At 42.4% G+C, this 144,179-nt stretch overlaps 2 protein-coding genes across 3 annotated transcripts in view; both read left to right on the top strand.

Moving 5' to 3' along the window:
* The window catches only part of LOC139475526 (uncharacterized), a 1,290-nt gene extending 689 nt beyond the window's left edge, over positions 1-601 (top strand). Inside the window, exon 2 of the mRNA XM_071258715.1 lies at positions 1-601. This exon is cut by the window's left edge and continues 105 nt beyond it. Coding sequence (XP_071114816.1) covers positions 1-601 — 601 coding nt within the window.
* Positions 602-54,479: 53,878 nt separating this feature from the next.
* Positions 54,480-125,978, top strand: LOC139474899 (ras-related and estrogen-regulated growth inhibitor-like). 2 transcript variants are annotated; one of them, XM_071258091.1, is made up of 6 exons: positions 54,480-54,558; positions 97,531-97,725; positions 120,574-120,630; positions 121,877-121,950; positions 123,034-123,863; positions 124,744-125,978. In XM_071258091.1, the coding sequence occupies exons 1-5, from the start codon at positions 54,537-54,539 to the stop codon at positions 123,472-123,474; spliced, it is 789 nt and encodes a 262-aa protein (XP_071114192.1). In that variant the 5' UTR covers positions 54,480-54,536; the 3' UTR covers positions 123,475-123,863; positions 124,744-125,978. The 2 variants fall into 2 exon arrangements, with proteins under 2 accessions (XP_071114192.1, XP_071114193.1); XM_071258092.1 differs by lacking the exon at positions 54,480-54,558 and adding an exon at positions 80,242-80,455.
* Positions 125,979-144,179: the final 18,201 nt, after the last annotated feature.

Here is a 144,179-nt window from a genome sequence, read left to right as displayed (position 1 = left end):
CATCGCGCCCTCACGCCACCACGCCCTCACGCCACCAAGTCCTCTTGCCATCGCACCCTCACGCCACAGCGTCCTCACACCATCGCACCCTCACGCCACCACCTCCTCACGCCACCGCGCCCTCACGCCACCGCGCCCTCACGCCATCGCGCCATCGCGCCCTCACGCCACCAGGCCACCACGCCCTCACGCCACCACGTCCTCACGCCACCGCGCCATCATCTATCGCGCCTTCACGCCACCACGCCCTCACGTCACCACGCCCTCATGCCACCACGCCCTCACGCCACCGCGCCCTCACGCAACCACGTCCTCACGCCACCGCGCCCTCACATCCTCACGCCACCACGCCCTCACGCCACCACGCCACAACGCCCTCAAGCCACCACGTCCTCACGCCATCGCGCCCTCACGCCACCCCGCCCTAACGCCACCACGTCCTCACGCCATCGCGCCCTCACGCCACCGCGCCCTCGCGCCACCACGCCCTCACGCCACCGCGCCCTCACGCCACCGCGCCCTCACGCCTCCACGTCACCACGCCACCACAAGCATAGTCGCCTTTTCCAGCAAGCACGGGTTGCTGAAGAACATAAAGTAAGAGGCGATAATGTGGTGAAGTAATGTGGTCGATCGCCTCACTAAATATCGGGTTCGATTCCAAATATTAACACATTTGCTAGCTCATGCTGTCGTGTTCTTGTCACCGTGTTACTAAATAAATAACACCAATGCCAGAGAATAACCAATCTCGACTATCCAAAAGGCAAAAGAGAGGTGAAAATGATATGAACGGATCACTGAAAATCAGTGTGACACAAGTTATTCGCGAAATGAGTGAGCATATCCCACCCTACCGGTAGCACCTGCCACACACAAAACTTGCAAAAAAGCATGTCTGTTGCCTGACACCGCACAACAGAACTCCTTCCATGCCACGGCAACTTAAAACATATAGGGCGCGGTGGGATAGCAGAGTGGTTAAAGCGATCGATCGCCATGCCGGAGGCCCGGTTTCGACTCTCCACATACAATGCACATACCCCTGCAAAACGCGAGGTCTCCTAAAGACCTATGTACGGACTAGATTAAGCCAATACAGTAAACTATACGGTTATAACGAACACGCTTATAACGAACTGACGGATATAACGAACTTACTTTTTAGTCCCGACTATTTGCTGTAGTTATGCTGTATATATGCTTATAACGAACTACGGTTATAACGAACTAAAGATAGTAGTCCCCTTGAGTTCGTTATAACCGTAGTTTACTGTATGTAGATAAGCAGAATTAAAAATAAAACATGTATGATCCATGAAGCTGCCAGCATGTGTTAACCAGGTGGCTCCATCTAGTGTGAACATCAGACCCGATAACTCTGCCAGATAGTAGTGGTTGCCCCAAGACCCGGGCACGTGGCTGTTAAGATCATTTGTTTATACCCCCTGTTGTAGTTGGTGCCAATTAGAGAGAATATCATATTGTGTACATGACGTCATATATGACCTTTGACCTCAGTCGGGGATTGTGTGACTAACAAATTGTTACCATATGTCGTAACAAGGGAAGTTGTTGTTTTATTTTTAACCGAACATTAGCCCTCTGTAAATATTTGCAAATGTTGGTAGTTTATATTTCTTTGCCACATCTGGTTTGCTTGGAAAGAGCTGAGACCGCCTCCGTGGCCTAGTGGAGGGCGGAAGGTCGATGGTTCCGAACGTTAAAAGAGGGTGCTTGTTACCCTGTATGGTGATTGGTTGGTTACGAGTATACTGTGTTTGAGTGGGGTATTCATGTTCAACTGCGACATGGTATCTCTGTGAACTGATGCTTTAAACCGACATTATTCCAGCTTGTACAAGCAGCAACACACGCACACACAGACGCGCACGCACACACACAAGCACACGCACACGCACACGCACACGCACACGCATAGACATCTGCATGCGCGTCGCTGTACAAGTGCAATGATCTTGAACATCGAGTTAAACCATAATTCAACTAACCTGTGATGACCTGGTCTGTCTTGCAGACCCTAGGGAATAAATTACGTCAGATGCAGACTGCATGTTAATGTCTGTGTATGTCATATGCAGACTGTGTGTTAATGTCTGATGTCTGTGTATTTCAGATGCAGACTTTGTGTTAATGTGTGGGTATGTCAGATGCAAACTTCATGTTAATGTGTGGGTATGTCAGATGAAGACTGTGTGTTAATGTGTGGGTATATCAGATGCAGACTGCATGTTAATGTGTGGGTATGTCAGATGCAGGCGGCATGTTAATGTGTGGGTATGTCAGATGCAGACTGTGTGTTAATGTGTGGGTATGTCAGATGCAGACTGTGTGTTAATGTGTTGGTATGTCAGATGCAGACTGCATGCTAATGTCTGTGTATGTCAGATGCAGACTGCATGTTAATGTGTTGGTATGTCAGATGAAGACTGTGTGTTAATAAATGTGTATGTCAGATGAAGACTGTGTGTTAATGTCTGATGTCTGTGTATGTCAGATTAAAACTGTGTTAATGTGTGGGTATGTCAGATGCAGACTGCATGTTAATGTGTGGGTATGTCAGATGCAAACTTCATGTTAATGTGTGGGTATGTCAGATGAAGACTGTGTGTTAATGTGTGGGTATATCAGATGCAGACTGCATGTTAATGTGTGGGTATGTCAGATGCAGGCGGCATGTTAATGTGTGGGTATGTCAGATGCAGACTGTGTGTTAATGTGTGGGTATGTCAGATGCAGACTGTGTGTTAATGTGTTGGTATGTCAGATGCAGACTGCATGCTAATGTCTGTGTATGTCAGATGCAGACTGCATGTTAATGTGTTGGTATGTCAGATGAAGACTGTGTGTTAATAAATGTGTATGTCAGATGAAGACTGTGTGTTAATGTCTGATGTCTGTGTATGTCAGATTAAAACTGTGTTAATGTGTGGGTATGTCAGATGCAGACTGCATGTTAATGTGTGGGTATGTCAGATGCAGACTGCATGTTAATGTCTGTGTATTTCAGATGCAGACTGTGTGTTAATGTGTGGGTATGTCAGATGCAATATTGCATCCTGATTGGTCGGTATGCCCGAAGCAAATGTGTCATATTAAATCATGTGTAACTCGGATGGCAAATGCCTTGTTTATGTTTTGGTAGATCAGATGCAATATCACATGCTTCCGCGTGGAAATGTCAACGTTTTGGGAGCTTGTGTTTCATCAGCTTGCAAATTACATTTTTGAAGCATTTACAAAATTACTTATGAATTTTTATTGTGCATTTGACAAATCAAGGTCATGCTTGTTTCCGGACGTAAGAGAGGACAACATGGCATTTGGTGCCTTCATCACAACCGGTTCTCAGCAACTCCATTGCTGCTCTTAAAAAACATATTTCTAAACTGAATCCGCTTTACCAATAACTACTAGATTATTACAAAACAAGACAGAAACGACATTCATCTGTCCTCGTCTTCTTAAACGTTATCCTATTTGCAGCTGCATCATTGTTAATTATGTATAGCGTTAGCTATCTCGAAACTGTTCTTGCTAATGGACAACGCCTGTAGATATAATAATTATCCTAACTACATACAATCATAATGTAGAAATATGCATGATAAATCGAAAGTACTTACCAATATGTACTTTTATATATTCATCTGCATATCCACAAACATTCAAGGTCTGTTCTCTGACAATATTCACGATTTTCTTCTTGACGTTGCTATGGCAACAGTAAATTATTATTCGATATCAGGTCGGATAGGATTACACTCTTTTTAGAGAGAATTCTGTTAACAAATCTGCTTCAAATGGTAATGGTTCCATTGTATTTAGGTTACTGGGGGTGACGCTGTTTGTCAGGCGACTTATTCAGACTCTATTTATTACAGAGATGTGTTGCTCTTTGTATAACACTGGTTCTGCTCTTTCTGTGAAGATTCCAAGGAGCACCGTACGACACTTGCTCGGAGGTTGTTTGAAAACAGGGTTGTTTTTTTGATGATCCGCGACATAGTGTTGACTACCTTGTATATAACAACATGATCACTTTGATCAACTCACTTTCCCCAGTTTTGACAAAGGGGAAGTCAACACGCTTCGGGTCAACATACTACAGTCACTACATGTCAATATCATTGTTGTTGTTGTTGTTGTTGTTGTTGTTGTTGACAGTATTGTTATTATTGTCATCATAATCATCATACTCACAGCAAGAAATATTCCCTTTGCACAATAATATCTTCTGTATGCCCTTCAAAGTCCAGTGTAAATATAATACTCGGTGGACCACACAAGTCTACCTGACGTATTGCACGTTACAGCGCTGTGTTGTCAATAAAAGCATCATCGGTCCCTTATGTTGTTCAGGAAATCAAGTAAACCTTCTATAAGTATAAATCTTTGTTGCGACATAAATATCGATAGTCTCACTAAATCAGCTCCACGTGTTTTTAATGTATAAAACCATAACTGGATTGTTTATATGATCATCATATCGACCATAAGGATGACTTTGCTCTTGATAGTGAGTAAGTGACTTACAATTTATAGTCACAATGGCAGTATTTCAGCCATATCGTTATCCGTGAGTGAGTATTGTTTTACGTCGTTTCTACCACAGTGGACACCAGAAATGGGCTTCACACATTGTGCCCATATGGAGAATCGAACCCGGGGCTTCGGCGTGACGACCGAACGCTTTAACCTTACGGCTACACCACTATCCCACTTAAACATGTCATAAAGTAATCACTTAAAAATACTGTCGACAATGGACAGTCCAATAACTGGATCATCACTGATTTTATCAAAACTTACATTAAATTGCTGTTAATACATTTTATGAAGACTCTGAGGCAACACAAGCTTGAAGCAATTGGCTAATGGTGCCATGCCGACCTGCTTTTTTCATCAGTATTTGTCCCCTTAATTCTGTCAATTCTGTCTTAGATGTTTAAAAGATGGCATACAACAAACTGGTTTACACCTCCCATTCTCAAGGGTCATTCTCTGTTTTTCTCATCTCCGATCCCAGGGCTGTTTGATCTCAAACTCTCTCTGTCGTGATGTTCCCCGTCCAAATGTTAATGTCCGCAGACAGTCTGAGCCCTCTGACAAATTGAGCGGTTTATTGTGATGAAATTCTCTTTATCTCCGCCGGCAAACGCAAGTCAACACTGCCCATGCCCCCAAGCCGCCCGGGATCTGAGAAAGCACGAGCCCCGTGCGACAGACACCACACAGCACGTCTCTCGCCTAATAATTCTGCCTTCTGTTTGGTCAAACCACGCGGACCTCATAGAAGACAACTTGCTGAATTAAACACCGCCGGAAGTGTGATAACTCCGCTATTTAAATCACTACGCAGGGAACAAAGTCCTGAAAACTAGTGATTCAAGACATTGTCAGAGCCGATAGGAGTCTTGCGTGAACATACGTTATGGATTAATTTGGGAAATGAATCATGCTTAAGAGAAATCATCACATTTGTGACAACGCATAAACATAGAGCATAAAACCGACACTGAGTTTGGGATATGTGAGATTGTGAACTCAGTATTGATGAAATATCATCCATGAATTGATTAAGATAAAGGATTATTTTTATGTCCTTGATCGGAGTCTCAAACTCGATCCATTGTGCATATAAGGTCGCTGTGTTTGAATAAAGTGAACACGCACTGACAAGTGAGATGAAAGACTTGTCACTATTAACCGGAGTCTATGAGGCAAACAATAACTTGAAACGAATATGTTTTTGCATGCAACATGCAATTCTTTTAACATTTCATTTGAAGTGAGTTTAAATAATTGCTATTGAATTCCTTCATGTTTTCTTCCTCATTTGATGACAGTGAACATTGCTGTCTAGAAGATACCCCGAGTGATGAGTGTTGCCTTATGGTCAAAACTTGGACTCGCAAAGACCAGGGTTCGATGTGTCAAATGGTATCTTGTGTGAACACCATGATTTGAGGTCTCCCGACCGTGATGTCTGAAATGTTGTTAAAACTATCGAAACTACCCAACTAACGCACGCGATCAGTACCTCGGAAAGATGAAGTGAACTACGGTGAAATGAGGTTCAACGTTGCGTTCAAGACGACCGCACTATTATAGCGGTGTGTGTGTGTGTGTGTGTGTGTGTGTGTGTGTGTGTGTGTGTGCGTGTGTGTGTGTTTGTGTGTGTGTGTGTGTGTGTGTATGTGTGTGTGTGTAAAATGCTGATGAGTGATTACGTGGCTGGGATTTGAACCATCGATTATCGGTTTCTGGGGTGTGTGTCCAAGAGACGCTTCTCTGCATATCGAATTGCTACGCCTTAAACGACTGCCCCCAAGGCGCTAATGGGGGAGCAGAATACTTTTTTTTTCTTTTGTTAGAATACTACTTTTCTGAGGGACCCCGAACAGACTATTAACGTTTTCATGTGAAATTTGTATAACAAGGACACTATAAAGGTTCTTTTAGTTTCTTTCGGTTTGTTTGCTGTTTTGTTTTACTATATCTGACGACAAATGAAGGTAATACTTGAAAGTTGGGAGAGAGAGAGAGAGAGAGAGAGAGAGAGAGAGAGAGAGAGAGAGAGAGTACATCTATATCTTACATAATGTTATATTAAAATCAAGTCCTAAAGTTTTGAGACGGTCCCTGCTGTTCGCGTTCTCTTTTTTTTAAATTCAAATCAAATCTCGATCTCGCATGTGAACTTTTTGCACGGAATACAAGTCGATCTCGCACGTGACCTATTTACACGGACTGCAGTTCTTGGAAGGCCTTGACTTTTAGAAAGTTAGAAACAGGCGGTTTTTGTCACATACTCAGTACAGTCGGGTTGCCACTAGATGTCATAAAGCATGTTATATATATAACAGAATCATCGGCCTTTTTTGTTTCTTGGTTGTTTTAGTGCGACTAGCCGTATGACGTCGGCCTGTCGGTAAAGGCGTCTTTGCCAGCCGATCTATGACGTCAGGAGTCAATGACAAGCTGTGAGTCAGGGCACACATTGTACCCATCCAATACTCATTTGCCTTACAACAAACTTTAGGTATTGGGTGCATATTCTACCCCAAAGTCCCAGGGGAGGCATCTGATGAGCTCGAGACACGAGATGAATGGTCCATGTGCCTCAGTTAAATCTGGCCGCCTCCGTGGTCTTGTGCCCGAGGAGCGGAAGGTCGGTGGTTCGATCTCCGGTCACGTCATACTAAAAGATTCTACTTGTTGTTACCCTGCCTGGAGTTCGGTATTGAGCTGAAAGGGATAAAACATGGACCGGTCGGCTCTTCATCAGTAGACTGTGTGGGGCATCCCTGTTAGACTGTGGCATGGTATCACAGTGGGTAGGCTCTATAAAACCTGTATTAATCGGACCAGCACAATCAGCAGCTACACACACACACACACACACACACACACACACACGTGCACATCAATTTATAATATTGATGCTGACACGGTGATCAGGGATGATTTGATATTTTTTCAAATCAGTAGGTAACGAAACTATAAAACTTGATTCAACTTCAAGTTGCGACCGTACTTGTATACTCCCCAGGGAGTTGAGAATGAAAACTGAGTGCTAACTGACCCAGTGTCCGAGGTAATAATAAGATCCATCATGGTCTATGCGCATAAGGCAGTTATAAATTGGAAAGAGTTCAATATCGACTGACCGCAGCGAATCTGACGCGCTATGAATGGCATGACGCGTCCAAAAAGCTGAGATCTGATCACCAGGTGTAGTCAAGGTGACGGAATGAGCCGAGTGGATCCGAATAGCGCCAAATGAGCCGGCAGTTCAAACATGAGGTACTATTTAACACCTTATGGTTGTTTTACTGACTGATGTAAAAAAATATATTGGAATTGCTATTGGACGTTGGTTTATTTTAAGTCATTTGGAAAGCAATTAGGTGTTTCATTAAGTTAGGGGGTTATTTTTGGAATCCAAATAAAATCGGTAGACGAGTATTACGTGCTGATGACGTTAGTAAATGCACGTCACCTGCCGCTGAATGCAACTGAGATATGTGATTGTGAACACCACAGACGTGCTGTAATTAAATCACCCTGAACCAGCGCTTGGTCACAGAACGCCATAGAAGCTGAGGCTCGGTTTATTATATACATAGATCTATGACGTCATAGCATGCACTTTCATGTTGGAGGGACTCGAATTAGTTCTTCAACAACTTCTAGCGGTGATATACCCACATCCTGTTCACGTTCTGACATTTCCTGATACTTTCTAGTTAATGTAAACTTATGTTTAAAAGTTAAAGTGAAAAACTTCAAGGAAAATTCGATTTGTTTAAATGGAGATGTTTTATTTTGACAGTTTCACACGGCAGTTTCTGGAATTTGCGAAACGGCTCAAGTCTTAAGGCGAGACCATACAAGCATCGATTAGAGCCGTGGCCTGTTCCTAACGTACGCCCACATAAAACAATTCTAATGCACACAACGAAATCGTTTATACTCATGAGCATTAATTAAGCATCATCATATATCATCATCATCGGTTATGCGCTATGTTAAAAAATGACTGATTCATTGTTTAATCACGGCAAAAGAGAGATTAACTGACAACATTTCAACAAGGCTGAAAGGTAACAGCCCCCAGCCAACAACAGCCGACTGTCACATTACGCAGTGAAAATGAAAAGCGGTTATTGTCAACACTGACTCTGCAATCTGTATCTGGAATATCCGCTCTTCTCACGGATGACATTCGCGACGCGTCTCCTTATGCTTCTGAGCGGGCGGTCGGGTAGCCTAGTGGTTAAAGCGTTCGCTCGTCACGCCGAAAACCCGGGTTCGATTCCCGACTCGGGTACAATGTGTGTAGCCCATTTCTGGTGTCCGCCGCTGTTACATTGCTGGAATATTGCTAAAAGCGGCGTAAAACTACACTCTCTTATTCATGCTTCTGATCAGACGTCTGACGTTCAACATTTGGATCCTCTGCTATTCCTGGTGCAGTGCCCGGGTCAGTTCATTCAGGGCTTGACCTGGAGGGCCACTAGCGCTCACTTGGTGGACAAGGTTATTCCTAAAGTCAGTTGGATTCAGATCAGGGTTTGTCATTTATTTCGGATTTGGATTACAAATCAGGTGGTGGTTAATAAATGCAAATGTGTATATTATTATTATTGATGAAACCCACTTGCACGTGTGGAGCAAATAAACTATGGATCATATCAGTGCGAATCTGGGACAAGCCGTGCAAACATATACCAAGGATCATAATCTATGTGAATATTGGATAAGGGGCGACACATACAGTGCAAACATTCTTCCGTTTATATATAATCCATGTGAATGCGTATGGTGTAAACAAACTAGGGATATCGATCACAATCAAGGCGAATTTAATGGTGCTCGTATGGTGCAAATAAACCAAAGATATCGATCACAATCAAAGCGAATTTTGGATTTGCTGAACCCGTATGGTGTAAACAAACCACAGGTATCGATCACAATCAAGGCGAATTTAATGTTTGCGGGGCTTGTATGGTGCAAACAAACCAAAGATATCGATCACAATCAAGGCGAATCTGATGTTTGCGGGGCTTGTATGGTGCAAACAAACCAAAGATATCGATCACAATCAAGGCGAATCTGATGTTTGCGGGGCTTGTATGGTGCAAACAAACCAAAGATATCGATCACAATCAAGGCGAATCTGATGTTTGCGGGGCTTGTATGGTGCAAACAAACCAAAGATATCGATCACAATCAAGGCGAATCTGATGTTTGCGGGGCTTGTATGGTGCAAACAAACCAAAGATATCGATCACATTCAAGGCGAATCTGATGTTTGCGGGGCTTGTATTGTACAAACAAACCAAGTATCATGTTAATCTGTCGAAGCAGATCAAACCAAGCACTTTGCACATCCCGTCCTCTTGGCTTCCTGTGATTCTAATACGGAAAACTTACATCTCTAAAACTAAACTTAAGGATTTGCACATTTTTTAATCGACATATGGGATAATAGTGATGAGAAACTATTTATTTATTTTTTTGTCACAACACGTCTTTTCCTCATTCATTTAGTGTGTGCAAGGAGAGTTTTGAGCCCACAAATATATTCTAAAGAAAAAAGGGAACTTTGCACATGTGCCTATTCATCATATCGTGAATTCTTACAGCCAAAAAACTCACACAACTTCGTGTTTTTTTTAATGATTTAAACTTTATTGGTGTTTAGTGGAGCTGGCGACTGCCCTAATAAGCTTTTTGCTGGCTAAAAAATATCATTTGCCCTTACTGTCTGGCAATGTTGGTGTTTTGTATACACGTAAGGAGAGAATTTCCTGTTATGTACGGCAGGTTGAAGGGGAATAAATTCTGAGATGTACCTTTCTCCTTTTTGTCTCCACTGCGCATAAAACTGACTTCACTACTGGTGTTGGTAAACGCCGCACTCGGTAATATTCCAATTAAATGACGGCGGCCTGTAAATAACCAAGTCAAGACCCAACAAACCAGTGATTGACATTATGACCAATATAGTCATTTCGTACCTGTTGAACCAGAGTAAGTTGCTTGGAGTTTTTTTCAGTCGGAATCACCAGGGCATCTACTCAACATTACTTTTGTCAGTCTTTGCAAAATATTTACTATCATTGTAATTTAGTTCCATTTGTTTTTAAACGATTTGTACAAAACGTATCAATACAGAATACTGGATTATTGTCGACAGCGATGTTGAAAATATCCACTGACTATAACACGTGCTAAAACCTTTCAACAGCTACAAACAAAACTACAAATAAGTTTAGATACACAGTGACGTTTTCTACATACAACAGTGGTGAGTTGTCAAGTTGCCAATGTCAAAGTGAGTTGGTAATAACAAGGTGAGCTGTCACTGACCTGGTGAGTGTTGATAACCAGGTGAGTTGTTAATAACCAGGCAAGTTGTTAATGATTGAATGAACAGCTAACCTCACACACACAATCGTTAAGTATCGAGTCGCCAACCCTGTGACCCTTCACCGGGAGATGAAGTGAAATGGGGTTGAACGTCGCGTTCAAGATTATTGCATATAGCGACGTGTGTGTGTGTCGCGTTCAAGATTATTGCATATAGCGACGTGTGTGTGTGTCGCGTTCAAGATTATTGCATATAGCGACGTGTGTGTGTGTGTGTGTGTGTGTGTGTGTGTGTGTGTGTGTGTGTGTGTGCTAGTCCGGATTGATGCAAATTTTATAGTACAAGCCCACTGATCATGAATTCCCACAATTTAACATGACACAGTATAGTGATTTCGATCAGTCCTTGTGTTAGTCCCTTAATGCCGAGCGCCAGGTAGGGTAACAACTAGTTGAATCTTTTAACGTCTTCTGTTGTGACGCGGCCGGGGATCGAACATCCGACCTTCTCAATAGACAACGGAGGCGGTCTCCTGGATAACATAACTACGACGCAACTTGATGAATGCAACTGTGGTGAACCCCTTTCACTTTTATTACACGCTACACGCTAACTACATCAGCGCCTGTAGACATGCGGACGACTTCACCCGTCACATGGGCGGTGGGGAAGTACCAGAGTAGATGTACGCATGGAGTACCGTCATGTTCCGCGAAACTACCTCGCTATACCGCGCAAGAAGTACCTCCACGTAGTGTATGGGGGATGCTTCCAATTACCATCCCATGGAGCACTATTCTGAGAGGTATGCCATTCATGAACAAACCTTTATAGTGAATCGACAGGTTAGAAAATTATTTTAAATATACATTTACATTACCAGCAGAGTTAATAGGTTCAACGCCGCCTTGGATTGTGTTTCAAGTATTGGTGAGGTGAGGTGAAATGGGGTTTAACGTCGCGTCCAAGATTATTGCACTTATATAGCGACGTGCATGCACGTGTGCGCGTGTGTGTCTGCTTGTACTAGTCCGGACTGATGCCGATTTATAGTGCTAGCTCACTGAGATACCATGCCGCAGTTTAACATGAACACCCCACTCAGACACAGTATACTGACTCCGAGCCAACCAGTCCTTGTTTTAGCCCCTTAATGCCGAGCGCCAGACAGGGTAACAACAAGTACCATCTTTTAACGTCTTTTGGTATGACGCGGCCGGGGATCGAACCCCAGACCTTCTGCTCTCCGGGCGGACGCTCTACCACTAGACCACGGAGGCGGACGTTTCAAGTATTGTAAGGCGTGTCATTTTACTGAGGAAAGATCAAAGTGACGCAGATCGAGCATACTTACCATCTGAGTGAATTCTGGGATTCGAACTCATAGCTAAGGGGCCGACTCTGCATTGCGAATTGATTTGTGTTTGTTTGTTGTTTAACGCACTTAGCAATATTCCAGCTATATGACGGTTGTCTGTAATAATCGAGTCTGGACCAGATAATCCAGTGATTGACATCATGAGCATTGATTTGGATACAATAACATGCATCAAACAAGTCAACGAGCCTGACCAACCTATCCCGTTAGTCGCCTCTTACAACAAGTATAGTCGCCTTTTACGACAAGCATGGACTGCTGAAGATCTATTCTTACCCGTATCTTCACGGGTCTCATGGTGAACTGAAGACAGACGAGCTCAATCAAGATAATTATCTGATAGCAGCGACAGTAGGTGATATCGTATTAAAATCATATGTTTTACCCCGATACGATATCTTTCTGCGTGAAGATCTGTGGACACCTCCACAGGAATTCGCCTTAGTTAATATTTGTACTCAGCCAATCAGCGTCGAGGATTCTAAATTCTCAGTACATGTACGTGTGAGCGAAGCAGTCTGGTCATATGAACCAAAATATTGTTACGTTGTGTGTGTTGTTTAACGCCGCGCTCAGCAATATTCCAGCTATATGACGGCTGTCTGTAAATAATCGACCAAACAAGCCTGTGATTGACATCATGAGCATCGATCCACGCAATTGGGATACGGTGACGTGCACCAACCAAGTCAGCGAGCTTGACAACCCGATCCCGTTCGTCGCCTCTTACGGCTAGCATAATCACCTTCTACGGCAAGCATGGGTTGCTGAAGGCCTATTCTAAACCGGATCTTCACGGGTGTATATTGTTGTGGATATGTTACATACCCACATGTCGTTTCTGAGCGCCATGTAATCTACACCACACAGGAAGTACCATCGAAGGAATATGTTGTTTCTGTGTTGAGTATAATTTGTACAAATCGAAATATCCGAATCGAGGCTGTAAAGAGTTGAATTCGACACGATTCAGAAAGTTGGCATCTGCTTGGCTCTTTTTTATTGGACGGTCAAGGTTTGCTCAGGGTTCATCTGGGGTGACCTCTTACAGACGCAGAGTAAAGATCTGATTTTAATTAGATTCCAGTGAGTATTTCCAAATGTCATGTATAGTGCTCGCTACTGTTATGACCCGTGAAGATTCCTGGGTAGAATAGGTCTTCAGCAACCCATGCTTGCCGTAAAAGGTGACTATGCTTTTCGTAAAAGGTGCCTAACGGGATCGGGTGGTTAGGCTCGCTGACTTGGTTGAAGCAGGTCATCGATCCCAATTGCGTGGATCGATGCTCATGATATTAATCACTGGATTGTCTGGTCCAGACTCGATTATTTACAGACCCCCGTCATATAGCTGGAATATTGCTGAGTGCGGCGTTAAACAACAAACAAAACAAACAAAAAACAAACGCTACCGTTATACAAAAGATCTGAGGTCATCCCACTACAGGTCACGCCAGAACGACCTTTCGCGAACTTTGACCGATCAATGAAATGCCTAACTGGAAGTCGACATTAGGCCAATCAGAAAGCTGCTTTCTTGAGCTTTGCGACAAGCGTTTCAAATTGGTGACTTCCATTCTGGACTACTCTTTGAAAACTAATTTTACAAACCTCTCGATACAAAATTTGAAAACTGAAAAAAGAACATTCTGGCCGATATTGAATTGACCGATGTTGCGTGCCATTACTACCCACTGGCTATGGAACATCTTCCGTTTCAAATGTTAATTATCCCATTGAAGCGAGTGATGATGTCTGGCATTCGGAATCAGTCGTACAGTCCGAAACTGTCCCTTGTTAACCTTTCCGAGGTAGCATGATCAGAAAACACAGACGGAATTTCACTTTCGCGATTTCGTGCAACTGCTTGGGCGGATGAAAGGTCGTTCTGACGTCACTTGTAATGGAATGACCTCAGATCGATGTGTAGCCATAGCGGTCTCTTAGATCTGATTTTAATGAAACTGTACATAGCTGCACTGGACGAGTTCGTTGGACCCCTTATTATATACAACTCCGTGTCGTTTTACGTTAAACAACATTCAGTGTCATTCCATTACATGGCTTTATTAATAATGTACGTACATTAAACTACGTTTATAACGAACACGCTTATAACGAACTGACAGATATAACGAACTTATTTTTTGGTCCCGGCAATATGCTGACTGTGTATTTGTTGTATATAAGCATATATCGAACTGCGCTTATAACGAACTAAAATTAGCGGTCCCTTTGAGTTCGTTTTAACCGTAATTTACTGTATTTCAACTGAAGCGTGCCAAAATGTAAGTAGGGAATGTGGGGTAGCCTTGTGGTTAAAGTGTTCGCTTGTCACGCCGAAGACCAGGGTTCGATTCCCGACATGGGTACAATATGTGAAGCCCATGTCTGGTGTCCCCCGCCGTGATATTGCTAGAATATTGCTAAAAGCGGTGATGAACAAAACTCACTCAAAACGTTATTACACAAAGTGAAGCATAAAATAAATTTCACCCACGGTTTGTTTCTTCTTAAGTTCTTCCCAATCACTTCAGCAGCACTCCTACAGACTATCTGTCTCCCGACTGGTTTTATTACGCTGTTTTCATTACACCCATAATTCACGCATCAACTCTGTCATCTTTCAAGGATGAAAGAAGTTTCATCTTGCATCAGCAATGCGAATTACCATTTTTGAAAAACCAAAATCGATATTTTCTCATTTTCAAAATATTCCCTTGAGAGCTTAATGTATTCTCATAACATGAAGTGAGAATGTGAATATACACATCGTAGCAGGGACCGGAAGTAGAACATCTTGTACCAGGATCTCTTCTTGGCGTTACATCAGTCTAGTTTCACATTTGTCGTGCTCACAAACATTTATGTTTGTTTGTTGTTTAACGCAGCACTCAGCAATATTCCAGCTATATGACGGCGGTCTGTAAATAATCGAGTCTGGACCAGACAATCCAGTGATTGACAGCATGACACCATGAGCATGATCCAGACAATTGGGATCGATGACATGCGGGGAAGATCCGGGGTAGAATGGATCTTCAGCAACCCATGCTTGCCGTAAAAGGCGACTATGCTTGTCGTAAGAAGCGACTAACGGGATCGGGTGGTTAGGCTCGCTGACTTGGTTGAAGCGTGTCATCGATCCCAATTGCGTGGATCGATACTCATGATATCAATCGCTGGATTGTCTGGTCCAGACTCGATTATTTACAGACCGCCGTCTTACAGCTGGAATGTTGCTGAGTGTGGCGTAAAACAACAAATCAACCAACCAACCAACCAACTGACAGCCGTCATGTAGCTGGAATATTGCCGAATGCGGCAAACAAACACTCATATTCAACTGATTGATTGAGTATGTTTTTACGTCACGTTTATGAATATTCAATCAATATAACGGCCGGGGACACCCGAAAGGGGCTTCACACATTGTACCCACGTGGGTAATAGAACCCTGGTCTTTGCGTGACGAGTGAACATATTCAACCAAACACGTCTGCGCTCAGAAATTCTGATACCTTTTAACTCTACAATCCCTTTGAATAAAATCAGCAATTCATAAAGCAATATGTCAAACTGTAGTTACGAAAAACTTCACACCCTGATGTAAGATTAAGTTTTGTTGATTAAAAGATCCCAATATAGAAATAGTTTAACAGCTTCGTCAATCATTCGCTTCCAGAATGGGTGAAAAAGCGGGATTACGCGAACCCTCATTTCGAAAATATGAATAGAAAAACATGACGGCTCCCAGCGGAAACATGACAAATACATCACAAAAACGCAGCCCCATTCATCTACGTTTCTTTAGCGCTCAACAGCAGATTGTAAATTTGGAATAGTTATAACATTTTTGTTCCGCAAACACCCACTGGTTCCCGGCGAGTTCGTTGTGTCAGTCGACTCGTCATCGCACGAGGTCGTATCAGGTTTCAAAACAAACTCGATCAGACCCACGCAGTGTCATGTTATCACGTGCAGCACGAGAACCATTCCTCAGAAGTGTTTCGAGATTGTTTGCTCATAAATCGTTGTTGCTTTGTTGACTTGTCCCCCCAGATTCATGACTTTCCGATTCACACGTCTGGCTTGTTAAAGGTTCGCGGGTTGTTCGTACGAAATTAATGCTTTTCATTGTTCTTGGCAAATTATTTTGGGGTGGATTGAAAGAGGATAGAGCGTCTGCCCGGAGAGTGTGGAAGGGTGGTGGTTCGATCCCAGGCCGTGTCATGTATAAATCATTAGATAATGGTACTTGTTGTTATCCAGCCTGGCGATCGACATCCATGCTAAAACATACACACACGCACGTACGCACGCGCGCGCACACGCACACACACACACACACAAGGGTCGTCTAAGGCGCCGCGATTCGCTGTGCAGAGTTGCGTCCCTTGGGCACGCCAGAAACCTATGATTGTGGGTTCGAAACCCGGTTCGCCCCGATTATGTTTCTAGGTTTGTCAGCACCATACTCGTGCTCGTGGGTTTCACCGAAGTGATAAACGTCTGAGACCTGCATCACTTCGGGCTTTCCTCACACATTAAGCTGACACGCCGCGATGTAACTGGAATACTGTTAATAGCGGCGTTAAACCCGAATCACTCACTCACACAAACACAAACATGCACGTCGGTGTATGAATGCAGTAATCTTGAACGCGACGTTTAACCCCATTTACCTCACCATTCCACTGATTCAGAGTACTTTTACATCACACAGCCACAGCCAAATCTGGCGACAGTCGCGACCCTTATAAATATGTTCGAGACCGAATCGCGTGTATGAAACTTGTTTTTACCAGTGAGAAAAATGCTTTTCAAACATCGACCTGCAAGCGGAGGAATCAGGTGTGGTCTTTGCATTATCACGACTAATTTGCTACTCGAGGTACATGTATAGTACTCAAAATACGTTAAGGAACACCCGATTCTTTCATATTGCGTTAATCTGTAATACCTATTATGTAAGGCACAGAATAAGCCGATTGGACACGTGTAATTGCATTTTGGAACCACGCCCACCTTGACTATGTTAAGTGAGTGACTATGATTTTAGGCCGCTTTAAGAAATATTCAAGCCACAGCGGACATCAAGAATGGGCTTCACCCCTATGGAGAAACAATCCAGGACTTCGGCGTGACGAGCGAAAGCATTAACCACTCGACTACCGACCACAGGTATTGTGTTTCGTAAATAAGTGTGTAATTCATTTTTTTCATATTCTTCATATTATCTTTATATAATCAGTATAAAAAAAATAGAAATTGTTTTGTTGCAATCATTTTTTCCTTATTGTGATCAGCATCCAGTGAGTCCATACCCATTCTCGCCAAACTGATATGGGGACCTTGATTGTTTACTGAGATCCCATCTATGCAATTTCTACATCCACTGTACTCACAAATTGATCATTACGCGGGGATTGTTAGACGGCGATGGATATCGACACAAAAGGAAATGATTCCCCTGCTATTTCAGTACCCGCATTATCTCCCCTGTTACAGCGCCCTCTATGAGACAATCAGTCGTTGCTAGCGGCAGCTCATGTGTTTCGGAGGCTTGTTACCGGCCCATAACAATCAGTTCATGTAACATTGGGGATAAAATTGAAATTTACAGCCAGTAGCTGTGCCTCTGTAAATTTCTTTATCAGCTAAACTGCCAATCTATCCTCAGGAGAATTGAGAGAAGTGGGTTTACCGGGAGTCGGAGAGGACTATGTCGGGTGATGGGTGTCATCTCGTAGATTCTCGTTGCTCAGTACGCATGAGCGAAACGGAGCTTACACTTAAAATCGTGTCTCAGACAAATTAGATTTTTTTCCTTACGTAAGTGTTATTGGATGAGAAAAATCGGATAGTCATGATGTTTTATACATATACAAGATGCAGGAATATAGATGAGTTAATGAACAGGATATTCTGTAGGCTATCGTGAAGCAGTCTGAAGATGTGGGCTACGGATTTCTTCCACGTATGTCTTTCTACGCTGCCAACATATATAACCCCGTGAAGGCCCGGGTTAGAATTTGAGCATCAGCAACCCAAGCTTGTAAGAGACGACTAACGGGATCGGGTGGTCAGCTGGCTCGCTGACTTGGTTGATGCATATCATCGTACCTCAATTGCGTAGATCGATGCTCATGATGTCAGTCACTAGATTGTCTCGATTATTTAGAGACAACTGACATATAAACTGAAATATTGCTGAGTGCACCGTTAAACAACAAACACAGTATATTTGTAAGTAGATGGTGAGGTGAGGTGAGGTGAAATGGGGTTTAACGTCGCGTCCACGATTATTGCACTTATATTGCGACGTGCATGTACGTGTGTGTGTTTGTGTGGCGGCTTGTACTAATCCGGACTGATGCCGATTTATAGTGCTAGCTCACTGAGATACCATGCCGCAGTTTAACATAAATACCTACTCAGACACAGTATACTGACTCCGAGCCGACCAGTCCTTGTTTTAGTTCCTTAATGCTGAGCGCCAGACAGATTTGTAAGTAGAGATAAGATATATGGATGAACAACTTCTTTATTACAATTAGGATCAACGTTTTTGGTGTATGTTCTTAAACAGTTATCAATTACTTAGACATGTAAGAATAGTTATATTTTTAAAAAGAAGCAGTCTCATTGTAGTGAGTCGAGCAACCCATGCTTGTCATAAAATGCTTGTCGTAAGAGGCGACAAACGAGATCGGGAGGTAAGGCTCGCTGACTTGGTTGATGCATGTCATCGTATCCCAATTGCGTGGATTGATGCTCATGATGTCAATCACTGGATTGTCTGGTCCAGTCTTGATTATTTACAGACCGCCGTCATATAGCTGGAATGTTGCTGAGTGCGGCGTTAAACGACAGACAAACAAACAAACATTGTAGTGAGTGATATACAATATACATGCACCAGATATATGACGACCTGAACATTAATGTGTGTCGAATGAAAGGGGGCAGAAATTGAAACGATAAGAAATCAGCGGGAAGCAAGTCTATGAAACTCACGATACGGAATAACGCTGATCTGTCCCTACCACTGCACTGACTACGTGTGGTGAGGAACGTCTACCTGCATCTTCTTACATCGGTTGTGTACAAGCATGCCACGCAAGGCGATATAAAACCAAGAATATTTCTTATCCATTCGGAGATCTGCAGTCCACAGAACGCCTCACTGAACATCTATGATAATTTTTAAACGAACTTCCTCACAACAAATCCCGCCTGTTCAGTCACGTTTTGTGTGTAGTGTGTGCTATGTCTGTTAGCTGTTTAACGCCGTACTTAGAAATATTCCAGCTACATGACGGTGGTCTGTAAACATCGGTGAGTGAGTGAGTTATGATTTTACGCCGCTTTTAGCAATATTCCAGGAATATCACGGCGGGGGACACCAGAAATGGGCTTCACACTTTGTACCCATGTCGGTAATCGAACCCGGGTCTTCGGCGTGACGAGCGAACGCTTTAACCACTGGGCTACCCGACAGACCCTGTAAATATCGAGTTGACCAGGCAATCATTTGTCGGAGATTCGATCCCCGGCCGCGTTACACCAAAAGACGTTACAAGATGGTACATGTTGTTACCATGTCTTGCATGTCTTGCAGTCGGCATTAAGGGAATAAAACACGATCTCGTCGGCTCTGGTGTCAAATACTGTGTCTGAGTGTGGTACTATAATATTATATAATAAGTGCAAATCTTGAAAGGGACGTTAAACCCCATTTAGCGCCACCTTTTCTCTCCATGCAAGTTTAACGAACATGCAAAAGTCACATGTAATCTTTCACAATTTGAAACAAGAAAAGGATGTAATAAGAGCAGAGGTACTGGATGTACTTTGGATGTAAAAATAACGCATCACTCTGTGTTCATTAAACAAAAGGACGTTGAAACAAACCTTGTCTGAAACCAGATGTGGCTTTTTAACAGAGTCTTCCGCAATTTTATACTAGAGCTTGTTTTGTAAAAAAAAGAGAGAAATACCAGGTTAATCTAAATAAACTTTTTCTCTTGTAAAACTTTCTTGTCGGTTATCCGACGTGTTTTCGTGCGCCAGACGTTATGCCAGTACGGTGTGGAGTGTGACCTTATTCGACCTCTCATGACCTCATATGACCCGAGGTCAATCTTCCCGTGATGCAATGTGGAAGTGCTCGTGCCAGTCCAATGTCGGTACTGAGGTGATGAATATCTCAGAATGACGTCACAGACGCGATCCACTTTCCCGCGAAAAAAAGTTAGCGCCTGTGTTGACATTCTGGACAACCTACCGCGTTGAGTTTAACAAGATGAGTAATTCATGTTCAAGAATAGCTTTAGAAAGACTTTTTCAGTGAGCAAATTGCGTTGGGCATTACTTCTTTACGGTTGGTTATGCGTAAACACTGGGGACGACGCTATTCGCACTGGGTGAATATGGTCGCGGTAGCGCAATTTTCTTGTACGTATAGACTTAAGTATTTGATATGAAGCACTTTAAAGCGGCCACTTCGTGACTGGCGATATGACCCGGGAATGTCTGTCCGTCCTAATTACACAAAACCGAAGCCAACCTCATCTCGCCATCCCAAAATGGGCTTTAAAACAAACACGGATTAGCCTTGCTAATGTCGATCAGCGATAAAACCCTCTCATTTATGACTATCGATGTCTTCGAAAATCTCATGTAGGCCTAATGACAAGATGTTTACGGTCGTGTGTCACAGGCGTCCACGATAGACGGCGTTCGTGTCTCAAGGTGGACCGTAGCTAATATGGCAGTCCGGCGTGGCTTTGTTCACCGCAGACAAGGCTTTGACCAGGCCAGCGAGGCGGGAGATTAAAAGGTCAATACCAGAAGGTTTCGTCTGAAAGGGTCTCATGTTCGGTGAGAATGGAAGTTGCATGGGTCAAACGTTATTTTCGTACATTTTGAAGTGACGCTTAAGAAAAGACTTAACCAGCGCCGCAGTCGACAAAAACGCGGAGGACACTGTTAAAGGTGAAATGTGACTGTGTGGCTGCCTGTACTAGTCCGGACTAATGCCGATTTTATAGTGCCAGCCCACTGAGATACCATGCCGCAGTTAAACATGAATACCCCACTCAGACACAGTATACTGACTCCGAGCCGACTAGTCCTTGTTTTAGCCCCTTAATACCGAGCGCCAGACAGGGTAACAACAAGTACCATCTTTTAACGTGTTTTGGTATGACGCGGCCGGGGGTCGAACCCTGGACCGCTCTCCGGGCGGACGCTCTACCACTAGACCACGGAGGCGGCGCTTCTCAAAGAGACAAAGAGAGCGTGATGAATGTGTGGAACATGAATCTAGTTGACAACCATTTTGATATTCCCGCTTTTGATGCCATATATGTTCACATATATAACTTTCCTTTAGAATATGAAATAGAACAAAAAGAATTGCGCTTGAAATTCTATCCTTGTACCTGAAAACACAAAGAGCAATTTAAAATTGAAAGAATCGACCGGGCCTTCGATTTAATAGGTAAGTAAAAACACGAAACTTTTCACTCGACGCGTTTATAAATGGGCTGAAATAACGGCCGTCCCATTTTAAAGAAAAAAATAGAGCATTGCATTTTTTCAAATTGCATCAATACAAATATTTCACCTGACGAGAGCAGCAGAGGTTTGTGTTGACAGATTGGCAACGGATTTTGTCATTAACGAGTTCCTAAATATACCTTAAATCGACGTATACAATGTTAAGAATATTTCTTTGAAAAATATACTTATTTTTTTCTTTGCTTACAACAACGAACGTTCACGTCCAAAACGTTGAAACTGATGTCGGATCTATATACAACCTTAATGTCATGTTTATTTTCGAGTTATAAGCTGTCTTAAGTATTTAGCACAAATACCACCGGTTTTACACGTATGGGAGCACTGGGTATACTCGCTGACCCCCCGCCAGTTCTCCCGTAGCGTTAAACTCTCACTCGAAATAAAACCTTGGTTCCATAAATCGGGTTTGATATTTTCGCTTTTTCAAGTGCCGTGCACCTGTTTTACTTTCTTCATATCAAGGATAATCTGTTTCGCTGTTGGTATTTTATCGTTTTTTGATAAAAAGAAATTGACACAGCTTATCCATGTTTTTGACGTGATGTCTTCAACACCACCTTCTTTATTAGCATGTTATCACTAAGATCAGCTGATTACCATTCCCTCCTTGTCTATAGCCATTACCGTTATGGCAGGTATATACGTGTGTGTATGAAGAATTTGAGGCGTTCTTTTTTTTAATGCGACAGTTTTGGATGCAGTTCAAAGACCTTTCGTGTAAACATTTACCAGTAACATGCCGAGGAAACAGCTAAGGATGCTGATAGCTTAGACTATCTCACAGTCCTTGAATCACATTATTTTCCCTTCCGTCCATCCCTTACTATAATGTTTTGTTCTAAATGAAGCAAGTCTAGATTTTCCACAGGTTCCGAATCTCCCTTATCGTTGGGGCTCCTTTTCAATTTACATGTAGTTGTTTGCTTCTATAAACAAATATATATATATTCAAAGACTAAGTGTTAGTCTACTGACTGCCTCCGTGGTCTAGTGGCAGAGCGTCCGCCCGGAGAGAGGAAGGTCTGGGGTTCGATCCCCGACCGCGTCATACCAAAAGACGTTAAAAGATGGTACTTGTTACCCTGTCTGGCGCTCGGCATTAAGGGGCTAAAACAAGGACTGGACGGCTCGGAGTCAGTATACTGTGTCTGAGTGGGGTATCCATGTTAAACTGCGGCATGGTATCTCAGTGAGCTAGCACTATAAATCGGCATCAGTCCGGACTAGTACAAGCAGCCATACAAACACACACACGTACATGCACGTCGCTATATAAGTGCAATAATCGTGGACGCGATGTTAAACCCTATTTCACCTCACATCACTTGTTAGTCTACTGATATCTTGATTGCGCACCTTTTTGAAACTACTGAAACATGATATCTTTTATGTTTAGAACTTTAATGCATAGCTATCGGACGACTGGGAAATGTGTAAAACAGTTATTGTGATGTTTTCCAATTTGAAATTAGTTTTAAAAAGGTTGCACAGAGAAGTAACTTTCATAATGGTCTGTAAATAACTGTCTTGGTCAGTCTGACCAGTTGGTAATAGCTTAAGAACAGGTCAAGGTACTGTGACATACATTCAGCCAGGTCACACATTGTGCCACCCGATCCCCAAGTTAATAAGATTTCACAAGTATCATGTACCGGGAGGTTTGTTTGTTTGTTGTTTTTTAACGCTGCACTTTGCTGGTCGCAAATGGGAGCGACGCAGGAGCACGTTGCCAGGATCATGGGCTGCTTCAAGTGCACCATCGCCAGACTTGTCACACGTCACAGGCAAACTGGCAGTGCTGCAGACAGGCCGAGGAGTGGGAGACCCAAGGTCACGACCCCACAGGAAGACCGGTATTTACGGGTGATTTACCTCATGTCCAGACTCCTAACTGTAACGTCATCATCCGCAAACAGCCTTGGACATCCAGTCAGCAGAAGGACCGTTGCTAGATGACTCGGCCTGTATGGTCTCCGTACCTATCGACCTTTCAAGGGCATGGCGTTAACGTTTCTACACCGACGTCACAGACTGAGATGGGCCAGGACTGTACAGCAGTGGCAGCAGAGAAATTGGCGAAGAGTGCTCTTCAGCGAGGAGAGTAGGTGCCAGTTCTTCAAGTCTGATGGGCGGGTTCGAATCTGCCGACGACGTGGTGAACGGACAACACGTTGTTGCGTCCAAGACGTTGAGCCTTATGGAGGTGGTAGTGTCATGGTCTGGGGTGGCATCTGCGGGGACCAGCAGACATATCTGGTCTCAATGCACGTCGTTACATTGATGAGATTTTGCGACCTGTGGTACTGCCTTTCCTGCAACGACACCCACGGACGCTGTTTCAGCAGGACAACGCCACACCTCACACAGCTCGAGTCACAAGCGACTTTCTGAACGCCAACAACATGACCGTATTACAGGGGCCAGCCAGATCACCGGACCTGTCGCCCATAGACCACCTCTGGGACCAACTTGGACGCAAGATTCGGAAACGTCAACAGCCGCCATTGACGAGGGATGCCTTGGCAATTGGCCTGCAGGAAGAAATGGCGTAGGATCCCTAATCAGGATGTCAGGAGACTCGTGTACACAGTTCGACGTCGTGTTAGGGGCCTGCGTCGTTGTTTGAGGGGATAACATCGGATACTCAGCCATGTGTGTAGAATAGGACTTTAAAAGAGATCGACGTCGATTCTACGGGTATGATCGAATACTAGACAGTGCACCCAGCATGATTAACGTGTCTGCAGAACTTAAAGTACATGGTTTCTGATCTTGTCATTTTCAAATACCGTTTTTGAAAAAATATTTTTTTTATAATAAACATCAACTGATACTAAATGTTGCGTCTGTTTGGCAACACTTCACCAACACTCATCAGGCTCAGTTATCAGTCTTGTTGTAACGATTGTCTGTCTGAGTGAAGTCTGACGTCAGACATCATTGACAGCCACGGCCAGATCATGTACGATCTGATAGTATTAACCATGTGCCCAGTGACCGGTTTCACAAAGTGAAAGTGCAACGACCATGACGACTGTCGTGTCTATGTAAACTGCCGGGCAAAAAAAATTTGGAACGTCTCTTGCTTCAAAATAGGCGCCAAAACACGACGAACTCGAGGTCCAAAATATGATACCCGTATTAAATCCATCCTCATTGAATAACCATGATTTCTTTTTTGGGTTCATTCTTAGCCACCATTACACCTGAGTGGGGGCACGGGTGGCCCAGTCGTCTAAGGCACCGCGAATCGCTGTGCAGAGTTGCGTCCCTTGGGCACGCCAGAAACCTATGATTGTGGGTTCGAATACCGGTTCGCCCCGATTATGTTTCTAGATTTGTCAGCACCATACCCGTGCTCGTGGGTTTCACCGAAGTGGTAAACGTCTGAGACCTGCATCACTAATGGCTTTCCTCCCACATTAAGCTGACACGCCGTGATATAATTGGAATACTGTAAAAAGCGGCGTTAAACTCACTCACTAACTCATTACACCTGAGTGTATACTTTCTATTGTTTAGTTTACAGGGATGGAGCGTGGTTGCAGAAGTGTGTTAATCAGCACACATATCATCATATATAACACAAGATAATAAAAGACATCGACCGACACTCAGAGGCTGGAAGATCCGAAGTAACACGTGACATCTAAAACGTTAAAATAGACTCCCTTTTTGCACACGATTTATATCGTCTAGGTAGGAATAATGTATAGACAATGACAATAGGGGTTTGGGGAGGTAGGTCGGTATGCAGCATTTTTCTCCCCCCAAAATTATGTCGGTTGGTCGAGTTATTAGTAGGCAGGCGGGGAAAATAGGACTTCGTCATAATTCATTGTCTTTTGATTTTTTAAGCTACATATGAACAGGTTTTAGTTATTATTTTAATAATATATTTACACGGATGTCGACAGTGAAAAGGGTTGCGTTTTTTAACTTTTTCCTTCTGGTTGCGGAATAAAAAAACATTGGGTCTTTTTGTAGTTTTGTTTTCGTATTTTAGATTTATGGAATCTACGAGTTTTACGATAAAAAAGGGTCTGGCAGAAGCATCGTTTGTGGATCCGCTTCCAGTTCGCGATTTCATTAAACTCACATCAATGCAACTTTTAAAGACTGTATAAATTTACAAACTCTCGCTATTTTTTGGTAGGTTCTTTTGTTTAAACATTTTCAGGTTCCAAAGAAAGCGACCGTGTCATTTTAAGGGGCGATCCCGCTGGGCCTTTCCTTCAAATCAAATTATACTTTTTTCATCATTTACTCAACATTTTCGAATTTAGTAACCATCGATAAATGATAAATAATGTGCATCCCTCAGAGATCAGGATCTCCAGTCGTCATCTGTCAATTAAAAAATGATCCATTTCTATAAAATAAATCTCACATTTGCTGAGCACAAAATCCATGTCATGTTGTGTCCTTTTTCCATTGTACAATGAACGTCATATCCTTCGAAGAAAACCACTCCGTTTCCATGACAACCAGCCGGAGTCAGCTGACCGATACGTTCGTGTCATCTGATGTGTGTATAAAAATCGCCATTATCAGTTTACAAGCATATTTTAGCTCATATCGATTATACGTGTTGTTTCTTTTCTTTTTAATAAACTCTAATCGTTGATGTAGCAGTATCATTGTTAAACCATTAATTGCTGCTGCACAAGATGTAACGAGATCTCGCGAGAGCTATAGATAACACAAGACATAGTAAACAAGGCGTTCGATACGCTAGGTTACCTGCTTCGTTGGTAATATACTCAACAACAAAAGTTCCTGTGAAACCAATATTTTTGTGTATTTTTCAAACAAGTAAAGTTTGGTTTTCAATATTGTAGTACATGTATGGAATCAAGTCACAAAAACGCAACTGCTACGGAAAAACATGCCTTCCATGCAAAAGTTGACTTTTATGCAACCCCCATGCATTTCACTACCCAAGAATGGGTATAAAAATATGTGCGTTAACGGGATTCCATATGCATTGTTTAGCATCGTGCTGACAACAACCTATCAGAAAAACAACAAAATTATGCAATTATTCAACATTACGAAATGCCACGTCTGTCCGAAAATGAGCGTCTGCGAGCCATTGGTATGCTTGAAGCAGGATCGAGTCAACGTGATGTTGCAAGACAATTTAACGTCCACAGAAACACCATTTGGTGTTTATGGCAACGTTGACAACAGACGAATGCAGTCAGAGACCATCCTCGGAGTGGCAGGCCACGCGTAACCAAATATCGACAAGACAACTGGATTCGAACAACACACCTACGAAATCGATTCCAGCCAGCAACGATGACTGCAAGAAGCAATCCTGGCCTTCGACGAATATCTTCAAACCGTTACATTACATTTTGACAGGAAACCACCGTCAAGCACGTCTATAGTGTGGTGCAGACAGCGTCTTCGCTGGACGGCCATGCAGTGGGTACAAGTTCTATTCACTGACGAGTCTCGTTTTCACCCCCGCCACAGCGATGGACGGATTCGAGTGTACCGACGTTGAGGTGAACGTTACGTCAATCATTGTGTCATGGAAGAAGATCGGTTCGGGGGCGGCAGCGTTGTGGTATGGGGTGGGATTACAGCCAGACAGTGGACCCGTTTGATAGTGGTAGAGGGAAATCTCATTCGACAGCGCTACAGCGACGAGATCATCGGCCCTGTTGTTCTACCGTTTTTGCGTCGTCATGGCCAAGGCATTACCTTTCAACATGACAACGCCCGTCCTCATATTGCTCGACTTGTTCAGCATTCTCTTCAACAAAACAACGTGAATGTCATCCCTTGGCCGGCTCGCTCCCTGATCTCTCACCAATCGAGCACATTTGGGATGAAATGGATCGGCGCCTTCGACGCCAACCACGTGTTCCACAGACACTCCAGGAACTTCGAAACATGCTCCAGCAGATATAGACAGATATCCCACAGAAGTTTGTGCGACGCCTGGTCCATTCCATGAGACAAAGATGAGTTGCTTGCATCGCATACAGAGGTGGATACATACGCTATTGATTTGTAAATTGACATTTTGGCATGTTCATGGTTTTTTTTATGAAATCACGCATTTTTGAAGTCAGTATGACAAATTAAACCATTTGAACACTTGCAGGAGTCTTTTATCTGTTGCAAACCGAAATTGTTTCAGATTTGGTAAAAACTTTGCATCAAATCTTATTCAATGTCACAGGAACTATTGTTGTTCAGTATATTTTAGCGTGAGTCATGTAGGTTTCGATTAGGGCTGACTAAACAATATGACGTATTAACAGTTAACGGTAATGTTAAAGTTATGCTATCAAATTTAACATCATACACCATCATGTGATTCATATAGGACGCCATATTGCATATTGTCTTCTCCAACGTCCGTGCCTCTTGGTCGTTAAGTTGAAACATGACTCGTGTTTTCTTCAGAGGTGTCTTAAACCAATGCATGTAGGTTCGTGCCGATAGTGTATGCTAGTAGCTAGATTCCTCTCTGTTGCTGTGCTGATACGGCTTAAGTAAGATAGATTCCGACGTTGTTGACATAGAAGCCTTGTCAGCGATACAAGTGCCATTGGACCCTTTTGTGTATAATCGTTGATGACAAGCCAGGGTGGTAGGAAGCAAATAACGATGATCTATGACAGTTTTGTCAAGGAAAATCACAGTCATTAATAAAGATAATCTTGTTTTGGACAAAGTTCACGGTGATGTCCGAGAGTTTATACTGGATTTGACCTTACAGAATCTTGTCATTCCACATGGATTGTATTGTTTTGTATGAATGTGCGGATTATCAATGCATTTTTGCTCCATCTGAAATTTCTTTTTCTTCGTCTTGTTTCTTTACTTTGCATTGTTTTTATTGTTTCTCTCACTTCTGCCATGATTGTTTCCTTGCTTCGTATTTCTCTTTTTATGTTTATTCTCTTTTCCTGAATGAATTTTGAACAAAATGAAAAGTGTTAAGATACTTAAAACGTACTGATCTTTCTTATACATAATGATTGGTATTTTGGGCTACAGGTAGTGATAAATATATTTCTATATTTCTATAGCACAATTCCACCTACATAACAATGCAGCAATGTGAAAATGTGTGACCTTGCACCTATATGAACCTGACGAAGGCAGTTGTTTCAGATTGTCAGCTGAACTTGTTCGTGATGCATGTAATACAGTTTATAATTTCAGTTTATACAATGCACGTGCATGTCATGTGTCAACGGGGCCACGGGTAGCCCACTCGTCTAGGGCACCGCTGTTCGCTGTGCAGAGTTTCGTCCCTTGGGCACGTCAGATACGTGATTGTTGGTTCTAATCCAAGTTTATCTCGATAATATTTCTAGGTTTGTTAGTATCATACCCGTGCACGTGGGTCTCACTGAAGGGGTAAACGTCTGAAACACTTCGGGCTTTCCTCCCACATTAAGCTGACACGGAGTGATATAACTGAAATAGTGTGCAAAGCGGCGTTAAACCCAATTCACTCACTCATGTGTCAATATCCAGTTTTCTTTAGCTGCACATGGCTCGGATAACAGGGTCAAACATAGTCCGCCCTCCGTCCGACGGAAAACTGTCTCTGTTACCCCTCCATAAAGTTAGGTTTAAAAGCACAATTGTGAGTGAGTGAATGTTGTATGTTTTTACGTCGCAGTCAACGCTGTTTTAGAGATATCACGACGGCCCGAAACTTTTAGGGCTTACACCAGGCAAACCAGTGCATGATAGCAGGAACCACCTGTGGAAGGACTGGCCTGCATATGGGTAAAGATTGGCCTGCACATGGGGAAATACCGGCCTCCATGTTGGGAAATACTGGCCTGCATGTGGGGAAATACTGGCCTCCATAAGGGGAAATACTGGCCTCCATGTGGGAAACATACTGGTCTCCATGTGGGGGAAATACTGGCCTGCATGTGGGGAAATACTGGCCTGCATGTGGGGAAATACTGGCCTGCATGTGGGTTACATACCAACATCATCTTGGACTCGGTGATGCTACTAGCATGAGAGTAATTGTAGCATCGCTTCATCCGGAAATACAGCCAGTAGCCGATCTGTAGGAGAACATGCATAGCTCGAACCGGAAATTGTCGCCTCTTAAATTTCCCCAAATGCCACAGGGGACATTTTTGAAGCAGAGCCAGTCCTGTCCCTAGGTTGTAACGGAGGTACGGGATCAAGCCGAAAATTTAAACTTTCGTAGCTACTGAAAACGTTCCCTCCGCGCTGAAATTTAAGCCTGTCGTAAGTCAAGATAAGCCTTTCAGTGCGTTGCTGTTCCACGGCTTCGGCAGCGTCGCTGTGGCAGTATCGCTGTAAGATGTCTAAATCAAAGGATAAATATAATATATGTATATCTCGGCGGAAACTGCTCAGGGAGGTCGTGATTGCCCCTCGAGGCTTCGACCTGATTCCAGAGTAAGAATAGCCGTTATTGATCGCTACGTTTGTTCGTTTAAAGGGCATCGCTTTACCCTGATATCGCCATCTTATAACTAGAGAGCGTATACGTCTGTCTGCAGTTTTACGTATCAAAATAAATGTCATCATCACCATACAGTACTTACATATTAATTTTAAATAAGATACGATTATAAAATAAATGGGTTTATTTTATAAATAAAATGGTCTGTAAGTCAAAATAAAATAAATATAATACTTTCCTGTGTGGTTTCGAACCCGGGTATTCGGTGTGATAAGAGAACCAGGCTGCTCCATGACGCATGTTTTTGCAGATATCATTTACATAATCACGATCTTGTTTTAGAAACTAGAATTGAATATGTACTGATAAAACCAATGTATGTTGAACATTAAACATTGCGAAAAACACACACGCATGTGTATGTCTGCGTGAAGGGCACATGGGTGACCCAGTCGTCTAAGGCGCCGTAATTCGCTGTGCAGAGTTGCGTCCCTTGGGTAGGCCGGAAACGTTAACACCGATCGTGGTTTCGAAGCCCGATTCGTTCCGATTATGTTTCTAGGTTTGTCAGTACCATACCCGTGCTTGTGGGTTTCACCAAAGTGGCAAACGTCTGAGACCTGCATAATTTGGGTTTTCTTCCCACATTCAGCTGACACGCCGCGATATAAGTTAAATAATGTCAAAAGCGTCGTTAAACCGAACTCACTCACTCACACACCATGAAAGCAGTAACATTATGCAGTGAAACCTCGTTTACTCAAACTCCGTGGGGACACCGACTATATGTCCACTTATCGGTAGTTAAACACAAGCATATTCTCTATATAAAGCTCCGGATTGTTTGTTTGTTTATTTGTTGTTTAACGCCGCACTTAGCAATATTCCAGCTGTATGACAGCGGTCTGTAAATAATCTAGTCTGGGCCAGACCATACATTTACATCATGAGCATCGATCCACGGAATTAGCATATGCATCAACCAAGTCAGCGAGCCTATATTTGTACTCGTTGTATCAATATGCTTGTACGCGTATCAGTATACATACTCACCACCAAAGGAATCTCGAATACCATACATGTTGATTAATATATATGAATAATTACTCATATTCAAATGATATTAGACTGTTTCGACGCAGAAACGAATATACTGGTATGTTGTGTGAACCGACGCTCATAAACGCATCACATCATAGATCCCTGATTCGAGATTCAGGATTTGTCTCGTGCAGTTTTAGCATGTAATTATTTGAAATCACGTGCAACATATCTTGATGAGAATAAAGACACTCTGCGGTAACACTTGACGGATTGTTAGTTTTGTCATTAAGTGGAACACATTGCAAACGTTTTCTTAGCGTACATACTTCTCCATATGTTTTTTTATGATTCGCGTTTCTTTTAGCGGTGCTTATACTTGTATTTGTGTCACTCGTATTAGTAAACCTGTACTCGTATCAGTTCTTGTACTCGTATCAGTATACTTGTATTCGTGTCAGTATACTTGTAGTCGTGTCAGTATACTTGTATTCGAATTAGTATACTTGTACTCGTATCAGTATACTTGTATTCTTGTCAGTATACATGTAGTCGTGTCACTACTCGATTCGTAGCAGTATACTTGTACTCGTATCAGTATACTTGTATTCGTGTCAGTATACTTGTAGTCGTGTCACTACATGTATTCGTGGCAGTATACTTGTACTCGTATCAGTATACTTGTATTCGTGTCAGTATACTTGTAGTCGTGTCACTACTTGTATTCGTGGCAGTATACTTGTACTCGTATCAGTATATTTTTATTCGTGTCAGTATACTTGTAGTCGTGTCACTATACTTGTATTCATTGTACCAATAAACTTGTACTCGTGTCAGTATCATTGTACTCGTATCATTATATTTGTACTCGTTGTATCCGTATGCATATTTAGCCCACAAAGGCGAACTATGTTTGTAGGCGCGCGCGTACGTGTGTGTGCGAATATAACAAATCAATCAATAGAATAGCCATTATAACGACGGAGGCTGGAATGACAGACAGACAGCCGTTGTTGGACGCACTATTATTACCCGGCATCAACTACGTACTAATCCCTGTTCATGACACACGTATCACGTCCGTCACTGATGTAATGACAATTACAAAACAAGCATGGTAACAGCAGAGCACGAAATGTCGAGCATGTTAAAGGCGATGTAAGATAATAAAACATTCGTTCTCCAGTAGAACTGATCTTCGCAAACACATAATCACTATTTTAATCGCCGTCCTTCAGGAGAAATCGCCAAGCTGTCTTAGCACTAATCTGTTTGTTTTCTTCTTACCAATGTCATTATTTAACGCTGATTGTGTAATTTCCAGCTATACAAATGTTTAGCAACATGTTTCCAGTGAGAAAGCGTATTTTGACATTTACTACGCAAGCTGTTTATGTCTATAAATCTCCTAGACAAATGTTTACACCGGCTTTCGTTATCAGCCAAGCAAGAAAGGATTAGATTTATGAAATGCCCGTCAACACGAAGTTTATTTACAAAGGGCGGATAACGGTAAATCCCCGTTAAACGCATCCAGGCAGCTCTGTGTGTGTTTTTACAATTCATATCCCATGCATCTCACCAATGTACGTGAAATGCACATGACTATTTACTGCTATTACCGACGAGCAAGATCAAAAGTCACTGCTTGTTTATACAGTAAAGTGTTGACATGGTAGCTGTCAATTACATCGTTTCAACTCGCGTGGCGCGACCAGAAGCCGGCACCCATTGCACGTGCAGCAATCAGGTGTGCTGCACGAGCGGCGAACAGTTCGGACTGCACGATTAGCACGTGCAGTATTGCATTGAAATGGACCATTTGGCCAGGTTAATACTTCTCGCGGCGCATGCACATGTTTAATGGAGGTGTGGAATGCAACTTTGAGGAATTCAAGGAGAACATTCACTGAAAATCGTGTTTACATGGTGAGATGTGGAATTATTTCTTCTGTTAGGTTGGTAATGGCTTCTTAAATTATAAATACCGTCTAAGTGTTCCACCGAGAAAGGTCATGTTTACACAAGTTCCGTGATGGGATATTTACCTTGGTATATGAACTTCCCCCTCTTTTACCTGCCTGTCGGTACATCTTGACATCTTGTAGCTCTCTGATTGGTCGATATTTTTTTATATCTTGTTTGTTTGTTGTTTAACGCCGCACTCAGCAATACTCCAGCTATATGACGGCGGTCTGTTTATAATCGAGTCTGGACCAGACAATCCAGTGATTGGTGTCATGTGCATCGATTCACGCAATTGGGTTGGTTGGTTGGTTGGTTGTTTATCGCCGCACTCGGCAATATTCCAGCTATATGACGACGGTCTGTTAATAACCGAGTCTGGACCAGACAAGCCAGTGATTGACATCATGAGCATCGATCCATGCAATTGGGATATGATGACATGCATCAACCAAGTCAGGGAGCCTGACCACCCGATCTCCTTAGTCGCCTCTTACGACAAGCATAGTCGCTTTTTACGGCAAGCATGGGTTGCTGAAGTCCTATTCTACCCCGGATCTTCACGGTTTTTTTAATATTTGTAGTGTACAGTGTACTAGCGGCATCAGTTCTAGTGGTAATGTTAGCTGTAGTGTTCTTGCTGTAAACAGTGCTTGTAGCTGGTAGCAACTTGTAGTTAAAAGTAAAAAATCCATAATTGATAGAAATCTTTACGAAAGCTTCAATACGTTCATCTAGTAATTCGATATTGTTATCCGGAGATGGTGCTTGGACCGACTTCTTCTTTAACTAAATCATCTAAAAAGATCATTAAAAACTTGAAATATTCATTTGCTTTTTAAATAAAATGAAAATAAATATACAAGAACCTTAATTGGAAATTATTTTTCCATAAATTTGTTCCGGACCCGTAAGACTTTCAAGTTTGAAATATGGAATTGACTAAACTTTGGAGTTTTATGATTCTCGCGACGTGAATCTGGCAGGGACGACAGACGCAAAGAACAACGGAGGCGAGGAAATTACATTCACTCACAACACGCTGAGAGCCTCATTAACCGTTGATATTTTATTCGTGTTATTCCGACGGTCGATTTACTGTTTAATTTGGCCAGTAACGCCAAGATGAAGGCACGTCATTAGCCACGAAGGATTATATGTTGTCTGTGACGTCGGTGTAAACAAGCGCTACAACAGTTTGTGTAAACCTTGACATATCACCATGTTCACGTCGAAAGACATTTTGCAGTACGCATTCTATAATTGTGTTGGCTTATCAGTGCCTTGATCGCATGTTTGTTTGATGCTTAACGCTGCGCTTGGCAATATTCTAGCTACATGCTGTAAATATTCGAGTCTGGGCCAAACAATCCAGTGATTGACATCATGACCATCGATCCACGCAATTTGGATACGATGACATGCATCAACCAAGTCGGCGAGCCTGATCCCCCGATCCCGTTAGTCGCCTACCACAACAAGCATGGGTTCCTGAAGACCAGTTCTAACACGGATCTTATGAGGGTCGGGTGGTTCAAAACAATTTCCCCCAGAGAACATGACAATACTTGTGGTCACAAAACACACTCTGCCATCTATACATAAGCTGGTTTGTAAAATACGTCAGTGACACTTGCAGGAATAGCTTCTGTTTGTTGTTCAACGCCGCACATAACATGCATGGGTTGCGGAAGAGCAATTCTCACCCGGCCCCTTCATATTTATAAGGCGGTTTGTAAAATACTTCAGTGCCACTTGCAGGATTAGTTTTTGTTTGTTGTTCAACGCCGCACATAACATGCATGGGTTGCGGAAGAGCAATTCTAACCCGGCCCCTTCATATTTATAAGGCGGTTTGTAAAATACGTCAGTGCCACTTCCAGGACTTGTTATTGTTTGTTGTTCAACGCCGCACACAACATGCATGGGTTGCCGAAGACCAATTCTAACCCGTATCTTCACGGGCTGCAAGACCCAAGACGATCCAATAAGCGTCACTAAGAACATCCGGGTCAGTCGAATTCCTTGCTAATTAACTGGTTCCAGTGCCAGGTGTGTCCAGGACACGATGGTCGTGGCCAGCATCGATCGACCGAAAAAAGAAGCCCCAGCCTCAACGGAATGTCGAGCTTCCGTTGCTGGACAAATACAAGGTGCTTCATTAAATGTGTAAATTTAGGCTTTACTGTACTATATGTTTGAACATACATTTGTGTAAAAGTGGCATATTTACTACATTTCTTTAGCCTTATGCATGTGAAACAATACAGGTAGTCTTATCCCAATTATGTGGATCGATGCTCTGGTCCAGTCTCGATTACTTACAGACCGTCATAGGGGGCACGGGTGGCCCAGTCGCCTAAGGCGCCGCGATTCGCTGTGCAGAGTTGCGTCCCTTGGGTACGCCAGAAACCTATGATTGTGGGTTCGAATCCCGGTTCGCCCCGATTATGGTTCTAGGTTTGTCAGCACCATACCCGTGCTCGTGGGTTTCACCGAAGTGATAAACGTCTGAGACCTGCATCACTTCGGGCTTTCCACCCACATTAAGCTGACACGCCGTGATATAACTGGAATACTGTTAAAAGCGGCGTTAAACCTAACTCACTCACTCACTACAGACCGTCATCGTATTGCCGAGTGCGGCGTTAAACAACAAACAAATAAACATGTCATGTACTAGTGTACAACACCAGACTAGTTTAACCTTGTAAATATTATACTTATACTAGCGAAAAAAGTATCTCTGCTTCATATGCATTGCTGTAAATGTTATGTTATTGCAAACGACAACACTTCTGATTAATGATGTCAATCACTGGATTGTCTGGATCAGACTCGATTATTTACAGACCGCCGTCATATAGCTAGAATATTGCTGAGTGCGGCATTAAACAACAAACCAAACCAAAACTTCTGATTAAGAGATGTTCATAAAATATAAGTCATTATATACGAACAGAAAAAATACCCGTGCTTCATATTAAGTGGTGTAAGTGTTATGTTATTGAAAATTATATTTCGTCTGTCATTTGTCTGATCAATGTTTTGGCAAAACAAATGCATTAACAAAACCCACACAAACATGAGACGGAGCGACACGCCCAAACGAGGGGTGGTGAAACAGCTCCATTAACAATGTTAATATGGTGTGACCACCTTTGGCGTTGATACATGCGAGGCAACGGCGGCGCTTTGAAGACACGAGATGAAACTGCAATAATCTGGAATTGCCAACTGTTATAGACTTGCATAGGCTGTATTAGATATTTTTGTTTCAGGGCCATGTGTGAGACAACACATCCGCCATATTTTCCCTCAGCGTGCCTCCTTTCCATAACCCTTGGGGGCCCTCGTGGCACGCACAGCAGGCTCGTTCATTAGGAATAATCGGCTTATTGAACGCCGATCTGTTGGGTCCTCTACGAGTCATTATTAATTATGCACCATCTAGCTCATGAGAGCCAGGATGAATCCATGTCGACATAAACGTTTGTCGGCAACTGCGTACGGTAGGGTTAAGATCTGGCAGTGGCAGCGTATTGATGTGGGTGTTCATCTTCCACACTAATAGATAAACCTGGAGCAAGTTCAAGGCAACATGATGAAATCCTTCCACCGCACCTAGTTCCTCTCATGAATGATGCTAGCAACGTGTTTAAGCACAACAATGACGTTAAACGTTTCCCTGTTTGACCCTTGACATTAACGAGTTCAAACAAGGACTAGTCGGCACGGAGTAAATATATTGTGTCTGAGTGGGGTATTCATGTTAAACTGCGGCATGGTATCTCAGTGAGCTTGCACAATAAAACGGCATCTCAAAGACACACACACACACACACACACACACACACGGTTTGGAATATGCCACTACACATCAAGGGTTCATCTGTGCAGTAAAGTGGGTTTACCCGTGAAGACTCGGCTTAGATTAGGTCTCCATCTTTCTCATCACAGAATGCTTGTGAGCTAATGAACTTGAAATCAACTACAAATCAAAATGGTTCTGTTAATTCCAGTTATATCACGGCCTGTCAGCTTAATGTGGGAGGAAAGCCCGAAGTGATGCAGGTCTCAGACGTTTACCACTTCGGTAAAACCCACGAGCACGGGTATGGTGCTGATATACCTAGAAACATAATCGGGGCGAACCGGGATTCGAACCCACAATCATAGGTTTCTGGCGTGCCCAAGGGACGCAACTCTGCACAGCGAATTGCGGTGCCTTAGACGACTGAGCCACCCGTGCTCCCAGTAAAGGTAAGCACCCTGAGGGCTATACAATCAAACTGTTGGCAGGAACAGATGTTCTCCTGAGAATAACGAGGACAGGGAGATGGACGTCCACATGCTATGTTCCAAGCTATGTGACATGCAAAAACACAAGTGGAGTTGTATTTATCAGATACCAGAACACACGCTCGCAGTGGTAAAACAACGACAGTCTGGACTCGACCACCAGAAAGCAATGTTTGTTTGTAGTTAAACGTCGCACTCAGCAATCTTCCAGCTGCATGACGGCAACGTTACGACTACATGACGGTGATCTGTAAATAATCAAGTCTCGGCCGGACAACCAGAGCCTCTTTCACAAAGTGATCTTAGCTCTAAGCCGGTCGTAGAAAATGTTCAACGGCACTTTGCCAGAGTCATCCAAGGTCTAGACCAAAATTCATCAACTGATTCAACCATAGCAAATCTTGGAATGTGGACGCTGACAGGATACATAGACAAATGCAGGCTACTACTCCTCGGACGACTGTGTACAAACTCATGCTTCTCTCCTATAAAACATATTATATGTGCACACTTAGCCTTAGTCAATGCTGATAATATCAAAACTAGCACAAGCATATGTGACACAATCATATTAACTGCTTGTAAATATAAATTAACTTAAAAATGGCATTATGAACTTCATCAGTACTGGACTATTTCTTTGTGAAAAAGAATGGAGAAAATATTTATGTGATGCAATTTCCTCATATGAAGAAGGTAGTTGGAAACTCAGAATGTCACTGAGAGAGGATCTGGTCCGATACAGGTCAGTTCACTCTAAACTTAAACTACATGTATTATTGAAACTAGCACTGACTTATCCTCACCTTAGGTATTGCATCCAATACCCCCTTAAGATGTCTTCCCGACACATTACATCACATGAATGTTCTAAATGTGGCAGACATGCCTATGATTATGACAGACATGTTCTTCTACACTGGGAATATTTTATAAATGATCGAAATGAATTCTTCTCCACCCTCATTGACAAACTGGATATCGAAAGTTATGTTCAAATTGAACTCCTGGGATAAACTTACATGCTCGCACTCTTCTGGGGCTCAGTAAACATACAATCTGGAGTTATGAACCAGTTTACATGGGAAAACATGTCAGTGATATTCTGTGAATATGTCTTAAATTTCAGAAACGTATTAGATTAACCTCAAAATAATCTGTTGAATCGTAATAGTGCTCACTTGTGTACATAGTAAATAACGAAGATATCTATGTGTGTGGGTATATAATACATGTATAATATTTATGTATTTTATGTGTTAATAATGCACCCATCTATATAAATACTAGCACAATGCATTTGCTCTGAGGATATCAGAGATTTTGTAAATCTTCGGATGTAACTTCTGGAGGAAATAAAAAAATTCATTCATTCATTCATTCATTCATTCATTCATTCTCCTTGGATCTTCGAAGAGCTACACTCACTTTGTGGACCAGGACCATGTATACATGTGACTGGTTGAACAGTGGGTGACACCCGATCCCCCTAAAGATCCGACTTATAATTGATGTTCAGCAACCCATGCTTGTTGTGAGAGACGATTAACAGGATCAGGTGGTCAGGCTCGCTGACTTGGTTGATACATGTCATCGTGTCCCAACTGCGTGTATCGATGCTCATGATATCAGTTACTGGATTGTCTGGTCCAGACTCGATTATTTACAGACATCCGTCATAAAGCTGAAATATTGCTGAGTGTGGCTTTAAACAATTTGCAGTTTTATATTGAATTCCCATAAGATTGTTTTCAAGTACATCTGAATACGAGTGTGAATGAAATGTATTTGATAGGAGGTAATGAAATGTTAGACAACATTGATGCAGATCATTGAAATAAAACCGTAATCCCAGAAGCTGTAGCAGAAGCTGTTGCTGTAGCAATGTTTGGGTATGGCGGTAACGACGAAATATATGTAAATCGTGTTAGCAAACTATGCATTGGAGCTGGTTTTATGTCTAAATTCATCAATATTTGAATATGGGGGACCCTTGACGATTTGGTAGAACAGGTCTTCAACAACCCATGCTTGCCGTAAAAGGCAACTAACGGTATCGGTTGGTCAGACTCGCTGACTTGGTTGAAGCATGTCATCGATCCCAATTGCGTGGATCGATGCTCATGATATCAATCACTGGCTTGTATATTTACAGACCGCCGTCATGTAGCTGGAATATTGTTGAGTGCGGCGTTAAAGAGCAAACCAACCCATTGAATTTTTGGGATGTGTTGTGGAGTTTATGTGATTCTAGTTATCAAGTGGTAAAACACATGTTCCGCCCACAGTGCCCTGTTTGTATGTGTACGTGTATTTGTAACAGCTCGCTTCGTGACTGTCTTGTCGGAAGTGGCCACGAACTGAAGGAGACATCGTATTGGCAAACTACGCATTGGATATTGTTGTGGCCTTATCGTATTCTTGAGAACGTAATTAGTCAGCTCAGGATTCTTCTGTTGAGATCGTTACATTTTAGCTGGACTATAGCCGATTTGGCGTTAATGGGGCACCAGGCAGCCCCTTCACATTTGACCCCAGGCCCTCAAACACCGCTGGATCTGTTAATTGAAATTGTTTGTGTAAACTGCCGTGCAAAAGAAAGTAAACATCCATGTTTGATGGCGGCTGAAAGTGAAACAAACAAGAAAATGGTTATTCGATTGAGATGTTTATGATACGGGTATCATAGTTGTGTTTAATTGGACCTTACGCCCGCAGTGTTTCAGCCTAGCAAGGATAACCATTCAATTTGTCAATTTTTTAGCCAAATCCATTTTTCAAATGTATACTTTCTTTTGCCCTACATCAACGTGTGAGCTAATGATTACTGTAATAATTATTACATATGGACACTATATTTTCATTAAATCACGAGGATGGTGGGGTAGCCTAGTGGTTAAAGCGTTCGCTCGTCATGCCGAAGGCCAGTGTTCGATTCCCAGTTGGGTTAACTGTGTGAAGTCCATTCTGGTGTCTCCCGCCATGACATTGCTAAAAGCGGCGTAAAACCCAAATTAATCACTCACTGATTAAGTCACAAATGACTGCTTCAAGACAATTACATAAAGTATGTGAAAATGAAGTAATCCTATAGCCCTGCCTCAACTCGTTCATTACACAGCCATGTCCTGTCTACAACGACTGTCACAGTCCATGAGACCGCAGGTCAATTAGAACCAGATCATAGGGCTTTCTAGGGAATAACATACGTTTGTGATCGAACATAGTTCCTCTTATGCTGGCTACTTACCTGATTTGTTCGTTTATTGTTGTATGATACTGTGTTGTGTGAAGCTGAACAGTGGGTGAGGAACTCGGGAATGTCTGCTGACAACGCGTGACTGACCTGCTGACCACGTGTTACTGACTTGCTGACCAGGTGTTACTGACCTGCTGACCACGTGTTACTGACTTGCTGACCTGGTGTTACTGACCTGCTGACCACGTGTTACTGACTTGCTGACCACGTGTTTCTGACCTGCTGACCACGTGTTACTGACCTGCTGACCACGTGTTACTGACTTGCTGACCACATGTTACTGACCTGCTGACCACGTGTTTCTGACCTGCTGACCACGTGTTACTGACTTGCTGACCAGGTGTTACTGACCTGCTGACCACGTGTTACTGACCTGCTGACCGGGTGTTACAAACCTGCTGACCACGTGTTACTGACCTGCCGACCACGCGATACTGACCTCCTGTTCACGCGTTACTGATTTGCTGACGACGCGTTGCTGACCACGCGTTACTGACCTGCTGACCACACGTTACTGACCTCCTGATCGCCTGTTACAAACCTGCTGATCATGTGTTACTGACCTGCTGACCTCACGTTTCTAACCTGCTAACCACACGTTACTAACCTGCTAACCACACGTTACTGACCTGTTGACCAGGCGTTACTGACCTCCTGCTCACGCGATACTGACCTCCTGACCGCCTGTTACTTACCTGCTAATCACGCGTTACTGAGCTGCTGACCACGCGTTACTGACCTGCTGACCGCATGTTACTGACCTGCTGACCACGCGATACTGACCTCCTGCTCACGCAGTACTGATTTGCTGACGACATGTTAAAGACCACGTGTTACTGGCCACTTGCTGACCACGTGTTACTGGCCACCTGCTGACCACGTGTTACTGATCTGCTCACAGTTTTATTATAAAACAAGATCCTTGGACATTGTCTGCGAGTTGCATTGGAGTACATTTCAAAAGAACGAACCTCACAGTATAATGACATGGTAAATTAACAGCGCTGGAGATTCTCGGTCACGTGGCATACAGCGCTGGGCAGATTGACGTTATCATTGTCACGTGCTGCACGTGTTGCACGCGCCGCATGCCATGACGACCCCATTATTTCAACAGGAATACGTGTTGTTCAGTTTGTTGAAATGTGGTTGGCCATCACGTCTCCACAACAGTCACCCAAATTCTAAAATTATAAATTGCAAAAGTAATGAACAAGCGTGTCAGTATCGGCTATTCCTCACTGTATTTGAAGGCTGTAAGCCACAAATGTTTCAAAGTAGATCATATTCGTACGGTCTCGCGTTTCATTAGGTATTTGAAATTCGACAGTGAAATTATTCAATTACTTCGGCAGATATTCGAGGTGTAGATAAAGTGATTTATGTGCATCCAAATGTCTCGTTCATCGATAAAAATCAGTCCCAGTTTTTAGACTCGTCAAAGTGAAGTTTATATTTTATCTTTCCAACAATTCCACATAACCTTCTAAAACAATGCATTTTGTAATGTGATATGTTTTGCTGATTTTTTCTGTACAGACAAATATAGACTTTCTACATTAAATACCACATGCGAGAACAGAGCTCTGTTATTTTAGAAGGTACGTTTAAGAAGCAAAATCATTCAAATATTGATCCGGGTGACTTTTGAAACATCGTTTAGCGTCCTGTGTGTGCATTCGTGATACTTTGAAACGACACCTCAGGTTTTGTGTTGCTTGCACACTTGATGTTTTAATGGATGGTTTAGATAATAAAACCTCTTCGTGAATATAAGTGAAGGGTGAATATTCTGTTTTCTTTAATCTTCCGAGAGGTGGGGTAGCCTAGTGAATAAAGCCTTCACTCGTCACGCCGAAGACCCATGTTCGATTCCCCACATGGGTACAATGTGTGGACCCATATCTGGTGTCCCCCGCCGTATTATTGCTGGAATATTGCCCAAATCGACGTAAAACCGTACTCACTCACTCGCTCACTACAAGCGGCGCTAGTGGTGGATAGGCTGGTTTATTGGTTTGTTGTTTACGGCCGCACTCAGTAATATTCCAGCTATATAACGGCGGTCTGTAAATAATCGAGTCTGGACCAGAAAAACCAATGATAGGCAACAAGTGGTGGATAACATGAGCATCGACGAGAAACGATGACGTAAAATCAGCCTCACCACATCCTGTAAATAATTTCAGGCCAGTGGTATGTTACACAAACGACATGAAAGTTTCACTTTCGTTTACACGCTGGTGTATATGCTATTCCTCATTAGTTTTAAATTGAGTTTCAGTAGAATAGATTAAGTGATCAAGTATTTGCAGAAAAGGGGCTTAACATGAAAAGCCACCAATGACGTTATGCCTACAACAGTAGGGACGAGGTGGGCAGCAGAATTTGAGGGTAGCAGGGAGAGCCTTGAAGACGACCCCCATCCTGGAAGGCCTGTCTCGTCAGCAATACCTGAAATGGTACACGATATGGTGATGACTCTCCGGCGAATGACAGCTTCATATTGCTAGTCGAGTGGAAATTTCCCAGGAGAGAAAACATTCCATTATCACAGAAACTTTGGCAATGAAGAAATTATCAGCTCGTTGGTTCCAAAGCTTCTGACATCTGATGTAAAACGTACCAGGTACATGGTTCATGTGGCCCAGTCGTCTAAGGCGCCGCGATTCGCTGTGCAGAGTTGCGTCCCTTGGGCACGTCAGAAACCTATGATTGTGGGTTTGAATCCCGGTTCGCTCCGATTATGTTTCTAGGTTTGTCAGCACTATACCCGTGCTCGTGGGTTTCACCGAAGTGGTAAACGTCTGAGACCTGCATCACTTCGGGCTTTACTCTCACATTAAGCTGACACGCCGCGATATAACTGTAATGCAGTTAAAAGTGACGTTAAACCCAACTCACTCACTCACTCATGATAATCTAGCTCTGTTTGAAGCTGGCCCAGAGGGGTTCTTGCAACGTGAGACCGTGGATGAAATCTTTGACTCTACAACCAGTATGAGGCCAAACATCACATGATTGCACATTTCAATTTATATCAAGTTACAAGAACAAACAAACATATTTTATTGCATACACCAAAATAACAATTTATACAGCAGGACCTTCCCAACCAATCAATACAAATAGTGGATAGTTTCATTGTCTTACCCCGGTCTCGTCGCCAATAGCTGAAGATTGCTGACTTGAAGTAATAATTACAAACTCACTTTTATCAAGGTGCTATTGAGTATACATGCGCTTTAAGCTTTATTTGTTGTTTAACGTCGCAATCAGCAATATTCCAGCTATATGACGGCGGACTGTATAACCGAATCTGGACCAGACAAGCCAGTGATTGACATCATGAGCATCGATCCATGCAATCGGGATATGATGACATGCATCAACTAAGTCAGCGAGTCTGACCACCCGATCCTGTTAATCGCCTTTTACGACAAGCACAGTCGCCTATGATGGCAAGCCTTGGTTGCTGAAGACCTAATCTACCCCGGATCTTCACGATTCCTGTGTGGTGTGGAAACAAAGACCTTGACCAGTACTGACCATTGCCGTTCTAAGTTGACTTCTCAAACATCACGTCATTACCTCATCACTTTACTGGTATATCCCATACGAAATAACAATGGCAAACACAATCTATTCTATAAAGTCATGACTGTGACAATAACCCTGTTAGTGCTCTTCTACACCCGATGTTGAACGTCATGCTCAGCCACAAACAGACAAACACTGACACGATTTAAACATACATTATTAATTGGATGTTCATTAGCATACACTTGACAAGACACACAATTTTATGTTAAATATATAACTTGAACATCCTTCAGAAAAAATAAGATTTCGCCTTTTCAAAACAAAGAGGGGCGGTCGGGTAGCCTAGTGGTTTAAGCGTTCGCTGGTCACGTCGAAGACCCGGGTTCGATTCCCGACATAGGTACAATGTGTGAAGCCCATTTCTGGTGTCCCCCCGCCGTGATATTGCTGGAATATTGCTTAAAGTGGCGTAAAACCATACTCACTCACTCATTAACTTCACAGCAAAGAATACACAATCATGTTGCCAAACCTCGCAATAGTGCCACTGTTGGTAAAGGACAGCAATGGTATTAACTTGTCATTGGTTGGATAAATATAATAGTAGGAAGAATACTGGTTAGCAAGCCTGAAAAGAATGGACAGGTCAGCAGAAATGGAATTCATCCTCGACAGAAAACACAACACAGAAAGGACATTCAGGCCTTGGTATTTGATGAGAATGATGTGACAGGACCAGGACACTCGTACAATATTCATTATATATATTTCTCCATCAATTTACCTAACATGTTTATCATAGTGGTATGCTCATGATGTCAATCACTGGATTGTCTGGTCCAGACTCGATTATTTAATGACCGCTGTCATAAAGCTGGAATATTGCTGAGTGCGGCGTTAAACAACAAATAAACTTAATTAAACTCATAGTGGAAATTATTCTTTTTGAGCAATACAACTTAAGTAATGACGAACTTTGAAGATTACAGTCTTGTTTCTCAATGTCTTAACAAGGTGTGCGGAAGGTCCGGGTTTCGATCCCCAGCCACGTCATACCAAAAGACGTTAAAAGATGGTACTTGTTGTTACCCTGTCTGGTGCTCCGCATTAAGGGGCTTAAACAAGGACTGGTCGGCTCGGAGTCAGTATACTGTGTCTGAGTGGGGTATTCATGTTAAACTAAATAACTAATAAATCGGCATCAGTCCGAACTAGTACAAGCAGCCACACACACACACACACACACACACACATACACGTGCATGCACGTCGCTATATAAGTGCAATAATCGTCGACGCGACGTTAAACCCCATTTCACCCTACTTAACAAGGTGCAAACATGCTTCAACATTTCCAACACCCTTCTGCATCCAAACGTCACTACATCCGTAGGTGTATGTCTTACCATCAAAGGCCCAGTGTGTATCACAGTTCCATGTGTCGTTGCTAAATATTTCTAGATCAATTAATATCACGAGTGTCAGAAAAAGGTATAATTGAATAGCACATTTCTAATACTAATTATCAGTTGATCAAGAAATATTTAGGAAAACGACTCAAGGGCCCGTTGCATGCACCAACATCTTCTGTTCTTGTATATTGGAATATATGTTTTATTCATTATCAAGTTGTGTTGATGAGTCAATAATCTCAGCCATAATCTTACAATTCTTTGGCAATGAAGTGTTTTTACAGATCATCTGTTCACAACGTCTCTGACTACAATAGTGGGTGTATTTCTGTTCAAACCTAGGATACGTTTGCACAATTTATCATAAATATGGATGATATTAGTACAATAATAATTATCATTTTTGTTGTTAAATGTATTAGGGTGCACAGTTGTACAGCCTGTTCCGACGACCCAATGACCAATACCGGACATTGCTATTGTAGACAGGGTTGTTGACCATTACTTCATCACCTCATGACATTACTGTCATATACCATGATACAAGATGACCCTGGTCAAAACTATATATTGTATTAAGCCATACCCATGTCACTGACAAGGTTTATGCTCGTTTACACCCGTGTTTCAGTCGGATGTTGAACGCCATGTGCAGCTACAAATAGACAAACACAGATCCATTATTTACTAACCCATGCTAGTAGAAGGCGACTATGCTTGTCGTAGGAGGCGACGAACAGGATCGGGTGGTCAGGCTCGTTGACTTGGTTGAAGTATTTCATCGTATCCCAATCGATAGTCATAATGTCAATCACTGGATTGTCTGGTCTAGATTCGATTATCTACAGACCGCCGTGTTATAGCTGGAATATTGCTTAGCGGCCTTAAACAACAAACAAACCATTATTTACTGGATGTTGATAATATGAACACTTAGTGAAGTATTTTATCACAATCCTACATGCTTTTGCCCTTTCGGTAATTGCTCTTAATCAAACACACGGTATGGATACCCGGATAAAATTGTTTCGTTCGAACAGATTAGGAACCTGTTAGCGAACGTGGGTTTTTTTGGTGTGTGAATTGGGGCCAAGCTACTTACTGGCTGAACTCTACATTGCCGTGTACAAAACGGGCACATATCAGTATTTAATACGAGGAGAGGATATGAAAAGGAAAATAACGCCGGCAGTCTAAGTTTAGTTGGGTGCAGGACGGTGGATATGAGCTTGTCAGGCTATATCTGGCTGTTTACAAATAAGTTCCTTGTGCACATGCATGATATGTCAGTTCTTGTAAAGAATCGCCAAGAAAAAACATAAAAAACAAAGGGGGCCAAGTGAGTTCTGCAAAGAGGTTGAGATTGGGATCCAAGCCATGGGTAGGGGTGAGGTAGTGCGGGAGGGCGGGAGGGCGGGGCTGGGACAAGGATAGGGAGGGGACAGGTTTGGCGAGTTGTGGGGAAAGGGAGATTGTGTTGCTTGGTCCTCCTTGTAGACAGATTACAATTTAAAGTTGCATGAGTGATGGAGAATATTAGTTCGTTTTGATGCTCCAAACAAGTACTGGAACAATTCGCCATCATCGGATAGTCAGGTCACCGTCTCCATCCCCCATGTCGGTGACTCAGCACAGATTTTCTCTCGCACATGACAGTAATTTGGTTGGACAGCTATATATTTAGAGTCGTTCCATTCTCATCGTGGTCTAGTGGTAGAGCGACCGCCCGGGGCGAAAGGTCCGGGGTTCCATCCCCGGCCGCGTCATACCAAAAGACGTTAAAAGATGATACTTGTTGTTACCCTGCCCGGTGCTCGGCATTAAGGGGCTAGAACAAGGACTGGTCAGCTCGGAGTCATTATACTGTGTCTGAATGAGGTATTCAAGTTAAACTGCGGCATGGTATCTCAGTGGGCTAGCACTATAAAATTGGCATTAGTCCGAACTAGTACAAGCAGCCACACACACACACACACACACACACACACACACACCGCTATATATGTGCAATAATCTTGGACGCGACATTAAACCCCATTTAACCTCAACTCACCTCTAATCGGGCTCAAAACGAAATTATGGTAGCGAATGGGGTCAAGGGTATTTATCATACAATAACGAAGATATAATACTCTGGATAATCGATGATGGGTCTAAACCCTTTTCATCATCATCAGAAATCTCTGCTGAAAGGGTTCATTGTACGATTCTGACTGTGTTATTAGCATGTGTTTGTGAATCACTATGAAACAGGGAAGGGTTCGCTAGTTGAATAATTATGCATTTCTCGAGTACAGCAAGATCACTTCGTTCGTTTGTTTGTTGTTTAACGCCGCACTCAGCATTGTTCAAGCTATAGATCACGTCGTACAACCAATTCGAGTAATCGCGTAATGCGTATGTAATAGCGTAATTGCATCCTTACCTGTTTCATCCCTAAAAAAAAACAGAAAAAAAATCACCGTTCATAATACTTACGGAAATGTCAATGTAAAATGCGTTATATTCTGTTTTCACTTTGAGCGCAATATTAGCTCGAACTGTTCAAATACGTTCACAAATACACATCTCCGGCACTAGCCAAGTCATTAGCCGAGTGTGTACTACGAGCAGCACAAGGGAGGTATTTCAAGCATATGTTTGTTCTCGCCAGTCACGACGCCAGAACAAACCATCGGTGTATGCCTGCCGCCTTGTCTAACAACTCATAATCTGCCGAAACTGCGTCACTGTAATCGGAACACACCAGGGTTGCACCGAGGGTAATGCGCCTCTGATGACACGGGCAGCCATGTTGGAACGTGGCGAACCTTGGTTAACATAATTAGAAACTCGTACACTTCTGGTCAAAAGAAAGTATACACCCATTTTTGATGGTGGTTAAAATGAAATAAACAAGAGTTGGTTATCCAAGTGATATATTTGATACGGTTATCATAGTTGTGCTTTGGTTCTTAAGTTTGCAGTGTTTCGGCGACTGTTTTCATTCAGCCTATCGACGTTATTAAAACGTTTGTAATTTTAGGGTCACATCCAGTTTCCAAGCGTCTACTTTGTTTTCCCCGGTAGCTTACTTCATTACGAAATTCCAAAGATAGGTATGATTGTTGGCCGTTCATCGTGTTCTCATCTCTGTATGTTTATGGTAATGTGTGAACAATGCGTAATTTAAAGCAAAGGGGTATATAAAATTATTATAGATATTTACCTTATATTAGTCAAAAGTATGTGTTTTTCAGTATATATGAAGCAGCGGTTGTTGTACACCCTCATCCATTCATCGACCCGTGAAGATCCGGGGTAGAATAGGTCTTCAGCAACCCATGCTTGCCGTAAGAGACCATGCTTGACGTGATAGGCGACTAACGGGATCGGGTGGTCAGGCTCGATGACTTGGTTGATGCATGTCATCATATCCCAAATGTCATATAGCTGGAATATTGCTGAGTGCGGCGTTAAACAACAAACAAACATCCATTCATCGACCCGAGAAGAGCCAGGGTAGAATAGGTCTTCAGCAACCCATGCTTGCCGTAAAAGGTGACCATGCTTGACGTGAGAGGCGACTAACGGGATCGGATGGTCAGATTCGATGACTTGGTTGATGCATGTCATCATATCCCAGTTGTGTAGATCGATGATCATGATACCAATCACTAGCTCGTCTGGTCCAGACTCGATTGTTTACAGACCACCGTCATATAGCTGGAATATTGCTGAGTGCGGCGTTAAACAACAAACAAACATCCATTAATCGTTTAATAATTATATAATTTGTTTTCTGTGTGTCCCTACTAGGGAGGTACGGATCGACCCCTTACCTCGGAATACGTATACCTTTTTAAAAGCTAAAGTGACTTTGACGTATTCCAATCGAAAACAAGAACCGTATATAAATATAAAACATGATGGCGACACCTACGAAACCGCTACGGGTATACACGTATGGAGGCGCGCGATAACGGAAAGGATTGGTGTTCAGATTTTTAAAATATTATATTATTGTAACCATGTGATCGTAGAAGTGCACTGTAAATCGCACAGTGTACATTGACAGACTTTTCTAACTGGTCAGAGGCGTGGGGTAGCCTAGTGGTTAAAGCGTTCTATCATCACTCCGACGTCCCGGGTTCCTTTCCACACATTTCTGGTGTCTCCAGTCGTGATACTGCTGGAATATTCCAAACGTTGCGTAAAACCATACTCACTCACTCACTCTAACTTGTCGATCTGCAGCCCCCAGTAGTGGCTATAGACAACCTGGGGTCGGCCGGGTAGCCTAGCGGTTAAAGCGTTGGCTCGTCACGCCGAAAACCCGGGTTTGATTCCCGACATGGGTACAATGTGTGAAGCCCATTTCTGGTGTCCCCCGCCGTGATATTGCTGGAATATTGCTAAAAGCGGCGTAAAACCATACTCACTCACTCACTATAGACAAACTGATATTAAACCGAGAAACGGATGACGGGATACGGAGACCGCAGCGTGCATAATACATGCGTCGCACTAATTGTAATAAAGAAGTTGTTCATCCATAGAACTCGTCTTACTTCATCACTCCAACTTCTAAATGCCACTGAAAGAAGTTACATGCATTGTGAACTGTTTTTTATAGTGCCATCTACAAAGAAGCAATAGAAAATTTCAAAGAAACATATTTATGGATTCTGACCTTTATAATCACTCGTCAGATGATTTTTTTTCGGAAGTTAACTTAATTCTTTACATGTCTTTTTTACTCACAACCAGGAAAAAACTGAAGAAATAGAATCTGGAAAAGTCAGTTTACCGTTTCCAAATCATCACTAATTAAGTGGAATGATGAAAAGGTTCTCTTGGTGTATGTAAAGCGCATTGACGGAAAGTAACGATGGTTTCCGAATGAGAGATGACCTCGATGTTGGAAAAGCTTGGTCAATATTTAGAGTCAGTTAAGCCCTTCATCTGATAACAAGATCAACAAGCGCTTACTCTCGCCCGTCTGGACGCTGGTCAGTTTCACACAATCTACGTCTGTCCGATGTATCCATTTACACCTTGCCTTGTTGCTCGAACGTTTGAATAATAGATGATGCCAGTCCCGCAGACATATGTCAATTGATCCCCGAACAGTGGCCAGTCTGGTCAGTATAATCTGACCACGATGCCACGGCAGGGATGTAGATCAAGGTATTTACAGCAGCCGTGGACTGTATTCTGTTCTGTGACTTCTGTAGCTTGTCATGGTCGTGTTCAGAGAGTGAAGAGTATTCCCCAAGGAGTTGAAACGATTGATGGGTCTTGCCAGCAGTGACTGAAAGGTGGAATCTAATGTTAAGACACTTGATAAAGTTTGAAGAAAATACTGGCCATGTTAACATAAAAATAATTCATACATGCAGGTGTTAGTTTGTATGCTCCCATTAGTGTAGTCGTCCTGATAAGTTCTAGGCATCCGTAATTAAATTAAAATGAATATCTAGGCTTCACTTCAATGGTCAGTGGTTGGTCAGTCGATGGTCAGTCGATGGTGAGTCGATGGCTAGTCACTGCCAGAATAGTTATTCGGTGTCCAGTGATGCCTCTCGAAAATGTACTGATAAAATTCTCATTAAATTAGTATCTTATAATCAAATGATAGAATATTGTTATTAATACTTATGACCATTATAACATCATCAAATGTATGATATATCAGAAGATTTGATATTAAATACACTTTAATCCAAGTTATCGTGATGGGATGCAAGTTTAAAACATAACGGTGAATTACGTCAGTATTCGTCTATATGGACAATTATATCCCATTTGCGTAGATCGAGAGTCATTGTGTGAATCACTGGATTGTCTGGTTCAGGTTCTATTATTTAAATACAAGCTTTATATTGCAAACAAACAACAACAAAACAAACAATAACCCCATCGATCTGCCCTTACACATGTACGATATATAACGGCTGTACCGTATGACAAAATGCAACCTTTCTCAAGCGTTTCTTTCAAATCTCTGGAATGTGTGAAAAACTTAAGTCAAAACACAGATAATGTTGCCTACGCGTTCTTTATATTTTGTTTACTTTTTTAAAAAGATTTTTGTGTTTATCGAAGAAATCAAGTTTCGAAAAAGTATTAATGTAGGACAAAACCTATATTCAGGACTGCCAAGGTTAAAAAGTACTTGTTGTATTTGCACAAAGGGTATTTGTATCCCAGAAGAACGCCGCTACAGATTAAATGTGTGACCTGTCAAGATCTGACACATATAACTATCACAGGAATGCTGTGTTTACTTGACTATGTCACGTGCTTGAGCGCCAATCAGTGTTTATTCACACCGGGTATGAGCAGTGTACACCAAACAACAAATGAGTTTGGAAATATTTCTTTGGTAAATGTATCATGACTAAGCTGTTTTATTAATTAAGGGCTTAAATTAAAGAGATAGTGATTAAGCAGATTAACCCCGTGTTTATCAGTTATATCACGGTATGTCAGCTTTATGTGGAGGGACGCGAGCGAATACCGTACATCCTTGTAGTGAGTGAGTGAGTGAGTGAGGAGTGAGTTGGGTTTAACGCCGCTTTTAACAGTATTCCAGTTATAACACGGCGTGTCAGCTTAGTGTGGGAGGAAAGCCCGAAGTGATGCAGGTCTCAGACGTTTACCACTTCCGTGAAACCCACGAGCACGGGTATGGTGCTGACAAACCTAGAAACATAATTTGGGCGAACCGGGATTCGAACTCACAATCATAGGTTTCTGGCGTGCCCAAGGGACGCAACTCTGGGCCACCCGTCCCCCCACATCCTTGTAAAAACGTCAACCGTGAATAAGCGGCTTCGCTGAATAATGCCACAAACGAAATAAAGGCCTAATTTAAATAAACACACTATCAAAAGTGGATAGACATTTGAAACATAACTGATTTTTTTATGCAAAAGCATCTCTCTCAAAAAACGCCCATATTGAAAAATGCCTGATCGACGTTTTTCCGAAATAAATAATAGTCATATACTCTGAAGTTTATTCATAGATCTGCGGTAAGTGAAAAATAGTAAGTGATTCATGTTGTATTTGATAATATTCAAGCAATGTGGCAGCTGTAAAAAAATATTTTTGGTTCGTTGTACCCATGCCAGGGATCGAACCGGGAACTTCGGCATGAGGAGAGAACACTTTGACCACAAAGCTACTCCAGCCTTAATGTGAAAGAAAAACTGGAAATGGTTAGTCACACTGCTGTGAGTCTGGTTGTAGACTTTATCACCTTAATGGCACCAAAATGAATGGTAACGATGCCAAAAGACCAATAAATGTTAGCCACGAGTGAGTGAGTGAAATAATTCAATGTATATGAGAGTTCACCAAAGAGGTGCATGAATTGGTACAGATTTGACCAACCAACAACGTCAAGTCTTTTCTTTTGCATATTTGTCCCTCGGAATGTTAATGTTATAAATCAATTGCAAGTGATTCCTTGGTGTTTGATTGGTTAATGAAGCTAGGCCACACCCACAATCGGACTGCTTTCAAACACTGGGTTTTATTACTCTGGGGAAAGATGTCACTGATTTCCTAGGTTTGTGTTAACGGCTAAATAAGCACTCTCTGGAGTTATAGAATAGGTCTTCAGCAACCCGTTCTTGCTGTATAAAAGGCGACTATCCTTGCCGTAAGAGGCCATCGGGTGGTCAGGCTCGCTGACTTGGTTGATGCATATCATCGTATTCCAATTGCGTGGATCGATGCACATGATGTCAATCACTGGATTGTCAGGTTTAGACTCGAACATTTTTCATATAGCTGCAATATTGTGCGGCGTTAATCAACAAACAAAGAAAAATCTCTGATGTTATTATTGTTGACATATAATTTCCTTATAACATGTATAAGTGAAATGTTTATACAGTGATTGAGTTTGTACGTAACTCCATATATATGTTTGCGTTTATAAATCAAAGATCACAGTCGAGAAACATCTGTTAAACTACTCAACAAATACCCCAGACCATACAAGTTGGTGCAATAATAGGGAAACAATCTTTCCTCAACGCCCCCGGTAAACAATGAACAGTTCCGTGCACGGCGTCACCTCCATACATGCATCTTTTCCGAATGTCAACAATCGTTTATTATTCCGAACAAACCCAATCCTCATAACATAAAGTAAACACGTAAACACTTATTCTTTGTTCCAGTCAGTGTATGTCCAGTATTCGTGCACCCGACACCACGTCTGTTTACTGCAGCCATATAAATTCATATTTCAAAAGTCAGGAATCCTATCCTAACCTTTACCAGGCGATCGCGAGCGAACCACTACTTATTAACACTCCTACCCGTTGCCATGGAGAACAGTAAAACTTAAAAATACTGCGACATTTGAGAATTAATTTCAAGGAATCCACATGTAGTATTTACAAAGCGTCGAAGGAGGAATAGACGAGTAAGATCATGTAAAATCCTTGGCACGTTGTATTGATATCAGTGTTCACCTTTAACCTTCAAGGTCGCTGCTTTCCGTGATAACCTAGCGCTGAAGTAATTCCGTCACAATTCGGAGATATTAAATTATGTAAATATATTATTTTCGTGTTGTTGCTCAGATAGCCTGACCTCAAACGATCTTCAAATCTACGTCGTGTTGTTTAGATATCACGTGACGCCGTAAGGTCATGACCTCCCTGGTTGCATAAATACCAACCCGTGAAATAATTACTTTTCTTCACCACATGTACCCTTCTGTGATGCCAGGTAAGTCTGTAGATCATTATTCAATTATCATTCTCAATATAACCGACTCTTTTAGTTGGTATTTGTATTTGTGTTTTGCATAACAAACGTTCTATCTATAAAATATTATGCTATCCTAGAGACAAGGCGCCACGTTGAGGGAGATACGTGTGTATTCGTATGTAGCTAGGCTATGTATGCATCACGTACGCGCGTACGTTAACACCAACGCACGCACGTACGTACAACAGACACAGTCACAGACTTACGCACACACGTAAGCACAGGAGGCACGTGCACATATCTATGGTCAGGTTTAAGACTTAGTTTTTGCGGAGGAAGTATACAATATGATACTGTTTGATAGGCATTATTTAGAAGTTGACGGATGACAAAGTAGACACAATCTATGGATAATAACTTCTTTAATTCTGTAAAGGCGACGTTTCGGTAAAGATCCTTATACCATTGTCAAACTTATCAAGTTGTTATCAATAAATTGTGTCTACTTTGACAATATTATATATCTGAATTAAGTTAAGGTTACGTGATGATTATAGTTGTTATTGTATTGTGTTTACAATTTACCTGATTTCAAAATACACGTACATTTCAAGTAGGAATTAAGTTCCCTTTTAACATCCCCAAAACAAAAGCCTCTTCTCTCGTGTCAACTCTGTATTTTTATCCATTCATGTATTTTTTAGAACAGTTCCTCTGACAAACAATCACTGCCAGTATTGGGTGGAATCCATATCAGAACAAGTTTCACTAGTTTACGTGACTTTCACATGGCTGCTGGTCGTCCTGAGACACGGAATAATCCGCGTGTATTCGACGTCATTTTAACGGTCCAACCCGGGCGTGAACAAGATGTCCTGATTTAGTATGTCCGGATAAATGAGGCTCAGCTATATTTTAATAATCATTAATCCCGAAGGTTATGAACAGGGAATTATGAAATAACCAAAGATTCAAAATACAGAGGTGTATATAAAAAAGCAAATATCGCAGATATTTATAATCATTAATCTTTAGTTGTAATGAGTAAGTTTGTCATCTGAAGATTCCAAATCAATTTTGTAATCTTGGCCATGTGGCCTCCAATTCTGAAATGAAAGAAAGAAAATCAATACTTTATATCGGCAGGTAGCAATGATTGTTCCAAAACAATGTTGACCTACATAACAGCACCAGAATAGGCACAACTAAGATTAGTATGTGGGGTTTTTCTGCTATGACGTACGTATGACTCTAACTTTCAAGGAGACTTGATCCCCTTCAACCTTCCAAAACCCCTTACGACATATACAGCACCAATTAATCATTGGATACTGAAACCGTCTTGCACGAACATGCATTTCAAATTTCGAGTTGATCTTGTGTTATCAATCAAACGCTGATTATATAGAGACCAAAGCCCCCGATGTGTAACTCCTCAATAATTTATTCCCGACGCGAGTAAGGAGACCTTCTGACGTTGTGCAGTGAACTCGGAAAGGTTAAACCTATCCCCGTTATTGCGAACCCTGGAACACTGATCACAAGGGTGCTATAAAACCCAGACTATGTCGCTGCCATGGTTTAGTCCCGACAACAGCCTCACAATAGATCATTTATTTCTGTTCTTGATCGGTAGTAATAAATCACATTTGCCAAGACGAGTGTAGTTAAGTCAAGCACTTATCCCCTACATGCACTCATATAAATTGTACAATTCTGCGCACTCAGCAGATTTAACCAAGGCTGATCTTCAAGTGTCAGGAATCGTCTCAGTAAACGCTTACAAATTTGGATTGTGCGTTATTTCGTGTATCCCCTGGATCCCCAGCCTCGTCTGTAAGTGGCCACAAGTTTCCAAAGTGGATATGGAAGCTCTGTAGGTGGGGGGAATTTGTGCCATTCACATTACTTCAAAGCTATATGATTACATCCTACACAGAGCCATGGGGCTTGACAACTTAAACAAAACAAATTGTTTACTCACAGGATGAGCTTCATATTACACCATCAATTCATTTCACTTTTCTGATTATGTTTTACACTAATAAAACAAATATACATGTAAATATAAAAAGTCAAAGCCAGAGAATGAGCACTATTTCGAAACAGATTCCATTGGGGTAAAAGGCAAAGGAACGTTGAAATGTATATACATGGATAACTGGACATAAGTGATGTTCGTGAAAATGGTAGGCATGGCCAGCCCAACCGGCAACACCGGTAGTATTTCATTCATACTGTTCTCGACACCTCCAGTATCTTGACCTCATACTGTTTACGACACCTCCAGTATCTTGACCTCATACTGTTTACAACACTCCCAGTATCTTGACCTCATACTGTTTACGACACCTCCAGTATCTTGACCTCATACTGTTTACGACACCCCCAGTATCTTGACCTCATACTGTTAACGACACCTCCAGTATCTTGACCTCATACTGTTTACGACACCTCCAGTATCTTGACCTCATACTGTTTACGACACCTCCAGTGTCTTGACCTCATACTGTTTATGACACCTCCAGTGTCTTGACCTCATACTGTTTACGACACCTCCAGTATCTTGACCTCATACTGTTTACGACACCTCCAGTATCTTGACCTCATACTGTTTACGACACCTCCAGTATCTTGACCTCATACTGTTTACGACACCTCCAGTGTCTTGACCTCATACTGTTCACGACACCTCCAGTATCTTGACCTCATACTGTTTACGACACTCCCAGTATCTTGACCTCATACTGTTCACGACACCTCCAGTATCTTGACCTCATACTGTTCACGATACTCCCAATATCTTAACACCATACTATTCATACCTTGGGACGCTTTCAAATATTCACACCCTCGAGCTGCACGCTATCTCAGTATTCCTTATTCATAATAGTTGAAGAACAGACCTACTCACCCCTACCTCCACCCCTACCTCATTGTCATCACTACCCCTGACCACTCATTACCCCCACAGATAACACACACACCCCTCCCTTCCCCAGCCTCCCCTCAACACTAATCTAACTGATATTGTGTCGCACCGTAAGTCCGCGTCAAATATTACTGAAAATTGGTCCCTTCGAGATCGGACAATATAATTCCGATGGTCAATACACTTCCCACGCTCAACCCAGCGGGAGTGTCCGTCCTTCACAGCCATCGAGTGGTCAATATTAATTTCAAGCAAAGGTCACTGGCCGCAACTGCATAACCGCTACTGACACCTCCAGTCCTCCCTGGGGTGGAGTACCATCACGTCGAGGTTTTCATCAACAGGTTACCAAGTTATCAAGTGTTAACATTCACTTAGTGTCGCATCCAGATGTCTCGCGTTTCGTGAAGCCACATTGGATCTTTATTTTACCTCGCTGCATCTCGTTGGACCACGTGCACAAACTCCAGCTCGTGTTATTCCGGGACAAGCCGAATAGCGACTCGTGCCCCTCTCATGGCCATTTTTGCGACCGGGTTTCGTCTTAGCGCAAACGGGCATACCTAAAACTATTGTCAACTCGTTGCTTGATGGTTCACATATATTTCCCCATATATTATAGATATTTCAGATGCAAGTTACAGCACATCGGTACATGCGGAATTATACACTGTCAGTATGATTGAACACATTTAACTGTGTCTTCGGTATATTTTAAGATGCAAGACATATATAAAATGAAAAATTATTTTTGAGGGATTCTTTGACGAAGAACTTGAAATCATACACTCATTCTGATTGGTTTGTCGTATTTTCTCACATAACATTCATCGATAGGGGGGACGAGTCTTCTTGCAGGTTACGGAAAGGGGAGAGTGGTGACGAATGGCACAAACTCGTGCCTTCGGAGGACTTCGGGGACCCTCGTTTTACCGGCTGGAAATTTTGGTTTTAAGCCCAAAGCCAATTGCATATATATGTCCGCGTCCACAGCGGTGCTACTTTTATCCATCGGTTCGGTTCAAAGCTGGCCAGATAATAGTACTACCAGATGAACAGATCATGAATAAAGTTGGATTACAACCTCGCCCCTACGTTTCCCGAACAAACAGATTAACGGTTCGCGTCTATATATCTCGAAAGTTGACGTGTTTTGAACCATACCGTATTGTTCAGTTTAGAAGATTGAAGTTACAGTGACCCCTCGGCAGTTTCAACATATTCTTTCCAGTTCACCCGGTGGATAACCAACCTTGCATACAACGCAACGCAACGCAACGCAACGCAACGCAACGCAACACACGCGCATACTATCATTAAACGACTGGTGATGACAATACGTACGTGTATATCCAAGACGTCAAACCATCCTGATAACACAGTTCGTGCAACGAAGTCTACTTGATTCCATCTTCTGATCGTCAACCCTTGGACTGTGGTATAGTTCTCTAAGACAGTGATCCGATAGACCATAGCAATTCTGGAATGACAAGACATATGGATGAAATAGTACTAAATGCTCGGGTTAGTGGATAAAGGGATCGCTAGTCACGTGGGTCGATTCCCCTCGTGGATGCAATGAGTATACATTTGTGATGTTGATATTGCTTGGCTATTGCTAAAGCGGGGTAAAGCAATACTCATTCAGTCACTCTCATCTCGTCGTAAGAGTAGTCTCAAATTGGATCGGGTAGTTAGACGTTTTCATCGTTTAATTTTTGAATTGGAAATATAAAATCTGTCCATATTTTCTTCATCAAAATGTATATTGTACATTGAGATTCATCACAGGAGGACTTTTCGGATGATGTTATCGATTAACTGGCGAATGACTGTCTACAGCTTCGTACATAGGATCAGCTCGGATTTCTTTGAGACAATATACGCCAGGGTAAACTTACATATATTCCTAAAGGTCGTTATTCCTGTTTCATTGTAACTGAAGTGGAATGCCTACATCTATGTACAATAGACATTATTACAGCCAGCACCTTCCAGGGATTACTGTCCACGTCGTGGCTGCCTGACTGGGTTCTGGAATATAGAGGGCAGGTCTGACTAGGGAGCAGGGAACTGATCTGTTTGGTACGGGAACCACCGGTGGATCAGGATACGATCACCTTATCGCAAACACCTTCTATCATGACTGTTTCCTCGTAATTCATGAACACATGCCCGTGATATAGTCGCAATAGTACAATCGACTATGGTTTTAGCGGCTATATTTTTACTATGGACAGGGTTTTGTCGCTTTTCTACGGTCACGGTGCATACATAACAGCAAATATTCTGGGTCAAATGTTCAGGATCTTCAAAGCTCTGTACATAATACAACGTTCTTGTATTAATTCCTTGTGTTGGTGGGGCACGGGTGGCCCAGTCGTCTAAGACTCCGCGATTCGCTGTGCAGAGTCGCCCCCCTTGGGCACGCCAGAAACCTATGATTGTGGGTTCGAATCCCGGTTCGCCCCGATTATGTTTCTAGGTTTGTCAGCACCATACCCGTGCTCGTGGGTTTCACCGAAGTGGTAAACGTCTGAGACCTGCATCACTAATGGCTTTCCTCCCACATTAAGCTGACACGCCGTGATATAACTGGAATACTGTTAAAAGCGGCGTTAAACCCAACTCACTCACTCACTCCTTGTGTCGGTGTGTTGTATAACGCCGCATAGCAATATTACTTCTACATCACTGCGGCGTGTAAAAATATATCTGGATCAGACAATCCAGTGACTGATATTATGAGCGACATCCCACGCTGTCGGGGTACGATATCGATTTATGTTATCAACCAAGTCATCGTGTCCGCCCACTCAATCCTTCGCTGCTGACATAAACATACACTGCTGGGAAGAAATAGTATACGCTTAAATATTGAATTCGACCAAGCATGTGCAAACGTCATCAAACGGACCGCCTCCGTGGTCTAGTGGTAGAGAGTCCGCCCGGAGAGAGGAAGGTTCGGGGTTCGATCCCAAAACCAAAAGACGTTAAAAGATGGTACTAGTTGTTACCCTGTCTGGCGCTCGGCATTAAGGGGCTAAAACATGGACTGGTCGGCTCGGAGACAGTATACTGTGTCTGAGTGGGGTATTCATGTTAAACTGCGGCATGATATCTCAGTGAGCTAGCACTATAAATCGGCATCAGTCCGGACAAGTACAAGCAGCCACACACACACACACACACACACACACACACACACACACACACACACACACACACACGTGCCTGCACGTCGCTATATAAGTGCAATAATCTTGGACGCGACGTTAAACCCAAAACAACAGGCGAAAGACTGCAAACTTGAACTATCACCTACATCACCATCGAATAACCATTTTATTTTTGATGCATTTTAGTCACCATCAAACATAGGTGTATACTTTTTATTGTTGGTTCATTCTAAAATAGGATTAACCCTGTGAATTATACTTAAGCTTTCATAACCACACAACTCAACAATTTCTTCAGATCTACACAAGTGTATATGTGGAAGCTCTTGGTGTGTAGTTCACACACCTGTTGTCTATCTGGGTCGGAATGCTGTAAGCTATGATAAAGACTGCTGGGCTAATGGCTACCCGTTCTCCTCTCAACTAACCAACCCCCAAGCCCCATGGTGCCTCTACATCACTCCCTTCACAGCTGATACAGGTGATCGTACCCCCGTAAACGTGTTCCGTATACAGACGCGCCGTGTTAAGACAGTTCGGGATGGGGGTACAAGGATTGCGTGATGCTCGGAGTATACGTGTGTGCATCAGCTATGCTCGGAGTGTCTGTATGGGCCCAGTGTGTGTCTGTGTTTTTGTCGGTGAGCATCACAGCTGTATATATTATCTGGCCTACGTGTGTTAATGCTTTTAGTAATGGCGGCATAGATACACTATCTTCAGGTGCCTCGAGCTACCTCGTAAACAAATAACGTCATAACAATGTAATCTCTTGTTCCTAAAAGTGTTTCTAGGTTTTATGGCCAAGCGCTGCAATTCGCTGAATAGAGTCATGTCCCTTAGCTGTGTCAGGATCCGAAGACCGTTGGTTCCAGTACAAGAACCCTTTCTGTTAGGACATTCTTTTTCCAGAATATACCGAAAACAGGTTTTGCACCAGGCTTTGAGCATAAGGTTGCACAGAATGTCCTCAAATATTTAGTTGTGGGTCTTTACTTTTTAAATGGTCGTTACCTTACAGTGTTTTGTCTGCGAGCAATATTCATAGGTTTTATCAAGTGATAAACGAACGATGCTATCTGTGTCAAAATTGGTCCCTTCCAATGTTAAGTCATCTTCCCGAGACAAGGGAGTTAACTGACTGTAAAAGTCCAGTTTCCACCCTTGCCGAACTAGGCTGGAATTTCTGGCGATTACGAGTTCTGTCCCTGCTATGCCTGCGAAGTGCATCAAATCACGTCTGCACCTTGATTAAAGACATAAAAAGATTTGGAAAATATCTGTCTATGCCCAGTTGACAGTACACATCCTTTGCAAATCCTGCATGTTGTACATGTTGCTTACGAACCGGATGTCGAATTCGTAACGCGATTTTGATTGGACTATGCATAGACTCGTTAGTCCAGCCAAAATATAACTCCATAATCCCAGCCTAGTTCGGCAAGGGTGGAAACTGGACTTTTACAGTCAGTTAACTCCCTTGCCTCGGGGAGATGATGTTAAGTTGACACGAAGTCCGACTCATTCGCTCCCCAAAAGTAACAAGATTGATATTTTTTTCCGAATTTAATCACTTTATAAGTAATTGTATAACTCTATTAAGAAACTTTGCATATCATTGGTTAATTCATATCATGCGACGAAACAATAAATTTCAGTGCTAACCTAACGATAAAGAGCTGACCCGAAGGTTTTGTGAAATCACGTGAAACTGACTTCGAATATTGACTCGTCACATGATCACTATTGACATGTCAATGATCAATATTGACTTGGCATCTGCGAGTGTCGATGCTAAATCCGCCTAGCTTGAAGAAGATCTCAGTGAATCGGCATCGTGTTATAAAAAGAAGACTGCAAAAAATGAGAAACTAAGCACTTTATAACTGATTTCGACACAACAACAAAATTGAGTACTCTTGGCGAGATAATTATCCGAAATTCCGGGCCCTCGGACCCCACCCCGAAGGAGGGCAGTCCACCCCAGGGGCCTGAACATAGAGTCCTTGGTTTCTCATAATGACCACACCAAGAGTAATAAATTGCATATTGCCTCAAGACACATTTTCATCGGTTATCTTAGTAACTGCCCACGTCTTAGTGCCAAAATGAGAGAACGCCAAAGATGTTTAAAGAGATATTTTACGCGATTGTTAATTAAGATAGTAAGTCAAACTGCAATAATTCACTATTTGCGTCCAGACTGGGTTAGATGGACACGAACCTTGGACAGACCAGGTGTCATCGTATTTGTACACTACACTTGTTAAAGGTAATGGGCCGACAATAAATTTTCGGGGCGTCTGGGATTTTTGAAAGAGCAGGAGACCTTTTCGTCCAATTCTTAAAGACACTTTTTATCTCTGAAAGGAGGATCTGAAAAAGCATTTAGGGGTCTAAACACTTTTTTCCAAGTTTTTTTTTTCAAGTGTGTAAAACCTGGAGATATTTTTTTTTGTCAGTAGACTCTGGTACAAATCAAATGTTTGGCCCGTAAGCATTCTAGACTATACACCTATTATGAAAATTAACATAAGCAGAATTCTTGAAATGCAGACGCAGTTCTTTGGAAGTATCTGTCTGTGCCGTGTACATGCCTGCTGTATCTCCGGGACCCGATACATGGGTGCTGTAACACACAATTACCTGTACTCGGAACGCCGCACAGCCCATGGGGGAGACAGCCGGTATTTACAATTCGAGTATTTCAGAAGAGAGTGTTTAGACAGATGGGAAGGCAGGTATGAGGCTGGCGATTAATATATACGAGAAATATGCAGACTATGACAGGAAACATCTCCACAACGCTGAGAGATGAAGCAACACTCAGCCATTCTCTCCAGCAGCGCATTGTACGTCATGTAGATGTACCCGCAGATAACCATTCACCTTGTAACGCTATGGTTACATTCATACATGTCATATCGCAGAGGTGAGGTGTGGTGAAATGGGGTTTGTAACGTCGGTTTCAAAATTTTGCACTTACGTAGCGACGTTCATGCACGTCTGTTGGGGTGTGCGCGCGCGGGCGTCTATGTGGCTGCATTTCCCAGTACGGACTTATGCCGGTTTAATGGTGATAGACCACTGAGATATCATGCTGTAATTTCACTATGGATGCTCCACTCAGACACAGTATACTCACTCAGAGCCGACAAGTCCTCGTGGTATCCCCTTGATGCAGAGCGCCAGGCAGGGTAACAACAAGTACCATCTTTTAGCGTTGGGATGCTTTCCGGGAACACGCTCTATCTACTAGACCACGACCCTCATTTCGCACAGCTACTACGAGTCTTTAACCAACACATCGTTTGGTCACTTGGCATCCTTCTTTCTGATCACCTTTTTTTAACTAATAGGCAGGTCGAGTTTCATTTTGAAATGTGTATTCTCGGATTTTCAAACACACCAGCCGAAAGAACGAGGTTTGATAAAGGCCCCTTTGTTGCTGTTTCTTCTGGCATTTCAAGTGCAGAGACATGAGACTAAGATGAGAGAAAATGGCCGAGTTACCAATTTCAAGATCAAATCAAACCACGATCAGCCCTTTCCACACAACGGAATCTCATGAGTGCATTTGATAGCGTTATAAATCCATAACATGAAATGAACAAAGCCTAGTTCTCATTCATTAACACATCTTATAACTTGCATCACAAATTCTTAACGTGGTGTTAAATTTATAAATTATACAGATCCTGAGAAAAAAAAGTACCCTGATTATTTCTTGTTTTTTACAAGTTTTCTGAATCACTTGTGACTAACTGGTGCACTCTGGGACAAGCCGAGTTGCGACCGTTCTTGAAGGAAAGATGCGATTCCCGACGGATGGAACCACGTGGCTGGTCGCCAAGGCGGATAACATCAAAAAGTACAACTACGGAATGGAAAACATAAGTCACTTTACGTAATTCTAAAACTGTAGATCTGAATAGAACATAAAAAAAAGTCTAAAAACTTAAGATTCGGATCTATTTAAAGGGGCTTAGTGAGTAGTGATTTAAAAATTCCAATTTCGATTTTTCGGTAATTAACGGCCTTACCAGTTTTGTGTACATTTGTTTAGTTTCCATGTCCATTCTACTTCCCGCTTCCGGTACTCGCTCACGGTAGTAAAGTCTTTGAGGGTCTGAGTATATTCCTTCCTCACTTGTGAATGACAGCCATTGTCTTATCCTAACATGGGGCTTGCACTAAAAAACACTCATATTGACACAGTACCTTTGTGTTCATTTGTGTATTTTGGAGGACGGTCGGGTAGCCCAGTAGTTAAAGTGTTAGTTCGTCAGGCCGACGTCCCGGGTTCGATTCCCCTCCCGGGTTCAATGTGTGAAGCTCAGTTCTGGGTGTCGTACAAAACAACCTTAGCTCTACGACAGTCGTAGGTTAATGTTAAGGTATGGTAGGCTTGGTATAACGACACCCTAGTGTCCCCCGCCGTGAAACTGCTGGCATATTTCTAAAAAAGCGGCGTAAAACCATACTCACTCACTAACTGGTGCATACATGCTTTGTAATGTGTGAATCTTTGGTTTAAGCCGCTGGCTTTAGTTTTTATGGGAGCGGTTGGGTAGTCCAGTAGTATGCATATTCGCTCGAAACACCAAAGGTTCGATTCCTGCGATGATTACAATGTTCGAAGACAAGTCTGACGTCCAGCTCTGTCATATTGTTGTGATAATAGTAACAAGCTCATTCACCGTTTCCATATCAAGGCTCGGAACATGATCGAAAGAAGAGCTGTTAATATCTGTTAATGGTTGAAGGCAGTTAGAAACAGGAATTAGATCTTTACGAGAAACACCTTATGACCTTTCGAGTAGCAGAAACAGCGGTTAATTAAAGAACAGCCCTGAGTAATAGGCGTTTTTCAAATGTGTTACAAGGTTTTCAAATCGTTCAATTGGATGAGTTTGTGGTTTTCTTTGTAGGCTTAACACGGATTTACTGCTTTTGAATTTATTGACTTTGCGTCATAAAGCTCCACACAGCCTCCGGCTACTTATTTTATAGCGTTTTAATACTAAGCTTATCAAACTTAACGCCAGTTCCACGTTCGATTAAAAGTAGTCATATTGCAATTTCTTATTATTAATTTAAATATACAGGTCTCAGTCCATGGCATCTAGACTTAACATTTAGTTCCAGAAATAAAGTTATCTTATCTTAAAACATATATAATCTACAAAATATATATACATGTATAAGAAATCCAAATAGAGCCCAGAACAATGTTTAATTTCTGAGCTGAGGCAATCTAGACTTGCCAAATCATTCTAGATTTGAGTTGGATTCATTTTTTAATGTTTTTTGACGTTGTCGTGACGTCGTAAACATGACGAAACTTATACATCGTACTAAGGACCATAAAATCTATGTTATGGTCTCTGGCCGTACGGTGATCATTATGCAGCCCAATCTGAATTCGTTCCAACAGACGGGTTAACTTTTCCCAATTCTCATGCGTGTTTTCGTGACATCAGAGCGGAGTTCTGCGCAAAGTGTTCCCGCGTTCGTGAAAATCTGTGCCGTGTCCCAAGACTCCCCATCGGATGCCACGGAACCTTTTAAAGTGCTCTGTTCTGTTCGATCTGTAACAGTAACATCGTGAGTGTTTGTGTAGGACGCGTGAAGGCCCAGTCTCACATCACTGGGGCGGATTCACAACTTTCAGTGGCTCTGTGCTAAACCAACAGGGGTTCATGGAAAGGATTTCTTGCTGGTTTAGACGGCGTAATGACGAGCATGGTACAGCATGAATATTGAAAGCCTCTCGTAGTACTCCTCTGAACCTTTTCCCTTCACACCCATCATCAATATACTGCTATATTCTTGTTTGCTTCAGAGGCGAACAAGCGACCCTTCGCGAGCATTTTTAGTGTTGTGTTGGAAGCTGTTGGCATCAAGTCTTCGGTTGGTCAGGAATATCTGATAGTTCTCCAACTTCAGTTGTGGTATGATAATTCCCTTTGGACATCGTCGCACCAGGGAGTGTGTCGAAACAGTGGCGCGCTAATTACTCCGGCTGTAGCATGAGCCGCGAGTATCGCGTGTGTAGCATTAACCGCGAGGCCCTGTGCAGTGTTCCCCGCGAGTAAGCCTCGGGTTAGAATGTACAGACTATTATGTTCTCACGCGCTTATTAGCACAGAATTATTCTCAAGACTCCATCATAATTATACTTGGGCAATGTGTCTGTATTCTAATGCAATTACTGTTTGATATGTTTATATGACTACAGCGGAAATAGCCAAAGAATGCGGCTCCCATGCTGATGCAATGGACACATCCGAGTCTACATCATAAGATCAATGACGGGAATCTATAATAAATAAGGTAATTGCTCAACATACAAACATAGTGACTCAGTCGGGGGGGGGGGGGGGGGGGGGGAATGGTGCTGGAGGCACCAAGAATTGGCTTCACAATTTGTACCAGTGTGGAGAATCGAACCCTGGTCTTCCGCTTGATGCTTTCACCACTAGACTACCGAACTGTCCTTAATCCGTGTTTTTGTATCTGCGCCGCATGACTAACGCGTAGTCTCTGAAATTATATCAGTCTGTTAGCAACAAGAAACAAGTCATTTAAACTGAGATGGGAGATTCCGAACTTGTGGGAAATCTTGACTTGCTTCATTTAGAGCTATAGCTTAGTCTGTTTGTTTGTTGTTTAACGCCTCACTCAGCAATATTCCAGCTATATGACGGCGGTTTGTAAATTATTGAATCTGGGCCAGAAGATCCATTGACTGACATAATGAGCATCGATCTACGCAAGTGGGATACGATGACACGCATCAACCAAGCCATCGAGCCTGACCACCCGATCCCGTTTGTGGCCTCTAACAGCCAGCATGGTTTCCGGAGGCCAAGTCTAACCTAGATCATCACGGGTTTAGGGCAATTTTATTACAGTAAGGGCTAAACAGAAGGGTTCTTGGGCTTTGAGACAAACTACGAATGACATTTGTACACCTCTGTACACCTCTGTACACCTCTGTACAAGTCTGTATGCCTCTGTACGCCCCTGTACACCTCTGTACAAGTGTGTATGCCTCTGTACGCATCTGTACACCTCTTTACAAGTGTGTATGCCTCTGTACGCATCTGTACACCTCTGTACGCCTCTGTGCACCTCTGTACAAGTCTGTACGCCTCTGTACATGCACAACGTGCATCAGTATGAGGACGGAACTTCAGTAAGTGCGTGACGTCACACGCTGTAAAGTTTTATAAAGTCATCTTGTAAACTGTTGGAGTCTGGACCAACCAAACCCACAGGCCCATGCAGTGAGGTTACGATGTCACAGCTGGTGCAGATAATCAGATAAGCACTACCCCTCAGTCAGTGTGACCATATGGTCTCTAATTTGAAATAATATTTATATCTACCAGCCCAGACACTATACATTGACGTGTCTCACACATTGACCCAGATACCCCAAAACTGCCAAGCAGGTCGAAAGTACTTTTGCAAATCTAGATGTCTTCAGTTTAGGAAAAATATTCTCTGGACTCCTTTCTTTTATGCCTTAAAATACAATTTAGCAAGAATTGGTTTGAAATATTTATATTGCACAGACAAAATCTTCGGTTTAGACATTGACCAACGCCAGTCGATGCGCCGCGCTCTCTTCGTTGTAGGGCCCAGAGAGCCAATGGGCATCACATACGATCTGCTCCATATGCACTGCGCCATGCACTGTACATCTTCCCTGGGATTTAAAAAAAACATTCATTTTTTCTCAGGTCCATAATGGACAACTGATGTCGTTTGAGTCAAGTACAAACAAGGCAATACTGATTATCCTTTATCATTAACCTACTTTAACAACGTAATGTGTTTTTCAGACGAAGTCGTCGTGATGACGGACCTCTAGGTAATGACATATTCTGGGGGACAAACAAGCATATAAGCGAGTCTCAAAAGAGGTTAATTTGTGTGTATCAGCTTCGGCGTCAAGGTCGTGTTTGAAATGTCAAAGGTGATTTTTTTACTTTTTTTTCAACCAACTGTGCATGTTCTTCGGTAGATTTTTAAAATCCAATTACCGCCAGGAACCTGTATGTTGGCATGTGTTATTCATATAAAGGACATCTCATCGGCTGATCGGGCCATGCGCTTCGGCATGAAGTCTCGTTTCATCTCGTGAGACCAATTACGATAACAGCAAGTCAAAGAAGCGAAGCCTACCACGCTACAAGTGTCTGCTCCGAACTGCGCCATCAAAGCCCTGTCTTGGAGCTAAATGTAGGCCACTGTTGGAAGGCAACTTCCAGGTTTCCAATTAAGATATTCTTTAATTTCCATTGCTGCGGTGACTTCTGGTGCCCCGCTGGGACAGAGGCTAAATTAAGGGGTTTGTGTCTGGAGACAGAGTCAGTCGCCAGTGTGAAACTAGAGGTCGTACAGACGCAAACTGGTTCTGTATTGTCCCGACTGTTTGCGCATTTGAAGTGACACCAGGTTCTCAAACGAGCCATGGTTGTTTTTATTAAGGAAAACATATTCTCAGAATACATTGGGTTAAGGATTCTATGTGGGAGGTTGGAGAAGAACGAAATGATTCAGGGCTAAGACGTGTAGCACGTGCAAAACGGTAGAATTTCCTCCGTGTTAATTAATATATCTACGTCACAACGTCAAATTTTTTTTATTCTTATTTCTTCAGTTGTTGCTAGGGGTGGTGAGGTAGCCTAGTTGTTAAAGCAATCTCTCGTTATGACGAAGGCCCGGGTTCGATTCCCCACATGGGTACAACTTATTTCTGGTGTCCCCCGTCGTGATATTGCTGGAATATTGCAAAAAGGAGGCGTAAATTCTCAGGATTCTTTATTTCGTTTCTTGACGCGTTTACAATATATCATCGTGGTAAAAGCGGGTGGGTTACACAAATGTAAATACAATCTGTGGTCAAAATTGTACCCACCATAGCCGTTCTCGTGGGTTTCACCGAAGTGGTAAACGTCTGAGACCTGCATTACTTCGGGCGTTACTCCCACATCAAGTCGACACGCCGTGCTATAACTAGAATACCGTGCACAGCCCAACTTAAAGTGAAAAGGAGCCCCAGTTAGGTGGGAGAAACCTTTGGAAAATCTAGACTTGCTTCATTTAGGGTTTGAGACATTACTGTATGGGCTGGTCGGGAGAGAAAAAAATATGGGACTGTGAGACAGACTACGTATACACATATACAGATATTTTCATTACCAGAGGAAAAGTAATTCAAATTCCTGTGCGTTGTGTTTTGTCTTGCAAGGAGCCACCGAAATGTGGATTGGTGTATCACAATGGCTGTCAGCTGTTGAGAGGGAGGTTGAAGCTTCTGGAAGACAAACTGCAGGACGATATTCCACGGGGACACTAGTGATCAAGTTGTCGTTGCTTGGAGTTGCTTGAGTTACTAATCGCCCCGAATATTATTCCAGATTGTTAAGGTTGAACTGTGCTGGTGTATTATTACAAAGTGGAAAACGCCTACAGCCTGCTTCCATTTTAGTGTTCCTCTCGTATGTCGTCTCTGCGCGGGGCAGTGGGAAGCCTAGTGGGTAAAGCGTTGGCTCGTCAGGTTGAAGACCCGGGTTCGAGTCCCGACATGGGTACAACGTGTGAAGCCCATTTCTGGTGTCCCCCGCCGTGATATTGCTGGAATATTGCTAAAATCGGCGTAAAACCGAACTCACTCACTTTGTGCCGTCATGTAATTGAAATACTGTTGCAGCCAGCGTTAAACACAACGCACCCAATGACCCTGAACGTGTACCTCTACAACCACAGCTACTACTACTTCTACTACAACCTCTACTACTAGAACCTCTACTACTACAAATACTACTACTACCACTGCTTCTACTACTACTACCACTGCTACCACTACTACTACCACTACTACTACTGCTACGACTGGGGCGGTCGGGTAGCCTGGTGGTTAAAGCAATCGCTCGAGTCCCGACATGGGTACGCCGTGATATTGCTGGAATATTGCTCAAACCATACTCACTTACTCACTACTACTACTACTACTACTACTACTACTACTACTACTACTACTACTACTACTACTACTACTACTGCTACTTCTACTACTACTACTTCTACTACTACCACCACCTCTACCATGGGCCACCACTGCTACTACTACTACTACTACTACTACTACTACTACCACTACTACTACTGCTACTGCTACTACTCCCACTACTACTCCCACTTCCACTACCACTACTACTACTACTACTACCACTACGACTACTGCCGCTGCTACTACTACTGCTAATGCTATTACAACTACTCCCACTACTACTACTACCACCACTGCTACTACTCCTTCCACTACCACTACTACTACTACTACTACTACTACCACAACTACCACACATATACCACACTGTCTGCTACGCATCTGAACGTCACTAACCTTCGCAACATTTCCACATCAAAACACCGTTACATATCCCCACCACATTACTACGTATGACAACTGCACCGAGTTACCCCTCGCCACAAACATGCCAGGCATGCCTTGGTCAGCTATCTCGCCAGGATAACCTACATATACCCACAGGCCGTATCAGCAGCATCTCCACCGGCAACCTCACCAACCACTCACACCTGCTCACACAACCAGTACACGTGCACCCCTCTATTCTAAGGGACCGGCTACAGTCAAACACCGTTGTGTCGAAGTTAAAGAGACCTACTTAATTCCTTCAGTTTTCCGAGGTTCGACACAACCGAAAATGATAAATAATGAAGGAATACGCAGGGACAAAAAAAATATTTCGAGAAAAGCGTCATTTCGACACATCAAAGTTCGACACAAAGGCGTTTAACTGTATGTAATATACTGGGGCTGCCCGGGGCTCGGACGTTTGTCGAAATATTTTTTCGGCCATGGCTTCAAGAGGAACTAAAGTTATATTTCGTACAACTGTTCTATATTTATTTCAGGGCAACCATCCTATCCAGCGAAAAAAATACCGGATTAAATTATATTTTTAAAATAATCACAGGACACCCCACCAAATGGATGGTACCTAATACCTTTACAATTCCTTCGTGTAAAATGGTTAAGGCTCCTTTGGCATGAGCGACTCTGCTTTGGCCAGTCTTCGGTTATATCACGACGTGTCAGCTTTACAAGTTATGTAGGAAGGCCCGAAGTGATGCATGTCTTAGACGTATACTACGTTGCAATTGGTGAAATCCACGAGCACAGGCATGGTGCTGACAAACCAAGAAATATTAATCTGGGTAAATCTGAAACTCGAACACCATTTGGACAGTGACATGTATATCTTAAATACATGTACGAGGATTTACCTATTTCCTCCCCTTTGTGAATGAATACCGCATGTCAGCCCATTTCAAACCCAAATTGCATCGCGGCCAGGATAAGAAGGAATCGATAATGGATTCTCTAGTTTCACTAATTCACGTGACTGACGCATAACTCAACACGATCTTGCGTAAGAAGGGCCGTGACCCTAATATAAATGTTGCTCGATATAAAGTTATTTACCTATTTCTAATAAAGCCTTTAGTCGTCATGTTGTATTTTGTATGCAAAGGAACACGCCATACGTTCCCGAGGTATTTTGTAGGTAAAGGAATAAACTGAGAGGACCCGAGTATCGATATCCCTATCTTCCATAATGATGAAGCGTATCTCAGCTGCACAGGACGAGATGATGCACAATCCCCACTTATAAACACACGCTGTGGCTGTTTGGATTATCTGCGAACAATGATGAGCTGTGTGACGTAGCATGCACTGTATCTCATCTCTGATATGCATTATGGATATTTATTTTGTGAAAATCATCTCCCATTTAAAGCTTAAAGCTTTCAAGTGACAGTGAATGGCGGAGGAGTCCTACTTTTGACGTTATTTATAGCTCTATCTAATGGTATTACGGAACTACATTGTCGGTCATTAAAAATACGGATATGCCAGAAAGAGATTAATGATTTAGCACAGAAAGTCATTTTATGCATCGTCCGATTTAGAGTCTTATGCTTCCTGAGTGTATGGGCAATCGGTTCGCCAAGACATTCCAAGGCTCGCTTTTAGTCGTGGATGAAATGTATTCGTTTCAGTGATGGCACATTGCTTTCCTCACTTCGCTGTCTGATAACTTAACAACCCAGGTTGAAAAATGTTTTAAGGAAATCGAAAACGTTTATTTCTATTTTTCTTTAATGGAAACATGATTAATCTAGACCCACTTGTCACGAATATTATGGAGTCCCATATAGATTAATTTTTATTTTTAATGATGTGATTGAAATAAGTAATGTGTGCAAAAATTAGGGGAAAATATTTCATGAAAATGAGGGTCTACAAAAGAAAATATTTTTTCTACGATTTTTAGGCTGTAGAAACTACTTCATTACAGGATTGAAATGAAATACAGTTATTGCTTTAGCCAGTGTCCCTTGGGCACGCCAGAAACTTATGATTGTGGGTTCGAATCCGGTTCGCCCCGATTATGTTTCTAGGTTTGTCAGCACCATACCCGTGCTCGTGGGTTTCACCAAAGTGGTAAACGTCTGAGACCTGCATCATTTCGGGCTCTCCTCCCACATTAAGCTGACACGTCTTGATATACCTGGAATAATGTTAAAAGCGGCGTTAAACTAACTCACTCACTCATTCACTGTGTTCACGTGGAAATGTTATAAAACCTCACTGACCATTACCGGGATAAGTAGACGAACGCTAAGTCTCTGAAAGAAACACGCAACTACATTACAATTGAAAAGGAGCCACAGACTTGAGAATCCAAACCTGTGAAAAAAAATAGACTTACTTCATTTAGGGTAATAGCTTTGTAAGAGCGTTGGAAGGGATGAGGTTTCAGGGACTGTGAGACAGACTACGGGATAAGCCGAGTGATTGGTGACGGGAAAAGACGAGTGGTGCCGAATGGGTCATATCCCAGTCATAGCCACCGTTTGCTGTCTGTCAGTTTTCCAAAATCAGGATGCCAACAGGATAACACATACTTAACAAATGCCATGTCTTCCAAACGTGCTACAAATGTAGATAGGAGTTTATCAGTTTCCAACACTGTTATCTTGGACAAACACCATGTGTGACATGGCCGGGATCAGAGACAGGATACCAGTTCATCATGGGGCGCGTTGCTGCGATGTATACCTTGTATGCCTGCATGCTGGACGAAACATTGTTAGACTTTGACCAGTTTAACTTGAGGCGCGGTGCTGGCAAGCTGGTTGTTGATTGTTGTTTAGCGCCGCACTCAGCAATATTCCAGCTGTATGACGGCGGTCTGTAAATAATCGAGTCTGGACCAGACAATCCAGTGATTGATATCATGAGCATCGATCCACGCAATTGGGATCGATGACATGCATCAACATGAGTCTGACCACCCGATCCCGTTAGTCGCCTCTTAAGAAAAGCATCGTCGTCTTGCTGCCAAGTTTACATCCATATACTTAAATGCTTGACCAATAGTGTTTAACTTTGACCAGTTCATAATGGGGCGCGTTGCTGCCAAGTACATCCATATGCTTTAATGTTTGACCAATGGTGTATCACTTTTACCAGTACAATTTGAGGCTCGTAAACGTTGCTGCCAAGTACATATATATGTTTGAATGCTTGACCAATGGTGTTTAACTTTGACCAGTTCATCATGGAGCGCGTTGCTGCCAAGTACATCCATATGATTGAATGCTTGACTAATGGTGTTTAACTTTGACCAGTTCATCATGGGGCGCGTTGCTGCCAAGTCCATCCATATGTTTGAATGCTTGACCAATGGTGTCTAACTTTGACCAGTTCATCATGGGGCGCGTTGCTGCCAAGTACATCCATATGTTTGAATGCTTGACCAATGGTGTTTAACTTTGACCAGTTCATCATGGGGCGCGTTGCTGCCAAGTACATCCATATGTTTGAATGCTTGACCAATGGTGTTTAACTTTGACCAGTTCATCATGGGGCGCGTTGCTGCCAAGTACATTGAAATACTAGTACTTGAATGCTTGACCAATGGTGTTTAACTTTAACAGATAATGATTTCAGCACACAAGTTATTTTCTTTATTCAAAAATGAACCTGCTCTCAAGTCAAAATATATATTATAGATTAAATCTATGTTGTATTGAATTCCAAGGTAGACCTTTCTAGCAGTTTCGTTGATTACAGCAAAAAGGCACTATTACCACGAAAGGAGAATTTTCTGAGAAACATTCTGTTTTCATTTTTATTGTCCTTATCTTTCTCAAAGTAACAACCCTTTTAATTTTCTTGCGTTTGCCGCCTACAGTATATCATTACACTGACATAAGCATCGCACATATATATATATATATATATATATATATGGTAAATTGTTTATTCGAATGAAAACCTAGAGTGAAGATTTATGTCATAAAATACGTCCGTGACTTAAATACACCTAAGTATATATAAAATCGTGTCTTTTTTAATATCTGTTCAGTGTTGTGAACCGTTTAGATTCATCTGTTTCTAGCAGATTGTGCACGATTCACCTTTGATATTTCCCCAACACACGCAGCGCAGGTATTCCTGTCGCATTTATCCGGTAAAACCACAGCAAACAGACACTTGACACTCGCGACAAGGTAGCGGTGCCTGGCGCTGCTGGTGATTAGACAAGAAAGCGAGGGCTCACGAAAGCTCTAATCTGACACGAGATCCAGCGGGATTAGACAAGACACTTCCAGATCCTCCAGTCCTTGACATAGCTCGCGACGCTGTTTAACCCAATGTTGTCACCGACCTGATGGTGTTATACCCCACACCCCCGCACCCCCTCCCTTCTACCAAATCCCCTGACACCCTCACACCCTCACATTGCAGTCCGCTCCCATACACCTGGTCCCTGGGTACCTAGACTAACATCTAGTCTCTGAAATGAACATATATCGTACACAAAAAAACAGTTGTTCAGTTATCTTAATAAAAATATAATAAAAGGGAGCCAAGTGACTCTCTTCCTTTTCAGATACCTGATACAGCAGTAATCTAGACTTGCCAAACATTATAGACTTGCATGGGCTGTATTTGATATATATTTGTATCAGGGTCTGTAAGACAGACTACCTGGGTACCCTGATGGCTAAAGCGCTGGTTCGGCACGCCGAGGACTAGGTTCGACTCCCAAAATGGATACATATGTATGTGCGACTTTGTTTACACTGTTGTGATGTGACTGAAATATTGCCGAAACCCTGCTCAATCATCATAATACATATTTAATATGTCTCCCACGCCAATCACTTACAGTGTGCTCTGGTCAGTATGCTACTCGTATTTTCACTCGCAAAAATCTTCCTCTCTTCATTTTTTTATAACTGCCGCGTCACCGTTAATGAAAAAATAAAACCATGAATTGTGTCAATACATGAGCAAGACAGCTGATACATTTTGTTTGTTTGTTTGTTTGTTGTTTAACGCCGCACTCAGAAATATCCCAGGTGTATGACGGCGGTCGCTAAACAATCGAGTCTGGATCAGACTATCCAGTGATTGACATCGTGAGCATCGATCCACGCAATTGGGATACGATGTCATGCATCAACCAAGTCAGCATCCCTGACCACCTTTTATGGCAACCATGGGTTCCTGAAGACGTATTCTTCGCGGGTATTGTCATCAATGACCCATAGATGTCAGCTCAACTCCAAGCAAAAATAATGAAATACCTATAAAATATCAAATTAAATTGTTTTTGTATATAATACTTCTCAATAAGGCCACCCTAATTCCGACTGACCCGTTCTTCTCTTAATCTCAATCCAACATCCACACTCACCTGTACGACCTGCTGGATCCTGACCTTGACCCAAGTGACATTATCAACGTAAGTATGCATTTATTTGGTGAAGACCATTCCTATCCTCTACCATTTTCTGCCATTCAGTCATTCTTTACTCACTCATTCACTCACTCATTCAGTCAGCTACCCACTCGTCCACTTTTCCGCCCCTGTATTAATAACTAATATTGTGTAAATCCAATTTCTGGTGTCCTCCGCCGTGATATTGCTAATCTCATTGAAATCAGATCTTAGTTCTCGGTATCGCTAGCGAGAACTAAGATCTGATTTGAATGAAATTGTGATATTGCTGGAATATTACTAAAAGCGGAGTAACACTTTACGCACTCACAACTAATATAACTAAATCAATCAACAAACAAACAAACAAACAAACAAACAAACAAATCAATCAACCAATCAACCAATCAATCAATCAATCAATCAATCAATCAATCAATCAATCCTCACCGCCCTTGTATAACTAAACCAGATCCAGACCTTAATTACATCACACCTATCAAACACTCATCCGTCTCAGGTTACATTCCTCCTCCCTTCTCTCCCCCCAACTCCTCAAATGTCCCCCTCACTTTCCCACGTGTTTCTGTTCCGACATCTCCACTACGGCTGATTCAATGAACGTGTACATTAGAGCGAGCCCTCCACTCATCACGCTCCACACCTGTTTCAGTGGAGCGGACCTCAACAATATCACAACTGCGGGTGCAGGCTGTCGCTGTCTCAGACTGCTTTTTTAACTCGGTTAGCTTTTACTGAAAACAACTTGATCGATGAGCTGTGTTTTGGTTCGAACTGAATCCCTGCGATGCCTCGAGATGACAAGCGTTTGGCTTGCGTTTCCATGGCTCTTTCACAGAGTTGCCAGAAATTGCAGCGAAGGTACGAGATTTGACATTCAATGTGACACAATGTGGTATTATACATCACGGCGTCACCCCCGGGTAGTGGACGTGGAGTAGATCCATATTACTCACGGTTGTAGTGGGAGACGGAAGGGTGGTGATTAGTTGGTCACAATGGCGGTTGTATGTGAAAAGTATATACTGGTCCAGATGTGCTGTTTTATTTTGTGCTCGTGGGTTTCGCCGAAGTGGTAAAAGTCTGAGACCTGCATCACTTCGGGCTTTCCTCCCACATTAAGCTGACACGCCGTGATATAACTAGAATACTGTTCAAAGCGGCGTTAAACCCAACTCACTCACTCACTCACTGTTTTCTTTTGAACTGGTTTAAAGAGTTCAGAGGTGTAAGGTATACATTTCGTTGAGTGCCTTATAAGTCAGTTCCGTTTGGTTTTGGGTTCAATTACGATCCGGGTCCACGGATAGCCCTGTCGTCTAAGGCGCCACTTCGCTGTGCAGAGTTGCGTCCCTTGGGCACGTCAGAAACCTATGATTGTGGGTTCGAATCCCGGTTCGCCCCGATTATGTTTCTAGGTTTGTCAGCACCATACCCGTGCTCGTGGGTTTCACCGAAGTGGTAAACGTCTGAGACCTGCATCACTTCGAGCTCTCCTCCCATATTAAGCTGACACGCAATGATATAACTGGAATAATGTTAAAAGCGGCGTTAAACCCAACTCACACAATAACGCTCCTTAATTTGCTAGCAGCATTATCTTGCGTAGATTTAGGATTGAGACGTGATATTACTGGAACAGCTCAAAGCGAGTCTAAAATTGAGCGAGTGAGTTCTAATTTAAGGTCACAAGGACAATCCTTCAGACATATAGCAACGACCAAGCAGGCTTAAACTCAACTGACGCTATTCTTACACAGATATAAATCTATCGTAAAAAAACAAGCAAATATATTGTGTTGATTAAGTCGTAGTGCGGATATCTCTCTAGCGGGGGAAGGTTTTATCTCATATTGATTACCTGAACTGATGCTCACACTATCAACCACTAGTTTATCTGGGGTCCAGATCTTAAAAACTCTTCGTAAAGTATCGGCACGTGCATTACATGTACTCCATCCGGTCTTCCCCTCAACAGTGATCCTTTAACCGGAAACTTGGACCCAAAAAGATCCGGGATAGAATCTTCTAAAACCAAATACAATACTTGGCGTAGGGCCCCTTAACTTCACATCACTTCATTTTATCCTCAAAGACTACCAGACCGCCTCCGTGGTAGAGCGTCCGCCCGGAGAGCGGAAGGTCTGGGGTTCGATCCCCAGCCGCGTCATACCAAAAGACGTTAAAAGATGGTACTTGCTGTTACCCTGTCTGGCGCTCGGCATTAAGGGGCTAAAACAAGGACTGGTCGGCTCGGAGTCAGTATACTGTGTCTGAGTGGGGTATTCATGTTAAACTGCGGCATTGTATGTCAGTGTGCTAGCACTTAGATCGGCATCAGTCCGAACTAGTACAAGCAGTCACACACACACACATACACGTGCATGCACGTCGCTATATAAGTGCAATAATCTTGGACGCGACGTTAAACCCCATTTCACCTCACCTCATAGACTACCACCGGTGGCACACGAGCGAATTATTTAAAACATATTGATATGAACAATTCATCAAAGGCAGGTACTTAATGTCACATAGTTTTACTTATTACCTGACCGTCAAGACCCGGGGTAGAATAGGTCTTCAGCAACCCATGCTTGCAGTAAAAGGTGACAATGCTTGTCGTAAGAGGCGACTAACGTGATCGGGTGGTCAGACTTGGTTGATGGATCGATGCTCATGATGTCAATCACTGGATTGTGTAAGCCAGACTCGACTATTTACAGACCGTCGCAATGCAGCTGGGATATTGCTGAGTGCGGCGTTAAAGAACAAACAAACAAAACATATTTTTTTTGTGAAACAAGTTTTGGAAACAATAACCGAAAATTAATCTGCTGCGAAGGTTCTATACCTGTACACACGGGAAACGATTTAACCCAACTATGACGTCACATACTAACCATTGACGTCATGCTGATATCTATCTGACAATCTTCAAAGGGTTGCAATACAAATATTTTGGTGAGCGGGAGTTAGGTATTGTTTGACAGACTTGAACACTGCTAACCCATTACTGTTCCCGGACACAACAATGTGTCACTTAAACCATCCTTGTTAACAGCCTTGCTAAATAAGTTTCATATGAACAAACAACGCTTCACAATGATGAACGCATGAACGTTATGATCGATGAAATAGGTCGTGTCACATGTGACTCCATTAACGTTTTAATAGCCTTGCTCCAAGGCTCTACTGAAAGAAAAATCCATGGATGTGCAGTAATTCTAGCCTCCTAATAGGCAAGTCTAGATATGTGGACAGTTCTGAGGACGCAAATCTCTTATAGGGACAACTTGTTATTATTTACATAATCTAGAATATGATTTAAACTAATTATAGCCGTAGGGACTTGTGCAAGTCTAAGGTTTTAATTAAGGCGAACTTTTATGAGAAATGCGTATGTTCATATCGATTGCCAATAGGATAGCCTATGCCAAAATGTCCTGACAGATTCGATTAGTTTTTTCCATTACCCTCACTGCATGGTCGACTGATTCAAGCAAACATTGACCCGGATAATCCCGCTCGTCGACCGATTGTGTAGCATGAGGTAACACTACTTATTTACGAACTAGATTGTCGTCTTTGCACCTCATCGAAACGATTGTTTGCTTTGTGGCCGCCGAAAGCGCTTCCTCCTTAGCGACTAACCTCCCTGTGCGGAGCCTAGACCGGTGTGAAGGTATCTCGTTGTAGCCCAGTTGAACCGGCAGTGTGTGAGGAGGTATGTTGGAGCACAGTCGATAGTAGAAGCGGCGAGCGGCGAGTCAGAGCCTTGATCGCACACGAGGCTGGACTTACTGGATTGCAGCAGACGACAGTTGGAGTAGCAGACGATATCCGGTGGAGAAGCAGACGACATGGCTGTTACACCATGTGAGATGATCATGTAGTCTGTGAACACGTCTCGTGAACGCACCGTTGTTGTCACACATGCAGTATGTACGCACATGCACGTGCATTTTATTTATTTTCATTTAGTTATTGCCATTTGTGTATCGGTGGGATGTTTTCATCAATCAGTTTTGACTTCAGTTTTGGGGCTCAAATCCTGTTTATGCATCCATTTCCGTTCATTTATTGTCAATTTTTGTTATATATTCTTTAAGTATCATGTACATGTTTTTTGTCAATATACAATATTTTATTCATATCATTACCATAGTTATTACTTTCAACCTTACCCAACCAAGCACTCCAAACCCAACACTTACCGTGAAAGAAGTACCTAGAGTAATCGCTTACACGTTTACCAGGTGTCTTAAGGTTATTTTATATATAGATCTTCCTCTTCAGCTATAACGATAATTGCCTCTCTGGCTAACCTAGTGCCGACCTGTATTAAACATATGTCAACAAGTACCAGATCCTTACTCAGATTGATATATCTCACCTGTCTTTTTGCCCGATGACACCTGGATATACTGAGAGTCACGTCTCATTTACTAACACATCGTGATGTTCTATGCATCATTTACAAGAACTGCTTCACCATTTTGCCAATTCCATTGCAACGCCATAATGGTGCCACTCCTTATACATATTTAAAAGATGAGCTTATTATCAATCGTCCAAGTCATTATTACTGAAATTCCCTATGCATTCCAGAGCTGACTGTTTTGCCTAATTCGTTTTACCATTTGCTTTAAGATAAAATACGGTTGTGTTTGAGCTATTCAATCATTTGAAGCAAAGATAAGCGCGTTAATTTGAAACCTTTAAAATGACGCTTACGATCTTACAGAAGTATGTTCAGCGTTTGGAAAGCGTGTTTCGTGAGAGTGTGGTCTAACATTATCAGCAAAGCTAAATTAATGCAACGTTAATAAAACAATGATGCAGTAATTTACCCCGAGGTCTTTCCGAAAAACACTCCAGTCGAGCTGAACAAACACAGTGCATCGGAATTAGCTGAGTATTTTTCGAAATGTTAATTTTAAAAAGGCATTTTAGAAGATGGAAGCGCCAGTTCTTCAAGCAAAAACAGTCAGAACTTCTCAAATTATTTCCTTCTGACTGGAGAGCCTGTTTCAGGATGTCTATTTGCCATCTGAACGTCAGCGCCAGAACACACACCTCCTCCCACACGCCATCCACACATACTGTCATACGTGTAGCAAAGTGTCATATGTGGGAACTGTTATCGTTGTCCGTTGTTCCACACGAGTAGAAGGTGTGAAGCACGTTGAATGACCGTAAATGTGGCGTTACGTGTGACGTCAACAACCCTCACTCACTCAGACCCCACTCTGCTGTATTTTCCGCAGTCATGTGATATGGATGCTTCTTTGTTTGAAAATATCAATATATTGCGAGGCGAGTATTATATTTCGGTTTTAGAATTCCATGATCAGCTTTTAGCATTCCGACATATGCCAAAGTGGAACTCTCCAATATAAATGCCTGGTACAACGGTAAAACATTCTCTCATCTGTTGCTTTGGAATTTGAAAAAAAGATTATTACCACATATTTCATCAATAAAATAGAAACAAAGTCTATTTTAAAGAATTTTGTAGTGCTCAATTCGTTAAATATGATCCACTCCAGGTCTTGGTGTGATCCTGCTTATAACCTAGTGACTTAATGAACCACAGTGACCTAGGTTCACCCTAACCTGCAGAATATTTCATAAATGTTTCTAGCGCTTGGAACCATATCGAGGAATACTTCAAATAACTGCTCGTAGCGAGGCAGGCGCGACTACCAGAATAGCTTCTCCCACAAGAAAACAATATACCTCCATTTTTTGTGTAACCTTGTGTGTTTCATTTTGAGCTTGTTCTTTCACAGCTCGGAGTTAAATTAATGTTCCTCTCAGGGTGAAACATCTGGCGGTTACACTGTGCTTGTGTGAACGCCATGCACTAGTTGTATAATCCGGTTACAGGTAGCTTGCAATGGTCATCGTTGATGTTTCTCAGAAATAAACCTGTCACACATCCAAAAGCCTCTTATATGACACCGCCAATGCCGGTGCCACCGGTAAAGAAGGACATAACCCTCTTCGCGAACACCTGATGTCAACACTGATTTTCAGTAATCCTATCGTATCATGTTCTTCATTATGTTTTTCCTACTGTGCCATGGGCGGTCGGGTAGCCTAGTGGTTAAAGCGTTCGCTCGTCACGCCGAAGACCAGGGTTCGATTCCCGACATGGGTACAATGTGTGAAGCCCATTTCTGGTGTCCCCTGCCTATTGCTGGAATATTGCGAAAAACGGCGTAAAACCATACTCGCTCGCTCGCTCCTTCTGTGCCATGTATTCGGCAGATATTTGAGAATGATTATTTTTTAGCGTTGACGTCTTGAATTTTCGGAAATGTTTGAATAATATTTGAAAATCATTATTTTGTTTTAGACCGATACCTTAATTTTGGTGTTAGAGGGTTGGAACAAAACAAAAATCATTAAAAGTGAGGTGCTGCTTGTAATGTTTGTCAGAATGAAGTTTAAAAAAGTCTCGTCTCTTTCCATACCAGTCAACCATCTTGACCAACTCGTGTAATTACGGAACAAGCCGAAAGGCGCCCCTTCGTGTAGATTACGGAAAGATGCGATTGTCGACAATTGATTAATTTAATTTGAGGAGGTCAACAGAATCTTGTCAACAGACTCGATGAATAGAATTCAGAATCTTCGTCAAGTTTTAATACACATTTCCGAAGCGACGTGTCGCCAATCCATGGGCCAAAGTAACTGGAAAGCGTCTTAGGGTGAACTGGACGTAGGCTTGAAATCACTTCTTCAACACAGTTGCCTCCCCACCCCAAGCAGACAGCGTTTAAAGGGTTTCGCTGACCGAGTCATTTGTACACTGCAGTTAGAAGGTATACTTCGTGACCAGTTGTTGGCTTCCTCGATTAAAGCCTCCTTTGTAAACGTAGAACTAGTCTCCGCTTTACCATTGACCGAAAAATAGTTGATGTAAAAAATATTGTAATATAAATGTGAATAATGACAAAGTTGCGTCAGAGTGAGTGAGTGAGTATGGTTTTCGCCGCTTTTAGCAATATTCCAGCAATATCAAGGCGCGGGACACCAGAAATGGGCTTCACACATTGTATCCATGTCGGGAATCGAACCCGGGTCTTCGGCGTGACGAGCGAACGCTTAAACCACTAGGCTACCCGACCGCCTCCGATGGCTAATGTGTTAATCCGCCGAGGTGTGTATCCAGACATATGTGTGGTTGATAGCATGAGCATTATGCCACGCCTTAATGGTAGGATACCGCTCCACGTGAAGGGTTACCCATCGCGGCACCATCCAACAAAACACCGACAATATTGCATTGTACTATATAGGGATGAAGGTATTGGTGTTGACTGAACTAAAATGACGACAGCTGTTTCAAGGTGCAAAACACGACATGCTGATTTTTACGTGTGAGGGGTGGAATCTCAGAATCGCTGATTATTGGTCTTGTCTGTTGGCACCGTATACCCCAAACTTGTTATCACCCCCGACCTGCCCTACCTTTGGCTGACACGCCCTTGTAAAACTGAAATATTGTCATGAACAGTTTAAAACTCTATTCACTCACTCATTCGGTCACCCATCCACTCACTCAATTCATACAGTTTCTTTATCTGATATTGAACGCCTCAATCGGCAATATTCCAGCTGTTACGGTGGTAGTGCTGTACTGGTATTCCAGCTGTTTGACGACGGTAGTGCAGTACTGGTATTCCAGCTATTTGACAGCGGTAGTGAGTACTGGTATTCCAGCTGTTTGACGACGGTAGTGCAGTACTGGTATTCCAGCTGTTTGACGACGGTAGTGCAGTACTGGTATTCCAGCTATTTGACATCGGTAGTGAGTACTGGTATTCCAGCTGTTTGGCGATGGTAGTGCAGTACTGGTATTCCAGCTGTTTGACGGCGGTAGTGCAGTACTGGTTTTCCAGCTGTTTGACGGCGGTAGTGCAGTACTGGTATTCCAGCTGTTTGACGGCAGTAGTGCAGTACTGGTATTCCAGCTGTTTGACGGTGGTAGTTCAGTACTGGTATTCCAGCTTTTTGACGGCGGTAGTGCAGTACTAGTATTCCAGCTGTTTGACGGCGGTAGTGCAGTACTGGTATTCCAGCTGTTTGACGGCGGTAGTGCAGTACTGGTATTCCAGCTGTTTGACGGCAGTAGTGCAGTACTGGTATTCCAGTGGTTTGACGGCGGTAGTGCAGTACTGGTATTCCAGCTGTTTGACGGCAGTAGTGCAGTACTGGTATTCCAGCTATTTGACAGCGGTAGTGAGTACTGGTATTCCAGCTGTTTGACGACGGTAGTGCAGTACTGGTATTCCAGCTGTTTGACGGTGGTAGTGCAGTACTGGTATTCCAGTTGTTTGACGGCGGTAGTGCAGTACTGGTATTCCAGCTGTTTGACGGTGGTAGTGCAGTACTGGTATTCCAGCTGTTTTACGGCGGTAGTGCAGTACTGGTATTCCAGCTATTTGTCGGTGGTAGTGCAGTACCGGTATAACAGTTTACATACAAGTGCTGGATCCAAATGAACTGATCTGAGGTGAGCAGTTTCAGTTAGATACAATGTATAATATAGTCTAAGTCCCTGAACCATATTTTTCCCTCCCTCCCAACCCTTACTGTAATTTCATATTCTCAATGAAGCAAGTCTAGATTTCCACAGGTTCTGACTCTCCCATCTCACTGGGGCACCAATGTAGTTGCTTGTTTCTATCAAAATTATGTATTGATTGAGTGAGTGTTGTTTTACGTCGTTTTCAGCAACACCCAAGCAATATCACGCTAAGGGCACCAGGTATTCACATAGCACCCATGTTGTAAGTGTTAGTCTACGTATGATATACCGTGTGAGCGCGAATTACCATACCCACGCTGGTACTTATATCGATCGATCTACACTGACAGGGTGAGCTTAACATAAGCACAAACACAGTCATCTTTGAACCAATTATATACAATAACCCCGTTGGTGTGGGTCGCTCGGTCTGTACGCCGTACGAGATAACGTGGTCTAATGCCCGGTAATTGCAAGGTTAAACCATATGGTATTTGATTTGCTGACAATTACTACGAATTAATGACATCCCACGCTGATCTGGGGTGTGTCAGCAGAAGATGACCCGGACACTGCAGCCGGGGTTGGATGTGTTAGGTGGCCATGTTTATGTACACAAAGGGCGAGCACTCTGTTGGCCAATATGTCAAAACGAGGCTTGTATAGCTGGAGCTGATTAAGATCGGGGCGCTTGATTCCGTCTACCTAGTTCTGGTGGATATATATATATACATGTTTACTGTAAATAATCAGTAATTACCGGGAATTAGCACATAACATTCTCGTTGGGGGGGGGGGGGGGGGGTCCGTTTGGTGATTAGAGGATGGTACATACACATCATACATACACCCCTTTCTCGGGTTTGGGGGCTGCTGGTTCTCCTCAGTTAAATAAGACGTGTGTGCGTGTGCGTGTGCGTGTGCGCACGCGCGCGCACCTGTATGTATATCGTGACGGAAACAAATAAGGGAAGAATGAAAAATATAGGGAAATAAGCTTTACTGTCAGAACATTTGAGGTAACGTATACACATTCAACACACGTCAGAATCAAATGTTGAGATGCGTTTATGTGTATTGTTTCCAACTCGTAGTTTGTAGACTTTTTACTGTATCTAAAAGTAATTGTTCCCTCATTCATTTCCATCAGTATCGTTTGGACACGGGCGAGAGACATATCTTCAGGTTGAAAGGGGCTACTGATTTCTCACAAGAAATGAACAAAGTAATGAAAGGCCCGTCTGATTCCTCATGATGTTTGTTTTCAGTTAGAAAGTAGCCACGTTTCACGCATGCATCAAGTCAACAAGTACTCGCACTTTGTATGAAAGACAAATTAATCTTTCGCATGCACTCAGTGTTGACATGACTTTTGACGAATAAAAACATGGGTTTTTTTATCGCTAATTACAATAACTATTGTGTATTTGACCATGTACTGGCTTGACCGTGTCATATCCAGTGCGCATACCATGACTTCCATAGCTCGGTACTGCCAGAACATTGCTGTTAAATACAACACAGGGGTAAAGCAATCCTCTTCGATTAATCCGCAAGTGATTTAACATTATTATCTTTTTACTGTTATGGGGCTGCCTGTTTAAATGGGGCCCTGATAATTGATCCCTTCAGATGCGTGTTTGTTAAGATACAACAATTATGATCAGTCATTAAATGAGTTCCAAATTGTTTTGAAGCCACATTTTCTTGGATCGATGCTGTTATGACTAGCTGCCACAGGAGACCTGTGCCAGTGTCTTCACTTTGCGGAAGTGAAATAGTATAAGTTTAGACTACTTTTAACCCTATTGCGGTAAAATCACGGAGGGTACACTGACTACATACAGGTTGTATACTCCCCGGGGAGCTGAGAATGACTCTTGAAATGCACACCGATCCAGTGTGACAGGGGTAATAATAGCGCTTTCAGCATGCCCCTGTGTGGTGTGGAAATACGCGCAGTATAAATGACATATTATTATTAGTAGTAGTAGTAGTAGTAGTAGTAGTATGCAATGTGTTTTAGCTCTGTTTCAATTAAAGATATCAAACCCTTTTCATAATAGGGATACAGCTGTCTCAGTCATCTGAGGCTCCGCAATTCTCTGTGTAAGTTGTGTCCCTTGGGCGCGCCAGAAACCTATGACTTTGTTCGAATCTCGATTCACCCCGATTATGTTTCAAGGTTTGTCAGCACCATACCCGTGCTCGTGGGTTTCACCAAAGTGGTAAAGGTCTGAGACCTGCATCACTTCGGATTTTCCACCCACATTAATCTGACACGCCGTGATATAACTGGAATATTGTTCAAGCGGCGTTAAACCCAACTCACTCACTTTCCATAGTCATAGTTGTCTGGCCCGACTGTAAAGCAGAGCACCGGGATTTAGGTGTAGCTGCTTCAGACGTGAAACATCACTCACTCACCGACACTGAATATATCTTGATGCTTGCCTGCTTGATGAGCGAAGTAGGGTCTTTTTTCATGCCGGGGGCACGGGTGGCCCAGTCGTCTAAGGCGCCGCGATTCGCTGTGCAGAGTTGCGTCCCTTGGGCACGCCAGAAACCTATGATTGTGGGTTCGAATCCCGGTTCGCCCCGATTATGTTTCTAGGTTTGTCAGCACCATACCCATGCTCGTGGGTTTCACCGAAGTGGTAAACGTCTGAGACCTGCATCACTTCGGGCTTTCCTCCCACATTAAGCTGACACGCCGCGATATAACTGGAATACTGTTAAAAGCGGCGTTAAACCAAACTCACTCACTCACTCACTTTTTCATGCCAGGCTATGACGATACGGCCTTTTGTGCCCTGGGGATTCCGGGTTAGAATATATCCCCTGCATGCTTGTCGCTTGACGTAGTAGATCGGGGGGTCAGTTTTGGTGAGGTTGAAAGCGTATCAACGTACCCCAACGAAGTGGATCGTTGCTCAAAATATCAATCACTGGATTGTCAAGTCCATACTCGTTTATTTACAGGCCACCGCAAAATAGCGGAAATATTGCTGTGTGCGGCGTTAAACCAAAAACAAAATATCAGTACTTACGACCATCTGGAGAAACATTCAGTGTTATGTTACCACGACGAAGCATGTATTGGTGATATATTAGATATTCATCAAAATACCATCAATGTCATGTAGAGTGTAGCGTTAAACTACAAACAATCTTCAGATTTCTTAATCATTATTGCGCCAGGTCATCATATTGTTGTAATCAGTTGTAAAAATGATGAAAATAACGTTTGGATCCCTGGATAGCGAGGGGTGATATGAACACCGTATATTCTATAACCGGTACATATCTTGTAATTCCAACATAACATGTTCCCATTCACAAGTGATTAAGATCACCAATATCGCCATATCGGAGCCAGTTTGTGTATGAAGTGGTTCGGATTACGTCCCCTACTGCGGCAAGATTTAAGCAGTCTTCAGGAAGGTGGCATGATAGATGTGATATGAGTTTGTAGATATGTAATGTGTGTTAATAGATGTATCCTATTGCGATATTGATGCCTTCCTTTCCTATCAGCGAGAATACGATATGTCCTATCTATTTGACCTTACATCTGATACATCTAATGCTATAAGCCACGGCGAATTAGTGTTTCCAGACAACTAACGTTAATTATCATGACATGAAGCCGACTTCTGCTGGTGTCACAGAAGATGATGGTCGGGGATTTTAATTTGATTTCGAATTTCATCTCGTCATTGGTTGTAAGAGGAGACATTGAACGCGACATTGGTATTAATTGCATTTATTTTCAGCTGGTATTTGTTGAGTGATTTGTTTGGGCCATGCTCTTTCTTCGTACAGTAAAACAGCTAGGGGCATGGGTCACCCACGTATCTAAGGTGACAGTTTGAATGAGTTGTCTTTTATGCCGCGCTGACCGTAACTTCAGTTGATGTTGGGGGAAAGCGTGAAGTGATTCAGTTCTTAAATGTTTGCTACTAACATATGAAACTGAGGTGCTGTGTTTGGTTCTGACAAACCAGGAATCAGAGCCAATCTTGGATTGGGACCCGCGATCATAATGTATTATGCTTCTTGAACGTCGAAGGGGCGCATCTCTGTACAACGAATTGTGGCAACACCTTAGGCGACTTGGCTGTCCGGGGTTTATACGGGCTTTTATCAACTGCAATGTATATATCCGTATATAGAAAATGAAAATGAAATGATCCAGCGGCTGTATTTGAATCACATTTTGTTCCTAGATGGCACCAATTGCGTGGATCGATGCTCATCATATATCACTAGATTGTCTGGTTCTGACTCGATTTTTTACAGACCGCAGTCATATAGCTGGAATATTGCTGAGTGCGGCGAATATTTTCCAACGTTCATGTTCTCATAAATTCACAATTATTACTGTTGTTGTTATTTTTATTGTCTTTATAGTTGAAATTGCTGTATCTCGATCATGACAAATCCCCAAAGTAATAGTAGAAAACCCTACATGCCGGGAATCCTATGCGAGGTTTACATTATCGAATGATACTATACATATCATACAAATCATGGGGGCGGACGGGTAGCCTTGTGGTTTAAGCGTTCGCTCGTCACGCGGAAGACCTGGGTTCGATTCCCGACATGGGTACAATGTGTGAAGCCCATTCCTGATGTCCCCCGCCGTGATATTGCTGGAATATTGCTAAAAGCTGCGTAAAACCATACTCACTCGCGCACTCGCTCACAAAACATGAATACACCCGACTTCCTTCCAGTCTTTAATAGCATTTTCCAGTTGGTTGGTTGGTTTGTTGTTTTACGCCACACTCAGCAATATTCCAGCTATATGACGACCGTCTGAAAATAATCGAGTCTGGACCAGACAACCCAGTGATTGACATCATGAGCATCGATCCATGCCATTGGGATCGATGACATGCATCAACCAAGTCAGCAAGCCTGACCGCCCGATCCCGTTAGTCGCATTTTACGACAAGCAAAGTCGCCTTTTACGGCAAGCATGGGTAACGTTGCTGAAGACCTATTCTACCCCGGATCTTCACGGGTCCATTTTCCAGTACTCATGGGTGATGTATTTGCATTCAGCGTAATGAATATGCGCTACAAGTACAAGTATAACATGCATCGCTATTCCGGTCCCCAGGAACACAAATACATCTCTTTGTATTCAAATCACTCAATCTCCATCAGTGTTTATGAAAACGGACAAGGTGAGCTCGGGTGGCTCAGTAAACAAATAACTGTCTTTCAGGTTGAGTTCTATTGCCACTCCAACATTAAAGTAACAAAATCTGTCTAATCCAAACTGTATTAGAGTGCGATCGGTACTAACCGAAAACAAATCAACTTTGCTGTCACTGGTCATTTGGGGAAATCTAAACATTTGAATTATCAATTTGTTGCTTGTCAGAAAATCGATGTCAACCATCACACCAAGCCTTACAATCTCACCCAGCATACCTAAGTACTTCCAGACCATCACCCAGGCTAGCTGGTGCAGCACCAGACTGAAATGTACTTCACACCACTGAGGTACTTTCAGATAATACCTTGAATGTGCGTATGGTTCAGCTGTCAATATAAGTTATCAGGTTATGGTTTAATGCAAACTATCTTATTTGCGACTCAAGTTATTTTTTTTTACATTGTTAAATAAATACATTCATGCTCTTTTAAAGCGTTCACAAATCAGAGAACTAAAATCTCGGGCAAAACACCCGTGTTTGATGTTAAAATGAAACAAACAAAAAATGGTACTTGTATTCGATGGTGATGTTTGTTTGAAAAATGCTACTAAATAATGGAAGGAAGTCTGGTGTATTGGTATAATATGTATGGTATTATTCCATAATGTAAACCTCGCCTGTATTCTCGGCATGTAGGCATGTTTGTTTGTTGTTTAATGCCACACTCAACAATATTCCAGCGATATGACGGCGGTCTGTAAATAATCGAGTCGACAAGTCAATCGTTTGCTGGTGGTTCGATCCCCGACCGCGTTAAACCAAAAGACATTGAAAGATAGTGATAATATGTATTCATTGTATTAGTCGATAATGTAAACCTCGCATAGTATTCTCAGCATGTAGGATTTTTGTTTGTTCTTTGTTCTTTAACGCCGCACTTTATACCCTGACCACCTGATCCTGTTAGTCGCCTCTTACGACAAGCTTAGTCACCTTTTACTGCAAGCATCGGTTGCTGAAGACCTATTCTACCGATGATGATGTATCTGATACGGGTATCCTAGTCGGGTTTGGACCTAAAGTCTGCAGTGTTTCGCCGACTGTTTCAGTTCTGATACCGTTTGTAATGTTTTGGTCAAATCCAATTTTCAAGTGTATACTTTTTTTTTGCTCTCACGTCACTGCATGCAGTTGTTTGGGCATTGTGAATTTGAGACAAGGTGATGGGAACGAGAGTACAGTAAACTACGGTTATAACGAACTCAAAGGGACCACAAATTTTAGTTCGTTATAACCGTAGTTCGTTATAAGCATATACTAGTATACAATATAACAACAGCAAATAGTCGGGACAAAAAAAATAGGTTCGTTATATCCGTCAGTTCATTATAAGCGTGTTCGTTATAAACGTAGTTTACTGTACTTTGTTTCTGAAGGTTCCAGGGGGACTGGATCGGGGGAGATGTCAGTTTTAGCAATTCTTGAACATCTTCAACACCAACTTGTCTGTTCAACCATTATGCTGTATATCAATGTTGCAGGGCGTACATGATTACTCCCATACATAAAGGCAACGTCTCTGTTTGACGTGTATAGTTCATGGCTGTGGTATATTATGTAACAGATAACTGCCATCATTCATTCCAAAATGGCTTAATGTACCAGTGCACACGTATATTAGTTCTTTTGTCATTTCCTGTGTGCCAATGAGATTGTTGTTTAGTTACGTTGTGCATAGCCTCTAAGTTGCCACCGTTCTCTGTACTCAGAGTTTCTTCTTAACCTTGCCAAATATTCGCTGTTCGTTAGATGCTTAGTCTGTCAACACCATACCTGTACTCACGGGTTTCACCAAGGAAACCTACACCGCTTTTGTCCTTCTTCACACAACACGCCGTGATATATTTGAACGTTGTTCAAGACTGATTAAGGGTGTTGATCGTTATTTCATATATGAATAATGTTGTCGATGATGTTGGTAAAAATAATAAGGTACTTGTGATGATGATGATGATGATGATGATGATGATGATGATGGTGATAGTGATGATGATTATGATGATAGTGATGATGACTAATACTACTACTACTAATGATAATTGATATCTTTAATTCAAACAGAGCTAAAACACATTGTATAATAATAATGATAATATCAATAATAATAATAATAATAATAATAATAATAATAATAATAACGATATGAGTGAGTATAGTTTTACGCCGCTTTTAGCACTTTTCCAGAATATCACGACGGGGGCTGGGGGTGGGGGTGGGGGTGGGGGGGTGGGGTTGTTTGGGGGCTACCAGACATGGGCTTCAGTCAGTGTACCCTTGAGAGGAATCGAACGCACCGAGCGAACTCTTTAATCTCTAGGCTACCCCCATCGTCCAGTACGGTATGAAATATGACCATGATATTCTGAGGTGACATCGTCTACTGATGAAGTTGGTGCTTATAGTGGTTACCGATGGTGACGTCAGCGACGTTGTGCGAAGGTATGAACACGACGCCGTCTCCACCACCTTGGATCGATGTGGACCTGGCTGTGGGAGAAAGCTGGGATTAATCTAACAAGCATGTAAACAAGGAATGAAGAACCTCCACATCCCGCTTGTCAGTACTGATTACTGCTCAGTGCAAAGCTTGGGAATTGATGTCGTGATATGAAATCAGTAGTCAGGGTCATCAAGTTCGTACGCCATTATGACATTAATGTTCCTTTCAAAAATCTCAATGAAATCGTTCAAGCTCAACCAGTTGATGGATCAACGTTCGTATCAAGTTTCGATTGCTAAATGGGTAATCTTGATGGTGTTCATGATAAATGGCAGGTTTGCATTTGTGTGTACACAGACATGTATGGGAACCGTCACGCATAAGATATTTATAAAGGTTAAGAGATCAAATTATGTTAGATATTATGTTTGATATCCTCCTCAACGTATAAGGTAATCCGCGTGCGTTAGTTGCCTAAATATAACATAGATGACAAAAGGTTAAAGGTTATTGATGACATTCGAACACCAAGCCATGTTTCTAAATTATCTCAATATCGTATCTCAAGTCTGACGCAATTGCACTGTGTGTTTGTGATGGAACAAACGCCGATTCACTGAGTTGAGTTTTGCGCCGCTTTGACTAAGTTATATCTCCGTGTGTCAGAAAAAAGTCGCAGTGTTAGTCTATTTGTAGGTGGGGGCGGTCGGGTAGCCTAGTGGTCAAAGCCGAAGACCCGGGTTCGATTCCCGACATGGGTACAATGTGTGAAGCCCATTTCTGGTGTTCCCCGCCGTGAAATTGCTGGAATATTGCTAAAAGCGGCGTAAAACAATACACACTCACTCACTCACTCACTTCTTGTAGGTGAAGAGATGGCGGGGTGGCCAAGTGGTTTAAGAGTTTGATCGTCACGCCGAAGGCCCGGGTTTGATTCCCCATATGGTTACAATATGTGAAGCCCATTTCTGGTGTCCCCCGTCGCAGGACTATTGCTAAACGCGGCGTAAAAGAAACACTTTCACTCACCCACTCACCCACTCACACTCCAGTGAAACACGCGAGTTTGTTACTCATAGACTGAAAACTAAGACAAACATAGGATTCGAACCCTTGAACATGTGAAACGAGAAAATACATGTTCACAAGCTTTATATCAAACGACATAATCGTGTACATTCACAGTGACACGGTGAGAATTATTTTAATCATTTTTATAACAAAGTCATTAGAAGCAATATTTAATGTATTGATAATATTCTTGATAAGGTAAGTTTGTCCCCATTGTGCCACCATACTCTAGTCTTGCTCGGGGTTACAAATGTCTTGGTCAAATATGTAATTTGCGGAGCGACTGACCACTATTACTGTTCTACATTTGTAAAAAAATGTTGGGGGCGGTTACACGGGGGGCCAAGACGTCTAAGGCGCCGCAATTCACTGTACAAAGTTGCGTCCCTTGGCCTGTCCAGAAAGCTATGGTTGTGGGTTCGAATCCCGGTTCGCCCCGATTATGTTACTAGCTTTGTCAGCACCATACCCGTGCTCGTGGGTTTAACCGAAGTGGTAAACGTCTGAGGCCTGCATCACTTCGGGTTTTCCTCCCACATTAAGCTGACACGCCGCGATATAACTGGAATACTGTTAAAAGGGGCGTTAACCCAAACTCACTCACTCACTCACTAAAAAGTGTAGTACGACAAATAGCCATCCATCAAAAAACAGCTGGGTGTCGATTTCAGGTTAAATACATTCCCCGTCATTATCGACTTATTATTGTCAAAATAAAAGCCATGATGGTGAGTGTTGTTTCAACAAGCGGCCTCTAATAAACTTCAGAGGCAGCAAGACTCACATACCGTTAGATAACCGTTATCTGTGCGGCAGAATCTTTGTTAGATGTCAATGCAAAGGTCGAATCGTTCTAAAGGATGCAGTGTGAATAGTATGTTAATGGCTGCACTTTGCATGTGTCAATCAAGACACTGTTCACTGCTGAGAAGTTTCGATTTTTTATTTTTTTAACAAATACATCATTACTGATAATATTCTTGATATTTTCAAGCGTCCCTTATTTCGTTACATTCACATCTCATGGCAAGTTTCAGTTCTTGAAAGTATCAACTTTTCGACATGCAAACACTATGGTTGATTGACTGAATTATCCACACGTTGCAACTAAAAGGAATCGATTTGGGAAACAGTGGACACGGGGTGACGTCTCGCCTTTCTTCATCTCCATCCTCGCTAGTTTATCTTGCTAGTAAATAAATCACTGGTACTGAGCACTTAAACAAACTCTCAACACTCGAATTATAAGTTAAAACGAAACCAATTTAAACTTGGAATAGGAGTTGTCAAGTTTCGGGCGACGTTTGCATGTCAATGAGTTATTTTCGTTAGATAAGAGAAATACAGACCCACTAAAAAAATATTTGTAATTAGAGACTCGACTTTTATTGTTGCCTGCAGCGTTCCCAACACATGGGAGTTATATATATTCACCGCCAAAAGAAACGCTAACCATAGAGACATACAGAGACGCATGTACGTTTAGAAGAGGTGTTTCAAATGTGTACCAATAAATAACAAAGCTAACAAACAGTCAAATGTTACCACAGAGTGTCTTTATTCTTATCACGATATACTGCACGTGTTTTCTAACTTTACACGGTATTTCTGCACGAGACAAATGATACATCTCGAGTCACGGATCTATGACGTCACATGTGATGCGTTCTTGAGAATCGGTTCACACAACATACAAGTATGTTCTTTTGTGCCTCAAATCAATCTAATATCTCTTGGAAATGAGTAATGATTCATATATAAACCAACATATATGGTATTTTCAAGTTGTTTTCTTTAATTTCTTAAAAAAAAAAATTCATTAAAATCCAGAACCTTAACACAAAACCACCTCAAAACATCAATATGGGGGGGGGGGGTAGCACGAAATGCCAAAATTAGCACCAGGAACCGCTAGCATGTTCAACAGAGGCGATGTTTAGTTCGATTGCGCCTTAATGAGGGCGTCGATGCTTGGATTGATTTTGGTAAAGTGCCTCAATTTTTTCGACAGCGTCCTCACACAACTATGTGGCAATAATTACGATGCAGATAGCTTTTCCGTCACAAAAGCGTTTCACGGTGGAAACGTGGAGCCGCCCGTTCTGCATAATGACTACTTTTGCGCGCTTTGAATTCACCCAAATCAGGTCACTTTATACATCGCCAGCACAAGTACGTTGTTATTTCAAATTAATCGGAATTAAAAAGAAGGCCTGGATGAAGGATGAGGTAGATTATATAAAAACGCTGCTATGTAGTATGGAGTGAGAGCTGTCAAGGAGAATTCCGGTTCTATGTGTCGCCATTATTTGTTCGATAAGCAGGCGAAATGATTTCATCCAAACATCTTATTGCATATCGCTTCCAATCTACTAGATAACGTCTAAAAATAATAAAATTGAGCTTTCAAAACGAAACGTGACCCCGTGGGGGAAAGTTTTTGAGGTATTGAAAAGCTTTAAGGTTTGTTATCGTTTCCATTTTAGTATTGATTGGGGTTATAATAGTGATATTATTATATACGTTGATGGATTTCGTCTTCAAATGGAAATTATATGTGATCAATGCGTCCAATACGTTGCTCTAGGATCGTGGCGCTGTGGTCTGGCAGTGGTTTGCTTGTTTGTTTGTTTGTGTGTTTGTTGTTTAATGCCGCAACATTTCAGCTATATGACGGCGGTCTGTAAATGATCGAGTCTTGACAATCCAGTGATTGCCATCATGAGCATCGATCCACGTAATTGGGATACGATGACATGCATCAACCAAAGCACCGAGCCTGGCCACCCGATCCCGTTAGTCGCCTGTTACAACAAGCATAGTCGCCTTAGAGGGCAAGCATGGGTTGCTGAAGCCCTATTCTTCCCCGGATCTTCACGGGTCCCTTGTGTTTATAATCCCGACATGGGTACAATGTGTAAAGCCCATTTCTGGTGGCCCTCGCCGTGATATCACTGGAATATTGCTAATAGCGGCGTAAAACCAAACTCACTCACTTGTGGTTATAGCGTTCCCAAGTCACGCCCAAGACCCGTGTTCAATTCCCCACATCGGTACAAAGTATGTGATTAGATGTTGCTAAAAGTGACGTAAATTCTTGTTTATCCACTCACCCTAATCAGAGGCTCGTGCTCACAAAGCTGTCTTAACACTTCGAGTTTTATTCTATACTGTAACAAATAGAGTCTGAAGCAGATGACAAAATGGTTGACAGCATGAGCAACGACCCACCAGTCAGGGCACCATGACCTTTAGTCACTCACACATTGATGAGATCCCCCTTCCGGCAAGTATTTAGGTTTGGCGAGGCAAACCAGTGGAATGATCAACTTTTTACGATCCCATTTCTTTCCTCAAGCATGGAGATGGACACTTCTCATTGTCCCAGGCCCTGTATTCGGGATCCCCTGTCGTAATGTTGACGAAGCGCTGCTAAACATGGCGTAAAAACACCCAAGCTCAAACAATGTAAAGGAATTTGAAAAATAGTTAAGACCTGAAGTTGCTAAAACATTGCAACTCTTTTTGGGATAGGGCTGGCTTTATAGACGGTTGTGAGCAATATCCGTGTTTACTAGCGATAGGTGAGGTTAATCTTTGTTTGTTTGTTATTTGGTCAGCAATTGACCATATGTATGTCAACTTGCAGATTGAAATGTTTCGAGGACATGTTCGTTTGACATCAAACCCACTTTCGACATTATTATCTTATCTGTGTGTCGTCTGTTACAGGTGTGACGTTTCCCGCCAAGAAGGAGCACGACAGCCTGAAAGTGTCGTCTGGCTATCTGAACGTTCTCAGACGGCACTCAGTGGAAGAGAAGCGCAACAAGATGAATGGCACCAGACTAAAACCGCCTAATGGCGACTCCAAGGACGGCCATTGTCGCCTGGTCATCCTGGGAACGCCCGGAGTAGGGAAGACAGGTGAGTTGTGTCTGATGTAAACCAACAGTCGTGTAAATACTTTGTGGTGAAGGAACTTGGTTCCCATTACATGGTCTGTCCCCAAGATCCGGTTCAAACTTGATCTTCAGCAACTTACGGTTGTCGTAAGAGGAGACTAGCGGGATCGGGTGGTCAGGCTCGCTGACTTGGTTGATGCATGTCATCGTATCCCAATTGCGTAGATCGATGCTCATTGTGTTAATCACTAGATTGTCTGGTCCATACTCAATTCATTACAGACCGCCGTAAGAGGTGGCATATTGCGGCGTTAAACAACAAACAAACAAATCGTATAGTCTGCTGGTTGGATGCTCGAGTTGTGTTGCCTAGCAACAACTACATCAAGAGACATCCCAGTGTAGGATGGGGTGGGGTATGTGGCCTCTGGTTATTCAACAACCTTAGTGTGCCCATGTTGTTTTAGAAAGATATGTTTTGTGGGTAGAGAAATACACCAGATACCGAGGATGGTGTCGACAATAGTACGAAAATCTGTCAGAGCTCTTGAATGATACCTTGGTTTGAATATTTATTGTTCAGTTCACGGCCATTCTACCAATGTAAAAAAAATTGAAACATTCTATGAATCTCAAATGTCTATTCAGGCTAGGGTGATTGCCCTGTTCAATCCAGTTTAGAACAATAACAATAAAACAAAGTAAACAACTTCGACTGACCAAGGCCAAAATCCAGAATCAGAAAAAGCATTTCTTTGAATGTATGACATATCAGTCTCTCGATCTCTCTGAACAACTGAAACTATACCGTTATCGTGAACACACGATCTCTGGTGGATAAAAAAATATAACTGTAAATATGGAAGATAATCTATCAAAGGTTGGTCACCAATCTTTGTTCGGCTATGTCCATCTGTTGGCAGATTGGCTGGTCACCATAAAGCTTATTGTTTAAACAAAAAGGCTTCTGGGACAGAAACGGATATGTACATGTAACTGTAAAAAAACCTCACGGAAGTCTTTTAGTACCGTAACGGAAGTCATTTGTGGGCCATTTTTTTGTTGTTGTTGTTCTTGAAATTTCAAGATATATACTAAGTTGAAATTTCAGGATAATGATCTTGAAATTTCAAGATTATAAGTTGAAATTTCAAGTTAATATCTTACAATTTCAAGATCATTATCATTATCAACTTAGCATGATGATATTTCAACATAGCATCTTATATCCTGCACAATATATTTTTATTTTCAGTTTTTACTACCCAAGAGTAGTCACTGACTAACAGGAAATTAGCAAACCATAAAATTTTGAAATAAAAGTTTTATATAACTACAATCCCAACCAGTTGTTCCAACGAACACATAAATCACCGTGTTAGGACACCCACACATAATCATACTGGTCAGCTATGTCTGGAATTCTAACATATACATGTATACAGCAGATAGTCGACACATGCTCGAGCTCCCATGTCAACAAACACATTGGAACATATCAACAACGTCCGAATATATGAACTAGCTTAAGTGACACGACTTTCAAGCTATGGCTGCTCTGCACGGGAAAACTGAAGAGCGTGTTGGTGCGGAGTATCTTTATATTAGTTTTCGAGATGAGTTATTTTGGGGGTGCTGTATATTTTGGGGTAAGGTTTTCTGTTAACATGGAGCGTAACGAAGCCTTGTGTTGTTGATTCCAAACGCCAAATTCCTATATGCAAGTTAGTATAATGGTGTCATTAAATATTGGGTTTTCTCCGGAGATTGATTTAACGCGAGCGTAAAACGGAGCTTTGCGTTGATTGAATTTCTCAACCTCAAATGCTGTATGTAGAGTTTGTATAAACGTTATGTCGTTAAATTGATGGTTTTCTCTGGAGATGGAATTCACCCGCGCCTTGCGTTATCTTGCATCACAATATGTATTTGTTATACGGATCTGCATGTACTGTGTCCAGGACTGAACTTACAAAGCCCGTTCGTAACTTCTGAAGATAAAGCTTTGCGTAATACCTATCTATTGATAATTGATTTAATATATTCTTTGTTTGTTTGTTGTTCAACGTTGCACTCTGCAATATTCCAGCTGTATGGCAGCGGTCTGTAAATAATCGTGTCTGGACCAGACAATCCAGTGATTGACATCATGAGCATCGATCTACGCACATATTCCAAATGAGTGAGTGTAGTTTTACGCCGTCATGAATAGTACTCTATCAATACCACGTGTCAAGTATATGGCACGATTGCTGATGCGACTTTAAAAAATAATCACTAACTCACTCCAAAGTGATGTCAAGGCACACTAGTAACGATTGCATCCGGCTATACAAGTATAAGAGGACACTGGTCAACAAGCATGGGTCCAAACTTGAAATGTCTCCTAAAGGTAATCGAAAATATAATAACTTGACTCGATTGCGTCATGATTGCCTTGGACCCGTGAAGATCCGGGGTAGAATAGGTCTTCAGCAACCCATGCTTGCCGTAAAAGGTGACTTTGCTTGTCGTAAAAGGCGACTAAAGGGATCGGGTGGTCAGGTTCGCTGACTTGGTTGATACATTCCAATATCCAAGTTGCGTGGATCGATGCTCATGATGTCTGGTCCAGATTCGATTATTTACAAACCGCCGCCATACAGCTGGAATATTGCTGTGTGCGGCGTTTAACAACAAACAAACAAACATGATGGCCTTGGGTTCGAAATACTTTGTAGTTGAGTACCAATGGACGAAAAACATGCACTTTTCGAAATCATATCTTTAACAAAAATGTACCCTTGACGATCCGGGGTAGAATAGGTCTTCAGTTACCCATGCTAGCCGTAAAAGGCGACTATGCTTGTAATAGGCGAATAACGGGATCGGGTGGTCAGGCTCGCTGATTTGGTCAATACATGTCTTCATTCCTCATTTGCGAAGATCGATGCTCATGGTGTTAATCGCTGGATTGTCTGGTCCAGTCTCGATTATTTACAGACCGCCGTCATATAGCTTGAATATTGCTGAGTGCGGCGTTAATCAACAAAATGTTTATTACATGGTGAATGATAAATGTCCTTTCGCACGCACAAATACCAGACGAACAGTAGAAAATGAACACCTGAATGCTTAATGGACTGTATGGTTCACATGATATCCACAGGTGTTATCAATCTCAATGAAAAGGAAGAGGAGAAACTTATTATCTAGAACATGATGAAATGGCATTCGCCGAGAGAGAAAATGGATGTCAATTATAGTTCTTGCTGCTCACTTACATACCAAAGGGTACATCTAAACATCTTCACGTTCCCCATGGCACACTTCAATGAAACTTCATGTTTTACAATCTTTGTATTCCATAATTGAAAGGGTTAGGGTGCATGGTGGATGCTTCCAATAAGTCTTTGATTAGCCATCGACAAGGCCAAATACTACAGACCTTGCACAGGTACATCTCCCCAGGTACTGACAGACTTGGTATCTGTTGGGGGTGAGGTGAGGTGAGATTGGGTTTAACGTCGCGTCCAAGATTATTGCACTTATATAGCGACGTTCATGCACGTATGGCTGCTTGTACTATTTCGGACTGATGTCGATTTATAGTGCTAGCCCACTGAGATACCATGCCGCAGTTTAACATGAATACCCCACTCAGACACAGAATACTGACTCCGAGCCGACCAGTCCTTGTTTTAGCCCCTTAATGCCGAGCGCCAGACAGGGTAACAACAAGTACCATCTTTTAACGTCTTTTGGTATGACGCGGCCGGACCTTCCGCTCTCCGGGCGGACGCTCTACCACTAGACCACGGAGGCGGTCGTATCTATTGGGAAGCAACTGCGCCCTGTTCGTCCACATGGTCCACAGAGACGTGAAGGGTCGGGTTAGAATTGGTCTTCAGCAGCCGTGGTTGTCGTGAGAGGCGACCTACGGGATTGGGGGATCAGGCTCGCTGACTTGGTTGATTCATGTCATCGTATCCCAATATTGATGCTCATTATGTCAATCAATGGATTGTCTGGTCCAGAATCGATTATTTACAGACCGCCGTCATATAGCTGGAATATTGCTGAGGACGGCGTTTATCAACAAACAAAACACTGTTGACAATATCGTGAGTGATTGAATATTGCTGAACGCCGCATCGGTTGTCTTGCCGCAGCATCTCTCGGTGCCACAATCTCGTTTAGGTGTTGTTTTTGCATGTATAGGTGTTCTCCTTGGCAGCTATTACATCAGTTTATCACACCCTGAAGGCCAGATCTATCTAAATAGCTTACCTATGTGAACCACGCGGCATTCACTGCTGGGGGTCATACAAGCTACTATTTACCTAACAATCAGCTCGAAACATAACTTCTCAACGCCAGAGCTGTCATGTTAATTTTAGCTTCCAGCAATACCACGAGAGTCGTTCAACACATTGCTGAAAGCGACACGTCTGTATTGTGGTGGTAAGATGAGGTGGGTTTTAACGGCGCGTCAAGGATTATTGCAACTTATAATGGGATTTGCATGCACGTGTGTGTGCGTGCGTGCGTGCGTGCGTGCGTGTGTGTGTTTTTGTCCGTACTCATGCCGGTTATAGAGTGCTAGCCCATTGAGATACTATGCCACAGTTCAACAGGGTCACCCCACACTCACAGCGGGCCGACGAGTTCTATTTTGTATTGTAATGGACCCGTGCTTGCCGTAAGAGGCGACTAACAGGATCGGTTGGTCAGGCTCGCTGACTTGGTTGGCGCATATCATCGTATCCCAATTGCGTCGAATGTTTACACACAGCTGGAATGTTGCTAAATGCGGCGTTTAACGACAAACAAAACAAAAACACTTCTCTGTATTGAGTCAACTCCAATATTTCGCGTAACTCGGCGGTGGGATGGCCTTGTGGTTAAAGTGTTCGCTTAACACGCCGCAGACCAGGTTTAATTCCGAAATGGTCACAGAGCGTCTAGCCCCTTTCTGGTGTCTCTCGTGGTGATATTCCCGGAATATTGCTAACAGCGGCGTAAAATCATACTCACTCAGATCCTTACCCGCTAACATCCGATGATGGCTTCTTAAAGGGCTTATTCTTCACTTAGAATAAGCTAGCCCTGTTAAGAAAACACAACGGATGATTACTAATCATAATAATATGATAAATTCAAATTCAAAACAATACTTATTGCCGTAGACTGTTAGAAGCGTTATTGTTGAATTCGTGCTTTAAAAAATTAAATATTTCTGACTATGGCGTAAAACAATATTCAACAATCGCATTGGATTACGGTCTGCGAAAGTACATGTATTTAAATGTTCAACCATACCAGCCATTCTAAAACAAGTCCAAAAATACGCTCTGTTATTGTTGTTTGGGCGATTAACATCAGAACTAAAATACTTCCAAATTATTTCCCCAAGTTTAGTATGTACCCAGGTTATCAATTCGCCCCGATATTGCTCTGAGACGGTTGAAAAAAACACCTTGTCACCTACGACACGCAATTGGCAACGTCCCGAAAACACTTAAGGAAGTGTCTGCGTGCTAAACTTCTAAAACGGGAGTTTATGCGAGTGACACCCCCGCCTCTTGGTTTCAGAGTCTAATAGCTTGACAGGGATACGGTCTCGATGCTCGCGCGTCGAATTCTGGGATAGATCGCAAATTAGCACGTCTACTTGATGGGAGGTTTGAATCTCGTAACAATATCTAAATCGAGGGCGGTTTCATATGGCTGGGTTGTTTTTCCATACTTTTCCAATTCTGTGTGTTATGAAATGAACTATTTTTATGACAACGTCGAAACATTCAAAGCGGTGATTGATCGTCCAAGAAATTATTTTTAGCGTCAATGATCTATATCTGCTCGTCTGAGTATTTAGTTTTCTGGCAAAAACATGTTTTGACTATGGTTGTTATATATGTGGTGTTTAAAAAGGTGTTGTTTGTTTACTAATATGTCCGTGAGTTAGCAAAGGAGACGGGACGCCACACATAATCTGCGTCACGGACAACTGTACATAAACTAAGACTGGACCAGGCAAGCCCTGTCTGATAATGTCAGCATCAACTATTTGAGTGCGTGACTACTGTTGAAGTTCCATAGTGAGTTAGTGAGTGAGTGAGTTTAGTTTAACACCGCTTTTAACAGTATTCCAGTTATATCACGGCGTGTCAGCTTAATGTGGGAGAAAGCCCGACGTGATGCAGGTCTCAGACGTTTACCACGAACACGGGTATGGTTCTGACAAACTTAGAAACATAATCGGGGCGAATAAGGGATTCGAACCCACAATCATAGGTTTCTGGCGTGCCCAAGGGACGCAACTATGCACAGCGAATTGCGGCGCCTGAGACGACTGCCCCCAAACTCTCCATAATATCCCAGCTTTATCACTACGGCCTGTATGATCAAATTTTGAGGCAAACCAGTGACTGAAAACATGAGCAATTATCGACACCATTGAAACACGATGACATATATTCGGGCAAAGGGGTAGTGGGGTAGCCAAGTGGGTAGAGCGTTCGCTCATCACGCCGAAGACCCGGGTTCGATTCCCCACATGAGTACAATGTGTGAAGCCCATTTTTGGTATTCCCCGTAGCGATACTGTTGGAATATTGCTAACCGCGCTGTAAAACCATACTCACCCAAATCACAGAGCCTGCATTTTAGGTACTGGTCTGGGATTTCTTCATGTTTATATAACATCTCACAGTCAGTCTCCAAGCTCCCAGCGAAGGGATCGGGGGTGGGGTGTGTGTGTGTGTGAGGGGGGGGGGGGGGGGGGGGTGTGGTTGGGATTGGGGATGCTTTGTGGTACCCAATACAATCCAGACACGGAATATTTAAACCGACTGAGAGAGACTTTTAGGGCCTTTTGCTTGTTTATTATTTTTCTTGAAATTTCACGATACTAACAAACTCATTAAATTGTAATTTCAATTTATGTATCTTGAAATTGAAATTTTAAGTTGCTGTGTTGAAATTTAAAGATATTAAGTTGAAATTTAAAGATACTAACTTGCAATTTCACGATAATAATTTGAAATTTGAAGATTTCATGTAAGTATCGTGAAATTTGAAGATTGACTTGAACACGACACTCTAAGTAGAAATTTCAAGTTAATATCTTGAAATTTCAACATAGCATCTTGAAATTTCAACTTAGTATCTTGAAATTTCAAGATACTGAGTTGAAATTTCAATTTATCATCTTAAAATTTCAACTTACGGTGGCCTGTTGGGGCATTTGTTTTTTTTATATTCTTCTTGAAATTTCAAGACCATCACCTTGAAATTTCAAATTAGTATGTATCTTGAAATTTCAATATAACATCTTGAAATTTCAAGAAGCAAATAAAAGAAAACAAATGGCCCTAACAGGCTTCCGTACTTAACAACAATGTTAGATGCTCAATTGTTCTTTGGATGTCTTCGTCAAAAGCATTTTAGACCTGGGTAAGGATGAGTTTTTTCGGATATGTGTAGCTGAAGATAGTCATGAAAACTTCATCATGTGTTTTTACTATATAAATACCAACAAGCATATTCAGAAGATTTTGACGAACACACAGTCAACAGAAGTATCGTTGCCAAAATTAGTTTAAAATTGTAATTTACCAAAAAGATGTTTGAATCATGTTAGTATTAATGTTTTTAAACGTTTGTTCTTTCTCATTCTTGTCGCGAATGTGTCACGTTTATTCATATTGGATAAGACCAAATCATCTCACTCCAACTTTGACGACAAACATTTGTGAACTTGTGTTTCTGAATGTGCCTTTTTTAAGGAGATTAAGTCCGGCTCCGTGGTCTAAAGGTAGAGGGTGAGTTCGATCCCCGGCCGCGTCATACCTGCCTGGGCTAACATAAGGACTGGTCGGTTCGGAATCAGTATACTGTGTCTGAGTGTATATATTAGGAGGCATTCATGTTAAACTGCGGCATGGTATCTCAGTGGGCTTGCACTATAAACTCGGCATTAGTCCGGACAAGCTCACGCACGCACGCACGCACGCACGCACACACACACACGTCGCTGTATAAGTTCAGTAATCTTGGACGCGACGTTAAGCCCCATTTCACCTCACCATGTTCAGGAAATTAAGTCAACTAAGGATGGAACTGTAAAACTGGAGATCTCTCATGTCTTAATAAGTTAAATTTTGCAATTTATTTAAATTTAATCTTCACTCACTAATTATTAAGAGAGATGGGGTAATTTGTTTCGTAATCACTGCGCTACCTTTTTTTTGGTTACCCGGTCTCCAACTCCATAGTTCGATATCAGAACGAGCACGTGCTACACGATATGCCTGCCCCAGCTCGTGCATAGCCCGAGCTTCCTGATAGAGTGCGGATAAAGATATCGTTGGCACGTGTCATTACGTAATTGTTTTGACTTAACGCTTAAGCCCACGGTAAGCCCGTGCACGTGACGTCGTATTATAGTTAACGTTGATAACGTGAGGCATTTAGAGACCACTGTAGCATCAAGCATGGCGTGTGTTATAACTGACTTTATTACACAGATCACATGTCCAGCCATGAAAATATGGTTCAGATAACATTTCTTCTGAAGCTGAAATATCAGTTTTGACGTAAGGCGTTTCTTTTTACGTTGTAATGCAACTGTCCACGTAAATATTTCAGTAATGAAACCTATTTTAAAGTAGACCCTTTTGAAAAGCTGGATTCGAGGTCGATGCAGGGAATGACTGTCGCCCGTATCCCTCTACCAAAGGTTGTATATGTATGCATTGCCGCTCAATCCTTTCCGTTATATATATTTTGAGGGGGATATGGGCGGAAGTCTTACCCGGGTCTCCGCTGTGCGGTACGCGGATTGAACATTATAAGAAATATTGGTGCATGTAAAAAATAACTTTATATATTTTTTCCCATATTTGTCTGTATTTTACTTCAAATCGCAGCCTTTTCTCAATGTTTTATAGATTTGTTTTGAATAGTATCCGGCACTCGGGGGTGAGCAATGAGACTCAACCGTGAAAAAAATAGATGATGCTCGGACTTCAGGGGAAGGTGGGGTAGGTACTCTCTAATATTGCGACCCGTGAAGATCCGGGGTAGAAAAGGTCTTCAGCAACCCATTTTCACGACTATGCTTGCCATAAGAGGCGACTAACGGGATTGGGTGGTCAGGCTCGCTGACTTGGTTGATGTATGTCATCGTATTCCAATTGCGTGGATCGATGCTCATGATATTAATCATTCGATTGTCTGGCCCAGACTCGGTTATATACAGGCCGTCTTAAAAAAACTGGACTATTGCTGAAGGCGGCGTTAAACAACAAACAAACTCTTGATATGGCGAGAGTAAACTCGACCTCAGACTGACTCACTCACCCACTCCATAAATTCAATGAAGAAAAATACCAAAAACTCTGTCAGTCATCATGCCGAATCCTTTCCGCTGACTAGCAGAAAAAACAAACTAATTCCTTTCACGGAAGTCCTTATCTCTCAGATAGTGGAACACGATTTAGATATACTGTATCCCCAGATATATATATAAGGAATTACAGGTACACTTTTATTCTGTTCGATTTGAGCGAGCAGGCCAGATTTATTAGAAGGTGTGTAACCCGTGTCGCTGACGATCTGTCTTTGTCGTTACCGAGAGCAGGTGGCGCCCCCTGTGGGTGATAGCAGGAACTGAAGGGCCGACTCGCCACTTCAAAGTATGTCAGTTATCTCTGCTTGATTCATTGATGTGATCGGCTTTACGGATTCGACAGTGCTGGAAACATTCTTGAAACTATGTTGCTTTTTATCATTTACAAACTTTGTGTACCGTACTTCCTCTATTAGACGCCCGGGCTTCTATTTATTTCGGACAAGCCTTTGACCCGGCGTCAATTTGAGGCCCGGCGTCTATTGGCGGCCCGGCTTCTATTAATACCCCAATTATGTAATTTAGGTCCCAAAAAGGGATCATTAATTGTATCAATTGATCGACCCGGCGTCTATTAGAGTCCCGGCGTCTATTAGAGACCCGGCGTCTATTAGAGGCCCGGCGTCTATTAGAGACCCGGCGTCTACTAGAGACCCGGCGTCTATAAGAGGCCCGGCGTCTATTAGAGACCCGGCGTCTATTAGAGGTCCGGCGTCTATTAGAGACTCAGCGTCTATTAGAGGAAATACGGTATATGTTTATCTGGCTTCCTGCAACCGATCGACGCCACTTCTCATTACCGAAGTACTTTGGAGTGACGGGTTTTATTTTATCTCGTATTTTTTAACTGATTTTAGATGATAGTTTACTGCCGTTTAATATTTCAAAACGGTTTTTATTCGTTGTGTATTTTCTTAACATGTAAAAAGTAAACTTAAAATGATTGACTTTAGTTCAAGGCCGCTTTGAACAGCACTTCAGTTATACTACGGCGTGTCAGCTTGATTTAGGAGCTAGGAAAGCCCGAAGTGATGGAGGTCTTAGACGTTTACCACTTTGGTGAAACCCACGATGGTGTTGACAAGCTCAAAAACACTAATAGGGGGAATATGGTATTCGAACCCACAATCATAGGTTCCTAGTATGCCAAAGGGACGCAACTCTGCACAGCGTTTGGGTGACTGAGCCGCCCGTTTTACGCCGAATGTCCCAGTTCGATTCTCCCGTCGTGATATCCCCTGAACATTGTTAAAAGCGCAGTAAAAGACACACTCTTTAACCCGTGAAGCTCCGGGTTCGAATCGGTCTTCAGCAACCCATGCTTGTCATAAGAAGCGGCTAACCTGCCTTACTTCGAGCTATGGACCTGTGAAGATCCGATGTATAAACTATTCAGCAAACCATGATTGTCGTTAAGGGGATTATGCTTTTCTTCTAAGCTGGGACTAACGGGATCGGGTGGTCAGGGTCGCGGACTTGGTTGATGCATATCACCGTATCCAAATTGCTTAGATAGATGCTCATGATGTCAATCACTGGACTGTCTAGACTCGATTATTTACAGATCGCTGCGGCGTTAAACAAGAAACAAAATTCGGGCTATCCTCCAATTTAGCTTTCGGGCCATGACATACCGTTACTAAAATACACTGCCGTGCAAAAGAAAGTACACACTTGAAAACTGGATGTGACCAAAACTACAAATGTTATAAAAACGCTACTAGGTTGAAAAAAGTTGCCACACTGAAATCTTAAGATCCAAAAACACAACTATAATGCATGATTTCCTTATCAAATACATCACAATCGAATAACCATTTCTTGTTTGTTTCATTTTTAGCCATAATAAATGCATGTACACTTTCTTTTGTCCGGCAGTTTACTTTTGAAAGCTGCTTTAAACTCACTCATGAAACGTTTACTTTTGAAAGCTGCCTTAAACTCACTCATGAAACTTTACTTTTGAAAGCTGCTTTGAACTCACTCATGAAACTTTACTTTTGAAAGCTGCTTTAAACTCACTCATGAAACAGCCAAACAAGTCCTCAATATTTTCAAATATATATGTGTGAATTATAAATGTTCGTTTTTCTGTTGGTTTTGGTATGTTTTTTGTAGTTGGTTTGTTTCTTTTTTGTTTTGGGTTTATTTAGGGTTGGGTACTCTCGGTAAAGTTAACTCTCTTCACTAACGATAAGCATTGCTGTATGTCAATGAGTCATAGCCCTTTTATTTCGTATTTTAATCGAAAAGTATAAGAACCATGTAAACTAGACAAACCTCTTTAGATTCACCTGTTGGATTGTTGAATACCACTTCACATTCTATTAAGTGTAATTGATAACACGGAGGGCAGATTCAAGTGCCAGCTTCATCATGGTGCTCCCATGTATATAGGGTATTCGTTCTGGTTCTACACTATCTGGGCGTGGTCTCATTGTGGCCATGAATTAATTACATGGACCTGCCCGCCTGATTACATACAGACCCAGGATCGAGTTCCCCGAGTCTGATTCTTGTGTTTGTTTCATATATATGTATATAATAAATGGCAGTGGAGATAAATGAAATGATGCTTATTAATAATAATATATCTGTAAATAAACCAGTTAGATGTTTTAGTGTTATAGTTGCGATTTTAACGTTTGCTCCAATATTTGTTACTAGCACTTAGGTACCGATATGTTTATTAATATAAGTGAGTGAGTATTGTTTTACGCCGCTTTTAGCAATATTCCAGCAATATCACAGCGGGGGACACCAGAAATGGGCTTCACACATTGTACCCATGTCGGGAATCGAACACGGGTCTTCAGCGTGACGAGCGAACGCTTTAACCACTAGGCTACCCGACCGCCCCTATTAATATACAGTAAACTACGGTTATAACGAACACGGTTATAACGAACAAACGGATATAACGAACTAACTTTTTAGTCCCGACTATATGCTGTAGTTATGCTGTATATATGCTTATAACGAATTACGGTTATAACGAACTAAAATTAGTAGTCCCTTTGAGTTCATTATAACCGTAGTTAACTGTAAGTTAAAACAGTACTTAGTATAACGTGTCTGACGGCCAATTCAATATTACAGCTATGACGGCGGGGGACACCAGAATGGGCTTAACACATTGGACTCTCAATACGTAACTGTACACAACATTGGCAATAGAAAGAGATTTACATGTTTCTCTCTATGTAAATGTTATTTATAGAACCGGCCTGAAGTAAGTGAGAATAACACTCGCCCCTTCCGAAGACAGCAGAAGGGTGGTCCCATTGTGGCCATCCATCACCCTCTGCTGAAACTAACGTATCACGTGACTTTGCGGAAGTACTTCTTTAAACCATCCATCGTCATCTTTCTGCCAGGTTGTCACGGTTTTTATGCTTTAGCTCGAACATTGCATCGGTTCATACCACACGGATAATATATTTGTCACACTGAACTTAGCTTGGGATAAATGAGCTAAGCCTTATTTAGGCGCTGCAAATAACTTTATGTTTGTTGAGAACGAAAAAAAGCCACGATTTGACGCTTTTACCTCAACTCGATATGAATGTTGTTTTAGAAGCGTGAGGATCCGGGGTAGAAAAGGTCTTTAGCAACCCATGCTTGCCGTAAAAGGCGTCTATGCATGTCGTAAGAGGCGACTAACGGGATCGGGTGGTCAGGTTCGCAGACATGGTTGATGAATGTCATCGTTCCAAATTGCCTGGATCGATGCTCATGATGTCAATCACTGGATTGTCTGGTCCAGACTCGATTATTTACTGACCGCCGACATATAGCTGGAATATTGCTGAGTGCAGCGTTAAACAACAAAGAAACAAACTTGTTGTTATAACCTGGGAAGAAAGGTGGTGATAGTTCCACGACCGTTAACGTTACACGTAGATTCACATAAACCATCATTATGTTATATATGGACTCTGCTTTCAGCAGAGTTTTCTGATGATGGAATGGGTAACGTCGTTTTATTTGGACATATGAGACCTTGCCTATTCTTCATCTTTACGGCCGACTGGACAGCTGCCATGTTGGTAAAAATAACTCGGTCTTTCTTTGTCAAGACAGGATTCAGGACTCTCGGTTCAGGATTGACGAGGCTGCTCTGTCTGGAGCCCATATTGTCAGTGTGGTCTGGACGTCATAATTAGCACCACGCGTCCCTGTATAGCTTAGTCCATCTGTAACTGTCCGGCGTAAACTGCCGGACAAGAGAAGTACACTTGAAAATCGGATTTGTCTGAAACATTACAAACGTTATCAAAACGTTACTAGGCTGAAAACATTCGCCGAAACACTGCAAACTTAAAGTCCAAAACACAATTTGATAACCGTTTCGAATACATCACCATCGAATAACCAATTCATGTTTGTTTCAATTTTAGCCACCATCAAGCATAGGTGTAAATTTTGTTTTGATCGGCAGTTTATATATTGGACCTTAATCTGCTATGACTGTTTGCCTCCACATTCTAGCACTAGAAGCTCTAGCCACTAGATCACGGGGGCGGTCGTTCATACAGTGAATACGGACTCCATGCGTCTTCGTAATAGATCGATGCTCATGATGTCAATCACTGGATTGTCTGGTCCAGACTTGATTATTTACAGACCGCCGTCATATTGCTGGAATATTGCTGAGTGCAGCGTTAAACAACAAATAAACAAACAAAACAAATCGTAAAGGAAAAATTACTAGAATCTATTGATTCTACTTCCGGACTCAACAGATACGAGTGATTTCTCCAACTTAAACCATGTTGTGGTTGATGCAGAATTTCTCTGTTATTTTGCATAAATTGCATCTATTGATTTATAGTGTCACTTCTACGTGTTAAAATGCACCTTCATGACCAGTGAATTCCTGGCACAGAATTAACGGTAAAAACAATAGCGTGACGTCACCATAATGGTTTAATGAATGAAAATCCACGTCCTGGTAGTCTCAGTTTCCTTATCTGTTGGAAGAAGCTGAAAATAAAAGACAGTTGTCGCAATAATTATCCGAAGTTTTCTCGCGATTGACGTCACTGAATCTTACCGATACAGAAGACTCGATATTGCAATGTCAACTCGCCCACCTCAAGTAAACACTGGAATAGCCACCATGTTTACACAGTGTTTATTGACGCTACATCATCATCTCTAACCTCCGATAGTTTTCAAAAGCAGCCAGATGGGCATGGGTGGCCCAGTCGTCTAAGGCGCCGCGATTCGCTCTGCAGAGTTGCGTCCCTTGGGCACGCCAGAAACCTATGATTGTGGGTTCGAATCCCAGTCCGCCCCGATTATGTTTCTAGGTTTGTCAGCACCATACCCGTGCTCGTGGGTTTCACCGAAGTGGTAAACGTCTGAGACCTGCATCACTTCGGGCTTTCCTCCCACATTAAGCTGACACGCCGCGATGTTACTGGAATACTGTTAATGCGGCGTTAACCCAACTCTCTCACTCACTCAAAAGCAACCTGCTCCAAGAAACAGTAAACATGGTGTGACGATGTTCCATATGGGCTAAAAGGAACCAGGGTCATAGACCTTTACAAATTTGGTGAAACCCAAGAATACGCCCATTGTGCCTATAGTTTAGACTTGCACAAGTCTATAAGGCAAGAATTATTATTTTAAATACGTTCTAGATTATGTAAATAATAAGAACAAGTTGTCCCTAAGAGATCTAGACTGGAGTCCACATGTCTAGACTTGCCTATTAGGAGGATAGAATTACTACACATCCATGGATTTTTCTTTCAGTACAGCCTTGAAGCAAGTCTACCTATAGTTCTTAGCAATCGCAAATCCCATGTACCTAAGCATTGAGTGAGTGAGTGAGTGAGTGAGTTGGGTTAAACGCCGCTTTTAACAGTATTCCAGTTATATCACGGCATGTCAGCTTAATGTAGGAGGAAATCCCGAAGTGATGCAGGTCTCAGACGTTTACCACTTCGGTGACGCCCACGAGCATGGGTATGGTGCTTAACCTAACCTTGCCTTACGACAGTCGTAGCGCTTAAATCGCTTTGTGGAATGATGCCCTGGGTGCTGTTGTACAAAGCGATCTTATCGCTAAGGTGATCCTCTTTCCCACATTTTAACAAAGGATTACGATCATCGTAGCGCTAAGGTTGTTTGGTAAAACGGAACCCAGGTCGGATCTGGGATTCAAACCCAACTGCACATCGGTTTGACTACCCAACACACCATGCAATTGCCCCTTATTTACCTGTGGGAGCAAATATAAACATGGGAGCTTTGGAGCCCTCTCCGATTCAATTCTCAAATTACCAATTACAGGCTTATTTCAACGTTTTGTCATGCGTACACTACCTCAGATCTTAATCACTTCATTGTAATCACTTCATAGTAATCACTTTATAGTAATCAATTCATTAAAGGCGACATTAGCCAGGCCAAGAATCAGCCATATCGAGTGACGTCTTGGTACTGACTAGAAGGCCGAAGTATCCCAGTGCGTCCAGGTCAGCTCTTGGACATTGGTCCTGTTGCAGTAGCAGCATTATAATTAACGCTGATCGATTGCTTCCCTGACCTTCCAGGATGAGGAATGAGAAACGCGCCCGAGGAATTCGGAACCGAACTTGAAATATATGAATGACCTTCACCTAGGTATCCTTCAAGGCCGACCAGGATATATGGGTAGTGACAAATTATGTACATTGAAACCTCCTTTGTCCGGACCCTGGTATTCCAGCTTGGCCAGCTTCTAGCTATTCCAATCATACCAACTAATCGACCGTAACTGTTAAAATGTCCAAATGTATTACAATATCCCGGTATTCAGGACGATTTCATTGGAAACAATAATTACTGTCCGGATTAACGAGGTTGTACTGTAGTTCAAGTTCAGCAACGAATTTTCATTTCCTACGAAGGATGGGGATTGTGTGTGTGTGTGTGTGTGTGTGTGTGTGTGTGTGTGTGTGTGTGTGTGTGTGTGTGTGTGAACACACTGTGAGGGGACATACTTGATCACGAACATATTGTGGATCACCAGTGTCAGGCATTAATTAATCTTACGAATTTCTTAGATGGAGATCACTGGCACGGGTGGCCCAGTCGTCTTAGGCGCCGCAATTCGCTGTGCAGAGTTGCGTCCCTTGGGCACGCCAGAAACCTATGATTGTGGGTTCGAATCCTGCTTCGCCCCGATTATGTTTCTAGATTTGTCAGCACCATACCCGTGCTCGTGGGTTTCACCGAAGTAGTAAACGTCTGAGACCTGCATCACTTCGGGTTTTCCTCCCACATTAAGCTGACACGCCGCGATATAACTGGAATACTATTAAAAGCGGCGTTAAACCCAACTCACTTTGATGGAGATCGGTTTGTTCACATCGGTTGCGTTAAACGTATTATCTGCTGTCAGTCAACACAATATCAATAAGCCTACGCACGTCTGAATAAAGAATATGAAATATTTATAGCTGAGAGCAGGAACTAGTTTTTGTATGACAGAGGATCCGCCATAACGGCATTATGAAGTATTCATGCGATTATCATAATGGTTGTGGTTGCGTTAGAAGGGACGTCAACAATATAGTTTGTCTTTGAAAACATCCATATATTATTACGAATTATTGTTTATGTTACCTTTAAATAACTAACCATCGTTAATATGCGAGTGTAACAAATGACTTGTTTTGTACTCTGCGGGCTAAATCTGTTTTGTTCTTACGTCAATGCGCTAAACATCAGGGCTAGTTGTTGATGGTATCTGACAGATTGTTTTACGTCTTGCGAAAGCCCACCTAACGCATACATCCTTTTCGGAATGTGTTTGATGTTCTTTCTAAATCTGTAAAAGGCATATATAGTTATTGATCAATAGAGGTAAATGGGTCTTGTGTTCGAGAGCTGATATTGATTATCTAAAAAAAAAACCAAGAAAAACAACCGTGAGGTGACAACATATTATTGATATCAATACTCTTTAGTTAAACCATGAATATAGATCGAACCATGTTATGCCGGAATCTTGGTTTTCCTGACGATTGATTTGGGAACGTCTATATGAAACGAGCACCATTACAGCAAGCCTTGGTAATCCGGACATTGTGAATTCTGACGATTATGTACCATCCTGATAAACGGGGTTGCAGTGTAATGTGTTCTTGTTGAATTTGAGTGTATCCCCCTTGGTTGATTGCAAGTCAGGCTACCATGACGGCGTTGATAGTTGTTCACAATATCAATCACTTGATTGTCTGGTCCAGACTTGTATTTTTACAGGCCGCCATCGTAGAGCTGGAGTATTAGTGACAGCGGCTTTAAACGTATCTTCCCCGTGGTAAGGGAGCTAACTGATTATAAAAGTCCAGTTTCCACCCTTGCCGAACTAGGCTGGAATTATGGAGTTATATTTTGGCTGTCTATCATTGGTCCAATCAAAACCCGCATAACGAAATCGGTTCGGCCGGTTCGTAAACTGCCGTGCAGATTTCAGAAGGATTTGAACAAAATGTGTACCGCTAACTCGGCGTCAATCTGTTCATGTTTTAAGCAAGATGCTCACGTGATTTCATGCTGGTGGTACATAGACGTTCAACACGTGAAATCAATTTCATATGTAGATATTTCCAAACGATACATGGGTATTCTTGATATATGAAAACAAGCATGACGGGGTTTATATTTTTTCTGTAGCATACGACCTGAGACTGGGCCACGCGTCTCGCTTCCAGTTTCAGTGTAGTGTTAGTTTCTGTATTATCGCCTTGCGAGACACTGTCTTTATGTAATTGGGGCAATCTGGCCGGATTGATTTAGACATACACTCGGCTGTAGCAGACAAGTAAAGTGCTCGAATGACCTCATCCGAACATGCCAAGACTCCAAATTACCCCAAAGTGTCTGTCGTTAACACAGAACTACAATTGGCTCATAATGGTTGCTTAAAAGGATCAATGTCCGTGTTTAGTATTTTCTTAGAACCAATAAATATAAGCTACGAGTAGCGTTACGGCCATGTTACGCTCCCCAGGTTAAATTCGGTCTTCAGTGCAAGTAGGTCACCGACAACCTTGATCTATATACCGTGAGAAGTCACTTAGATCTATTTGTCTTTTGATTTTGACATGACCGTCTTGATGGGCCGTACACGAGATTTAGTTATAAACCATCTGTCAATCAGTCGAATCTGTCATATCAATAACTCACGGCAAAGAATACTGTTATTAATCCGTGGGCTTAACTTACACTCGGAAATGAAATCCGACATTGCGCGACGACCACAAAGACGATTGTTAAATGTTTGGTGTTGCTGGCAGATTGGTACCAGATTATCTTGGCATATTGTTTTAATGTACATGAGCCGGGGATGTTTTGTGACATTTTTTTGTGATTTGAGATAATACCGCTTTGAACAGTATTTCAGATATGTCACAGCGTGTCAGCGTCATGTGGGAGCATCTACAGATTTCGCAGGCGCCGGATGTTAAATGTTAGTGAAGCGAACGGGCCCGGGTTTAATAGATCATGATTGGCGAAAATCTGGAACTCGAACCCTCGAGCTGCGAATACTTGCACAACCAAGGGAGGCAACACCATCGCTAACTACATTCTCTTTGGACATAAATATTCCTTGTAGCTCTAAATTCTACATCCCTACTGCCCCTCCTACTAATATTTCTTCTTCTTCTACTACTACTACTACTACTACTACTACTACTACTACTATTTCTACTACTACTACTACTAATAATAATAATAATAATATTTCTACTACTGCTGCTACTAATTTTACCACTTCTACTACATCTACTTCTTCTACTACTACTACTACTAAAAATATTACTGTTGCTGCTGATTCTACCACAACGTCTAACATTACTACCACTACTTCTACCACTACTACGACTACTACTACTACTATACCTCTTTTTCTTCTTCTTTTTCTCCTACCTTGTACTCATACTAATACCACTGCATCCTCCAAGGAGTGGAGACAGTGTGACTATGGTATAACAGCATGTGGTCAACATAACATCTGTGTTTATCATGAGAAACCATTGTTGCCACCAGGCCCCATTATCTGCCCCAGATATACAAGCACGGTCGGGTTCTGTGCCCCAAAGCATTACTACTGTTCCAGGTGTACCATGTCCTTCCAGCTAGAAGGTAGTCTTGGTGCTGCTGACTAGCGGTGTCTCCACAACTCATCCTACATATCCTTGTCGAAAACACTTCGTCTACACGCTTAGGTTTAGAACTACATCCAGTGATTGAAGAACTGTTTGGTGATAAACGTTTCCTAATGTACATGTATCAGCTCGGCCGAGACACCAGTTGCCGGGTGCCGGGTGCCGGGTGCCGGGTTCAATCTCTCACGACGGGGAAACATCCTCTTTAATCGAATTAATCATCAAGCTGTATAATTGTATTAACGGTTTAATCATGATTACACAGTTCACGTAAAGTATAGTTTGCACATCATGAGAAGACCCCTGACCACCCACCCATACACCCCACACCCCACATCCTACACCCACACACCACATCCCACAACCCACACACAACATCCAACACCTCACACCCCACATCCTACACACCACATCCCACATCCACATCCCACGCCCCTCACCCCACATCCCACATAAAACACACCCAATGTCCCACACCCCACATCCCACACACCACACCCAACGTCCCACATCCACATCCCACACCCCACATAAAACACACCCAACATCCCTCACCCCACCCCACATCCTACACACCACATCCCACATCCACATCCCACGCCCCACATCCCACATAAAACACACCCCACACCCCACATCCCACATCCCACATCCCACACCCCACATCCCACATCCAACACACCACACCCCACACCCCACACCCCACATCCAACACACCACACCCCACATCCCACACCCCATACCCAGACCCCACATCCAACACCCACACCCCTCGTCCCACACCCAACATCCCACACCCCACATCCAACACCTCACACCTCACATCCCACCCCCCACATCCAACACCTCACACAACTTCATCCCTACACAGAGCAATCCGTCATGTATTTGTAGATGTGATAAAACCGACTCACATATAATTGTGTGCCTAAAATTACACTCACAAAGTAACAGCACTAAGATGCATTAAACAAAACTGGCCTGATTGGTTCCCAAAATAGAATGTAAATATATAGAGCAACCCCTTCCTCAGGCTCCAAAGGGGCGGTCGGGTAGCCTAGTGGTTAAAGCGTTAGCTCGTCACGCCGAAGACCCGGGTTCGATTCCCGACATGGGTACAATGTGTGAAGCCCATTTCTGGTGTCCCCCGCCGTGATATTGCTGGAATATTGCTAAAAGCGGCGTAAAACCATACTCACTCACTCAGGCTCCAAAATTATTTAATTCTAAAAGACGTGCGTACGTAGTTCGTGAAACTTTCAGGTTTATTCAGGTTATCGCTACTTCAATGGCGACATATTCCAGTAATCTTTATGTTCAAGTTCTCTGAAAGGTTATCTGTGTGTATCCAGTAAGAGAGCAGATTTCATTAATTTACATGGTAAATTTACTTGGTAATCTGAAATTGCATTTAGATACCCCCCAAGTGCCTAACAGTAATGAATATTTTAAACTTATCAAGAGTGCTAATAGTCTTTCAAAATTCGTAACCATTACTCTTTACTGAGATATACATTAAGGCTATCATGTAGTTGATTATTATAGATTCTATTAATATATTACACTAACCTTTGTAATCTTGTGTTGTTTAATTAGTATACATGTAATTAACTGGTATCACTCGCACCTGCCGTTGTGTCGGAATGGGATGCTGGCAAGATTATATTAATGTAGACGGTATACAGTATGCAAAGACTAAACTGAAGTGAATGAGGTACTCGTGTTGAAAATAGAATGGCCTTTCGAATATAGTCTACCGACAATCTGTTTTTCTTGAAATAATACATTATTGTGACGGTCTGGGATGAGATCAAGGCTATGCTGTTCTTGTCATCTTCCCGAGGCAAGAGTGTCCACTGGCCTATATCACTCGACTTTGATACAGGCTAATGGACACTCTAGTCCCTTGAAGAAGGGTTCTAGTGTGAGTCGTCAACCTCTGGCAAATGTCTGCGGCGATGGGATGGCCGAGATGTCAAGGCGTTTTGTCGTCACGCCAAAGACCGGGTTCAGGTCTCATTTGGGGTACAGTGTGGGAAGCCCATTCATGAATGAGATCCCAGCCTGCTTTAACAGGAATAAAAACATTCACTCATTGCCTGGCGAACGTCAATCAGTTGCATTAAAGAATCTTCTTAAGGAATGTCACTAAGATGCGCATGTCAGTGAAATGATGTTTCATAAAACAATATAGCATAACAGACACACACATAATTAGTGACATGAGTTCACCTTCGGGAGAGGATCTGCACAAGTTCATTCCTTAGTAAACGGTTTCCAACTTAATCAGACGCCATTTTTGTCACCTCGCTAAAATAATGCTTTCGTAAGTAAATGTATTGTTATTTACCAAAGTAGATACAAAATATACCGTGTGGCTCCGACGGATATCACTGTTGAGGTTGTCGCACGCCATTATTGAATTTCTTTTTTCGAGAACTTTTTCGATGTTGATGTGCAATTTTCGACGTTTCTGCATCGCTTTGATTTTCAATTTCAAGGTTTAATCATGTTAAACCATACAAATACAAGCGGGGTCATTTCTTCGGCCTACTGTGAGCTTTATCACTTTATTATTTAGTGATGCTGTCGATTGCGGCCTTAGGTGTCCTGTGAAACGCATGTGTACCCAATTTCGTTTCGCCGATACCTCCGTGAGCTAGCGTTAGGCCCAGGTTCATATCGCCACATTGAGAAGACTAAACTAGGCGCCATTGCTGTTCTCTGTGACATGTGACTGTACATAGACTTTCGGACTTCATGGTATTCCTTGTAGTCGTGCTGACCTCTTCGAAATGTAGTATACTACTTTTAGATTCTTGCTGATGTCGTTTATTGAATATGGTTATAGTGATCATGTCTAATGTTTCGTAATGTTCCAAGTCATCTCATACAGCAGCTTTCGTGATGTCCCCAGTCAAAACATACAGCTGTATTCGTGATGTCCTCCGTCAAAATATATATCTATGGTCGTGATGTCCCCCGTCAAAATATATATCTGTTGTCGTGATGTGCCCCGTCAAAATGAGCAGCTGTAGTCGTGATGTCCTCCGTTAAAATATACATCTGTAGTCGTGATGTCCCCCGTCAACACACAGGTACAGCTGCTTACCATCCTTTTGAAGCGGCGTACAAGTCCAAACACTCGCTCCCTTCACGACATATGTGTATTTGACGGACAGCTAACCCCCCACCGGTATTTACTCTCTGTATCCAAACATCGCCAAGCGTGTCGTTGTTTACGCAATCCATCACTCTCACTGATAGTGTTTCGATCATTAAAAAAACCTTATTTTTGTTGCAGCTCTGACAGTGCGTTACTTGACTCGAAGATTCATTGGAGAGTACTGCCCAACATTAGGTAAGCGATGCAAGTCTGTCTTGTAAGAATTCCATTTCATCATTCAATATTGTCGCAAAAACCAATTTCAATTAGTGCCTTTGTAAATGTCATCAAAAATCGATACCCTGGTTTCTGTTCGCCTCACGGAGACGCGACTTGGGCCAGGCGGTGTCCCCAAACTGAGCCCAAGCTGACAAGTCCGCATTTTCTCCACGGCTGTGCTTATTACTCTGTACAGCTTTCCTATCGATCTTATAACAGAGACACTTTTGCTGAAATCAGATTACGAATGCCGGATTCATAACAAAAGTTTGAACTATTCTATTTCGAGAAAACTATAAACATGTTTGTGACGTCACGTGTTCCTCCTCCTTATAAGGAGATTATTATTCTGTCCTTTACAACTGACGGAAAGATTTGTTTGACGTGGTGTGCAGTCGAGAAAAGAAGGATAATCCCCAGTGATATATCGCTGTAGAATTACGGTATATTTCAGGTCGTAAGTAGTTCGGGAAATCAGGAAAGGCGTGCACTTGTAATGTGCCTACGTGACGTCCTAACTTATGAAGCTTGAGTTGATTCGAGTTTTTACTTAATGTGCGGAATAAAATCTAACAGACGAATTTATGTGGAGTTTAATGTTGAGACATGTTGATTGTTATGTTGGTTATTTTTTATGGACGGTGCAGCAGACCCGAATCAATGCCTAAAAATTCACTCTTGAGTGGAAGCCTATTCCACTATTAAAAGCCTGGGCCGATATTCACTTCCGTTTGCTTTCAGGCTCGGTCAATATTAGATGTTGGCTCTTTTGTAAGACCCTGTTCCACAAAGCGGCCGCAGATGATTTAACTCCCATATTTTAATATATACTTCACGCGCTACGATCGCTGTGTGGCCCTGACCGTCTTTTGTTTCGTATCTGGGACGGGTAGGGACCGGGTGGTTTTGTAAATTTAGTAAATATTAAATACTAAGGTACTCAAAGGAATGGGGAGAAATCATTAACTGTGTTGGCCCGGTGCTTTTATCAGAACATTGTATTACCCGACCGGCTCTTCAATATAATAAGAAAAATATGTTTATGGTGAAACGTTCTTTGTGAATTATAACAATGTCTCTTAAGAATTAAGATTACTAACGATATTTCTATTTTATCTATTTTTACCTGTGCGTAACCGCAACGTGATTGTCGATGTAGGTATAACCTTGTACCACTTGGGAGAACTAGGGAAGCTTTCTAAAAGCAGGGTTTGTGTTGCAGAGAGTGTTTACAAATACCACACACGTATTGATGACGATGACGTCAAACTGGAGATCCTCGACACGGCCGGACAGGTGAGCTTCTACTTCCTGGCTATATCACGAGAGGATGAAAATATATAAATGTTGTCTTAACATTCACTGAATACTTTCCCCTTACATGTGAGTTTAGCTAACATTACTGGTGGAATATTTGGTAACTTCTCCCCTTTCAACTTTTTCCTTTGGTGGTCGAGTTTATCAGCCAGATGAGCGGAATTCATAGAGAAAGAGAGAGGGGGAGGAGGGAGAGGAGAGTGAGAGAGATGGGTGGAGAGAGAAGGGGGAGGAGAGAGAGGAGAGTGAGAGAGATGGGTGGAGAGAGAAGGGGGAGGAGAGAGAGGAGAGTGAGAGAGATGGGTGGAGAGAGAAAGAGGGGTGGAGAGTGAGAGAGAGGGGTGGAAAGAGAGAGAGGGAGAGAGAAGGGGGGAGAGAGAAAGGGGAGAAGAGAGAAAGGGGAGGAGAGTGAGAGAGAGGGATGGAAAGAGAGAAGGGGGAGAGAGAGATTGTGGAGAGAGTAAGGGGAGGAGAGCGAGAGAGAAGGGGAGAGAGAAAGGGGTGGAGAGAAAAAGAGAGGGGGAGGAGAGTGAGAGAGGGTGGAGAGAGAAAGGGGAGGGGAGAGAGAAAGGGGAGGAGAGTGGAAGAGAGAAACAGAGAGAGGGGGGAGAGAAAGAGGGAGGGGAGAGAGAAAGAGGGAGGGGAGAGAGAAAGAGGGAGGGGAGAGAAGGGGAGAGAGAAAGAGAGGGGGAGGAGAGTGAGAGAGGGTGGAGAGAGAAAGGGGAGGGGAGAGAGAAAGGGGAGGAGAGTGTGAGAGAGAAACAGAGAGGGGGAGAGAGAAAGAGGGAGGGGAGAGAGAAAGAGGGAGGGGAGAGAGAAAGAGGGAGGGGGAGAGAGAAAGAGGGAGGGGAGAGAGAAAGAGGGAGGGGAGAGAGAAAGGGGAGGAAAGAGAGGGTGGAGGGAGAAAGGGGAGGAGAGAGAGAGGGGGGTGGAGAGAGAAAGGGAGGAGTGGAGAGAGAAAGGGAGGAGAGAGAGAGAGATTTACTCCCACGAGGACTCGCCATATTACACTGATCCTCGCTGCTTAACTCCAAACTCACTCTGTGTACGTTGTTGTTCCAGATACGTGCTGAGTGGAAGGACGGCTATGCATTATGGGCAGACAGTTTTATCTTTGTGTATTCCATAACAGATCGAAACTCATTCAACGAAATCACCCGAATCAAGAAAAGCGTCGAAAACGCTCGGAAATCATCGAGTCTCGCCGGCATTCTGGTCGGAAACAAGAACGATCTCCTCCACGACCGCCAAGTCACGGAGCTCGAAGGCCAGGAACTAGCCGACGAGTTAGGATGTAGATTTTACGAGGTCTCGGCCGCTGATTGGACGCAGGTGGAAGTTATTCAAGACGTTTTCAGAGACATGTACAGAGAGTTTAAACGGTCAAAGTCACTTAAAGATGGCCGCCAACGAAAGACGAGCTCCTCTCAAAGGTTCAAACAGGCCATTCAGAAGGTGATCACGGGGAAATCGAACAATAACAAACGCACAGCGACGATGTGACAACGATAGAAACTGGTGGTGGATGTTGTGTAAAGTATATCTGTGATTGTGTGCGTGATTCCTGCTGATTCAGTGAAATATGCAGCAAGATATGCATGGGTGCATCTTGCTGCATATATGGATTAATTTCACTATGATGGAATGGTCGGGGAAATTATTCATACATTATTTCATTGTTCGATATTTAAATGTTGAATGATTACTGGACATGGGCGCCTGACGATTCAACGAAATCATGATCTCGCAATCTCACAATGGGACATCATTTAGGCGACCGGAAGATATGTTTAATTAGAACATCACGTGGAGCAAGGTTCTTTGCGAAGCATTCGCCGGAAACCAGTCCCGCAGAACCTGCACCCGGTTTGATGACCCCACGCGTTGCTGTGGTATGTATATATAAACATACTATTTTGAATATTTTAAAAATCATGTGAAATTCGCTGCGAAAGAACGTATACGGGATGTCATATTGAAATCACATAGGGATCTTCTGTCTAGTGGTTAAAGCCTTTCTCGCGAAAACCGTGTTCGATTCCCTACATGGGCGCAATAATTATGACTGTAACCAATCTGTGGATCCCCAAGCCGTGACATGGCTTGAGTATTGTTTCAATATGGCTAAACCTTTTTAATTTTTTTTCTGACTTTGTACAACTTAGAAGAAACTAGTGAACATTAATCTTAAATGTTAAAAAAGGTGACAAGGTGAAGGATGTGTCGGAATCTGATAGCCACAAAGATGATGTATTCGAGAACTGGTGAACCAATTTAACAGCTCCTATTTTTCACTTTAAAGCTGATCGATCAATGTCAAGCACTAGCGATATGCCTTTTCATGTAGTCGCGTGTCTCGCTTACCACACTGGCTCCATGTAGCTCCTGTCGTACTCAGTAGTGATTGGGACAATTAGTCGCAACAGTAAAAGCAGGCCTGTGATTAACCTGAAATATTTACTTGCCAAAATAATGACAACTAGCATGTCAGGACATTACCCTAACAACCTGAGATTCGAATTGTCTTTAAAATCAGACGGACTGACTGCCAATTTGCATCCCTGCAGTAACCTTAAAGAGTGATTAAAATCGTTGCTCATTATTTCAAATTCAGTAGTACGTCATTCATATGTATGGGATGGCACATGTTAGACTAGCATTACATGCAGTATTAATGATACAATACGTAGGTAACTGAAGGAACATGAAAAAGAATATTCCGGAAGTTCACCTGAAATGGCCGATGGTCATGTTTCCAACTTTCTTTTCCAGAATGAAAACAGATGACCACTCCAAAGGCCGAATCAAGATGGCCACCAGTTAAACTGCGTGTGGTCTAGCTCCTCCCCGTGACCGCTTGTCAACTAGGTGTGGTGATTATCATCAGCATATCTGTGTTTTCTGGAACAGTATTAAGGCAGTCAAGCAGCCAGTCCCGTGTGGATGGATTTCCTGGTGGCAAGGTTCGTTGCACTACTGCACATGCGTCAACTCTGCTGGTAAAGATGGCGGACTTTCCGGGCGTAATGTCTTGATAACTGTTGGAATTCGTGAGAAATTCAATGTGCTTTTATACCAAATATTCTCAGATTGATAAAATGTGATACGTGAAGGAATAAAGACCGGCGTCTGGTACTATACAACGGAACCTCATTTATACGGACCTCGTTAAACCAGACACCCAACTATTACTGGTGGACGATGTTGAGAAAAGACCGGAATTACGAGGTTACCTTGTAATTAATTCTTGTCTCCGACGAAAAGGATGGGAATTCGTCCAAGTGCTCCTCAATAATCAAACTGTTAATTGTCATGATCATACGAATGTCACCCAAAATACCTATGTGTATATAAAGAAACTGTTCTCTGATGTAAATTTCAAACGGCGGGATAATGAGTGTATGCACCATGTTTTTTTGAGGGAAGGTAAGCGGTCTTGTCTTCCATGGTGAACAAGCATTTTACCATCCTTTGGACATATTGTAAATAACGACAGCGTCGTGAACGCCTGTCTTCGTCACCGACATCGACTGAAACAGTAGTTGTTGGTGTCCAGTGTATGAGTCTGTAACGTCCACTCCTTTGGTCAGTCATATATCAACAGATCATTTACATCGAAAGATCGAGGAACTGAATGTAATGCACATATTTTCACACGATGACCGACAAATGTGTAAAATGTTTACTGTTTGCGAAAAATTAAAGCACTCAATACAAAACACAATTCAGCACCGACTCTTTGTTCACACGACACCTGGGCCGATTTTTTTTTTCACAAAGTTTCTTTTAACGACTTTTTGTATTGTTTGTAATTTGCGTTACAATCAGCACGTGACAACGATGTATCCATGTTTGACTTAACTGTTTTCTGAAGAATTGAAAGTGAAAAGAGTTCTTGTACGACTGCGAGTAGTGCTCTACCTGACACCTGGAAGGCTCTGATTGAAATATTTATAAAATAGTGTCTATATATAACAATCCTTCAATAGAATAAAAAGATAAATTCTGATTAATAATATTTTTTTAGTAAAATTTATTTCATGCCTTTTTCTATAGAAGAGCTGTTTGACAGTAAACAAAAGACATGGTACAATTTCTATATTTTAATCATAATTTCTCCTTTTTAGCCACAGAGAGTGGTTGTTTCTGTGGATATAAAAAAAAGTCATCTCTGTGACTTGACCTTCCCGTGGAGACAGGATTAATGTATTCGCTTCCTGCAAATTGTTATCTAGATGATTATTGCCAGAATAAGCCAAGGTGTTTTTTGGTGGTGAGGAAATCAACAAAATGTTAAGCAGCTTCAGTTGTGCTAAAATACCAATGGTATTTCGGGCTCCGTCTAACTTGAGCACAAGTATGTTTTCATTTCCGAAATTATCCAGTCGGCCCAGAAATTATATTTTGATAATCACCGTGTTAGTTATTTGTAGTAATCATTGTGAAAAGAGCGTTACGAAACAATCAGACGCATGAGATCCTATTAACACTGAGTGCACATACTGATCTCCATGAGTCAATTCTAAAAAAACGCGCCCGTTCACGTGCAGCTCTTCGCTCAGCGTTAGGGTACATTTCTAATTGTTCAATATTTTCACATAACTCGACTTTTATTCATGGCTCTTAGTTCTCATTGCATGTTCCTCCATCACCGTTTCACCACGCATCACTGGTGATCGATTACTGTCCCGGACTCTTGTTATGTCACCAATACCTGACAATCATGGGGTTGTTACACAGGGTAATTCGTACAATCTGTTGTATTTAGTGTTGTATCGAGTTATAAGAGTTCGAATTTCGATCTCATACTTATCTCGAAGTGCATTGTTGATACTACTTCAGTCCTCACATACATGTATCATTCAAACTCTGAATCTCGATTAACAGCAGCCAAGGGGTAGAAGTTTTTTTTAAATATCTGCCGGGCAAAAGAAAACACACACTTAGAAATTGGATTTCACAGCAAAAAATACAAACGTCATCAAAACGTTACTAGGCTGAAGACACTGTAACACTGCAAACGTAAGGTCCAAAACACAACGATATAAAAAAAACCGTGGGATCACAATCGAATAAACATTTTTGGTTTGTTTCATTTTCAGTCCCCATCAAACATGGGGTATACTTTATTTTGCCCGGCGCCGCGAATAGCTCGTAAACTGTTGATGAGGCGTAAAACAATATTCATTCTTTCACACCTTTGCCCGGTAGTCTTCGATGTCATCGATGAGCAAGTTTTTGATTTTGTTTATTTTGGTATTGGATATTTTCCTGCATATCGTTGGATTCATTCGATAAGCGAATGCTATTATTGTTATCATTACTATTGCTTTGATCAGATTGAACCTATTCAATGTTATTGTATGTCGGTGTTAAAATTCAAGGTTTAGAGGCAGCGGAAGTTCACGTACGGCGCGTATTGTGTGGGAGAATCACCCCTTTTTTGTATTTCAATCTTGACAGTGTAGTTCAATGGCAACAACGACGCTTGCATTCATGGGAGTAGTCTTTGCGTGACGTACAGGACGATGACGTCACTGTTGCGACACCAGCGTGGTGTGCATTAATGTTCACCGTCATGTACTTGTTCATCAACACTTGATCACGTGATGCATCATGTGACCAGATCATGTGATCTCACCCATCTGTAGCATCGCACCCGTCTGTGATGTAAACCTATCTGTGATATCTATAAATATGATACACAAATCATGGCTGTGTTCTGTTCTCCTTTTCTTATGCTTGTTTGTTGTTTAACGCCGCACTCAGACGGCGGTCTGTAAATAATCGAGTCTGGACCAGACAATCCAGTGATTGACATCAGGAGCATCGATCCATGCAATTGGGATCGATGACGTGCATCAACCAAGTCAGCGAGCCTGACCACCCGATCCCTTTAGTCGCCTCTTACAAGCATAGTCGCCTTTTATGGCAAGCATGGATTGCTGAAGACCAATTCGACCGCGGATCTTCACGGGTCCATTTTGTTGTGAGTGATACGTATTACTCAACAGGTCTTGTATGGCTCTTTATTACATACGCAGGCAAACATATCGAGGTTCATAAAAATCACATGAACCCTAGGTTCATATCACGTCACGAGACAAACGTGTAGTGTTTCCGTCATCCGAAAGGCATTGTTGACGCCATTCGAATCTTGTTGACATCACACTAGCACAATTTGTCGAATGACGTCAACAGCTTCAGCTATGACATCATTCGACAAATTGTGCTTCCGCTGTTAATGCGACTTGCTGTCCTAAAAGGTAGACATCTTCTTCGGTAACACATAGAACATTATGTTCGTGTTCATATCATACTAGGTTTACGACACTCATATAACATCCTCTATATTATATCGTGGGCTCCATATTATCGCAGTATCGGTAAATATCGTAATCCACACCCTCTGTCGAGTTTTTATTTGAGCAAACCTAAACACGATCTTTCATCGCTTGATCGAATACAGGTACTCGCGGTATGTCACGGCGACTCGTAAGTGTACACGTAAACTTTTTAATGACAGTTTCTGGAATGTTTTTGAAGTGGAATTACCCTTACCACCGTTCGTAATTGATTCGAAAAGACCCCCATTTGTTTGGACGAATTCCCTTGAGCCAACCTAGGTCGTATGTATACTGATTATGCATAATCAAAGACAGGAAGTGACGTAAAGCACATGTTCCACACGTCTCACACCTCGAGTCGCCGATGACAGGTACTTTGTTTACCGATCAATCCGAATTGATGTGTCATAAAAGTTGAACCAAGAACAAGAAACGTTATGCGTAATTAATAGGTTAGTAAGCATGCGCCATTACGATCAATATTAATGGGAACAACATTCACTCAGTCACAATTTGACTTGGAACACTGCAGGTTCGTGCAGTGCTCCACGAGCTGGGCAGTACAGGGCTCTCGGTCACTCTTGGACTTGGTACACTGCAGGTTCGTGGACGAACAGTGCTCCACGAGCTTGGCAGCACAGGGCTCTCAGTCTCGTCTGCAGGTTCGTGCAGAGCTCCACGTGGGGTGGGTGGGGGAGGTGCTGGGCAGCACAGGGCTCTCAGTCTCTGTTGGGCCTGGTACACTACAGGTTCGTGCAGAGCTCCACGTGTTGGGCAGCACAGTGCTCTCAGTCTCTGTTGGACTTGGTACACTGCAGGTCCGTGCAGTGCTCCACGAGCTGGGCAGTACGGGGCTCTCAGTCTCTGTTGGACTTGCAGAGTTCAAGGTGCTGGGCAGTACGGGGCTCTCAGTCTCTCTTGGGCCTGGTACACTACAGGTTCGTGCAGAGCTCCACGTGTTGGGCAGCACAGTGCTCTCAGTCTCTGTTGGACTTGGTACACTGCAGGTCCGTGCAGTGCTCCACGAGCTGGGCAGTACGGGGCTCTCAGTCTCTGTTGGACTTGCAGAGTTCAAGGTGCTGGGCAGTACGGGGCTCTCAGTCTCTCTTGGGCCTGGTACACTACAGGTTCGTGCAGAGCTCCACGTGTTGGGCAGCACAGGGCTCTCAGTCTCTCTTGGGCCTGGTACACTGCAGGTTCGTGCAGAGTTCAAGGTGCTGGGCAGTACCGGGCTCTCAGTCTCTGTTGGACTTGGTACACTGCAGGTCCGTGCAGTGCTCCACGAGCTGGGCAGTACGGGGCTCTCAGTCTCTGTTGGACTTGCAGAGTTCAAGGTGCTGGGCAGTACGGGGCTCTCAGTCTCTGTTGGACTTGGTACACTGCAGGTTCGTGCAGAGCTCCACGAGCTGGGCAGTACGGGGCTCCCAGTCTCTGTTGGACTTGGTACACTGCAGGTTCGTGCAGAGTTCAAGGTGCTGGGCAGTACCGGGCTCTCAGTCTCTGTTGGACTTGGTACACTGCAGGTCCGTGCAGTGCTCCACGAGCTGGGCAGTACGGGGCTCTCAGTCTCTGTTGGACTTGCAGAGTTCAAGGTGCTGGGCAGTACGGGGCTCTCAGTCTCTGTTGGACTTGGTACACTGCAGGTCCGTGCAGTGCTCCACGAGCTGGGCAGTACGGGGCTCTCAGTGTCTGTTGGACTTGGTACACTGCAGGTTCGTAGGCGTACAGGGGTCTCAGTCACCTGGAGTTGCGTCCCTTATGCGTGCCAGAAATCTATGATCTTTGGTTCAGACCATATCCGTGCTCGTGGGTTTACCAATGGGATAAACATCGGAGACTTGAAACACTTCCTCCCGTTTACTAATGTTTACCCACTCACTCACTCACTCTGATGACAACTTACAGAAATTATGTTTATTCAAACTTGAAATGGATCTGAAAGATCAAGTACATTTTGTATCACATCCCAAGCAAACAATCTCTTTCAGCCTCCACCTGTACTGCATATCCAATAAACCATGTAACAAAATATTTGCATTTGAGAACTAAACCTGAAAAGTATCATCTGTTTACTGCCCAGAGCTTGTGGATAAATCGTTTCCCGTTTCCCAATATGTGTACAGTGTGTGAATTTCATAATATTACTGGTCACCCCGCCGTGTTATTGCTGGAATATTGCTCAAAGCCCTTAAATTCCTGCTCACTCATACACTGTTCTGAGGCAGGAATATATGTAATGATTATCGTATATCACGACGTCCCAGAACCTGACAAAATAGTCAACCCAGAACCTGACAAAAAATCACTTATTGACCGAATGAGCCGCTGGGTTACGATGTCTTTGTCACAGTGTATTCTTACCCCTGCTGCCCCCCTGTACAAGACCCGTGAAGATCCGGGGTAGAATACATCTTCAGCAACCCATGCTTGCCGTAAAAGGCGACTATGCTTGTCGCAAGAGGCGACTAACGGGATCGGGTGGTCAGACTCGCTGACTTGGTTGAAGCATGTCATCGATCCCAATTGCATGGATCTATGCTCATGATATCAATCACTGGATTGTCTGGTCCCGACTCGATTGGTGTGCGGCGTAAAACAACAAACCAACCAACCCGGGGTACAATGAGAACAATTCACCTGCTTAGCTGTGGTTACCGCATTCCCTTTATATCGGATCCCGTTTTGATTCGAAGATCCTACAAAGCGTTCGCTGATTACACGCCGAGATTCCCTAGATCAGATACACTTACACTGTGAGATCGTTCCATATGTCACAAAAGCACACACCATGTATACACATCAGGAACTAGACTGTCATACAGTCCCTGAACGATTGTATTTTCCCTTCTGTGCAGACCTTTAAAGGTATAATGCTATAGCTATTTATGGAGCAAGTCTAGATTTTCAACAGGTTCTGAATATTCCAGCTCACTGGTGCTCCTTTTCAATTTAAAAGAACTTGCTTGTTTTATCAATTTTGTATATTTTCAGCGACTATGCGTTAATCTATCCAGATGGTTGGAATACTACATGAGCCATTTACTGGCTACATTGACAGGTACAAGGGGTCCCACTGTGTCTGACGAAGGACCCCCGCAAACCCATCGTAAACTTTGAAGCATCTCTATTGAATTCCACCTCTTTTGATGTTTGTGAAAAACAAAGCGATTGTAGTTTGGTTTCTGTGGAGATTAAACCAACGCTCCATCACATCGGGCCAGCTTTCAGACAAACATCAACAAACCCGAGCTTAACACTGTAGCAGAGTTGCTTCACACAGTGTGTAGATTACCGTCAAAAATAAACCACACGTCACGAACACCGCTACTAATTAGCTTTGATGACTCCACAAACCAGAGTTATCTCCCCTCACAGCTGTGAAAACCACAGCACCTGGCAAAAGCTTCAAGGCCCTTGCTAAAAATCCCCTATCACAAACATACCTGGTATACAGTCGATTTGACCTTGAACTCAACTAATGACGTCATCAAGACAGGCACTATTTCTCCGTCGAAAACGAGATCAAAGAGCCCTGTTTTCTTTGCGTGGCTTATACTTAAATGTGTTTTACGACTTTGAAAATAAATTGTTTGTTTATTGTATTAAGATTCTATTATCTCTGTCGAAAGCTGCAAGGATTACGACGCAAATGGGTGAAATCATGGCGCAATAAAGTTGTCAGCCATTTAATACTTCCGTTACGGCTTCGAGAGGTTTACATCGTGCTTGTAACGGCCACGTGCATGGCGAGAAAATCACACCTTCGTATTCCTGCGCGAGTCTGGCGGATGAGATGTAGAACAATCTGGTTCGCAGAACAAGCAGACGCTATTTCATGGCTCATAAAATAACACCAAATTGATTAAATGCCCTGTTCTATCGTATAACAAAAACATGTTGGGAGAGGTATTTTCTCCCTCTGCATGTCTTACAGTGAAGAGTACCACACACGTTCCGTCAGTCAGAGAATATAGGACACGTTGCGTTAAGATACACACAGTTTTACAGGTCACTGATTGTATAACCTCCCCTCACACTTTCAGAATAGGGACGGTCGTGTAGCCTAGTGGAAAAATCGTTCGCTCGTCGTACCGAAGATCCGGGTTTGAGCGAGTGAGTATGATTTTACACCGTTAAATCGGCAATATTCAAGCAATATCACGGCGGGGGACACCAGAAATAGGCTTCAAACGCTGTACCCATGTGGGGAATCAAATCCGTGTTTTCGGCGTGGCGAGCGAACGCTTAAACCACGAGGCTACCCAATCACCCAAGATCCGGATTTGATTTGACCACATGGTTACAATTAGACTGACAATTTGCCCCCAGAAATAAAGTATTTTTTAAACATATATATCTACAAAATATAAAATCAAATCCAAGTGGAGTCCAGAGCAATCTTTAATTTCAGGAGCCGAGGCAATCTAGACTTGACAAATCATTCTAGATTTAAGTTAGATTCCTCTCTTAGTTTAAACTCTGGGTCTGGGAGACGAGACGAGGGTCAGTGGAGAGTAGGGTACAATTGTGTGAAGCCCATTCCGGGTGGCTCACTCACTCACTCACCCACTCACTCACTCACTCACTCACTCACTCACCAACTCACTCACTCACTCACTCACTCACTCACTCACTCACTCACTCACTCACTCACTCACTCACCAACTCACTCACTCACTCACTCACTCACTCACCAACTCACTCACTCACTCACTCACTCACTCACTTACTCACTCACTCACTCACCAACTCACTCACTCACTCACTCACTCACTCACTCACTCACTTACTTACTCACCAACTCACTCACTCACTCACTCAATCACTCACTCACCAACTCGCTCACTCACTCACTCACTCACCAACTCACTCACTCACTCACTCACTCAATCACTCACTCACCAACTCGCTCACTCACTCACTCACAAACTCACTCTCTCACTCACTCACTCACTCACTCACTCATCAACTCACTCACTTACTCACTCACTCACTTACTCACCAACTCACTCACTCACTTACTCACTCACCAACTCACTCACCAACTCACTTACTCACTCACTCACTTACTCACTCACCAACTCACTCACTCACTCACTCACCAACTCAGTTACTCACTCACTCACTCACCAACTCACTCACTCACCACTCACCAACTCACTACACTCACTCACTCACTCACTCACTCACTCACTCACCAACTCAGTCAGTCACTCACTCACTCACTCACTCACCAACTCACTCACTCACCACTCACCATTCTCTTTCTGGTGTCCCCCGCTGTGATATTGCTGGAATATTGCTAAAAGCGGCGTAAAACCGTACTCACTCACTCACTCTCCTTCCATGACACATTTGATTAAGATGTAAGTACATTACCCGCTGATGTCCATCCCTTAAAGCCATTCACTCATCTGAAATATACCGTGCAGTTTCAATTGGAAGTTAAAGAATACGATGTATTTTTGGGAGGTAAATAGTAATCACTCTATTTGCTTTGACCTTTTACCCAGCACATGTAATCTAAATACACTTCGTTAATCGGCTCCGCACTCAGAAGCTGGGAATAATTAGCACTTTGATGTATATCTCCACATCTATGTAAATACGTACTTACACGCCTGGGAATGCATTGTGCAGATGGTGCATCTCCCGAACTGCATTCTCCTCCCTCGTCTGTATTGCAGATTGCAGTGCTAAACTCTGACTCAGGTATCGTTATTTGGAACCCCGGCATGGTGAGATAAAACGACCAGAATATGTGACAGACATACTTTAACGTGTGTACCTACGTCATCAGCACGACGAATGACGTCATTATCTCGTAAATGTACATGTGCTCACGTTTCAGTTTCTGACAACATCTAATTTAATCCGGAACTACTTTTTTGGTTAAAAAATGTAAAGCACTAATCCGGACACACATGGGAGCATTAGTCAAAGTAGCCAGTCAAACAACCAGCATGTTCCAAGCATGGGAATCGCCACAGGGGAGCAGAGCATGATTTAATTGTCTGCAAAAGTAGCCATGTTTTTAAGAACTTTATAAGGTGCCAGAAAGATAAAAATGAGATCGAATTTAGTGGACGGCAAGCATCTTCCCGAAGCAAGGGAGTTAACTTACTAAAAGTACAGTTACCACCCTTGCCGAACTAGGATGGAATTGTGGAGTAATATTTTGACTGCACTAACGAGTCTATGCATAGTCAAATGAAAATCGCGTGACGAAATCAACATCCGGTTCGTTAAGTACCATGCAGATTTCGATCGATTGCCGCATTTGCAAAGCATGGGTAATATCAACCTAGCGTCAACAGATATTTTTCCAAATCTTTACTTCTTTTTAGTCAAGGTGTTCACGTGATTTGATACACCTCGCGAAGTGAGTGAGTGATGGTGCAGCAGCAGTGGATGAAGTAGTTGTACACATGGAGCCCTAACACTAACCATCAATCGAGCAACAATATAACATCAATGCATATTATTTCATACAAAAACTAGGAAGATAATGGAATCTATAATGACATGCCTCGCTCTTAAGAAACAAGTTAACGTGTAATTCAAAGACTGTATGGCTGTATTGTAACTGAAGCTGTAGATGGCTGTATTGTAACTGAAGCTGTAGGGGCCGATGTAATCCTGCACCATGACCGTGGAATATATTTATTTTATGAAAAAATTATGATATAGAAATGTATACAGAAGCAAGTCTAGACTATTCCGCGGCATAGGGATTTTTTTTATTTTTAGAGTCAAGAAAGATATTGTGTAATATAAGATTTCAGAGACTAAATGTTAGTCTAGGGCCGATGACCTACATCCATGCTGAATAAAGATGATGATGTACCTGCGCTCCTTGCTCCCCAACCCTGATGCTAACTGTTAGACTGTCTACTCGTCTGCACATCCGACAGCCACCTGTTGATACTGATATGTTTACCGTTATGCTACACGCTCAACGCCACTGAGCTCCATCCTCACCTCGACCTGATGACCTGCTTTGCCCTGTCAGTCACTCAGCTGGAGTGGGCTGTTCCAGTGTTGGCAGGTATATTGGTCAGCGTGCCGACTCGGAGGCGCGGGAACACCTGGCACACTCCTCCTCTACAGATGTTGACACAAACACGACAGGCTACTTTGATGTTACGTTTCATTAAGCTGACGAAAAGCGCATTGAAGACGATTTGTTTGGGAGATGAGGATGCGGCTTAATTCTGGGTCAGTATTGTTCAGCATTATCACATTACAAAGAAACATGCTTTCATTTCCGAAATTATCCATACCCGAATAGCAACCATTTCAGCCAATCAGTAGGGATGCTTTTTGTAGGGGGTTTTCACGTAACCCTTATCACGTCTGAAATAGCTATAGTGATGTACTTGGTTAAGTGGAAATAGTGTTCATGGAACCCTCCAGGATTAAGGTCGCCTTAAGCCTCATACTGTCAGTGCTGGAGACGAGTCTAGGTCGAATGAGGCGGGAATATGGAACTGGAATGGAATGAGGTGATAGTTTTGTTAAATACATGCTCTGGGGTCTGTAACAGAACACGAACCAATACAGTTTGTCTGGGGTAGGATTGGCTTCGAACCATTAGACGAAGGCATAAGTACCTACTTCTTAAATCCTGTTTACAGTTAGTCGTACCCTTCAAAAGAATGTGTAAACGCATTCGTAAAAAATGGATAGTTCTCTTCAAGGAATGAAATAGACCTATGTAAAACTACAGACAAACAACAGTTAACTATATTTCGTATAACTAAATATATCTAACATTTTTTTATGATGTAAATGCATTATGTAAATGTATGTGTATGAGTGTGTGTGTGTGTGTGTGTGTGTCTGTGTGTGTGTCTGTGTGTGTGCGTGTGTGTGTGTGCGTGTATGTAATGTACACATTCTATTCTATTCTATTCAACCTTAAACTTGTATATACGTCTCCCTGGGAAATATATGATTAACTGAGTGTTATATGGAACAGGTGGCTCTGTCTTCTGAGGTACCGGAATTCACAGTGAAAGAGTTACGTCCCTTGGGAGTGCCATGATCCGATGCCCATGCTTGGTATCCAAGATTGGCCCTAACTGTGGGTTTCAGACTGCTTCACTGAGGACGATCGCCCCACATTCATCTGACACGCAGTGACATAACTGAATCCTATATCAATACAAGAAAATAAATATCGTGCTTCATATCCTGGACGTTAGTACGATACTAAGTAACACCATGAAAGCCCCGTCGTTCCAACCAAGGACCTGCTTGCCGTAAATGGCGACTATGCTTGCCGTAAGAGGCGACCAACGGCATCGGGTGGTCAGACTCGCTCACTTGGTGGCGTAGATCAAGGCTCATGACGTCAATAACTGGATTGTCTAGTCCAGATTCGATTATGTACAGACCGCCGGCACATAGCTGGAATATTGCTGAGTGTGGCGTTAAACGACAAACAAACAAAACGAAGAAACATCTACAGGATCGTGGTCGATGAGGGGAGATATTTAGCGTGGCGCTGTCGTCACTGACGGTGGGATTAGGACACTGTGACGTCAGCTGATTGTTGTCCACCAGCAGGGACGTCGTGTCTCTGTCTCCACACCAACGTTGGTCAGACAGCTTTGCCCGTAGTAGGTGTCGAGAACCTCGCGGGAGCCGTCAACCACTGATTCTCCATGACAGTTGATGTCACTGTTATCGGGTGACAGTGTACCGAGCTGGTGATTTACAGGTATTTAGAGACAGATGAAACACGCCATGGATAATAAAAAGGCTTTATACACAAACCTTCTTGCAAATGTACGTTTGTCTTCGGTGATCTTCGGTCCCAGATGACGGGTTGTTGATGAAGTGCTGTAGTTTCTGAAGACGTAGTGCGTACTATCGGGCTGATTTAGTCATATTTATTTCAACATTGATTAATTAATTAATTACCTCCAAATGTGTATTACTTTATTACATCGAATGTAAGTTTGGAATAAAGATTTCTGACAGGAAACCCAAACCGGTGCGGGTTTCGTTGAGGCCGCCATCTTTTTATCAAAACCCGAAATGCATCTGGAAATGTGGAATCCTTATCCAAAGTTAATTTTCGTTACCCCCACTGGTACAAAACGATGAACGCAGCTGACACCTGGTGTCCCACGACATACTCATGGCCATAAGCTTAAACGATGTGGTAATGCCACATTAAGGAGTACCTGCCATTCTACCGAGATTCGATCAGGACCCGTGAAAATCCGGGGTAGAATAGGTCTTCAGCAACCCATGCTTGCCGTAAAAGGTGACTACGCTTGTCGTAAGAGGAGTCTAACGGGATCGGGTGGTCAGGCTCGCTGACTTGGTTGATGCATGTCATCGTATCCCAATTGCGTGGATCGATGCTCATGTTATCAATAACTGGATTGTCTGGTCCAGACTCGATTATTTACAGACAGCTGTCATATATTGATGAGTGCGGCGTTAACAAAAAAAAACACAAAAAAATCCTGAAATGATCAAGGAGACTTCCAGTTCAAAATGTATTTGGACTTTAATCTGAATTAAAATTAAGTGAAGTGCTCTTTGCCGCTGATACATTTCCAGTCGTAGCATCTTCTACAGATCTTCTGACATCCTTTGATCCACTTAAGGAAATGAACAGAAGAAGAGTGTAATCTTAGAATCAATATCACAACGACAAAAGTATTTTGTCAGGAAGATTTGTCATACATGTTCACACATTCATAACAACTTTATTTGTTTAACTGTTTGTTGTTTAATGCCACACTCAGCAATATTCCAGCTATATGACGGCGGTCTATCTTCGAGTCTGGACTAGCCAATCCACTCATTGATATGAAGACCATCAAGCTACGCTTTTGGGATAAGAAGACATGCAGTCACCAAGTCATCTAGCTTGTCCACTCGATCCCAAGCATGACCTGCTGCAGATCAATTCTTGGGAGTTGTTTGTTTGTTTGTTGTTTAATGCAGCACTCAGTCATACTAGTAACCTAAAGTGGAGGATTAAAAGAGTAAGTGTCTTTTGGTGTTCATTTCAGTTTGGATGAAAGTTTCTCCAACTCTGTATTTTTAGTTTTTTTCTGGCTTATAACCGACACATACACTAACGATTACTCAAATCCTGACAAATGAAAATCGTACAATTATGTAGATATGTAAAATTAAACAAGCGACCAAAATTTCTACATTTTCAAACTACAAACCATTCTACTAAAACATAGAATTTCCGAATATTTTCAGTTAAATTGGCTGGTAGCCCGTGTTATCAATTCTATAAATCATACAAATGAAATCAATTTGGGGAAAAATAATGAATATGTTCTAGTTGGTAAAGAAAACAATATCTACAAGCAACATGCGATGTACATAAAAGCCTTGATGGAAGTAGTCCTGATGTCTCCGACATCGTACTTTGAAACACATCTTACCCAGGCATATTTCTTTAAGTCTTAAGTACTAGTAGTTTAAGTTTCGTTTGAAGATAAATTGTTCTTAGTTTAGAACCTGTTTCGTGGACTAGGCCATATAAGATTTCTCTATTAAACGATTTAAAATACGAAACCATTAAGGAGGTTTCCTTTGATTTGGGTCCCTTTTGCATAAACCCGCAAAATGGACTAATTGGTCTCTTTCAGTCTCACTCCAAGTTTCTATCAACTCCGAGATCAGAGAGGCTGTTTAAAGGGTTTCTTTAAACACTATTATATATATCGATTAATGCGACCGTGACTGAAGTCATTTCAAATCAAGGGTCAGTCAACATTACTAAAGCCATGTGTATCTTGCCGGGTTGAAGATATGTCGCGAAATGGCAGCATTTACAAGGGCTACAGGTACATAAGAAAATCCACAGACTAAACCCAGGGTTAGTGGGAGTTTTGGTCCACAATGAATCCTAAATTCTCTTCTTAATGGATAGATTAAACCCTCCCCATTTGTCCAAACAACCCCGACAACAGCTGCGAGTTGGAAACCTGTCTATTTGCACGTTTTGCTCGTGTAAACATCTATTCACTGATTGGTTACTTGCCATTGACTTATTTCCTTCAGGACGAGGCTGCGGTCTTGGTACTACTCCCCTCAAGACTAGTGACAATCGATGAGCAGAGGATCAACTCCAAACGAACAGTAGACATAAGACCAACATGGAAATGTGTTCATAATCTTTGCCTCAAGTTGAGAGTTATGTTGAACAAAGACTATTTACTTTGCGTGAGATGGCCTGAAGATGGTCGGAGGCGGCGATATGAGATATCGGGATGGAATACCATACCGGCAGGGAATCCTAACACTGGCAGGCATAACAAGAGTAAAAGAAATATGGCTATTTCCCAAATGCCCTGTCACGGAGTATGGAAATTCACAACGTTTCGCTGATCATGAAGTACATTTACAAGTGCTAGTGTGTTTAAACTTTCAGCATCATCAACTGCTAATAAAACCTTTACACCTAAACATAATGTGTGTTGGATTAAACGTCGATCAATCATAAGATCTTTCCGCATGTAATACTTTGCATCAGTTGTGATTTAAGTGAGTGAGTGGGAATGGTTCTACGCCGCTTTTAGCAATATTCCAGCAATATCACGGCTGGGGACACCAGAAATTGGCTTCACACATTGTACCCGCGTCGGGAATCGAACCCGGGCCTTCGGCGTGACGAGCGAACGCTTTAACCTCTAGGCTACCCGACCTAACTTTGATTTTAGTTCATTAGAGTCTGACTATTTTTTTATAATTTCTAGGGATTTCGTAATTCACATGAGCTGTAAACACGTGTGTACACTGTATACAACCAGATTGATGCAGAGATATACTCAGTTTGGTAAATACACTGAACTATAAACGAAATGGTCTTGAGATGAAAGACCTGTGTCTAGTTTGAGTAGGAGTTTGGAAGTCATCCTATGATTTTGCTTCACAGTGTCATTCAAAGCAATGTTATGTATCATAATCTTAAATTGATCAAAACATATAATTAATATTAATATCATATGTTCGACAGTTTTAAGGTTGTTAAAATACATTACACGACACTTGTATCCGAAAATCTGCAGGCAACCATCGCACATAACCAACTATAATGTATTATATGCAAAGCCTCTCAAAACCATGTACAGGTTTCAAAGTGCCAAGTCGCGGTGGAGTAGGATAGTGGTTAAAGCGTTCGCTGGTCACGCCGAATACCCGGGTTCTATTCCAAGCATTGAGGTGAGGTGAGGTGAAATGGGGTTTAAAGTCGCGTCCAAGATTATTGCACTTATATAGCGACGTACATGCACGTGTATGTGTGTGTGTGTGTATGTGTGGCTGCCTGTACTAGTCCGGACTGATGCCGATTTATAGTGCTAGCACACTGAGATACCATGCCGCAGTTTAACATGAATACCCCACTCAGACACAGTATACTGACTCCGAGCCGACCAGTCCTTGTTTTAGCCCCTTAATGCCGAGCGCCAGACAGGGTAACAACAAGTACCATCTTTTAACGTGTTTTGGTATGACACGGCTAGGGATCGAACCCGGACCTTCCGCTCTCCGGGCGGACGCTCTACCATTAGACCACGGAGGCGGTCTTTCTCGCATTGAATGTCATGTCATTACTTTATTCGTAAGCCCCCTTCGGTGCGGACTTCGGGGGTTCAAATCCCACTTTTTCGTGAAATTGTCATGGTAAATGGCAGGTAAAGAAGTTCAGTCATTGCCATGGTGTTTAACAATTCGGTTAATTAACGTAATGTCAAAGACAAAGGCGCTGCGCTTTAATGGTCATTAGGAAATGTATTGCAATAAATAACTGTGACAAGATAGACTTTGTTGAAATCATCAAATTTCAAGACAGATAATTAGATGACACATACAAGAGATATCTATTTAACTCCTTGAAAACATTCTCAAATTTAATCATCAATCTGACTCTTGCGACGATTGCAGTATTTATGATTTCATTTCACCAATCAGTGCTGACTGACGCTATATTTCATCGTGTTCAGGAGATGATTTAATCAAGTCCAATACGCTATTTCATTACATGCACATGATAATCTTCGTGTGCTACACAGAAAGGTCAGAGTCACCATCTATACCCCAATGCGCATGTCAGCGCCGAGCAAGTCTAGACATGTAGGTTTCTGTCGAAGAATCGCGAGATGATTGACACGTTGACATTTCAAGCAACTCATCCCGTTTCTTCACGAAACGGTTTTCACTCCCAATAAAAGAAAGGAAATACGATATAACTGATCTGGATAATGTCGCTTTGTCACGGTCCTGGTGAGATTTCAGCAAGAAATTGATATAATCGGTTAACTTTGAGCTACTTTGCTTCAGCATTGATTAAATGGAATACATTTCAGCATTCAACTCCTACGTGCTAACGGATATTTCAATAAAAATGCCTTTATTGTCGAAATAAAATCCGATTCAACTTTGATGATAAACGATAAGACATATCTGTCGGTATTACGTTACCTAAAATAGCTTCACATAGGACACTAATTCAAGCGAGTTTTGTTTTCAACTAGAAATCCTATATCTGAATAATTTTATGATGTGTGATATTCTATAACATTGTGGTCTGTATACATGTAGATCAAAATGACGTTTAATTGTGTCAGTTCTTTTAAAAAATAAAATCTTTGCTGATAGCAGTGTCTATTTACGAATCCGGCTATCATCATAAGCATGTGTTTAGGAAATACTATCAGATAGTGATTATACAAGTTGTGAGTAAAATGGTGAGAGTATTCTGCCACAAACACATGCAAAGGTAAGTCAATTGTTCACCTAAAAACAACACGGAAATATACGGTACAAGTCAAAATAGGGAATTTCATCAGACACTATTTTGGTCACCGATGCGTCAAATTGGAAATGTCCTCTACTATAAAATTTGTTTAAAGCTTTACTGAAGTCTTGAATTTTGTAACCTGTATCAAACAACTTTTGAGCAAGTGTAGTAAGACGCTTTTTCAAATCTACATCGGAAGAGCATGCTCGATTGTACAGCAAACGTTGTGACATGTAGACCCTAGGGCTGGAGCTGCTGGAATATTGCTCGACATGAAGGGAAATTTATGGAAAGTTCAAGTGATTCCACTTATCATACAGTCTTTTAGATAGGGATTTGTCTGTCTGAATCTTAATGCATGGATGAACATGAAACAGATGATGCGGTTTCATGTGTCTTTTTGGGGGCACGGGTGGCCCTGTCGTCTAAGGCGACGCAATTCGCTGTGCAGAGTTGCGTCCCTTGGGCACGCCAGAAACCTATGATTGTGGGTTCAAATCCCGGTTCGCCCCAATTATGTTTCTAGGTTTGTCAGCACCATACCTGTGCTCGTGGGTTTCACCAAAGTGGTAAACGTCTGAGACCTGCATCACTTCGGGCTTTCCTCCCACATTAAGCTGACACGCCGCGATATGACTGGAATACTGTTAAAAGCGGCGTTAAACCCAACTCACTCACTCACTCACTCATGGGTCTTTTCCATTTATAGCTCAGGTTGTAATTCAGAGTGTAGAACGTCCATGATTGTTGTAACTTATGATTGTGTAGATCATACGTTTATGAGAATCACAAGTTAGGATGGTTAATTACATACTAAGTATTACCTTGTAAGTCCAGGCGGTTCTCAGTGAAACGTTCGTTTATGTTGATAAAGACGTCCCAAACAATAATCAGTTGGAACACAAGGTGTCCTGAATAACAGGGTTTCACTGTAATCAAGCACAATCTGTCAGTGGCCTGTTGCATTGATCTATGAAAAACAAAATTTAGTAATTAATTTGCATAATCACCATTATTATAATATACACAGATCTAAAGAAAGATGGCTCACAAGCTTACGTTCACACCCCAGGGCAGAGTAATCGTTTATCTCTATCCCATTGTAAAAACTCGGCCACAGATTGTTTTCAGGTAGGGCAATGGTGTATCATTTTGGATGGACTAGTCGCCCCATCAGTTGACGAGTCTTTACGTTGCGGCATATAAATCTTCCCACATCAAATAACACTCAGCATGTCGACCAGATGTCTTAGCATTCCAATTCCATATTATATGTTCCGGTCCATCATTTTATTAAACCAAGTCACGCGCCTGGTCTCCATGCCGACACGTGCCCAGTGTAACAGGTAGACTGTCGATCACCTACGTGCTGAGTGACAGATATAGACCTTCCTCCATATACCATGTCATTGTTATTGGAAGCATTCAGTTTGTTGTTGTTGTTTGTTTGTTGTTTGTTGTTTAACGCCATCAGCAATATTCCAGCGGTCTGTAAATAATCGAGATTGGACAAGACAACCCAGTGATTCGCATCATGAACATCCATCTACGCAATTGGAATACAATGACATGCACCAGCCAAGTCAGCGAGCCTAACTGTCCGATCCCGTTAGTCGCCTCTTGCGGCAAGCATGGGTTGCTGAAGACCTATTCTATCCCTTCAGTTAGTACAACTATGTAACAATATAAACCCGGGGAAACGAAAGTACAGACTTGAAAATTGGATTGGATTAAAAAATAACAAACCTTATGATAAGGTTAAAAGCTTTAAAAAGTGGCCGAAACACTTGAGGTCCAAAACACAAGTACATTGTATGACACTCGTATGAAATACATCCCCGTCGAAAAAAACATTTCTTGTTTGTTTCAGTTTAGCTACCATCAACCATGGGCTGTATTGTTTCTTTTGCCCGGCAGTATATTCAAAATGTGGGTTTCAAGTTCCATTAACAAACATATATTCATCACTACATGTGCTGATTGATTAATTCGATTATTATTATGTAAATGTAGGGGATAAAAAAGAGATGTATAAAGCAAAAAGTCAACAAGCGTTCTTAAAAATTATAAAT

The sequence above is a fragment of the Haliotis cracherodii genome, unplaced genomic scaffold (genome assembly GCF_022045235.1).
Source record: "Haliotis cracherodii isolate W230 unplaced genomic scaffold, xgHalCrac1.p SCAF_3, whole genome shotgun sequence".
Classification (NCBI taxonomy): domain Eukaryota; kingdom Metazoa; phylum Mollusca; class Gastropoda; order Lepetellida; family Haliotidae; genus Haliotis; species Haliotis cracherodii.
Note: the sequence above shows the minus strand (reverse complement) of the source record. Positions and strands in the feature narration are given on the sequence as shown.

What these genes read in the sequence shown, in the direction of transcription:
- LOC139474899 (XM_071258091.1), top strand. Translation starts at nt 54,537, where the DNA reads ATGTACCCTTCTGTGATGCCAG. An exon ending in GCCCGGAGTAGGGAAGACAG is followed by an intron (nt 97,726 to 120,573) that starts GTGAGTTGTGTC and finishes TTTTTGTTGCAG; the next exon opens with CTCTGACAGTGCGTTACTTG. An exon ending in AGAGTACTGCCCAACATTAG is followed by an intron (nt 120,631 to 121,876) that starts GTAAGCGATGCA and finishes TTTGTGTTGCAG; the next exon opens with AGAGTGTTTACAAATACCAC.